We start from the raw sequence: 122,781 nt of genomic DNA on the forward strand, positions 1-122,781 counted from the left end.
CTGACCCTGGTCAAAACTGAGTGATTAGGGTGGATATATAATCTTGCCTCCATCAAGCTGATTCTCCCTCATGCAGATTTGGAATTGGAACCCAATTCTAATCACCTAAGGCTGCTTGTTTAAACTGAGTTGTTGTAGGGAAGAATTTTTTCTCCACCCAAAACACTAAGAAGCAGAAGTAACAAAGGCAAAACTTGTATCTCTTAAAGGTAAATTCCAGTACTATAGGCTGAATTATGTCCATCCCCAAATTCATATGTTGAAAGCCTAACTCTCAGGACCTCAGAATGTAACCGTATTTGGAGATAAAGTCTTTAGAGAACTAATTATATTAAAATGAAGTCATTAAAGTAGGCCCTAATCCAATATGCCTGGTGTCCTTACAAGACCAGGAGATTTGGATTCAGATACATACAGAGGGAAAACATAGGGAGAAGATAGCCATCCACAAGCCAAGGAGAGAGGTCAGGAACAGACTCTTCCCCCATGGTTCTCAGAAGAAACCAATCCTGCTAACACTTTGATTTCAGACTTCTAGACTACAAACAGTGAGAGATAAAATTCTGTTTTTTAAGGCACCTAATCTGTGGTGCTTTGTTATGGCAGACCTAGTAAATGAATGCAGCCATAAAGGGATATGTCCTTCTTTGAGTTGCTTAGGATAGACTATAAAACCCTGAGAGCATAAGTATCAGAAGCAACAGACATGAGGGAGATGGTAAAATTGTTCTGTATGACACCAGAAAAAATTTGTTTCCCTTATGAGGAGAGAAGGAAGAAAACTGCTGCAGGAAAGTTTGAAGTAGAAGGACTTTTGTGGTGGAAAGACCAAAGAAAATTTCTCCAGAGTGGCAGAAGGTATCCCTGGCAATCAGTGCTGATTATATTGCTGTAGTACAAACCCCAAAACCTTCCACCAAGTCTACTATGCATGGAAACAGGGCTCCAGAGCCAGAGGTGACAAGGAGAACATCAGCCTAGCATTCCCTCAGCCTTTATCTCACTGCCCCCTACTCAAAAATCTGTAGAAATTGACTCATAAAGGCTTCCAGAGTCTCAGTGGGTCTGGAATATGGTTCATGTCAACATTATCTAAATCTCAAGCCCTGGGATATTTTAGCTGACATTTTGAACTGCAAAGAAAGAAAAATGAATTGCAGACAGGTACCTAAATGAAAGACCATGTACCCTAAAAAGAGAGAGAATGAGGATAATGAAACTTTCTATTTCCTGTTAGAATTCTTCACGTGGCCAGACTAACCCTGCTTTCGAAATACCTACATCCCTATATTCTTCATAGCAAACCTTTACAGCCTCAAAATAAATCTCTGTCTTTTTTGGCTTAAAGTAGCTCAAGTTAATTTTGCTTGTGATCAAAAGAATTTCAACTATGATATGTATAATATACATATAAAGGGACATGAATAGTAATAGCAAAACCAGGTAGATATTTATGAGAAGATCTAATTACAACTGTTGGTATTACAGGGAGGGTGTTTGATACTATAATATAGTGAGTAATGGTACCATCTAGTTTTTCCAGAATACTGTCCTATAGACTACCTCACCTGGTATTAGGTAGGGGGTTAACAACTATGCTAGACATGCTATAAAAAAAGAGTGTTCTGAGGTCAAACGCTTAGGAAATACTAACACTGAATAAGTGGCTTCTGAGCAATAAGGGAGACTATTATTTTGGAAGAAAGTGAATATAGAATGCTCCCAACTGAGTGGTAGAAAACAGAAGGTATGTTATTGAAAGAAAACTAAATAGGAATGGTCTCCTTAACAATAACAAATATAAATAAAAGTAGCCAAATAATAGAAATAATATCACTTTAACAATCAAAATATAGTTCATCTCTCAGGCAGAATACTCTGATGAATAAAAACAAAGAGTTGTAGAGGTAGGCTACCAGTATCTCTGTAACTATTTCCTCATCTCTACATAATGCCTACCTTAAAATGTTTTGTAAGAATTAAGTGAGTTGCTATATAGAAATTGCTTAGAGTGGCAAGCATTCTAAAATATTAGTTGTTGTTAAGAAGAAACTATAGTCGCGACACACTGTTGAAGGGAAACAAGTTGGAAGACTGACACTACCCAATTTCAAGACTTACTATGAAGCTACAGTAATCAGGACAGTGTGGCACTGGCAAAAGAATACATTAAAAAATCAATTAATGGAGCATAGTAGAGCCCAGAAATAGATCCACATAACATAGTCAATTGTTATTTGACAAAGGAGCAAATAAAATGGAGCTAAGATAGTCTTTCCCACAAATGGTGCTGGATAAATAGGACATGAAAAAATATGAATCTAGACACAAACTTTACACTATTTATAAAAACTAACTCAAAACATATCTAAACTTAAAATGTAAAATTATAAAACTCTAAGACAAAATAGGAAAAACCTAGATGACCTTGGATATATGTTGATGGCCTTTTTTCAGCTATATCAAGGTAAAATTAACAAATGAAACTGTAATATAATGAAAGTGTACAATAGAATGATTTGATATGCACATACATTGTAAAAAGATTCTCACCAAATAATACATCTAACACCTCACATATTTACCACTTTTGTGTGTTTGTTAGAGAACATCTACTTTCTTAACAAATTTCAATTATACAGTACAATATTGTCATCTATAGTCACCATGTTATACCACACATCCTCAGGCTTTATTCATCTTATAAATGAAAGTGTGTATGCTTTTATGAGCCTCTCCTATTTCTCTAATCCCCAAATTCCTGGCAACCACCATTCTACTCTTTGTATGTGTTTGAGTTGTTTGTCTGGGTTTTTTTGTTGTTTTTTTTTTTTTTTGAGTACACATATAAGTGATACCATGCAGTATTTATCTTTGTCTGGCTTATTTCACTTAGCATACTGCCTTCCAGGTTCACCCATGTTGCCATAAATGTTCCTCCTTTCTCAGTGAATAATGTTGTGGTTACACCATTGACCCATATTATCAAGTCCCACCCCACACCCAACACCCCACACGTCCATCAGCATAGTAAGATGCTATAGAGTCACTACTTGTCTTCTCCATGCTATGCTGCCTTCTCCATGACCCACCTACATCATGTATGCTAATCATAATGTCCCTTAATCCCCTTCTCCCTCCCCTACCACACCCTCCATAACCCCTTCCCTTTGGTAACTGCTAGTCCCTTCTTGGAGTCTGTGAGTCTGTTGCTGATATGTTCCTTCAGTGAAATCATTTGGTATTTGTCTTTCTTTGTCTGGCTTATTTCAGTGAGCATAATACCCTCTAGATCCATCCATGTTGTTGCAAATTGCAGAATTTCTTTTATTTTTATGGCTGATAATATTCCATTCTGTAAATGTACTATGTCTTCTTCATCTATTAATCCATTGATGGGCACATAGGTTGCATCCATATCTTGTCTATTGTAAATAATGCAGCTATAAATATAGGGGTACATATATCTTTTCAGATCAGAGATTTTGTTTTCTTTGGGTAAATTTCTGGAAGAGGAATTATTGGGTCGCATGGTATTTCTATTTTGAGTTTTTTGAGAACCCTCCGTACTGCATTCATAATGGCTGCACCAGTTGACATTCCCACCAACAGTGTAGGAGGGTTCCCATTTCTCCACATCCTCACCAACACTTATTATTTCTTGTCTTTTGGATAGTGGCCATTCTGAATGTTGTGAGGTGATATCTCATTGTGGTTTTTGATTTGCATTTCCCTGATGATTAGTGATGTGGAGCATCTTTCCATGTGCCTGTTGGCCATCTGTATTTTTTCTTTAGAGAAATGTCTGTTCAGGTCCTCAGTCCATTTTTTAATCAGATTATTTATTTTACTGGTGTTGAGGCATATGAGCTCTTTATATATTTTGGATGTTAACCCCTTATTGGGTAAATCATTTATGAATATATTCTCCTATACTGTAGGGTGCCTTTTTGTTCTGCTGATGTTGTTCTTTGCTGTACAGAAGCATTTTATTTTGATGTAGTCCCCCTTGTTCATTTGTCATTGTTTCCCTTGCCCAAGGAGATGTGTTCAGGAAAAAATTGCTCATGTTTATATTTAAGATATTTTTGCCTACATTTTCTTCTAAGAGTTTTATGGTTTCATGACTTACATTCAGGTCTTTGATCCATTTCGAGTTTACTTTTGTTATGGACTTAAGCAGTAATCCAGTTTCATTCTTATACATGTAGCTGTCCAGTTTTCCCAACACCAGTTGTTGAAGAGGCTGTCTTTTCCCCACCATATTCCCCATTGTAAATTAATTGACCATATATGCATGGGTTTATATCTGGGCTCTCTATTCTGTTCCACTGATCTATGGGTCTGTTCTTGTGCCAGTACCAAACTGGTTTGATTTCTGTAGCTTCGTAGCAGAGCTTGAAGTCAAGGAGCATAATAACCTTGGCTTTGCTCTTCTTTCTAAGGTTTGCTTTGGCTATTCAGGGTCTCTTGTGGTTCCATATGAATTTTAGAACTATTTTCTCTATTTCATTGAAAAATGCTGCTGGAATTGATAGGAAGTGCACTGAATCTGTAAATTGCTATGTGTAGGATGGTCATTTTGGCAATGTTAATTCTTCCTATCCATGAGCACAGGATAGATTTCCACTTCTTTGTGTCTTCTTTGATTTCTTTCATGAGGATCTTGTAGTTTTCACAGTACAGGTCTTTCACCTCCTTGGTTTAGGTTTACTCCTAGGTATTTCATTCTTTTTGATGCAGCTGTAAATGGAATTGTTTCTCCTGATTTCTCTTTCTGTTAGTTCATCATTGGTATATAGGAATGGAACAGATTTCTGTGTATTTATCTTGTATCCTCCAATTTTGCTGAATCCAGATATTAGTTCCAATAGTTTTTGGAGGAGTCTTTAAGGTTTTCTATATATAATATCATATCATCTGCAGATAGTGACAGTTTACTTCTTCCTTACCAATTTGGATGCCTTTTATCTCTTTGTCTTACCTGATTGCTGTGGATAGGAACTCCAGGACTATGTTGAAAAAAAGTGGTGAGAGTGGACACCCTTCTCTTGTTCCTGATCTTAGAGGAAAAGCTTTCAGATTTTCACCATTAAGTATGTTATTACCTGAAGGCTTGTCATATATGGCCTTTATTATGTTTAGGTATGTAGTTTCAATGCCCATTTTATTGTGAGTTGTTATCATGAATGGGTGTGGAATTTTGTCAAATGCTTTTTCAGCATCTATTGAGATGAAAATGAGGTTTTTGTCCTTTTTGTTAATGTGATGTATGATATTGATTGATTTATACACATTATACTATCCTTGCATCCCTGGAATAAATCCCACTTGGTCATGATGGTTGATCCTTTTGATGTATTTTTGAAATCAGTTTGCTAATATTTTGTTGAAGATTTTTGCATCTATGTCCATCATGGATATTTGTCTATAATTTTTTTTGTCATGTCCTTTGCCTGTTTTTGTTATTGGAGTGATGCTGGCCTTATAGAATGAGTTTGGAAGTCTTCCCTCCTCTTCTACTCTTTGGAATACTTTAAGAAGGATGGGTATTCATTCTTTTTTATATGTTTGGTAGAATTCAGCTGTGAAGCCATCTGGTCCCAGAATTTTGTTTCTTGGGAGTTTTTTGATTACCAATTCAATTTCATTGCTGGTGACTGGGATGCTCAGATTTTCTGTTTCTTTCTGGGTCAGTCTTGGGAGGGTATATTTTTCTATGAATTTTTCCATTTCTTCTGGATTATCCAGTTTTTTGGCATAAAATTTTTCATAATACTCTAATAATTCTTTGTATTTCTGTGGGATCCATTGTGACTATTCTTTCTTCATTTCTGATTTTATCTGTGTACTCTTTTTTTCTTGAAAAGTCAGGTTAGGGATTTATCTATTTTACTTATTTTCTCAAAGAACCATCCCTTGGAGAGAGAACCAAGATGGCAGTGTGAGTAGAGCAGTGGAAATCTCCTCCCAAAATCACATACATTTTTGAAAATACAACAAATACAACTCTCCCTAAAAGAGAGACCAGAAGACACAGGACAACAACCAGACTACATCCACACCTGCGAGAACCCAGTGCCTCGTGAAGGGGGTAAGATACAAGCCGTGGACCGGCGGGACCCGAGCGCCCCTCACCCCAGCTCGCGGAGGGAGAAGAGGAGTCAGAGCAGGGAGGGAGAGAGAGCCCAGGACTGCTAAACACCCAGCCCTAGCCATCTGCACCGGAGCTCAGACACACAGTGCATGCATGGGCTGCTGGAAACTAAGGAAACAGGACAGTAAGACCTGTTAGCAGGTCCCTGCAGCTGGTGCACCCAGGACAAGGAAAAGCGAGTGTTTTTTGAAAGTCTTAAAGGGACAGGAACCCCAAAGCTGGACAGAAGTGCCCCAGGACACCTAGCCCAGAAGCAGGGAATCCTGGGGAACTCTGGGCATCTGAACCCCTGCAGTGCAGCTCGGACGCCCCTCACCACAATAAACAGCCTCCCACCTGTTCCCCCTCCAATGTGGCTCCACCATATTGGAGAAGCAGCCTGAGGCAGGCCATGACCACAGCAACTGCAGAGCTAAATAAACTCTATAGTGGCTGGGAAATATCACAAGCCCCATCTGCACACAGCTGCCCAGCAGAAGCTGCTAGAGGCTGCTGTTCTCTCCGGAGAGGAAGGCCACAAACTGGCAATAAGGGACTCTCTTACCCAACACATGTGCCAGCTCCCCACAAATATATCTATCACCATGAAAAGGCAGAAGAAATTCATACAGACCAAGATCACAGAGGCAAACCCTGAGAAGGAGATAGACCTAACCAGTCTTCCTGAAAAAGAATTAAAAATAAAGCTCATAACCATGCTGATGGAGCTGCAGAGAAATATGCAAGAGCTAAGGGATGAAGTCCGGAGGGAGATTACAGATGTCTGGAGGGAGATTACAGAAGTAAAACAAACTCTGGAAGGATTTATAAGCAGAATGGATAAGATGCAAGAGGCCATTGATGGAATAGAAACCAGAGAACAGGAACGCATAGAAGCTGACTCAAAGAGAGAAAAAAGGATCTCCAGGAATGAAACAATATTAAGAGAACTGTGTGACCAATTCAAAAGTAACAATATCCACATTGTAGGGGTACCAGAAGAAGAAGAGAGAGAGAAAGGGATAGAAAGTGTATTTGAAGAAATAACTGCTGAAAACTTCTCCAAACTGGAGGAGGAAATAATGAATCAGACCATGGAAGTGTACAGAACTCCCAACAGAAAGGACCCAAGAAGGACAACACCAAGACACATAATAATGAAAATGGCAAAGGTCAAGGACAAGAACAGAGTTTTAAAGGCAGCTAGAGAGAGGAAAAAGGTCACCTACAAAAGAAAACCCATCAGGCTATCATCAGACTTCTCAACAGAAACATTACAGGCCAAAAGAGAATGGCATGATACATTTAATACAATGAAACAGAAAGACCTTGAACCAAGAATACTGTATCCAGCACGACTATCATTTAAATATGAAGGAGGGATTAAACAATTCCCAGACAAGCAAAAGTTGAGGGAATTTGCCTCCCACAAACCACCTTTACAGGGTATTTTAGAGGGACTGCTCTAGATGGGAGCACTCCTAAGACTAAATAGATGTCACCAGATAAAATAAAATCACAGCAAAGAAAGCAGACCAACCAAATACTAACTAAATGCAAAAAATAAAATCAACTACACCCACAAAAGCAGTTAAAGGAAGTACAAAAGAGCACACAATAAAACAACCAACATATAAAGAATGGAGGAGGAGGAATAAGAAGGGAGAAAAATAAAGAATGACTAGACAGTGTTTAAAATAGCTCAATAAGCGAGTTAAGTTAGACAGTAAGATACTAAAGAAGCTAACCTTGAACCTTTGGCAACCACGAATCTAAAGCCTGCAATGGCAATAAGTGCATATCTTTCAATAATCACCCTAAATGTAAATGGACTGAATGTGCCAATCAAAAGATACAGAATAATCGAATGGATAAAAAAGCAAGACCCATCTCTACGCTGCTTACAATAGACTCACTTCAAACCCAAAGACTAAGGAACAAAGAAAGACTGAAGGAACAAAACAGCAGCAGAATCATAGAACCTAAGAATGGACTAACAGTTACCAAAGGGAAAGGGACTGGGGATAAAGGGAGGGATAAGGGTGGGGAAAAATAAAGGGGGCATTACAATTAGCATGTATAATGTGGGGGGGGCATGGGGAAGGCTGTGCAACACAGAGAAGCAAGTAGTGATTCTACAGCATCTTACTATGCTGATGGACAGTACTGTAATGGGGTATGTGGGGGGGATTTGGTGAAGGGGGGACCCTAGTAAACACAATATTCTTCATGTAATTGCAGATTAATGACAACAAAATAAGTTAATTAATTAAAAAGAAAAAGAAAAAAAAGAACCATCTCTTAGTTTCATTAATTTTTTTCTATTGTTTTATTCTTCTCTATATTATTTATTTGTGCTCTGATCTTTATTATGTCTCTCCTTTAACTAATTTTGGGTTTGATTTGTCCTTCTCTTTCTATTTTCTTTACCTGTGAGTTTAGACTGTTTATTTGGGATTGTTCTTGTTTTGTGAATGGATGTTCAATTTTTCTGAATGCCTTTTCAGCATCTATGGAGATGATCATGTGGTTTTTGTCCTTCTTTTTGTTGATGTGGTGGACGATGTTGATGGATTTTTGAATGTTGTATATCCTTGCATCCCTGAGATGAATTCAACTTGATCACGGTGTACTGCCCTCTTGATGTATATTTGAATTCGGTTTGCTAATAGTTTGTTGAGTACTTTTGCATCTATGTTCATCAGGGATATTGGCCTGTAATTTTCTTTTTTGGTGGGGTCTGTGCCTGGTTTGGGTATTAGAGTGATGCTGGCTTCATAGAATAAGTTTGGAAGTATTCCCTCCTCTTCTATTTTTTGGAAAACGTTAAGGAAAATGGGTATTATATCTTCTCTATATGTTTGATAAAATTCATCAGTGAATCCATCTGGTCCTGGAGTTTTGTTCTTGGGTATTTTGATTACCAATTCAATTTTGTTGCTGGTAATTGGTCTGTTTAATTTTTCTGTTTCTTCCTTGGTCAGTCTTGGAAGGTTGTATTTTTCTAGAAAGTTCACCATTTCTTCTATGTCATCCAGCTTGTTAGTGCATAGATTTTCATAGTATTCTCTAATAATTCTTTGTATTTCTGTGGTGTCTGTTGTGACTTTTCCTTTCTCATTTCTGATTCTGTTTATGTGTGTAGATTCTGTTTTTCTCTTAATAAGTCTGTCTTGATGTTTATCTAGTTTGTTTATTTTCTCAGAAAACCAGCTCTTGGTTTCACTGATTTATTCTATTGTTTTATTCTTCTCAATTTTATTTATTTCTTCTCTGATCTTTATTATGTCCCTCCTTCTGCTGACTTTGGGCCTCATTTGTTCTTCTTTTTCTAGTTTCAGTATTTGTGACTTTAGACTATTCATTTGGGATTTTTCTTCCTTCTTTAAATAGGCCTGGATTGCTATATATTTTCCTCTTAGAACTGTCTTCACTGCATCCTACAGAAGCTGAGGTATGTACTGTTGTTTTCATTTGCTTCCATATATTGCTTGGTCTCTGTTTTAATTTGGTCATTGATCCATTAATTATTAAGGAGCATGTTGTTAAGCCTCCATGTGTTTGTGAGCCTTTTTGTTTTCTTTGTACAATATATTTCTAGTTTTATACCTGTGTGATATGAGAAATTGGTTGGTAGAATTTCAATCTTTTGGTTTACTGAGGCTCTTTTTGTGGCCTAGTATGTGGTCTATTCTGGAAAATGTTCCATGTGCACTTGAGAAGAATAAGTATCCTGCTGCTTTTGGGTGTAGAGTTCTGTAGATGTCTGTTAGGTCCATCTGTTCTAGTGTTTCATTCAGTGCCTCTGTGTCCTTATTTTCTGTCTGGTTGATCTATCCTTTGGAGTGAGTGGTGTGATGAAGTCTCCTAAAATAAATGCATTGCATTCTATTTCCTCCTTTAGTTCTGTTAGTATTTGCTTCACATATTTCGGTGCTCCTGTGTTGAGTGCATATATATTTATAATGGTTATATCCTCTTGTTGGATTGGCTCTTTTATCAGTATGTAATGTCCTTGTCTCTTGTTACTTTCTTTGTTTTGAAGTCTATTTAGTCTATTTTGTCTGATACAATACTGCGACTCCTGCTTTTTTCTCTCTATTAGTTGCATGAAATATCTTTTTCCATCCCTTCGCTTTTAGTCTGTATAGTCTTTGGGTTTAAAGTGAGTCTCTTGTAGGCAGCAAATAGATGGGTTTTGTTTTTTTTTATCCATTCAGTGACTCTATGTCTTTTGATTGTTGCATTTAGTCCATTTACATTTAGGGTGATTATTAATAGATATGTACTTATTGCCATTGCAGACGCTGGATTCACGGCTACCAAAGGTTCAAGGGTAGCTTCTTTACTATCTAACTGTCTAACTTTAACTCACTTATTTTGCTATTATACACACAGTCTGATGATTCTTTATTTCTTTCCCTTCTTCTTCTTCCTCCTCCACTCTGTATATGTTAGGTATTTTACTCTGTACTCTTTTGTGTTTCCTTTGACTGCCTTGTGGATAGTTGATTTTATATTTTGCCTTTAGTTAGTATTCAGTTGGTCTGCTTTTTTTGCTGTGATTTTATTTTCTCTGCTGACATCTATTTACCTTAGGAGTACTTCCGTGTAGAGCAGTCCCTTTAAAATACCCTGTAGAGGAGGTTTGTGGGAGGCAAATTCCCTCAACTTTTGCTTATCTGGAAATTGTTTAATTCCTCCTACAAATTTAAATGATAACCTTGCTGGATATAGTATTCTTGGCTCAAGGCCCTTCTGTTTCATTGCATTAAATGTATCATGCCATTCTCTTCTGGCCTGTAAGGTTTCTGTTGAGAAGTCTGATGATAGCCTGATGAGTTTTCCTTTGTAGGTGATTTTTTTCTCTCTCTGGCTGCCTTTAATACCCTGTCCTTGTCTTTGATCTTTGCCATTTTAATTATTATATTTCTTGGTGTTATCCTCCTTGGGTCCCTTGTGTTGGGAGATCTGTGGGCTTCCATGGTCTGAGAGACTATTTCCTTCCCCAGTGTGGGGAAGTATTCAGCAATTATTTCTTCAGAGACACTTTCTATACCCTTTTCTCTCTCTTCTTCGTCTGGTATCCCTATAAGGCAAATGTTGTTCTGTTTGGATTGTTCTCTAAATATTCTTTCATTCCTAGAGATCCTTTTATCTCTCTCTGCCTCAGCTTCTCTGTATTCCTGTTCTCTGATTTCTATTCCATTAACAGTCTCTTGCACCTCATCCAGTCTGCTCTTAAGCCCTTCTATTGATTGTTTCATTTCTGTTATCTCCCTCTGGACTTCATCCCTGAGCTCTTGCATATTTCCCTGCAGGTCCACCAGCATGGTTATAACTTTTATTTTGAATTCTTTTTCAAGAAGACTGGTTATATCTATTTCAGCAGACCCTCTGTCTGGGGTTGATTGAGTGATTTTTGACTGGAGTAGATTCTTCTGCCTTTTCATGGCAATATAAGTGATCGCTGGCAGGTGGTGCATGTGTCCGTTGGGAGAACAAAGTCCCTTCCTGCTTGCTAGTTGCCTTGCCTTTCTCTGCTGCCTTTGTTGTTTACCCGCACAGAGGGAGCAGTCTCTGGGTTAATCCCCTGAGTTGCTGTGGGGGAGGTGGCCCTCGGGATAGCCTAGGACATTGTGGGAGATCATGGACACTCAGGGTGTGTTCTCCTGCGAGAACAGCACCCCTTCATGCCTTCTGGACCTTGCCCCAGATTCCTCTGCCTGTGCCTGGCTGCTGCCTGCTAGGGGCAGCCTCTGGGTCTGGCCCAGTTAGCTGCACACTGGGAGAAGACTCTGTGTGGTTGCTGTGGGTGGGGCTGCTCCCTGGCTGGTCTGCAACAGTGTCAGGTCAGCCAGTCTGCTTGCAGCACCAGCAGGGGTGGGGATGAATGGCAGGCTGCTTATCACCAGGAGGGGCTTCAGAGCTGTGTTGCCACCCAGGGGGTTAGGGCACCTGAAGTTCCTTAAGATTCCCAGCCTGCTGTGCTGAGTGTGCCAGGACGATTTAGTCCACCTGTTCACCCCCTGTCCCTTTAAGATCTTTAAAGCACTGGCTTTTCTTTTGTCCCAGGGGAACCGGCTGTGGGGCTTGCAGTCTCCATCTTGGATTTTACTTTTCATTTCTCTGATATCCAGTACACCATGCACTGTGTGTCTGTGCTCCCAGTGAAGATTACTAGGGCTTGTTATTTAGCAGTCCTGTACTTCCAGTCCCTCCCCACTCTGATTCTTTTCCTCCCGCCAGTGAGCTGGGGTGGGGGGAGTGCTCAGGTCCCACTGGATCATGGATTTATATCTTACCCTTTTTGTGAGATGCTGAGTTCTCATAAATGTAGATGTAGCCTGGCTATTGTACTGTATCTTCTGGTCTTTCTTTTAGGAATAGTTGCATTTGCTGTATTTTCAAAAGTATATATGATTTTGGGAGGAGATTTCCACTGCCCTACTCATGTCACCGTCTTGAGCACCTCCCACCATTTTGTTTTTGATGTCACAATTTGCATGTTTTTAACTTGTTTATCTATTAAATTATTATAGGTATAGTCATTTTTAATATTCTTGCCTTTTAACCTTCTTGCTTGATTTTTAAGTGACTTACCTACCACCATTACCATTACAGCATTCAGAATCTATTTACCTCACAAATTTTAATATGTTGTATTTTTGTTATCATTTAGCTCAAATACTTCATTTTCCATTTTATCTCATCAGAAACCCATGAGTTATTTAGGAGTGTGTTATCTATTTTACAAATATTTGGGGATTTTCTGCACATTATTCTTTTATTGACATCTAATTTAATTTCATTATGGTCAGAAAACATAATTTGTATGACTTTAATCTGTTTAAATTTGAGATTTGTTTCAGGGTGCTGAATATGATCTAACTTGGTAAATGTTCCATGTACTTGTGAGCAGACTGTGAACTCAGTTGTTTTTAGGCTGAGTGATCTATAAATGTCAATTACATTGTAGGTTGATAATGTTAAGTCTTCTACACTCTTACTGAATTCCTGTTTCCTTATTCTATCAATTATTGAGAAAGGGGTGTTGAAATCTCTAGATACAACTATTAAATTATGAATTTGTTCTGTTTTCCTTTCAGTCTTACCAGCTTTTGCTTCATGTATTTTTAATTTATATAATTAGATGCATAAATGTGTATGATTAGGTTTCCTTGATGAAATAACACCTGTATCATTTTGAAATAACCCTTTTTATTTTTAGTTATAATTCTCTAACCTAAAACCTATTATGTTTGATATTAATATAGCCATTTCAGATGTCTTTTGATTAGTGTTGACATGGTGTATCATTTTTCATCCTTTTACTTTTAAGCTATCTGTATCTTTATATCTAAAGTATGCTTACTGGGGGCATCTTATAGGTTGGTTTTCATTTTTATCCAAACTGACCACCTAGAGATCACTAAACTCTACCTGGGTTACCCTTCTCTTCACCGTAGCCTGAAAAACTCTCCAGGCAGTAAGCTGGGGTGACTGTAGGGCTCACCTTGTTTGCTTACCCTCTCTTAGAACTGTTTGTTGCCTGATGTACAATGTTTTGAAAGCCATTGTCCTATACATTTTTTTTCAGGTGGTAGGGTAAATACAATTCCAGATTGGCTGGTAGCAGAAGTCTTAATGCTTCACCCTTAATGTTATAGCACATGCAATCTTCTTCAAAGAAATGTTCTTGGTTTACTGGGGGCCACTTCTTCTGAAGAGCCAGAAGTGCCTAGATGTTTCCAAATCCTTGAATCAGCCAAGTAGCCAGTGAATGGTTGAGAAGTATGAAAGCCTAGTTCCTTTGCCACCAGGTGGGATATACTCTCTTTGTAATTTATGCTCTGGAGTTTCCTGGAACCAGGTTGATGCTGAAATTATGCCCTTGGTTTTTATTCCCCTTTCTCATCCACCTGTGACTATCTGGTTTCATACTGGAGCACATTTCTAATAAAACACTTGCACCTACATCCATATTTCAGTGCCAGTTTTTGGAGAACAAAACCTAACATTAGCCTGCATTTTTAAATTGCTCTTTTGTAAAATGTTTCCTTGATTGGTCTATTTTGATTTTTCTCCCATGTTCTTTGAATTTTCACTAGCCAAAAATTACTGTAGAAAAAAAGTGTTGAGCTAAATGGTATTCAGAACACATCCAATCAAACTCCCTCTGATAAAAGAAGCAACTGAGGCTCAGTATGTTAACTATGTAACCCATGTTTACATACCCTAAAAGTAACTGAAGCAAGCTCAAAATAGTTTCTTATTAGCTTCTTCAAGTAAAGTATGCTTTAATTTTTTTGCCCCTGATTCCCTGTGTTGTACTTTCATCCCCATGACTTATTTATTTTATAATTGGGATTTTGTACCTCTTTACACCCTTCACCTATTTCACCCCTCCCTCCAGCGCCCTCCCCTATGGCAATCACCAGTCTGTTCTCTGTTGTTTATGAGTTTATCTCTATTTTGTTTATTTGTTCATTTGTTTTGTTTTTTAGATTCCACATAGAAGTGAAATCATATGTTATTTTTCTTAGTTCACTTAGCATAATACCATCCATGTCACAAATGGCAAGATTTCATTCTTTTTTATGGATGAATAATATTCCATTATGTATAGTACATCTTCATCTTTTGATAAAACACTTTAGTTGCTTCTATATCTCGGCTATAGTATAATTCTACAGTAAACATAGGAGTTCATATGTCTTTTCAGATTGGGTGATTTTGTTTTCTTAGGGTAAGTTTCCAGATGTGAATTACTGGGCCATATGGTAGTTCTGTTTTTTGAGAAAAATCCACACTACTTCCTTCCCATAGTGGCTGCACCAACTTACATTCCCACCAACAGTGGATGAGGGTTTCCTTTTCTCCACATCATCACCAACACTTGTTGTTTCTTGCTTTTTTTATACTAGTCATTCTGACTGTTGTGAGGTGATATCTCATTGTGGTTTTGGTTTGTGTTTCTGTCATTATTAGTGATGTTGAGCATATTTTCGTCTGTCTGTTGGCCATCTGTATTTCTTCTTTGGAAAAATGTTCAGATCCTCTGCCCTTTTTTAACTGGATTACTTGTTTTTTGGCATTCAGATGTATGAGTTCTTTATATATTTTGAATGCTCTTAATTTCAGTAATCAGGTTTTACTAGCTATTGGATAGTATGTTGCAAACCCTTACCTATTAATATTAACAGATATGTTTGTGTAAATTTTGTCTGCAGGTACAAGTTTATACGTGCATCAGTCTAACTGCCTTCCCCATTTTATGATCTTTGAACATTAACCCTTGGTGAAAGGTGAAGTGAATATTTATATTTTACAAAATCTTTTACATTTTAATCTCATACAAAAATCCAGTTATATTCACATCTCTCTCCTCTCTCTTTTTCTATCTCCCTCTCTCCCCACCTTTTTTTTTCTTTCCTCAGTCATAGGCAATGTGAATTTGAAGTTAAAAGAATCACAGTCTTCAATAACTTACTGGTGTGCAATGACCCTACATGGTGCTGTGGTCTTGGGACTGGTAATTGAACTTTAAGCACAGAGAAGTGGAGATACTTCTGAACTTCCTGTTTCTATTTTTCTTAATTTATTTTGTAGCATATACTTCACTGATTTCTTCATTTTACTTTACAGTAGATTTTCTCAATCTTATCTTTCGTCTCCTGTTGACTTTATTTCTGCTATCACATTTTTACTTTCCAATATCTTTTTATTGCAATATAGTTGACAAGTTGACATACAATCTTATATTGGTTTTAAGTATACAACACAGTGTTCTGACAGTTACCCATATTATTAAATCTCCACCCCCCTAGTGTGGTTACTATCTATCAACAAGGAAAGATGTTACAAAATCATTAGCTATATTCTCCATGCTGTACTACCTTCCCTGTGACCAACTTATATTATGATTAAGAATTTTTGTGCCCCTTTATCCTGCTCACGCTCCCCACCCACCAACCCCAACCACTCCTCCATTGTAACCACTAGTCATTTCTCAGTGTTTATGAGTCTATTCTTCTATTTTGTTCATTTTATTTTGTTTGGTTTTTAGAGTCCACAAATAAGTGAAATAATATGGCATTTGTCTTTCTCCACCTGGCTTGTTTCACTTAGGATAATACCCTCCAGGTCCACTGATGCTGTTGCAAATGGCAGTTCTTTCTTTTTTATGCCTGAATAATATTCCACTGTGTATATGTACCACATTTTCTTTATCCATTCATCTATTGATGGACACTTTGGTTGCTTCCATATCTTGGCTATTGTAAATAAGGCAGCAATAAACATATGGGTGCATATGTTTTTTGAATCAGGGATTTTGTTTTCTTTGGGTAAATTCCTAGAAGTGGAACTACTGGATCATACAATATTTTTACTTTTAGTTTTTTTAGGAAACTCCATACTGTTTTCCACAGTATCTGTACTAACAAATATCTTTTTTATTCTCTAAAAGTTCTCCTTTATGGAAAGTTCTCCTTTTAGATAGCCTTCTGTTCCTGTTTTATGTAATCAGTATCTTCTTTTATTTCTTTGAAAATATAACTACAGTGGGTTTTAAAAATTGTTCTGCTTTCTACATTGACTATTTCTGTAAGTTCTTTTTACATATTGGTCTCTTTTTGTCTCATGTTAGGTGCTTTCTATATCTTAGAACGAGGCATTAAAAATATTGATTTGCAACTCTGTATGACAAGGTGGACTTTATTTATTCATATTAGGGTGATGTTGACTAGTAGGCTTAACATTACGGTTGCTCATCTCTGCCACTATTGAAATGTGCATTAGATAATTATTTGGGGGAGGGGCAGGAAGCAGGAAGGGTGGGGAGGATGTGCTGTAGTGCACTGTAAGATGTTTAGTAGTATCCCTGCTTCCTACTCAGTACATACCAGTAGCACATCCCTCCCCCAGTTGTTTTCAATTGAAATTTTCTCCAGACATTGCCAAATGGCCCCTGGGGGCAAAAATCATCCCTAGTTAATAACCATTATATTAGGATGATGAGTTTCCTGGATAAATTCTCCAGTTTACTGCTTTCTGAATGAGAAATATAAACCTAGTCACCAGTATTCAGAAGCCAAGGAAATGAATGGACCTGGGTGTCTCACTATGCAATACACTTTGACTTAATCTCTGTGGTAAGTAGAATAATGGTCTCTGAAGGTTGCCCACATCTTATCCCAGGAACCTGTGAATGTTATATTACATGGCAGAGGAGAATTAAGGTTGCAGATGTAATTAAGGTAGATAATTAGCTGACTTTAAAATGGGGAGAGTATCCTGCATTGTACAGCTGGATTTAGTATGGAAGAAGAAGGCAGCAGAGTTAGTGTCAGAATGATGCAATGTGAGAAAGACATGACTGGCCATTACTGGCTTTGAAGATGGAAGGGGGCCATGAGCCAAATGTGTAGCCTCAAGTCTGGAAAAGATAAAACAGATTCTCCTCCTAAACCCTCCAGAAAGGCATTCAGCCCTGCCCAGTGAAACCTATATTGGATTTCCAACCTCTAGAACTGTAAGATAATAAATTTGTGCCCTCTTAAACCACTAAATTTGTGGTAATTTGTTATGGCAGCCACAGGAAACGAATACAGTCTCATTCCTTTCACTGTGAAATTCCTTTACCATTCACCCTCAGCTCTGCCTGGTATTCTCAAGTCCAGAACCAACCTGAGACAATCTCTCCCAGCATAAATGAACAAGTCTTACTAATTTTCAAGGTTGCAGAAGGGCAGTCTCCAGGCTTCTGGGCTGGGGAAAGGATGTAGGGAACAAACTGCTCCTTACACAGATTTTCAACCAATCCTCCCATTCCAAACCCCACCCCAACTTCCAAGATTATTTAGAGGTACCTTGTGCCTCCACTTCCTGAAGTATTCTAGGATTCTGCAGCAGAGATAGACTTGTTTTTATTATTGCAAGTACACTTCCTCTCTCTGTTCTGCTAAGTCAGTCACCATTCATCCTCATTCCTTCTTCCAAAAGTATGGACATGTCGTCTGCAACCGCTCTCATTCTTTTTGAGTCTGAAGACTTTACGCTGTTTGGTTCTTTACTGTCATTTTAATGGGACTTTAAGAAATAATGGAAATAAACATACATGTTCAACTATCATATTTAACTAGTTTTATTTTTAGCTGATATTTTATAGGGCCCTTATTGTGTACTATTTTTTGCTAAAGCCTCAAGTGAATTATATTACTTTAATCCTACACTAATACTAGGGGGTAGGTACTATTACTTTTATCCATATTTTATAAATAAACCAGATGCTTGGTTCAAGTGACAAGGCTAATATGGAGTATAACTAGGATGGAACCCAGTTTTTCTGACTACAACGCCCATTTTTCTAAGCAATTATGCAATCTTGTTAATTTTTACAAGTTTTACCCGAGAGCAGGGATCAGCAAACTATGACCCACTGGTCAAACCTAGCCTGTCACCTCTTTTTATAAAGTTTTATTGTAACAGCCACACCCATTTATTGTCTATAGCATTAGAATTAAACTGTTGAAGAAGAGACAGGCTGGCCCACAAATCTGGTCCTTGGTGGAAAAGTTTACTGACCTCTGCTCTAGAAAATAACCTTATTACTAAGTTTTGAGGTCATGGTATCCTCATGTACTTCAGAATTTTTTTATTACTTTATCAAATCAAAGGTATTCTTTTTATTGTTCCCTCAGTCTTTTGTTATCCTGCTGATAGCAATCTTTGGTCATGGCTTTAAAAAAAGACAGTATGTAATCCAATCTCCTTTGTGCTACCTTTCCCATACTCAGTCATATTGCTCCCTTTCCTGTGCTCCTATCTCAATTATTATAATTATGTACTTAATGCAGCTTGATTCACATCATAGTTACTAGTTATGATCCCCCTAGAATCCAGCATGTACTGGTGCTGAGTAGATATTTATTAATAAGCATTTATTAAATATTTTCTAAGTGTCAGTGTTCTAACAAAAAAGAATATGGCAAGCTTTGATTCATATGTATTCCATTAGGTTCAAAATTAGAAAAGAAGCTGAGCATAGAGTCTGGGCCAATGTGCCCTGTAACAACTACAGCAGAACCACTGAAAGTGCTTGGATAACATTCCAGACCTATCGAATCAGCATCTCTAGAGGTTAGGCCCAGTAAACTGTGTTCTTAATCAGCACTTCAGGTGACATGTATGCAGGAAAGTTGGAGGATCACTGCATCTCAGTAGATTGGAAAGACTGTGTCTAAATGTGCAAGTGTTATAGTAGATATATACCCAGACATGAGCAGGGAGAGGTTTGGGGACTTTGGCCAGTGTTCACATTTGGTTAGATGCTTGTTTATATTTTAAACATCCCATGTAAACTGTTCTTAAGGGATGTAAGAGGTGAGGGTATAGATAACAGACCTGCCAAAACTGACCATCAACAACATGGAGGAGAAATTGACCCTCAATTCACCTCAAAATACATTATATGTTCATTAGCATACTAAAAGTCACACCCCTCGGTGCCATGACAGTTTCAAGGCAGACCATCTAAGGACAAAAAGAGGGCGTCACCTTATTTCCCAGAAATCTCCTCCCTATTCCAAGAAAACCCCACCTATTCCAATGAATATTCCACCCCTACTTAAACTCCAGTTATTAGAGCACCTAACCTGAACCCCACTGGGCTGCTCACCTCTGGAGCATGCCCGCACTCCCTTTTGGAGTGTGCACTTTGTTCTACTAAACTACTGGGCTGCTCATCTCTAGAGCATGCCCATACTCCCTCCTTGAGTGTGTACTTTGCTTTGTTAAACTACTCTTTGCTTGTACCCGCCTGACCTGTTCAGGAATTCTTTCTTGATTGAATTCTTGATTGAATTCTTTCTTGGCTGGAGTCAAGAACCCTCTTCCTGGTTCAGGTCTCACCTAGCACACACGGAGATCTCCCTGAGTTGGATTTTCTGACAACACAAGTATTACAAGGGAGTAAGAACAAATCTCACATGATCTTCCTTAATACAATTTCTGTCAAAATATGGTCTCGTGTTGGTCACTTCTTCCTTCTGAACGATTACTAGACTTGCTTAACTGGGAACTTGTACATTGGTCCAATCTCTTACTATACTTATCTCTCTGGCCATTGTAATCTATATGTGGCACAGTTTTTGGAACATCATATATATCAGTAATTTGTGTTCAACTGTTAAAAATCCAAAGTAAAACCTGTCTAAGTTATCTTAGTATGTAGAAATGGTTTTTTCAATTTTAGACTGCAATGGTATAAGGATCATTTGAGTACAGGAAGATAACACACCCAGGCAAATGTTTGGTCAACTTACACCTTGTTTTCCTCCTTTAGAAATGCTTCCTTTAAGCTCCCAGAGCCACTCCCTTGTAGGGAATATCAACCTCCCTCTCAAGGCTAAGCTAGACAAAGTAGAGCCAAAGTAGATTAGTGGAAAAGGTCAAGAATTATGTATTCTTCATTGTAGATAATATCTTTCTAGAGGCTTTATTCTGCAAAAGCCCTGGAGTACATTTGGCAGAAGTATTACCTACCTCTGAGGATAATAGATAGTCAAGTATCTACAATGAGAGGTTTGTAACAATGGGCTCTTGCTATACCTGACACAGATCTACCCCTCCCACTAGAACTCTGAATTATTTTGCTGGAGGCTACAACATTCTGAGCAGTTTATTGGGAGTTGACGGGGAGGTGGGGATAACTCACCTGGTGCAAGGTTTGCAGAGCTGAGCCGCTGCAGCTTGTTGGGCTAGCCTTTGATGCAGACTGGTTGGACTGGTTCTGGATCTACAGAAAAACCAGTTTGACTGGCCTGTTATGCCAACATATTCTGGTTTGGTTCCATGTTCCACAGACGTAGAAACCTGCCCAGCCAGTTAAATGAAAGGCATATTAGGTTATCCATTGCACACTGTATATAGCTCAGATGCAGCAGAACTCTTCCATACAGTCAGTAGTGTCTAGCAAACTCTAGCATGGTCCAGAGAGGTGGCTTCCTCTGACTTAACCATTTAAGTTCATAGCTTCAGGGAAAGTCAGCAGTGAAACATCTGCTTTTGACCAAGAGCAGAGGTTTTCTAAGTAAATTGAAGGGTAAGTTAATATATTTTTTATATTTCTCAATTTTCTATGCACTTTTGGAAGGTTAAATTAGGAAGTGATGTTTAAGATATCATTTTTAACATGGTAATATCTTCATTATACTTTTATGTAAAGCTGGCTAGATATTATTTTATAATACTTGCACATTTGTTCATTGATTTGTTTGGCTGTAGGTTATTTGTACATAATACACTTTTACTATACTTTTTTTGTAAATTGGCAATGGCTATAGTCATTAAGAAAGCTGGGTTGAATAATTTTGCTAAATATATTTCATTAATGATTCTTTGTAATCCATCTACTTCATTGATAATATACTATTATGTTTTACAGTCTGTTGCTATATGGTAACAATTTTATATGGTAAATATAATTGTGGACAAAATAATAATTGCCTTTATAAGGCATTAAAAATAATAGTGTTGGCCTGCTGGTGATCCTAGCTGCATTAGAGCAAATTTCACAGCAAGAACTGAGGAGTGTAAAGAACAAAGATTGTGGAATCTGGTAACTGATTAACTATTGGAGCTCTAAAGCACTACCTGAGCCGAATGGGAAGGAATGAAGACAGGTTTTGTCATGCCTATTAGGCCTAAAAAACATTTTAGGTTAAAGAATATTTGGATCTTCCTGTCATTTATATTTTAAAATAATTCTTTTACCTCTATCTTTCGTTGATCCAATTAATTTATTTTAGTAGTTTGCTCATTTAAAATCAATGTTACCAATCCCTTTAGATTTACTTTGGCATACCAAACTACCCCTAGTCAAGAGCTATCGGTAGGCTATCTTAATATGACTTTGCCTTGAACTGAGCAAGACTGATGCATTCTTTTCAGTGTCCCTAAAGTCCTCACTTTGTCATTATGTTCAAACTCAAAGGCTTTAAGTGTTTCTTTAGGTTGTTAATAAAGAATTTCTTTTTAAGTGAGAATAAATGTTGCAATGATATTTCATTTTTGCAGAGAAACCCTTTGGGATGCTTTTTAGTCTTAATCCAAAGCAGTGTTGCATAAAATTTCAGGTAATTCAGCTAAACTTCTGAAAAGCTATGCATGTTGAATTTACTAAAGGAATGTGCTGATTCAGCAAACCAAAATTAATTTTATTCAGCATAAACTGTATTCTCACAATTTGAGGGAAATATGGATCAAAAATTTTAGTTGATTAAATTTTCTTTTCAATTAGTTCTCAGGCAAGATATAGATTTATGTCAATAGTGTATACGTTTAGTGTTTCTGTTCTATATCAGACTGTTTAAAATACACGGGTTATTGATAAAAGATAAGCTTAATTCCAATTTATTGAGAATTCTTTATGTTTATAGTTTTTGGGGAAGCTATTTAAGAGTTAGATATATATAAAATCTATGGATAAAATTTCAAGCCTAACTCTACATTTTGGAAATGAAGTCTACAGTTTTATTTAGTAGGATTTTCACTTTCACAAATATGAAAGTCCTATTAAATAGGACTTACATATATATTTTCCATGAATTGATTCCTTTATAATATTAATACACTAGGATGTTTTTACTAAAATTAAGGATATTTGGTTTTATCAGTCAAATTAGGAGTCTGTGGGTTTGTGTGTGTGTGTGTTCATGTGTGTGCATTTTATGCAGCCCTCCATTATCTCAGCGCCCAGGTCAAAAAGTGTTCTACTTATTTAGAAATCTTTCTATTCTTTACATTTAGTTAGGGATGGTTCCTGTGCCTTTATTCCTAGCCACACAGTTTTGTACAATGATGCTTTTTGTCAACAATGCTAGCATTCTTAATTGTAACCTCTTTCCTTCCTGAATATCTTCATGTGTTTCCTACTAAAAGCACTTAGAATCATGACATTTTTTTACCTTAAAGAACACTTTTAAAAATTACTAATGATCCAGCTTCTCATTTTTTGAGTTGAAGAGCCCAAAAATGTAGCTGAATCACTACAATAGAATCGAAGGATAGAGCTGGGACCAGAACATCCAGTTTCCTGAATACCAGCCCTAATATTTTTTCACCACCCTTCACTGACTTTTCTGAATGCTACATGGAATCTGTGTTTTCTAAAGGACTTGTAAAAAGGTAAAGTGTGTTGTATAGTTACATTGAGTCTTTGCTGAACTAATAAATTATTTGCTTTTATATTTTAATCTACATCATTGACCCCAAACTTTGTTGGTGGAGTGGCTGAATTTATGGGGTTGCCATTATAGTGAAGGTGACTACCACTTCAAACACTAATCTCTTAGTACTATAATAAAATTTTGTATCAAATTGATAAGTACCTCACATTCCTTCTGATTTACCCAGATTTACTTGTGGATCCTGCTGTCATTTTCTGACTTAATATTGTTTTAAACTGTCTCAACTGTTTATTTTCTTAGTACGTGTGTATGTATGTATTTTAGTATTGTCTTAGTCACTCTTATATGGATATAGTTTAGGTTAGCTATGACAGGAAAATTTCAATAAGGTTATGAAGACCAGAACTGCTGGATTCAAAACCCATTTTAGAGGTGATAAAACCTGTTACTTAAGGGGTAAGCTCTTAATACAGCACGTTGCACACAAGTGCTCAAAAAATGCTTTAAATTTTTTTAACTTGAGAAATTCCAAGGAAATGGGACCATAGAAAGTTTGAGAACCAAAGGCTCAAAAATTTCAATTCTGATTCTGGAACTAAATGTTAAATTCTCCTAATCCCCTTATCTTTTCACAGGTAAAATCCTGAGAGATGCTTCTAAATTTGGTAAATTAAGTCAATTTAAGTGGACTTTGGAAAATAATCACTTCCATTTGTTTCTTATCTTTACAATCAAGAGAAAGGGTAGCATATTGAAAAACATATGGGCTTTTGAGCCAAACTGAGATGGGTTTGAATATTGACTCTGCTACAAACTAGTTTACCCTTAGGAATTATTTAACTCTGAATTCTCTTTTCTCTAGCTGTAAATTATGGAAACGAATACCATTCTGTAAGACCTGTTGGGAGAATTAAATGAGATATTCATAAAACACCTAGCACACTTCTAGAACATAGTGGGCATAACAAATGTCAATATTCTTCCCACCCCTTTAGTAAATTTCAACAAATAGCTTGAGTAAGAGAAGTGAAAGCTTAACTTAGTACACATGTTTCATTTTTGTCAGAGAGATAAAAATTAAATTAGCAGCTTTGGAAAGCATTTAGATTTAACATTGGAAAATATTTTAACCTTATTAAGTTAAAAAAATTAGAAACCCGCATAACTGAATCAAAATCAAGAATCACTTCAAAGAAGCCTTTGTTAAACATATTTTGAGAGCAATATACCAAGATGATTAAAGATTTAAATGATTTTTAAAATTCAAATTTCAGTCATAAAGGAAGGAATTGTTACATAGGTAGTCCAAATTATACCTTACTTGTGCCTAGTATCTGAGTTTTTCAAAAGCATTTTCTATCTATTTCTATCTTATTTCATATGATATCAGATTAGTTGGCCAAGGATTTCTGTAGTCTCTAAGGGTTGTGTTCTTTCCACTACCAATTTAAATATTTCATCAGGGCTCTAGAATATGTTTTATCCTCCAAAAATTTCTCTTCCAAATTAAATATACTGTAGGCCAATATTAAATTATATTGCATTCTCTTGATAATAGAAGGGAGAGTGAATCCAAAATGTATTGGGTATAAAAGTAAGAAAGAAGAGGATTTAACATTTTCTAAAAATAATATTAAATTAGTCTCAGACTGGTAAATTAATTAGGAGATGAAGCCAATGAGCAAAGTTTACACATGAGACACTTATGAAATGTATGTCATTGGCCAGAAGAGAATTCAGAATAGTGTGACAAAACATTCTAAGAGCTTGCCTAACTAAAGTTGGGCCAATTGACACATCTTCCAGAGTGAATAAAGAGCAGAAAATAGATTATGACTTGATATTAGAACCAACAAATTGATCCACTTATAACACAAATTGATCTTATTAAGCTCTTGCAATCAACTTTAATTTCCTGACATATTTAAATGACCTTTCTACTGATACTATAATTTGAATTTATATCCATGGTAAATGAATTTTATTTTTCTCTTAAAGTGGAAAGCTTAAATGTAGATATAGAACTAAGAAAAAAGTAAGTACCACTTCACCAATTGAACCCACTCATTATATACTCTTATTAAAACTATTTTATTAGATATATAAGCAATCTAACTTTATGAGACTCTTCATTAAATTAGTCTTTAATTTATACTTACTTTCATAAATTTGAGTAGATATTACTATAAACAATTGAAGAGAAGGCAAAAGTAACATATATTTAAAATATTTTTTTTTAATATTTCTATGTAAATAGCTACTTTGGATAATTCAGGACAAACAACCAAACTTGCTTTACATCAAAGACTGGGAAACAGAAAACATTACATAGTTCATCATGGTAAATACATGTAGTCTTAAAGGTAATCAGGAAACTATTATCTTAGAAGTTATACATTACTGACCAAATGAAAATGTAACTTCCATGGCAAATTTTTAGTTTGCTAGTTTTATCTTAGGCTGTTCTCTTGAAGGTTGTTTGCCTATTGTTTCTACAATATTTAGATTAGAAGTGACAAACACTTTCTTCCAAAATGAAAACATTTTAAATCTAATGAATTTGGGTGACAACTGAAATATTAAGAAATATATCAATAACTTTATGTAGCTTGCAGTCAATATTTATGGACATGAAACAATATTATAGAACTCTGTGATGAAGTATTCTAAAAAAATTTTATATTTAACATATATAGGTCTAAATTGGGAGGGCAGGGGTCTCCTAAATGAAAGTAGATGGATAATTCACATTGCTGAAAATACTGATATTCTAATCAATTTTCAATTTTCAATAGAATGGCAAACACCATCTACATAGTATTTAGTATTCCACATAGCATTTAATTAAATTCTGCTCTAGTCACCTTCCAAGCAACTGTTTGACAAAATTTTAAACAAATATGTTGCTTAGACGTATAGTATAAAAGCACAAGTATAGTGCTTTTTAACTATAATATAGAACTGACCATTGTAAACTGACTTATAGGCCAGAAGCCTGTACACTGGACTTGGAACCTGGCTACAGGCCACTGGAACCTGGCTATACCGGAACCTGGCTACACCAGAACCTGGCTACAAGCCATGCACCAAGGAAAGTTATTCAGCCCATTCAAGCATGACAATACCAGTCTCTTTTCCCACAGCTTTACTTGCTCAGATGTGAGTGTTTATATCTTTGCAATGAATGACAATGTTGTTCTAGTTCCAGGAGTAAGCGTAAACACATCTAGCACAAATCAAATTCTCAGCAATTCTTTGATACCATAACAAACCACATGTTAATATTAACGTTAAAGCCAAGTAAGTAATATCAAACCAAATTTCAACAAAAGAGGAGCACAGAGTCTCAAATTAAAATTGGGTTATCTTTTTAATCTGACTTCCCAGACTTGTGGTTTGTTAGCTCAGTTTATTAGGACATGTGATAATTCGTGCCATGATACTAATTCAGTCCCTGTGGGGTCAGTTAGCTTTAATTTATTTCACAGTCACGGATTATACCCAGTAGTATTATTAGTGTAATAACACAGCAATGTTTCTTAAAGTGTAGTCTGTACACAATCTGACTCACCCAGGGGATGCCTATTAAGTATGCAGATTGCTAACTCCATTCTAGACATGACATTAGAATCTCTGGTGGGTAGATCCTATAAGCCTACATATTTATGTATTTTCTAGATTATTTCAATGTCCAATAAAGTTTGAGAAGCAGCAAAAAAAGATCCTCTTGTGTATAAGAGACTGAGCAAGAATGTATGAGTTCCTTCAAATCCAATTCTCACTATAGGAAAAATAGGCTCAACTGCACATGTTCAACCCATCTTGGGTCAGTATTAACATCCTTACAAATTACTGCATACAATTAATCTGTCCCATCCATGCATGCAAAATTCCAAAAGTTAAAATTTCCATTAATAACTTAAAAAATAGTGAAATGGAAATCTTACATTTAACCTTTATCTCTTAATTTGGGTCCTCTGTGGAAAGTAGGGCCTGAGTCCTCCAAATTATGTGGAACTCTTATTTGGGAAGTCATCCCAGGGAACAGGAGTGGAAGATTAGAAGAAGAAAATGGGGAGGGAGGAAAAGCTAAAACAGGAGTGCATCTGGGAGTTCATCCCCTACTATGGACAAATGGGGCTCAATCCCAGTACCTTTCTTAGAAGCCCTGAAGCTGCCTCAAAATTACCTGCCAGAAGACATGAGAGAGAAGCATTTATCCACCTGTTCTGACTTCCACCATTTAAGGGTTGCCTCAAGGGTTAATTTCCTCACACTTTCAGGTTCTACTTTGGTTTCCAAAGGCTTCAGAGAAGCCTCTGGGGCAGAAAGTCAGGTGAGTGACTCTCGGGTTTCACCTGCATGAATCTGGTTACCACTGCAGAAGCCGGAGCAAGCAGGGACCAAGAGGTGTCCAGTCTATCACTATTACAGGACAAACATGGTCAAACTGCTTTTACCTTAGTTTACCAATATAATTTTAACTAATATACTATATACAACTAAAACAGGTTTTCTGAGGAATGAGTACAGCAACTCCAAATGGAAAATGAGGAACTTTAGCCTATTTTTGTCTGATATATTTGATCCATTCCCACAAAACCTGAGATGCACTGAAACCTGATCTTCTGTGAGAAAGGTATTTTCTAATAAACTACATTTCATTTCCTTAATTTGGTTGCTAGTTTCTAAAGGGCCGAACAGCAGCAAAATGAACAATTAATATGTTTTCTATAAATACTTTTACAACAAGCATTGATCCAAAGGCTGTATTGTTTAAGTTCACATTGGTAAAATTATAGTAAAAACAGATTGACTGCATTGGACCCTCAACTAACATTCTCATTACAGTAAATAGTATTTTGAATAGTACAAGTTTATCTTGGACCATGTCCAAGAGGGTCTGGTTACAAGAACTAATTCATTAAAACCTATCATGTGATCCTGGAGCCTGGCTCTGAAGAATACATTTGACAAAACTCCAATCAAGTAGATTAAAAATTGAAAACTGAATAGCCAGTTATATGCTTTAATTAAGTAAATACCGTATTTGTTTGCATAATGACAGATAGTTTAGAGAAAGTGAATAGGTACAAATAAAAAAATCTGACTAAAAGCATATCATCTTTTCATCTAACTTGAATTATGTTAAAATAGAATATCTGAGTTTTTTAAAATAACTTAGGAAGGTGGTTAAATCAGCTAATGAACTGATAAGGATGAAATAGAGAACTGGACTGAAGTGGGCATAGAAACAAGAAAAAGTGGGGAGACATACAGCTGAACAAAGCTCAATAAAAAGATACTATTTTCAAAAAGGAGTTAGCAAATACAGTCATAACTTCACTAAATTAGCACAGATCATAATCAGCCTTGATACCAACACTCCCTTTCTTGGATTTGAAGCTGAGTAAAACATAAATCTGTTAAATGATTTCTTACAACCACCAATTTCAGAAATACATGAATTAGTTTCTCCTTTTTATACAATTTTGCAGTTGGGCTAGTTTCTAAAGTCCTTTGATATATAATGGAAATTAGAAACAATATAATAATACTACATGACTTAGGGGAATCAAATAAGATAGGTTAAAAACACTTAGCAAATTATAACTTTATCCCTCCTATAATTATAAATCTCTCACAATTTGCATAGCAACTCAACAATTTCACTGCAATTACATAATTTTAGCAATTGGAGAGATCTGATTAGCTGGAACTCTTAAAATCTATCTTCTAACAGCTTCTCCCACTGTTTGGAGATTATATAGAGACATATAGATATAGATCGATAGACTCATTCAATCCTAGCAACAATTCTGTGAGATACCCAAGGTATATATTTTTACCTTTATATCACTTACAAACTGAGGCACAGAAAGTTAAATTACTTGCTCAATAAGATTATAATTAAAAATTAGAATTCATTGAACAAATTACATGGTGCTGCTGTTGATTTCCCACTGTCAACCTATACAAATATATGATTATGTACTTACAGTTTCCAGAACTCACAATTGCCCACAGCAGAACCTTGGCACATGCCTTCTGCCTGGAAAGCCACCTACCATTCTGCTCTCAGTAAGCAAACTGCTTCAAACTTCTATGAAGACTTCTTTAAGAAATTTCACATATATGATTTCATTCTTGTAAGAGTTCCTTTGAACACAGTAAGTATGAGCATTCTCATTTTTCAGTTGAGGAATAAAGATTTGTCTAGGAAACATGCATGTAATCAGAGATAGGGCCAGGACTTATACCCTGGCCATATCTCCCAGCTCAAGATTTGCACAGTACAACAGACAGGAATATGGCTGTGTGCCATCACTGAATGTAGAACACAGCCACAATTTTTGGAGCACTTCCTGCTCTAGTCCCTTCTGAGATTACAACATAGTTCAAAGCCCTTTAATCTATTTGGTTTTAGATTTACTACATGAATGAACCACAACTCAGGATAGCAAAAGCTAGTATAAACACTTTCGCTAACTCCATCAGAAGTCAATTTATATTCATCTCTCAAATAGTCACACCTATTCTAAGGCAAGGAAAAGAGCATGAGTGCCATAAAAACTAAGAAATATGATCATTAATGCAAAAAAAGTCTTAAAAATGAATTGCAATTAGTCCATGTAATAGGTACTTCACTCCAACCTGAGAGAGCCCAGTTTATTTTCCTCTTCTCAATTATGAGACTTAAATTGCTGTCAGATTTAAAAGTTCTTTTTTGTAACCTCATATAATGTAAAGTCTTAAAAGTAAACAGAAAAATGTACTGGTTTGCAAATTAGCTTTTAGTAATAATTTTTTATTAAAATTCAGAAACTTTATTTGGTTATTTCTAAAAAAAATTTCTAAATGAAAAAATAGAAATGTACAGAATAAGCTTTATATAGATTTTATTATTCAAAAGTAGTATGATGTAATGAAAAGAGTATGGTGTAATGTGAAACACAGGATTTACAGCCAGAAGATTGGGTTTAGAGTCAGGTTAACTTATCCACTAGTTTGTACATACAGTGCTAGTCAAATCACCTAATTTCTCAACCTCTTTGAAAAGATGAAAACTGTACCTATTCTACCTTCATGACAGTGATTCTTAGGTTCAAAAGAGAAAATACATAAGGGAAAGTACTTTGTATTTTACCATCATTAATTGTTCTTGAATTCACTTCCCATAAGTATTGAACAAACCACTTCTCAGTTCATAGGACTTTCACAGCTCTATCCACAAAATCAAAAAGTGCAATTCTTTTATGTCTTATATTATCTACACCATAATATTCTTTTATATATATATATATATATACAGACAAAAATTTAAATTTCCTTGAAGAGTTTTGTGTGCCCTACACATGGGGGCAATTTGTACATACTAGTGAATTGAACACTAGCTCTAATGCTTCTAGCTGTTCAAATAATATGGAACCTTGGTCCAGGTGTTGCAATGATGTCACTGTATGGTTCTTCCTACATCAGCTCAATAGCTTGTTGCTTTTTAAGAACCAAGAAGCATAGAACTTTGCTGCAGCTTGCTTTATGTTCATGTTTCGACACAGCTCAAGCAAAATGATAGATTCGGCTATAGTTTGAGCAAGAGCTCACTGAAGACCAAAAAGCATCTACTGAGTTCTTTTGTTCCATCATCTTTCTTCTTGATCCTGATCACCTCCTGAAGCATCTTCATCCTCTTCCTCTTCATCATCTTCCTTCTCCTTCTCTTTCTCTGGTAGAAGTTCTAACTCTGGAATTAACTGACAGATATTTGGAGGCTCCTCTGGGGGCAGCTCTACAGAAGATATTTCCATCTGCTCTACCTGCAGAGGAGGGATCACAGGCTCTGAGTCAGTTTGTCCTGCTTTTCGCTTAACTCCTTGAGGTGGTGGTGGGGGCATGGCCAACTCATCCAAGTTTGTTCTGCTTGTTTCCATCACTGACTCCCAGAGGCAGCTTGGTTCTTCTGGGCTCATTGATAATATCACACTGCTGATGCTGCTGGTCCTCTCGGGGAACCTCTGGATTTTCAAACTCTTTAAGGAATTCATCTAAATTATCAGCCTCTCCTCCTTTCCTCCTTTTTCTAAAATCTTCTGGTACTAGTGGTGTAAGACAGCATGTAAAGAGTTTCAACAGTCTGTTATTCCACAAAGGCTGAGCAGGTAAAGAGAATTTTTCCACTCCTTCTGTCTCTTTCGACATCATCAGTTTCTTGGTGGGTGGTGCCAGATCCAAAGTAGTAACAATATCTGAATAATCACTAAGTCGGGCTCTATCTAACCTTGCCATCCAATTCTTTGTCACTGTCAACAATTAGCTTCCTCTTTCTCTTGGCTTTTGTTTCTTTGACAGTGATGTCAATAGGCTCCAGAGCAAAGGCTTCTTCTTCATTCAGAACAAGTGTTGTTTGATCAGTCATAGTTGGCATTGGTTCAAAAGGATCCATAGAATCAGGACTATCAGACCTACCCATTGAAATGTTATCATCTTCATCCATATCATCATGTGTAGGCTGTTCTGGCAGCATCACTCCTGCCTCGGACAGGGCAGGGGATCATAAAAAATACCACCATCATTATTACTAATAAACTTGTCATCTAATATGCCGCCATCATTTCCTTCTCCAAAATTGTCATCCATATTTTGGTCTTCATATTCTAAATGGTTAATTTTCTCATTTAGATTGCTGGTGCTCTGTTCAGGTTCTAAGAGGAGGTTAGAAGCACTAGTGCTTACTAACATGTCATCATCCTCAAAGGCACTGCCTTCTCTCATTATTTCACAATCACCCATTCCAAAGTTGCCAAAATCATTTTCATGTAGGATACTGATGTTCCCAACTTCTTCTCTCATGGTTATCTCCTCCACTCAACTCTGGTTCAGTCTGAACTGCTGGGCCACACTGATGTCATCTAAGTCAGGCAGTGGCTGATCAAAGTCATGAAATTCTTCAGGTAAAGTAATAGCATTGTAAGCAGCTTCTCGATTTTCCTTAGGCAGGTCAACAACACCTGGCTGAAAAGCCATCTTTATCTTAATGAACACTTTATTACAGTCTGCAAGGAGATATTTGGCTTTTCTGTGATAGATTCGAACTACTCCCAGTAAGAGGTGCCCTGATGTTCAGAGCGCCATCTTCACCTATGGTGAGATGATGCTCTCCACACTGCTCTCTAAATTACACTCAAACACATGGGCTTTGGTTAGCTTCTTATCCCAAAATTTGGCTAGTGGCCCTCTTTTACTGAGGACAAAATGTAAGTAGAACATTGTTCTGGTTGACTATGGAACAGGAGGAAATCTTGGTCTCTTGGGCAGGCTCGGTGGCCTGGGGAGGGGGCAGGGAGAGGGCATAGTCCTTGTGAGGTGTAGCTTCAGAGCCGCTCCCTCTACCACCAGCTACATCATAATATTCTTTAAAAAGAGTTTAGACAGGTCTGTATACCATTGAGAAGGAAATATTCCTGATTACAAAAGGTCATTTAAATCTTCCCTTTTTTTAATAGTTCCTATATCAAATTTCTTAAAGCTTCAGACCACATAATTTATCACCCAAACCAGGACATTTCTTAGAGTAAGCAGTGCCCTATTAATAATTAAGCCAGAATAATAGACATTAACCAGAACTGTTGCTGGTAAGCCAGGACATATGAAGAGGAAGTCTATTTCATTTTTAGTACCCTAAATAGTTCATAAAAAATCCAAAAGTCACCAAGGATGTAAAGTGAATTAAAGCAATTTAATTTCACCACACATTTCTAATACTTCTGATTATAACTTCAGTAAAATTAAATTAGTATTGGCTAAAACTGAAGGTCTTCTTTAAGAGCTGAATTTTGAACATAAAATATTTTTGGAAAGGCAACTCAAAACTTCTTTAACCTTGTAAGAATATATGGATTAGGAAATGCAAAAGGCCAATATTTTAAACAAAGTCTATTTTTTTTCAAGCTAAGTTAGAAAAGGGAAAAACCATGCGGAAAAAAAATCAGCCAGTGTGTCTGAGACATATCTATAATTTACAAGGCATGAGTACATTAAAGATCACAACTGTTTGCCAGAAATGAATAAATGTATCAATTTAAAGATGGAAAAACTACCATTTAAGGCATAAATTATATTTTTTTAATGGACAAACCAATAAATATTAAACATAATTGCTCTTGTGAACCTATCAATGAATACTTTAATTAATAGATTCCAAGGGTCAGTGACTTGTTCCTACAGTTAACCCTTCATATTTTTCCATTTATATTAATATAAATATAGTTTCCACACCTTCCATCATAGTAGCGTTATATACATGTATTTAGAACAATGCAGCACAGTAGTATATTTACAAATAAGAAGGTATTCATTTTTCAATATTCCCAAAATAAAATCCACTTTACCACTCTACAGTCTTAGTGATCACCCAAATTCTTTTATAATTTCCACAGCAGTTAAGCTATGGGGTGCTTATAATGCCAGTTTTAGAGACAAGGCTTATGGGCCAACTATCTAACAAAATTCCTGGGCTTCATAAACCTATATACGTAGGTTATGAAACACTGCCCAAGCAGCCACTGTAATATATACGGATGACCTGGAAGAAAAAAATACACCTTTCCATTGATAATAAATCATATTGCAGTAACAGATCATTAACACTCTTATCAACCCACCATCATTTAAGCCTAGGCAACTAGGCAAGTATATAGTATACTATATAGGGGTCTTTATCAATTACAAAGAGATAGTTCCTAAATTGGGCAAAACATGTTAGCTAGTCAAACTTTGCCTCTACAGATGTGAAATGAAGGACCTAAGTGAAACATACTTAAAAACATGAACAAAAAACTACTTTAATAGTTTATGAAGGGAAATGAAGAAGATATACATATAGCCATAAAGAAAATCAAGGTAAAGATTATCTAAGTTGGAAGGTGGCCAAACTACATGAGGCTAATTTTTCCAATTGGAAAGCAATGTATAATCAATCTTTAATGTCTGTTTTAAGCATTTTAGTGATCACCTGTCAAAAGAAAAGCTATGATAGTGACACCTTCCGTGAATGTTAAAGATATCTTTTAAAAACAATTATAAAACTGCTCAACCTATCTGGAATCTCAGCACCATCAACTCAAATCATAAAACATTTTGGCATGTGGGGCAAGATCATTAAATGATCTATACTTCTACTCTGAAGCAACACTTAATAATTACTGTAAACAACTTAAAAAATTAAGTCAAGTGTTTAGGTTGACACAAATGTTGACAGTCAACATAGTTTTCTTTCTGTCTTGCTTTTCCTCGCTCTTATCTCTCAGCCTTTTGTCTTGTTCTTAAAATAGTTCTGACTATAGGTATACAGCTCACCCCAGTTTACTAGTATCCTGTGTTCATATTAGAGGTACTGGACAGTATTATGTAAACAATCATAATGGGTTTAATCACTTACTTTAAAATTTTTGCTTGATGATACCTCAGTGCTGGGTGGGAGAGGGGAACAGATGATGTGAGGAGTGGGAGAAGGATGGGAATGCCCAGCAAAAAGAGCAGAAATAACCTTAGACTAGGAATAAGATATCTGTGCCCTAGTCCCAGCTCCATCCTGGTTCTTCAGGTAAATCATGCAACCTTGTTTGCTCATTCAACATTAATTTATTACATACGCAAGGCCTGTGCTGTCCAATACAGTAGCCACTAGCTGCACATGGCTTTGAGCATTTGAAATGGAACTAATCCAAATTCAGATGTGCTGTAAAGTCTCATTAATACAGTTTATATTGCTAACATATTGAAATATTTTAGATAAATTGGGTTAAATAAAATATATTAATTTCACCTGTTTTTTATTTTTAATGTAGCAACTAGAAAGTTTTAAATTATGTATGTGGCTCTATGGGATGGTGCCATGCTAAGGCTCTGGTAAGAATAGGAATACTGACAAGAATAAAGCAGAATCTCTGATATCAAGGAACCCCCCCTCACCCCCCCTCACCCCACAGCCCAAGTAGGGAAGATAAAAGATACAAAAATAATTGCAACACAATGGTGTTAAATGCAGTGGTAGGTATGTATAGAGGGGTATGGGAGAAGAGGAGGGCTATTTGTGGAAGGGGATAGGAAGGGTACTGAAGAGAGACATTAGGTTAATGTTCTGGAAGCAGCAATACCTGAGCTGAGTCTTAAAGGATAGGAGAAAAGTGAAACATAAAGGATCTGGGTGGAGGTAATTCCAAAAGAGGATTGTATGAACCAAGACAAAGAAATAGTAAGAGGGAAAAGGGAAGAATAAAGGCAGTTTGCTATTAGAGAGAAAGGGTGAGATGGGGGGCAGAGAGTATGCAAAGCTGACAAGAAGGGCTTCTGTGATACTTTAAAGGGACTGAAATTTAACTTCAGGCCATTGGAGGCACTGAAAGGTTTTAAGCAAGGGAGTGCCAGAATCAGAAATAATGGTTTAGATCTCTGGCAGCTGTGTGGAGAGTCCATTAGAAGAGCGAGACTGGAACCAGGAGGCTGTAGTCTAGGTAAGAAACATCAGAGCCTACACTAGGGCAGTAAGAGTGAGAATGGAAAGAAAGCACTAATTCAAAACTATGTTTAGGAAAAAATACCAGTTGAATATAGTGACTGACTTATCCTGACTCGAGGAAAAGGAGTTTGTTTTCTAAGGTGATTGGAAGACTCTGGATGGTTTCGAGTGGGAGAACGTTATGTTCTGATTTAGGTTTTAAAGGATTTCTGACTGCTGCTGAGAGATACACTCTTAAGGGGAAAACAGTGGAAGTAGGAAGTAGAAAGATAGTTATTAGAAAAAAAAAAAAAGAGTCTCTTGTTGCAGAAGAGGTTTGAGATGATGGTGGCTTGGCCCAGGGTGGATGCAAAAGAGGTGGTAAGCAATTGGATTAGGGTTGCATTTTTATCTGCAAAATGGTATTTCCTAATTCATAGGCTTAGGAAAGGAAAATGGAAGTTCAAGGAAGATCACACCTGTTGAGCCCAACTGTCTTGTTTAAGCAGGAAGTGAGGGTAGCTGCTGAGAGTGAGAATATTATATATACAGGTTTGAGGAAAACAGTGAAGGTTTGTTTGGCAGACAGCAAAGGAACAGAAGGTGCTGAACAAAAGCTATTTGAAGGATTAATTGATGCCCTACATAAAATGTGAAACAATGTAGTTTCAGCAATATCAGTCCAACCTATCATGTGACTTTACCTTCACAACCCTCAGCTACCCAGCTGTAGGAGTTAAGCAGATTGTAGAATCAACAAAATATTTCAGTTGTCAAATGCCTTGAGTTGATTTTAAAACCTGTAATTTCAAAATTCTACAGTTCTAAGAACCTTAAGAGTTTTTACTGCTACCACACAATTTTCCTTATTGTAGTTAAATGTACATAATATAAAACTTCTATTTTAGCCATTTCACCACATCATTTTTAAATCAAGCATCCTAACTAGGAGACTCCAATAGGTCATTAAAATAAATCCGAGCCCTCAAGGTGCCATCATTGGTCCTGGGGTGGCTAGAGTCCCAACTTCTATTGCCTCTGGATAGAAGCAGCCTCATCCTTTTTACCACAGTATGTGATGTTATATAAGCATTCATTTTCTAAGTATTAAAAAAGTTTGGCAAGCATTGTTCTAAGCCATAAAAAATGAGAAACCCAGTATTATGAAGAGCTCAAAATAGCTGCCTTTCTGTGGAAATTTTCTCAAAGATCTTTGCTACTTCATAGTTTATTCCACCATGGGGGTTTTAAAGTTCTTTATTAAGGACAGATACCTGAGTATGCCGACCATTTCCACTGTTAAAGCGACCTCATAAAATCTCAGAGAGAGAATCTGAGAATTTTGAATGGATTCAGAAATTCTCCCCCAACATAAAAAACAAAACAAAACAGGAATCCTTCAAGGGATGCTCAATTCAATCATTAATTCAGAGTACTGACTCTTTAGCAGACACTGGGTTAGTTTCTAGAAATAAAAAGGAGAACAGACTTCATTTTGACCACAAGCAACTTACAGTCTAGTGAGGAGACAATTAATTAAAACTCTAAAAGTATAAGATGGAAAGGTACATAATGCTATAAGATCTAATAGAAAAAACTATTAAAACAAGACAAAAAGATTAGTAAACAGCTAGGCAAAGGGTTGTTCAGGTAGGTTTGGTTGAAAATTCCAAACACAGGCAATAGTATATACAAAGGCCTCGGTGACACTGAAAGGCCAGCAAGGCCAGAGGGCAGAAAATGTTTGGAAACGAACCTGGAGAGGTAGTAGAGGCAGGTCAAAGGAGGCTTTCTTCAAGGAGTAACAGTAAGCCACAGAAGGGGTTTAAGCAGCATAGTGCCATCATCAGATTTATTTTTCAAGATCATGGTAACTATAAAGTGTAAAGAAGTGGCCTCAGAGTGGGCAAAATTTAAGGTGGAAGAAAAAAATATTAAATTTGTTTTTTTCTCATCCTTTAAAAAATATCTTTTAAAGTGTTGTAATAGTCATGTATTGTCATAAATACTAATAAGGGCTAGCTTTTTATTGAGTACATCCTATGTATCTGAACCCTGTACTACTAAGCAGCTTACATATACTAACCCACTTACTCATAACTCTGTAAGGTAGGTATTATTATCATCCTTTTACAGGTAAAAAAAATAAGACAGAGAGGTTAATAAACCAGTCCCAGGTCACTTGGTAAAGAAATATCAGAGCAAGATTCAAACCCAGAAGGTCAGGCTCCAGAACCTGTGACTTACTCATTAGACAATGTACCGTTTTTCAGCAATACATGTATGCAATTTAAAATTTAAATATACACATGAATTGAGAATAGACACTCAAATTTTTTTCTGAACACTAATGAAGAGAAAGGTTTAGGTGGGGTGTTGATTGGATAGATACAGAAAGTAGACTAGCAGACTAGGTAAGAGATAATGGTATCCTGTAATATGGTCATAGTGATGGAGAGGAGATGGATTTGGGAGATATTTGGTAAGGAAAAATGACAGGACTTGGTTTTAGGTGGAATATGGGGGTTAAGTCAGAGGTGTCCAGGATGATTCTTTGGATTGACTGGACTGGAGAGTGGAGCCATTGGCAGAGGCCAGAGGGATAGGTTTGGTCATTCTGTTTCGACTGCTTTTCTTCGGCCCACAAGTGCACTGCTCTTACATTTATAATAAAACCCTCCATTTCCATTATAAACATTTATACAAGCAATTAAATATACAAGCCCCCTACGATGTATTAAAAATGGCATAGTCCATTTTTCACCTATTTTCTTTAAGAGTGTTGTGAATTGTCTTACAAAATTTGGAAGCACATGATAGTTACTGTAACAGGGTAATGAAGGTACTATAACAGGGTAATCAAGGTTCAGCAACTCTCTTCTTTGAAGATACTAACATTTCTGCAGCAGTGCTAAAATGTTACAGAAACATCCTGTTAGGGCTAATCCAAAGCAGAAAGCTGCAAGTCATCCCTTAAGATGACGGATAAGTGGAAAAATTACCTTTACATTTTGTATTTATGATTTCCTAAATACTAGTTAACTTTAAAGTTTATAACATTATCCTCTGTCTTTTTCCGAGGTCTTAGAAGTACTACAATTAAGTGCTTAAGTGGTTTAAAGGATATTGTGATTCTCGTCTATTTTCTTCATCTGTACAATTTCTAATGCTAAAACACCTTTTACAAATCAAGATAAAAAAGAAAACATACTAACACTTTGAGCATTATAAACAGCCACTGAAAATGTTGACATGAAAAGAATTACCTAACAGCATGTTGTTCCAACAAATAATGCTGGTCACTTCTGATTCCGTCTTATTTCAGGTTCGTCAGAAACTTTCTATTTAACCTCTGCAAAATATACACGTTTTGCTATATGGCCTCACCCCTCAGTCCTGTCAGGTCACGTTACTAAACTGTAGGTAATAGGAAAACTATGTTTGATTGATCCGCGTCCATTCCCTCTTTAGGTAATTTTAACTTTCCGTTTGGTACAGACCACTCACACATGCTTTCCCTGACATGTGCTTAAGTCAGACACACTGAAAACTTCCACGTAACACCACGGACTTGAAGTTCCCCACACAGGAGAGCTTGAACTTTCTCCAGAGCATCTCAAAAGAGCAGTGACGACCGGCTACTCCAGGCCCCGCTCTTCGCGGAGGGACACTCGGCGGGCCGCCCTCCGCAGCCGGAGGAAGGGGCGAGGCGTCGCGGGAACTCCCGCGTGACGCCACCGGGCGGTGGGCGGGGCGGGCCCAGCCGCCTCAACTCCCGGCCGGCGGTGCTGGCGCCCTCCCCCACCTGCGGAAAGCGCGGGCTGTCCCGAGGGGCCGGCTTTCCTGCCCCGGGCTTGGCAGATTAGTGAGGGATAGAGGAGTAAAGGGCAGTCGTCTCTTCACCGCCCGGAGCGTGCCCGCTTCCCTTCTGGGGCTCGCGCGGATCACGAGGCAATCTGCGGAGCTGTGGTAAGAGGACCCTTCTTTCTTCAACGCGGAGCGCTGGGTCTGCCGCTACTTCCGGTCTGGAGCTGCGGGCTGAGAGAAGGAGTTTAGCCTGCGGGGCCACTGTGGCCAGACGGCTCTGGGGCTGTCTGAGGAAGGAGGCTGGGGCTGGGCTGAACGCGGCTGGAAGCGGACCGAACGGAGGACAAGCTCGCCTCAGTAAAACGCTGTCGCGCGCTGAGGACTGGCCTCCCAGCGTCGGGCCCGCCCCGCGCATGCGCTGAGTCAGCCCTGAGCTGGGGGGCGCCCCGCGCGCGGTTTCCCTGTGGATTGTTTAGATGAGCGCGGTCCGCGAAGCCTGCGCGAGGTGCGGAGAGGCGGATGGCTGAGGGTCCTAGGGTGGAGCCCGCGGACCTCTGCACGTGAGAGCAGCACCCACAGTCCCCGTTCAGTTTGTGTGGGGCCCCGGTGTGACTCCAGGCGCGCCTCTTAACCCCTCCTGTGAAAGCTTTCGTGTGGTGTGACCAGAAAGAACTATTTTATTAAGCACCTTCAGTGTGGTGATTAGCACTGCTATGGATGCATGGAAATACATGAAGACATTACAGGCGTTTGAGCCCAGAATGCAACTTGAGAGACAAAGATGCACATTTCTGGGAAATTAAGGCGCATAGGTGTACTGCGAATAACGGTTCAATGCAAAATAGGTGCCAACAGAAAGTGCTGGGCATGCAGGATATCTTGGAGAGGGTTTTGTGAGCCATAATTTGCGAGTTTAGTATCGATAAACTGTACAAGCGAAAAAAGACTTTACTACCTCTAAAGAGGACGCTTATTTTGCACTGTTGATTTTAATACTGTGCAATTTTAAATTACTCATTAAAGTAATTAAAACTTTTTTGAAACCATTTATTTAATAAAAATAATTAATTAATTTGGGGGTGGGGAGCTAGTTAGTATTTTGTATTTAATTAGCATTCAACTTGAGTTCCAGCCAAGACATTGCCATATCCTAGCAGTGAGTGTGACCTTGGGCGAGTCAATCTCTTAAGCCTGTTTCACCAACTCTAAAATGAGTAATGGTAGCTGTTTATAGTTGTTCAGAAGATTAAGTTAAAAAAAAAAAAGACTATAAAACGGCATGATCTCTGGTATATAGAAAACACTTGGTGACCATAGCATAGACCTGTTTATCTTTTAGGGTCAAGAAATAGAACACAGACTTCTTGGAAATAAAGTTAATGTAATAATGCAATGCATCCAATCTTTTTAAAAACCTATTACAGAAATAATAAGTATACTTGAGAGAGATACTGGAGTTATGAACCCTGTCATGTACCTGTCCATCACCCAACTTAAGGAATTGTCAAAGCAGCCATTCTTGCTTGATCTCCCCCACCCAACATTCATTTTTCGTTTTAACTGGAGTATTTGAAAGCAAATCAGAGAGAACACGTCAGTTTACCTGTAAATATCCAGTATGTATGTCTTTAACAGAAAAAGACCTTTTTTTAATATAACCATATCATTATCATATCCAAGAAAATTAAAAATAAGTCGTTAATATTATCTAATATCCAATACATGTTCAATTTCCACTGATTGTCTCAAAAAAGCTTAATAGTTTTTATCTATGGAGTGCTTTACAGTTTACCAAATAGTTTCACACATAATCTTGTTCCTTTAGAAACGTTGCTGCTTATTTTAGCCTCTTCTCCAGAGACTTCAAGTGATTAGCAAGAGACACTTTCCTCTGTTTGGGCATATGTTAGCAATGGTGAGGCCTTGGCTGAGGGGCGGCATGGGAGGTTCAGCAGACCTGTTAATCATTTTACTTTTGTAGCAGTAGCTAGTTAATGGTTTCAGTTTAAGAACACATACTAAAATATTTATTAATCCATTTGAACTACTTAGTAGCCTGTTGCTTCCTTCAGGGGCTAAACAAAGTAATAAATTTAGTCATTCACATTTTCTCTGAGAGGCACAAAATAGCTTTATCTTGTTGCCTTGTTATTTGGATGTTTCTCTATTGGTAGATCTTTGCTTTGCCTGTACCTTGCTCACTGATTTCTTATGAGAAAGCTATTCAGATCCTCAGATGTGTTAATCAGTCTTTCCTGATCTTTTATAAAGTTTGTATCTCTGTGTGTATAGAGACGTATAGATATATATGAATGCTTGTTAAGTCGAGAATATTCAGAAAATATTCCAGTTTTGGGTTCAGTATGTTGTTGCACTCCATATCAACTCAGAAGTTTAGAAAGCGATAAATGCTTTTACAATGGTGAATTAATACTGATCGTGAATGACTACAAACTTCTCAATATCAGAATTGTCTCAATTTAACATAATTTAGATAATTACTACTTACTAGAAGGAATAAGAAAATTCAAAAATTTAGGTTAACTGAGGGCCGAATAACTGAAATCAGAGCTTTTCTCATCATAAACACGTTTCCTCATTCCCACCCCCCAAATTCTCAAAGTGATTGATTGTGGGTAGATAAAGAAAACATGAAAACAGCTGCTGGGCTTGAAGCCATTTTGACTTCAAATTACATGAATTACAAAATTCATTTTGTTGCATCTGTTGTTTCAGGTATTTCAACTGTCCAAATACAACTTCATACCTATACAATGTAACAGAAAAGATCAGAAAACATTAGGCAAATAGGAGTGTGGAGCATATATTAAGCAAGATGAACATCTCTGGAAACAGTTGTGGAAGCCCTAGTTCTGCAGATGTATGTAATGACTTTAAGGAACTTTGGACAAAATTAAAGGAGTATCATGATAAAGAAGTACAAGGTAAAAATCTCAAATATTTATAGCAGTAATCTATTGAGAATGTAATGGTAATAACTATGTATGACAGTTCAAAGATCACATTTTTAAGGAACCTTTACTATTGTAAGTTTTTGTGATAAATTTTTATGGTTAAATTGTTGCTCTTTGGCTACAGCCAACTACTACAGGATGTATTTCTTTCATAACTTGTAGTTACTTACTTGTGGTAATATGTATGGTGTGGTGGAAAGAGCATACAAACTGTTGGTTGAAGACCCGAATTTGAATTCTGGATTCACTTATTTACTTACTCTGTGATCTCAGCCAAGTTCCCTAACTTCTAAACTTAATTTTCTTCTGTAAAATTATTAGCAGGATCATTTATAGATGTTAAAATACTTAAGTCATTCTGCAAACATTTGGGAATCTGTTTGCTACTGAGGTACAAAAGTGAATGGCAGTTTGCCTTCAAAGAGCCTGCAGATAGAGCCACGTAAACAGATAATTATAGTATAATGAAATAAGAGCTAAAAGGTTTATATGAAGTGCAATGGGTGTAGAGGATTAGAGTGGTTGTTGGTTGGAATGAGTGTGTATATAAGTATTTGTGATTGTGTTAAAATGTACTCCATATAAATAAATATTCTAGTAAAGCTTAATTCAAAGTTTGATACTAAGCTGTAATATATCTTATCGAATTCTGTGTCTTTAACATAATACATTTTCCCATGTGTGGGAAATGTTTGACATTGCATTTGTTTCTTGATTACCTATTACAACTGTAGGTGTAATACTACAGTGCTTTACAGTTTAATATAACACTGGAGTGCCATTAAAACATGATCCATGTGAATCTTCAGTATAGTACATGGGTCTGGTTGGACCTTTCCTATAGTAAATTTAATTTCTGGCAGAACTTCATGATAATGGACTCATCGTTAATTAACAGGTTCTGAAATAAGAACCCCAGAAGTATTCTTTACTTGGGATACTCTTGTTCAAAAAAATGTTCCTTGGGGGCACTTACTATGCACCAGACCTTGTGAATAAAAACGAATCATGAGTAATCCTAGAAGGGATTTTGCAGTATTATCTAGGCACTCATAGGAAGAACCAGGGATGGAGGGGATGGGCTGAGTGTTTCTTTCAGACCAGTCCTTACAATTAAATTAAGTCTAATTAGCCAGACAAAGAAGATGGGAAGAAGGGAGGAAATATTCTACCTTGGGGAATAGCATATGCAAAGTTTGTCTCTAACTGCTTGATTTTAATTGAGGAACTGTAGACAGTTGGTATTGCTCTAAGAGGGAGTGTAGTGGGAGATGGGAGTTTATTTGGGATGTAAACAGGAGATGGTGCTAGAAAGGTAGATAGGTTCAGATTATATAAAACATGTACTATGCTGAAGAGATTGTTAGCATGCCTTGTCTTTACAGTGAAGTTTAAAACTCAGCGTGGTTGCCTACTTCCATTGCTTGGGAGTAGATGGGAGCAGTTCTATGTTGAGGAGCCCATGTGATACAGTTAAGTATATGAATTCTGGGTCCTGACTGCCAACATTTGAAAGCCATTGCTGCCACTTGAAGGCGATGACCTTGTACAAGTTACTTAACTAAATTTATAGTGCCTCCAATTCATTATCTGTAAAATAAAGATGCTGATAATGGCTACCTAGTATTAAAAACTTATTACTTTTAATACTTTACAGAGTTTTTTGGGACATAGTAAGCAGCATATATGTTAGCTATTGCTGTCATTCTGCAGCAGCCACCATTATTATTATCAGTGCCTGCTGGACCATCCCAACTAGAGACTGTAGGCTACTCTAAAAAAGTTGTAACAGAGGTTTCACATTACTGATTATCCCCTTATGGGTTTTTAAACTGCTAATTCCTGGGAGGAAACAAAGAATGACCAAAATAATAAAGATGAGAAGATTTAAATGGTTAAGATATCTTAGAAAATTATTATCTTCCATCCATTTTAGAGGAGTGGGGATACTTAATTTAACAAGTTGTCATGAAATTTACATAAAATTACTCATCGTTACCATTTTTAAGTATACAGTTTAGTATTAAACATTTTCATAAGGTTGTGCCACCATCACCACAATCCATCTCTAGAACTCTTCATCCTGTAAAGCTGAAACTCTATACCCATTAAGCAATAACTCCCCATCTCCAGCCTCTGGCAACCACTATTCTACTTTCTGTCTTTATGATTTTGACTATTCTAAGTACCTCATACAAGTGGCATTCTACAGCATTTGTCTCTTTGTGAACTGGCTCATTTCACTTAACACAGTGTCCTCAAGGTTCATCCACATTGCAGCATATTGCAGAAATCCCTTCCTTTTTTAAGGCTTAATATTGCATTGTGTGTATATATATTTATTCATTTGTCAATGGATATTGGGGTTGCTTCTGTCTTTTGGCTATTGTGAATAATGTTGCTATGAACATGGGTGTACAAATATCGCTTCAAGATCCTGCTTTCAATTGTTTTGGGTCCATGCACAGAAATGAGGTTGCTAAATTGCATGGTAATTCTATTTTTAATTTTTTGAGGAACTGCTGCATGAGTTCCAATTTCTCCACATTCTCACCAACACTTGTTATTTTCTTTTTTTCTTTCCTCCATCTCTCCTTTCCTCCCTCTCTTTCTTTCTTCCCATGTGCTTATTGGCCATTTGTGTATCTTTGGAGAAATGTCTGTTCAAGTCTTTGCCTATTTTTCAGTCAGATTGTTTGGGTGTTTTGTTGAGTTTATAAATTCTGGATAGTAATCTCTTACCAGATATGATTTGCAAATATTTTCTTCCATTCTGTGAGTTGCTTTTTCACTCTATTCATTGTGTCCTGTGCTGCAAAAAGTTTGAAATTTTGATGTCCAATTTATCTGTTTTCTTTTGTCAGCTATACTTTTGGTGTCATATCCAACAGTAATTGCCAAATCCAGTGTCATTAAGCTTTTGCCCTGTGTTCTCTGACAGTTTTATAGTTTTAACTTGTAGATATTTTATCCATTTTTTTAATTGAAGTATAGTTGACATAATATTATGTTAGTTTCAAGTATACAACATAGTGATTTAACATTTATGTAAATCACAAAATGCTCACCATGATATTTGTAAGACCCAAAACCATAAAACTCCTGAAAGAAAACATAGGCAGTAAACACTTGGATCAGTCTTGGATCCATTGTATGTTAAATTTTATATATGGTAGAAGTTAAGGGCCAAACTTCATCCTTTTTTTAATTGAAGTATCCTTGATATACAATCTTATATTGGTTTCAAATGTACAATACAAAGGTTCAACAGTTACACACATTAGTAAATCTTCAACCCCACTAGTGCAGTTACTCTCTGTCAACATAGGACAATGTTACAGAATCATTGGCTGTGTTCTCCATGCTGTCCTACTATCCCTGTGACCAACTTATATTATGATTGAGGATTTTGTACTCTTTTATCCCCCTCAGCAACCCCACTTACCCATCCCAATCCCTCCACCATAGTAACTACCAATCACTTCTCAGTATCTGTGAGTCTACTGCTGTTTTGTTCATTCTGTTTGGCTTTGTTTTCAGATTCCTCAAATAAGTGAAATCATACGGTATTTGTCTTTCTCCGCCTGGCTTATTTCACGTCAAACTTAATTCTTTTGCATGTGGATATCTAGTATGCCCAGCACCGTTTATTGAAAATACTGTCCTTTCCCTCATTGAATGGTCTTGGCAAGCCTTGCCAAAAACCATTTGATCATATGTGTGAGTTTACTTCTGGACTCTCTAGATGTCTGTCTTTATGTGAGTACCACACTGTTTTGATTACTGTAACTTTTTAGTAAGTTTTGAAATCAAGAAGTATTTGACCTCCAATTTTGTTAGTTTTCAAGATTGTTTTGGCTATCTGGGCTCACCTGATATTCCACATTAATTTCAGTACTGGTTTTTCTATTTCAGCAAAAATCACCTTGAGACTTAGATAGAGATTATATTGAATCTGTAGATCACTTTGAGTACTATTGACACCTTAACAATATCAAGTCTTCCAGTCCATGAACACGATACGTCTTTCTATTTATTTACATCTTGTTTAATTTCCTTCAGGAATGTTTTGTAGTTCTTATTGTACAAGTCTTTCATCTCCTTGGTTAAGCTTATTCCTAGGTATTTTATTCTTTTTGATGCATTCCTTTTCAGATTATTATTACTATATGAAAAAACAGATTGCTGCATGTTGATTTTCTGTCCTGCAGCTTTGCTGAAAGTCTCCATTTCTTTTTTTTTAATTAAAGTATTGATGTACAATCTTCTGAAGGTTTCACATGAACAACATTGTGATTTCAACATTCACCCATATTATCAAGTCCTCACCATCACCCCCACTGTCTATCAGAGTAGTAAGATGCTATAGAGTCATTACTTGTCTTCTCCTTGCTGTACTGCCTTCCTCGAGACCTACCTATATTGTTATTGCTAGTATGGTGCTCCTTAATCCCCTTCTCCCTCCTCCCCACCCACTCTCCCTAGCCCCTTCTCTTTGGTAACTGCTAGTCCCTTGGAGTCTGTGAGTCTTCTGCTGTTTTGTTCATTCAGTTTTGTTTTGTTGCTATATACTCCACAAATGAGTAAAATCCTTTGGTATTTGTCTTTCTCCACCTTGCTTATTTCACTGAGCATAATACCCTCTAGCTCCATCCATGTTGTTGCAGATGGTAGGATTTGTTTTCTTTTTATGGCTGAATAATACTCCGTTGTGTATATATGTACCACAGATTCTTTATCCATTCTTCTACTGATGGACACTTAGGTTGCTTCCATATCTCGGGTGTTGTAAATAGTGCTGCAATAAACAGGGTGTGTATGTCTTTTTTAATCAGGGATCTTGTTTTCTTTGGATAAATTCCTAGGGGTGGAATTCCTGGGTCAAATGGTATTTCTATTTATAGTTTTTTGAGGAACTTCCATATTGCTTTCCACAATGGTTGAACTAATTTACATTAGCCACTAACAGTGTAGGAGGGTACCCCTTTTTCCGCATCCTTGCCAGCATTTGTTATTTCTTGTCTTTGGGGTGTTGGCCATCCTAACTGGTGTGAGGTGATATCTCATTGTGGTTTTAGCTTGCATTTTCCTGATAATTAGCCATGTGGAGCATCTTTTCATGTGCCTCATCTTTTCATGAGCATCTTTTCATGTTGGCCATCTAAATTTCTTCCTTGGAGAAGTGTCTGTTCAAATCCTCCACCCATTTTTTAATCGGTTATTTGTTTTTGGAGTGTTGAGGTTTGTGAGTTCTTTATTGGATGTTAACCCCTTATCAGATAAGTCATTTAGGAATATATTCTCCCGTATTGTAGGATGCCTTTTTGTTCTGCTGATGGTGTCCTTTACTGTACAGAAGTTTTTTAGTTCGATGTAGTCCCATTTGTTCATTTGTGATTGTATTTCCCTTGCCTGAGGAGATAATGTTCAGGAAAAAGTTGCTCATGTTTATATTCAAGAGATTTTTGCCTATGTTTTCTTCTAGGAGTTATGGTTTCATGACTTACATTCAGGTCTTTGATCCATTTTGAGTTTACTTTTATGTATGGAGTTAGACAATAATCCAGTTTCATTCTCTTACATGTAGCTGTCCAGTTTTGCCATCATCATTTGTTGAAGAAGCTGTCTTTCCCCCCATTGTATATCCATGGCTCCTTTATCATATATTAATTGACCACATATGTTTGGATTAATATCTGGACTCTCTATTCTGTTCCACTGGTCTGTGGGTCTGTTCTTGTACCAGTACCAAATTGTTTTGATTATGAAAGTCTCCATTTCTTAATTGCAGTTAATCCCTAGCTGAGTTAAACATTAGAAACTCTTAATTTTAAACTCTAAAAAGCATAGAAACTCTTAAATTTCTCTTATTATGAAAGTTTGAGGTTTAACCACCTCTGACTTCATGTGTATCCTTTACTGCTCTCATGCTCATTCTTTGATAGATTATTCTGATCCATGTTCGCATTAAGGCCCTCTTTCAGGGCCTAATTTAGGATTGCTGATGCAATCAAGGTGCAAGAGTTCATTTAGAAAGCCACTTACCAATTTAGTTATTATTGTTTTATCCACTGATTTTTTTTTTAACTTAATGCCTTTTTCTAAAAATGTCAAAACACAAAGTAAAAAAAGCTTATCCCTCTACATACAAACTGGTAACAACTTTTATCACCTTTTGTGTATGTGCTCTATATTCTTTTCTAATTTAAAGTTTAAGATTTTTTTTAGGAACTATTACAAATAACACAAATGTAAAAAAAGTAGTATAATTAACTCCTACATACCCATCACTCAGCTTCCATTAGTACCTGGTCCCATCTTGTTCTACTTATATTCTGTGTACTTCTCTATCACTCTTCCATTCAGCTATTCTGAGGTCTCTGGCATAATTTCATCTGTAAATACTTCAATATGTATTTCCAATAGGCTTTTTTAACAAAAAAAAGCCATTATCACACTAACAAAATTAATTCTTTAATATTACCTAATACCTATTGAATGATTATGTGCAAATTTTCCCAGTTTTCTAAAATGTCTTTTTATACTTGGTTTGTTCAAATCTGTATCTAAAAAGACATTTACTTGTTATATTTGGTTAATACACCTACTGAGTTTTTTCAGTGAAGTTTTAGTTTGTATTCTCTTATTAACTATCTTTGTTTATGTTTAAGGATGATACAAATTTTTTATGAACTTTTATATAACTTTATTGATTCTTTTCTTGGTTTATTGACCTTTTTCTTATAATTTTTAGAAGCTGCTTATATTTGAGGCAGAGAAGTTGACTTCAGATATTTTTAAAAGTTGACATTCAAATTTGTTGATAGTGGTAAAGATCTAACTTTAAAGTAAACTATTGTCATGGTCATATATCCGGGAGCAAATATGAATATTTTACATTAATTCTGCTCATCACTTGACTATACTATTTTTCCCCCAGAAAATCTGTGTAAAACATGGAGGAATGATTCTCAGTTTTAATACTGCCTTGCCATTCATTCAGTGGGTATTTACTGAATTATATGCCAGGATTGGTAGTAGTTGGTGAGGATCTGACAGTGAAAAAGACATTGTAGGGCTTGGGGGGCATATTCATTTTCTTTAGGAAAATATTTAGGCAGCATAATTATATAATTAAATGATAGCAAAAAATAAGCCAGATAGAAGACAATCTGTCTTGGTAACACTGATAACAACAATGTAATTAGCTATATGTACTAATTTTAAAACTGGGAAGAAATAAAGTCTTCTAACTTCTGTTGAAGAGCATCAGTGTCTTCCTTTTGGTTTATTGTACTATGACCCTAGCATGTAGGTTCACCAATAAGAACAGCTTCAAGTTTAAACTGTCATAGAAGTGTTACTGCTATGTATTATAAAAAAAGCTTATTCTTTGTGACCTAGAAGGAATCAAATAATGATATTTTGAAATCATTTAGATCAGAAGAGATATACTTGAGTTATTATTAAACTTCTGATAGGGAATTAGCATAGCATTCTGCCATCTTCCAAACGTAAGCTGAAATTCTTTATCCTTCAAATAATTACTTTCTCTTGTTTTATAACTAGTTTAAGAAGATCATTAAATTTTTATTATGCAGAGCCCCTATCTTACTTATCTTTACATCCCTGTAGGTGAAAATGCTTGGCACATAATAAATAAATCAATAAATGGTATCTGAGTGAATTGCATAGTTTATAGCTTGTTCAGTGGAATTTTTTCTTGAATGTGAGTTTTTAAGATCCCATAATATATGAAAATATCAAAATTTTGTATCTGTCTAAAATTCTGAAATACTTTCCTACCCATTTAGTTTAAATTTTCTATTTTTAGATAATACTGTAGAAAGTTGGGAAATGAAAAGTAAATCACCATTCTACAAGGATGACATAGTGGTTTTTGCTTATTCTTTCCTAGTTGGAAAGAAGTGCATGTGGCTTGTATTGTGATCACTACATATTGTTCTATATCTGGCTTAGTTTTTGCTGTTATTTCATTATTTAACTATTTTGTGTTTGTTTTTCATGTTGGGATATAATTATCATTTTGAAATTTTTATATATGCCCATTTAAAACAAAGCCAGTTTCATTTCTAAGCTCCTAATTTAATAGGGCTAAAATATTTGACAGATTTCTTCTTCATGTTCCTTGGTGTTTCAGGGTCTTCAGGAGACCCCTATTTTATGCTGAGGAAGCATCAAGAAAATAAATAATGAACTGTTTAATAAGAACATATGCCGTATTCATCAGATTATAGGGTGTAAAACTCACAAATATCACCTACTAGATAATTCTTCCAAATTGTGTGTTCCTCATGACTATGCTCCAGTAGTCATCACACTCCCAGGAGAGTTAGTTTGTATACGCTGGAAAACTTTAAAGGAGGAACACAGCAGTTGTTGGTATATTTGGTTAATATCCATGTGCTTCATGAATGCTAGGTACTGGATATATGTATGCTAATGAGCAAAGGTAATCACTGATAAATTATACTGATCTGTCTACTCTTTACAAATTCAAAATCACTTACAGATTCTTATAGGTATTAAGTGAATGAGCACTATTTTTTTAGCTAGTATGTTATATAAAAACATTTTGGTTGGGACCAGGCAAATTTGCCAAAAGCAGGGCTTTTTTTTAAACATAGTTTGGTCAATGTGTTCCACATAGTTCCATGTAAAATTAGATCCTCTGACTCTGATAACATCAAAGGCATGCCTGAAGGTTACTTAATTTTTTTTAAGGTGGGGTATCCACTTGGAGAAACCAGTGTAAGAGGCTATTTGAAAGACATCAAACATGGACTTGTCTGGACTTTACAGGTTTTGAAGTATATAGAGGAATCAAAATTGACTCATTACTTTTAAACCTTCATGTCATTTTTAAAAAATGTTATGAATGGCAATATGTGAGATATATGATATTTACTTAGATAACCAAGGAAGTTTACCCATAGGAACTTACATGTATCTGAATATCCTGCTATATGTATCTTGAGATTTGGTGGTGGGGGTTGGAGGGGTGGCCTCATTTGACCAAAATATAGTAAAGTGATAGCAAAAACATGTCATATATAAGATATGTACACTGATCACGAGAATATAGGAAGCATACATGGATTTCTTTTAGAACTAGGAAAAAATAAAGTCTCTCAACCTCTTTAAAGAACAGCAGTATGTAGACCAGACTATTTTTGTTGAAAATTCTGGAGACATTTGTGACTGAGTTTTTGTATCTTTTATCATTAGGATAATTGTATATTTTCATGATTATTCATTTTTGTATCTTAACATTCATTTTGTGACAAATGCTGCTAGAATCAGTATTAAACATGAATTGTTACTGGTATAATGGTCTTTATGCTTTGAATTTATAATTAACAAGTTTTAATGGAATTTAACAGAAATTTCTGAATTCTTTAAATTTCACAAGTTTTAACAAAGTACTCATTTGGGTACAAATTTTTTTTTCCTTTTAAAATTTCAGTATCAGGTTTATTACTTAAAAGCACAAGTAATAGAATTTAAAATATTTTTCAAAATGCCACTGGTCTCTTCTGGATCTGGTAAATATGATAAACAGTTTCATAGAAAACTAGGCAGATATTTTTCAGGACAAAATTAGAACTCTTTTGAAGAAATAGGAAAATGTGGAGGCCCTAATATGGCAATATAAATATTTACTGATTCAGTTTTGGATTGCTGCATTTATTTTCCTAGCTGTTTCATCAAAAATTCTAAAAAGATAACATAGCATTCATATTAAGAACTACACAAATTAACACTGTATTAATTTTAATATTAACACTGTATTAACACTGAATTGCATGTAATTTTGGTTCAAAACATCAATATCCTACTCATTATTATAAGAATACTCTCAGTAACTCTCACATCTATTATTTCTCCACTGTATTACTATCAATAAATACAGTAAAATCCAAAAAATTAATTTACAAATTCTGAGATAATTAAATCTTAAGAGCAAATGTAATGATAAGAATTTTCACTTTGGATTGAAATAATTTATTAGGCAATTACAGAAATGCTAGTAATAGTATTTTTGGTAGAAGCTAAATTACTTGAGCATATATAAAGCCACTATTTGTCAAGAAAGGTGTTATTAGACTTCAAAACCATCACTAATTGTCTTAAAGTGACAATACCTATATCACATGGTTTGTTCTGGGTGGAAAACTAAAACAAGTAAAAATTAACTTAGCAATTTATTTTATTTTATTTATAACAAATTGAATTCTTACCTCATTTCTGAATTCTTAAATTTGTTTCATGTGTTGCAACTACACAATGAGCCCTTGTTTCATTCCCCCGAAAAGGTATACATGAGTCAGTATAGGGTTAATCGTAGTGCTGCGCTTGGTCTTTTGAGTGCTGTTTCCTCAATAGGCATCTCAGGTTGCCAGTGTTACAATCCCAAATACTTTTCTGAACAGACTACCTGTTCATACAGGAGCTGCATTGTTGTATAGCCTCATTCCTTCCGATGGGTGTGGAGCAGGATTAAAACACACTTTATAGGGGTTCTAATTGTAGATGCCTAATTGACTTGATGAATAGCAAATGCTAAAATTTGAACACACACATATGCACATACACACACAAACCTGTTTTGGGGATGATCTGCATGACAGAACAAATGCCTCACAGGTGTTGAATGCTTACAAGATAAAAGAGTAGTCTTTCCATAGTTCCCAAGAATTTTCTTTTGAGGTTTATATGGATTTTCTATCTCATTGTTTCTTCTCTCAGAATGGTTCATGGCAAGAATCCATTTCACCTTTGGCCTCACTGAGTTTTAGAAGTTAGCCAGAATTAAAAACAAGAAAGTCTATCACTAAGTAAATTTTTACACACTTTGGGAAGGGAACAAGACAGTGAAGAAAAGTACTTATCTAGTCTGGCTAGTAGAGTTACAAGTTCTTTTCTTAATTCTTCAAGAATGATTCGGTGTTTTAGTAAATACTTTGACGGTCTCATGAGTTTGTCATCATTACTTGGAAAGAAAGGAAGCTTCTAAAGCTAGGAGTTTGCTTAAAAAAGGATTTTTTTTAAAAAGATCATACCAACTTTTATTCTTAACTTTGTTTTAAGTTTTCCCTTTATTATGTTTTATATTTTAACAGTTTCCAACTCCCTTAAGACAAATGTTTTTCCACAAATTTTTTTACTTTATTTTTAGCTAATTGTAGATTCACGCTTCATTGTAAGAAATAATACAAAGAGGTACAAATACCCTTTACCCTGTTTCCCCCAATGGTAGCATCTTGTGTAACTCCAGTACAATATCAAGAAGTTGACAGTGATACAATCTACCAACCTTATTCAGATTCCCCCAAGTTTACATGCACTCACATGTGTGTGTATGTATCTGTATGTATTCTATGCAATGAAATAGCATGTGTAGATTCCTGTGACTACCACCGAAGAACCCCCATGCCACCCTTTTAAGTTCCCAGCTGCATTCCTCCCACCTTAACCCCCCTCCAACTTCCAGCCACTGTAATCTGTTCTCCAGCTCTCTAAATTTGTCATTTCAAGAGTGCTGTGTAAGTGGAATCATACAGGATATACCCATTGAAATTGGCTTTTTTTTTCTTACTCAGCATAATTCTCTTGTGAGCCATCCAAGTTGTTGAATGTATCATTAATTTATTCCTCTTTATTGCTGAGAAGAGTATGTGGTACAAGGATCACCACGTTTTTTATTCCTAACAGTTTACTTGTTGAAGGCTATTACAAATACAGCTGCTATGAGCATCTGATTGATAGGTTTGTTCAAAGCATTTTATTAATTCCAATTATAGGCCACAAAAATCGGGGTAAAATGTATCTGATCAGTTGGACATTTCCTAAAGGTATAATTTGAGATGTAGGTCAAAAGTGTAACAAAATAATTCTCCAAGTCCTTTATTTTTCCATGATACCTGGATTTCCTGTCATTAAATCATTACTTCTTGGGGTAGTAAAAAGTGGGGACTTCCCTATCAGTATTTTTATGACTTTTAACTTCATCCCTAGTCAGCACAGTAAGGGTTGGTGGGGGGGATGTGTAGCTTTTTTAATATGCTTATTTGTCAAAGTTAAAAGATAACAGATAATGAAAATCCTGTTCTTAGAAATGATAGATTTATTGATAGTTCTATACACATTATATGGAAAGCTTTTCTAAATGCGTAACTTTAGTTAGAGTCCATAGATAAACTATCAAAGGCAAATAGTAAATCTTTGATTTTTCAGAAGTCAGTCAACTAGTAGCTATTGAGGACTGATTGTGCCTCTTATAAAAGAAATTCTTGAGTAGATATAGAACTTCTAAACTTGCTAGGCATTATTTTTTAAAAATAAAATACCCAATAAAATATCCATAATTCGGAAAATTTTAGAATAGTAAAAGGATTTAGGAATCAGAAAAAGTAACTATAGAAACTTTCTCTTCATTTTATGATAACCACATTGCAGAAAATAGAGGGCATAGAGAAAATAAAAAACCAAACAGTTTAGTGTTCCTGAGTAGTTTTTTTAACTTACTGACTTTAATAATCATTTCATCAAGTGGTTAATATCATTGACTTAAACATATTCCTATTTTAACATTTTATTTATTTTGCTATAAATTGCTCAATATTCCTTGTGACTATGAATTTCTCTATGGTTTGGATTACATTCTTAGGTTATAATCCAGGAAGTTAAAAATATAGATGAGAATGAGTTCTGTTATATATTGCTAAATTGCTTTCCAAAAGAATTGTACCAATTTATAATATCTCCAGCAAAGTATGGGAGTACAGTTTCCCAATACTTTTGTCAATATTGGGTATTATCATCTTTATTATTTTGCCAAGTAATTGTTTTGGTTTAGATTTATATTTAGTTGCTAGTGATGTTGGATATATTTTCATATTTGTTTAATGACTGTTTTTCTCCTGTTAACTACTGTTTCTGAAAATGTAGAAATGTCTGTTTTGCCCATATCCTTTGTTGGCGTTTCAGTGCCCATCAACTTGCTTTCTTCACAGTAGCTACCTGGTCCCACAGGCAGTGTGGTCTTAGGTTTTGGTCTGACTTCGTTAAAATTCAAAATGCAAGTTAACATACATCTTGATCAAAACACAAGTGCACTTTGTGAGTACTTTTCTGTAAGCAATTTTGCGAAGTCCAGGACTTCCTGACACAATCAATCTGTTTTAATCCCAGAAGACTTGAGCCTAAATAAGCACTGGAGCTATTAGCAAATATGAAGGTTATGTCAGAACATAGACCTTCACTTACAGTAAACTTCTAATTATATGCTTGCCCCTGCTATTAGAAAGGATGTAACTCACCTCAGGTGGAGAAAATTTCATTCTACTTGGCTGTTCTATAATAGGCTAAAAGTAATAATTTTGCAGATACACTTTTGTGACCTCAGGGTACAAGTAAGGGAAATACATTCTCTTCAAACTAGTGGGACCTGGCTCTTTGTTCAGAGGCCAGACTCTAGTTACTTAATTGTGTAGTAGTAGACTCATGAAGAAACTTAGGTCAGCTGCTTTAGAAATGGTAAAATGTACAAGTAAAATACTATGGTTTTTTTTATTTTTGTTTTTCAGGTTTACAAGTAAAAGTAACCAAACTGAAAAAGGAGCGAATTTTGTAAGTAAGGGAATATAAACTGATGTCTAATTTAAAAGTGATTGATACTGATATCCTTTTTGAGCTTATTTATAAGAAAGTTAGCTTTAATATGGAAGATATGGAAGTAATGAAAGTGTCTGTTAATAGATGAATGAATAAAGATGATGTGGTACATACATACAATGGAATATTATTCAGCCATAAAAGGAAAGAAATCCTGCCATTTGTTACAATGTGGATGGATCTAGAGGGTTTTATGCTCAGTTAAATAAGCCAGGCAGAGAAAGATAGATGCTTATTATTTCACTTACACATGGAATCTAAAAACAAAACAAAATGAACAAAACAGCAGTAGACTCAGAGACACTAAGAATTGACTGGTGGTTACCGTGGGGAAGGAGCTTAGATGAGGGAATGAAATAGGTGAAGGGGATAAAGAAGCACAAAATCTCAATCATGATATAAATTAATCATGGGGATGTAAGTACAGCATAGACAGTAGTCAGTAGTTATGTAACATCTTTCTGTGTTGACAGATAGTAAGTCTGTCAGAAACAGATATAACTCATATTTCTCTGGAGCTTGCACATTCAGGAATCTGAAATGGATGGCATCGTAGAATATTTCTACCAAAGATTAATGTCATTGTGACTAATACTATTGCATTTGCTTTATACTAAGTGTATACCATTGTATATACTAAGGGGCCTCAGTTATTTCACATTCCTAAAGCTTCCAAGACTCTAATCAAAAGCTAGAATTACTAGCGAGCCATCAAAACACCTAGTTGTTTTCTCCATTATAATCTGAAAATGAAAATTGTGAAGTTTTTCTTCACACTTAGAAAGTCTTGTTCAGAAGATGATTTCAATTCAAAAATATAAAATCATGCATTTAAAACTTTTTTTAAGAATAATTTTATGATTCTTAAGTAATGACACTTTTAAGTGTTGTGCATTGTTGAAAGTGTACATGTTCCTACCTTAAAGATGTCATTTTAAACATACTTAACCACAGAATAGGCCATTTCTCCATTTCCTGAGTTTAGTTCCCAAAATTGATAGATGTTTCTTTACTTATAGAGGAAATTAAATAAGCCTTTTCTGAGTAGTGCTTTAGGGTATGCATCTTATTAATTAGGATATTTTCTTACTATAATGTAACAACAACTGGAAAAGATTGTTACAGTAAGGAAAAGGTCTTCTTTCACAGAGAAGGCCCCTAAGTCAGGAGATTCTAAGAGTGGTTATTCAGTGACTCAAAATCTCCAAAGACATACGTCACTTCTAGTTTTCTTCTGTGCCATCTTAAGAGTTCTGGCTTGCCATCTTGGTTTTGACTCACTACAGAATGGCAAGGTGGCTGTTGTCATTCTAGTTTTTATGTGCAGAACGTTCTTGTGTCCCTTTTTACTAACTATAAAAGTTTGCCAGTAGCATACCCAACAGACTTGGTTCTACCTCAGTAATTGTCTATTTATTCCTAAACAGTAACTGGCAAAGAGAATTCAATTAAACATGATTGGCTTAGGCTAAAAAAGATTCTAACTTTATTTTATGTGTGTTCTAGGACTGAGCAAATAAGTTAATGTATTGCTGATAGTGAGGTCTAGGTTTCTTAGTGTCAGAAGAAAGGAATTACAAATCAGAAAAGGAGGAAAGCTAGAATGAACCCTGTGCCTTAGGGAGGAGTTGGAGGTATCTGTATGAATTCATAGTTTTTAATATATAGATAGAGAAATATAAATACAGTTATGTTCATGAGAACATACATGTATTTCCTGGGTGTGGTCCATTGAGAGGGCCTAGAAACAATTATTCCCAGTAGTTAGTTATGAGCACACATGAGGCCCAGATTGTGATTTCTAAAGAACATTCTCCAGTAAAAGGAATCAAGGCTCTTTGGAGAACTGGCTGACTTCAGGGCTCTGGGGTATGCAAAGTCCAAGATGAGCTGGGACATATTGCAGTGCCAGAAAATAAATAAATGCTCAAAAACTAATGGGGACATGTTGAAAAAATACAGAACACAACTTGAAAAACTCCTAATGGCAAAGTCTAGGACAACATGAACATGAAGTTTGATAATGTTTTGCTTCCCATAGAATAAGCTGATGGCTCTTCCTTAGTAGAATTCCAACTACTCTATGTAGAAAGAATGTTAGAAATAAAAAAAAAAATCACCATTTTGCAAACATCACAGCAATAGATGTTGAAGGCAGAAATTATCACTGGAGGCTGAAATTAGTGAAAGTGTGATGAAAAACAATAATTACAAATTTTGCAAAGTACTCAGAATTTATCTCTGTACAAGATACTTACTAATCACAAAGGGAAAATTCTAATATTGCAGCAGAGAAGCCAAACAAACTTCATCTCCATCAAATGATCAAAGTTAGCATCAGTAGACATCAGATATGTCAACCTCATGTGCCTCCTGGTATGATGCACTACGAAGAGCACATTACTTCTGTAGTCTTCTTACCAAAAATGTAGAGCCCTAATTCTGTCATGGGGAAACATCAGAAATACCCAAGTTAAGAGATAGTCAACAAAATAACTGGCCAGTACTTTTTCAAAGGTGTTAAGGTTGTGAAAGATGAAGAGACTCCCCTAGAATGGAGGAGACACAGCAGTAAATGCAATGTAGGATCCTGGACCAGAAAAATGATTAATATTAGAGAGACATTTGGTAAATTTGAATAAGGTCTATAGATGAGTTAATAGTATTCGATGTTAATTTATTAATTTTGATAAATGTATTATAGTTAATAGAAGATATTAACATTTTGAGAAGCTAAATGACATATATACAGATATTATATTCTGTGTTTATAACTTATTTATAAGTCTGAATTTATGGTAGGATGAAACATTTAAAAAATGGAAAAGTTTTAAGATTCATCTCCAAGTCTGGAGAGAAGATCAGCTTCTCTATAAGTAGCTGCTGGATATTGAAGAAAACAATCTGTATTTTAGCAAGGAATCAGAAGGGAATGGCTGTTGGATAGGCAACAAAATATCACTACCATTTAATTAGTTCTACCATTATTTAAAGAAAAACAATAACTATTTTCCAATGAGGAAATAGAAAGATAACATTTACCATATTTAGACATCAGCTTTATGGCACTTAAGATAATTCCCTTTTTAGCTGCTGAGAAATTTAAAAATCCTAAGTATAAACAACCCACCTACAAATAAACCCTTTTAAGTTATTTTTTAAATTAAAGAATTTAACAAAGAAAAATATCTGCAGTTGTGCAGGACTATTTTCATAATCTTAATTCCTTTTCACAAATAATGTTTATAGAGAATACAACTTGAACATATATTGTTTTCTCTATTCATAGTAGTACCTGTTTCTCTCCTTATAACAATCCTCATCCTTCCCAGTATGTGACCTTGATTTTAAAGTAATGGAAAGACTGATATATGTGATAAATGAGAGGGTTTACTATCTATCATTTTATTTTTATGTCTCCATATACAAGATTTATCCAGTTTTACATGTCAGTTATGTTTAAAACATTCATTTACCCCAGAAAGACAGAAGGCCACCCACTAGGAAAATGATAATGAGTCTAGCAAAGTGCCGCCTGTGGGATTGGTACATACACTGAGCTAGCTCTCCTTAGACAGGTGAGGTTGCTCATTGGTAAAGTAATAACTAACTTTTTGGATGAGGTCCAAGATAGACCCAGCTTACACCATATTTCACTCTATTTTGAAATTGCATGGCTGTGTTGTTTTTCCTTCCCTATCAACCATTACCAGTGTTTAAGAAGCACCCTCTGTATTGAGTATCTGATGTTCTGACTTAGTTTTACTCATCCACTTGTTGTCAGTAATGCTTCATCCTACCTCCTAGCCATTTTGACACAATCATTTGACATCTGCTTTTTATCTACTGTTTGTTGTCCTTATTTGATATTTTAGACCCTTGAGGGGATTGGGGAAAGATTTTCAGTCACAGTACTGTCCTTTTTAGCTTCAAGTCCACACAGACAATCCCAGTTAAATTTCTAATGAGTTTTCTTAGAATTAAAATACATGCTTATTTTAATATATTCATAGATGACATCAATAAGGGGTTGACATCCAAATTATATAAAGAGCTCATGCACCTCAACAAACAAAGAGCAAATAAGCCAATTAAAAAATGGGCAGAGGATCTGAACACTTCTCCAAAGAAGAAATTCAGATGGCCAATAGGCACATGAAAAGATGCTCCACATTGCTAATCACCAGAGAAATGCAAATTAAAACCACAGTGAGATATCACCTCACACCAGTTAGGATGGCCAACATCCAAAAGACAAACAACAACAAATGTTGGTGAGGATGTGGAGAAAGGGGAACCCTCCTACACTGCAGGTGGGAATGTACATTAGTTCAACCATTGTGGAAAGCAGTATGGAGGTTCCTCAAAAAACTAAAAATAGACTTACCATTTGACCCAGGAATTCCACTCCTAGGAATTTACCCTAAAAATGCAGGAGCCCAGTTTGAAAAAGACATTTGCACCCCTATGTTTATCGCAGCACTATTTACAATAGGCAAGAAATGGAAGCAACCTAAGTGTCCATCAGTAGATGAATGGATACAGAAGAGGTGGTACATATACACAATGGAATATTATTCAGCCATAAGAAGAAAATAAATCCTACCATTTGCAACAACATGGATGGAGCTAGAGGGTATTATGCTCAGTGAAATAAGCCAGGTGGAAAAAGACAAGTATCAAATGATTTCACTCATCTGGGGAGCATAATAACAAAGAAAAAACTGAAGTAACAAAACAGCAGCAGACTCACAGAACCCAAAAATTGACTAACTGTTATCAAAGGGAAAGAGACTGGAGAGGATGGGTGGGAAGGGAGGGATAAGGGGGAAAAAGAGGCATTAAGATTAGCACACATAATGTAGTGTGGGGTGGAGGGGACACGGGAAAGGCAATATAACACAAAGACAAGTAATGATTCTATAGCATCTTACTACACTGATGGACAGTGACTGTAATTGTGTATGTGGTGGGGACTTGTTAATAGGGGGAGTCTAGTAACGTAATGTTCAAGTAATTGTACATTAACGTCACCAAAATAAAAAATTTTTTTAAATATATGTGCTTATTTCATATAATGTGATTTTTTAAAAATATGTAATGATTGAAGGGTAAAATAAGACACAACCTTGGGAAGTAATCAGGTAATCTACTGGAAGGGGATTTTAGATGTCCTTGTTTTTTCCTGACTATAAAATCATAATGGTAAACTTAAATAGAGCTTACTACATGCCATCACTGTTCTGCATGCTATATATACGTTGGTACTTAGTACTTACAAATACCTTATGAGGTAGCACTAACATATGCACAGAGAGTTTAGATTACTTGCAGCAGATCACACAGTTGATAAATGAAACTGAAATTCAAACCTAGTCATAAGGATCTAGGGTTTATGTACTCCCACTCCAATGTAAGCCCCTAGCTTAAAAATAGTATCAGGTAAGAAGTTTAAGCAACACAGAAATTAATACAGAGTGTGATAATCCCTCATAATTGGAATAGGAATGATGTGAGTAGATATACCTATAATTTACATTAACAAATGTAGACAAAATAATAAAAAGCAGTAAGTGTACATTTTAATAGCATTTTGACAACATTGAGTCTGGTGACATCAGAATCCACTCCTTCATTTGTGTTTCTGTATTGTGCAGTGGATGTCTGGTACTTAGACTACTACTTCTATAGTACTTAAAAATACTCCAGAGCAAACACCAGTATAATCCAAAAGCTGATTAACAAGATATTCAAACTTGACCTTTTGAGTTGTTTGTTTTAATGCAAGAAATATATGATACATAAGTGTGAGACCATAGTTTGGGGGTTTTAGAGCAGAATTATCCTGTTCTGTTAACTATCCTATTAGGATTTTTTTTTAACTTATTTTTTGATTTTCAGAGATGCACAGAGACTAGAAGAATTCTTCACCAAAAATCAACAGCTGAGAGAGCAACAGAAAGTCCTTCATGAAACCATCAAAGTTTTAGAAGATCGGTGAGTCTGATTTTTGGGTGTTTTTTAGTAAGAGATGATTTTCTCCTTAATAGAGGGTAATTGTTTCAATTTGTAATCAGTTCTAGGACTAAAAGTGCTCTTTCTCCCAGTCTTCAATCAACTTTGGGTAAATACTATATGAAAATAAGGATATGCTCTTAAAGGTTTGTCTCTTCATTAAATATAGTGATCACATCAATTTACCCTTTAAATGATGTTCTTTATAATGGTGTTTGACATAAGGCAAGCTCGAGTACCAGTGTTCTAATTCATTTGATGTTTTAATTCCATTTTTACTTCTAAGTGAGTGGAAAGGGCTTCACAATTCTATTCCTGTCTTCTTTTCTTATTCCTCCATTCTCTTTTTCTTCGCTGAATTATTTCTCTGCTTCAAGGCAGTCTGGGGGTTATTCTTCCTGACTGTTCTCACAATGGTGCCTATCACTTACTTTACCTCCACCTGCAGAATTCTTTCTCCCTCTTGTGAGGTTAAAAGCCCCTAAATTGGAAAAGGCTTCCAGATTTTACTTATTTCCTTGTCTGAACTGTAAGTGCTATTTAGGATCTTGAACTACCTTATCATAAATGATGTTTCTTGCCTTTTTTATAGTTAATATTTTTCCTTTTTTATGACTTTGTATATGTCACAGAAGGGCTGATGGTTTGAATTTGCCACTGTGTCTTTAGTGGTGGAACAATTTAATTCTCTGCATATATGCAAACAGAAGGTGCGCACTCATACAACTGCTACCTCAGTGGAGGCACATTTACTGGAGTAGGTAGCATGCTGTGGAGTAAAGCTCCATGTTATGTGAATTTGAATTCCACCTTCATACTGTGTCCTTAACTGAGGACACATATGAATATTTGAGTCCTTAACTATGTTCTAGGTGTTGCTAGAGGTTAGAGCTAATACTATCTGGGTATGTCATGGAGCTGATACTTAATTTTCAAAGATTGGGAGTCATACAAATAAGGTGATCTCAGATTATAAGTGCTATCAAGAAAATAAAATTGAATGATGAAATTGAGTGACACAGGCATTGGGAAATGAAGGGTTACTTACTGAGGGGTGTCAGGGATGGTTTCTGAGGAGGTGCCATTTGCACTGAGACCTGAATGATAGAAAAAAGAGCTAGTCACTTGAAGAACTAGAGATAAAAGGAGAACAGACAATTGCAGAAGCCTAAAGTGGAAATAAGTTTTGAAATATGTGAGGACTGGAAGTCCACTGTGATTCTAACTTGCTGAGTAAGTGAATGATAGGACAAAGGAAGGAAGTACCTAGATTATGCAGGGACATTGGCAAAAAGAAGTTTGCTTTTGCTCCCACAGAGGGTTTAAGCAGGAGATGCTCAAGGGAATGAGCAGGTTTTGACAACATCTGTTATATTGAAATGGAGATGTCAAGTAAATTGCATTATTTGTGTTAACTAACTGGAGAGATTTGAGCTAGAGAAATTTGAAAGTCATCGTTTGAATTTAAAAGGCCTTTAAAACCTCAGGACTGGGTAAGATTTCTTAAAGACATCTTAAAGAGTACAGGAAGGTAATAGAAGAGGTTTCAGGCTGAATCCTAGGCATACTAATTGAGGTTTAATGAAGAGTAAGGACCCAGACAGCAAAAAATACTGAGAAAGAGAAATTATCAGAGTAGGAGAAAGGCCAGGAACACATGGCCTGACACTAACAATACCTTCTTCACAGGGCTGTTTTGATGGTTAAATGAGATAATGCAAGTACAACTGTGTAATAGCTTTAAAGGACATTATAATATCCCTCCTAATTGGTGATTATGATTCCAACTGTTAGCACTCCAGTCTGTACTGTACACTGCAGCCAGAGCTAGTCTCTCTCCAGCTGTCAGGAGGTTAGAACGCATCTGTCCCTCTCACTTTTCCCAAGCCCAGGACCATAAAAGGAAATTATTGATCACTCTTCTGTGAGTGTGGTGAGGCATTTCCTTGTTTTTTCTGGATATGTGGTAGAGGGTTTGGGAGGAAAGGTGGAGAGCATATCTTAGCCTCTAATACTCCAGTGATTAAAGCACTTCCTCCAGAGTGTTTTTCCTCTCATTTCTTCTACTCCAACACTTAGTACAGGCAATGAGGTTCTTCCTTCCCTAGAATAATGATAGTAATGGCAGGAGATTAGAAACTCTTTCTGTTCAATGATTCCTACGTAGAGAAAATTTTGAGGTTGGCATTAGTAACTAAATATGTCAGTCTGAGCTCTCTGAGAAGCAAATATCAAGATGACATTAGACATTCAAGAGGGAAACACTGTAAAGTAAACAAGGGAGCTGGAAGAGGCTGGGAGAGCTTTGAGGTCTCCATGCATCTAAACCTTTTGAAGGAGAGAGGGAAAAACGAAGATTTTAGACTGCATTGCAGTTTTAAGAAAGTTTTGGCAAGGCCAGTGGGGAGTCCTGGAACCATAGTATCACTGCTCTACTCATTCATTGTCTGGCATCTTTCTGACTGTGGGATGGATACCTGGTGTGTTCACCTGTGTGAACCGGTGAAGGATTTCAGAGAGCAGTGCTGGAGCCAGTGATTTTGCTCCCCTCAGTAGAGGTTGCCACACTCAAAGACTGATCATATTTATTTCCATCACTCTTCCTGTTTACTTGTTCGTTAGCAACTTGGGTAGAACCCAACTTGTAGAAGTTGGAAATTAGTAAACAGTGTTTGTTACTTATTGACTATGTAAACAGTATTTATTGGCTGAGACAGGATTACATTTCCTTCTCTACAGGTCTGATGTTATGACCTGTGTGCCACTCAAGGAGAGTGTTTCTAATGTCCTGGTCAAATCGTTTCTTTTTCTGCTCTGTCCCAAATCAGTTGTTCACATCAGCCCATAATTATATTGTGACAAAAATATATTCATACAAGTTTGCTTTGTTTTTCCTAGAATTTCTAATTACCTTTTTTTATATTGAGACAAGAAACATGTTTTCCTCATCACATCATTAATATTATTTAATTCCTTAATCATTTATTGATTGTAATCTCTTTTGTTATTGCTCTTTTTCTTCAAGACATAACTTCTAGGGCTGAAAAACTTCCTGTATTAATTTAGATGATTTGCTTTCCAGTATATTCTACTGCCATTCTGGAATTTCTCTTCACTGAATCCCAACATTAAATCCATTATTCCTTTCAAGTCACATTAGTCAGCAAATGTTTATTTAGCACCTTCTTTGTGCCAGGCACTATTTTAGACCTTGAAGATGTAACAATGAACATGGTTGATAAAATGTGGGCCTATTTTTCCTCTTCATTTTTTGTGCCCATTTTGTTACAGTTCACCCTCCAGTAACTGCTGAAAAAGTACACTGGAAGTAAATTTTGAAGGCATGTCTGAAAGTTTTTAACTATTCCATTTAAATGGTATTTTGACTGGATATAAAATTCTAGTTTCAAAACAGTTTTCCCTTAAAACTTCGAAGACATTTTCTCATTGTTTGTTAGCATCTGATGATAATAAGAAAACTGCTATCATTGTGATGTTAATTCCATTATGGGTAATATCTTTTTTCTCTTCTAGAATTTAAAATCTTTTTATCATTGTTCTGAAATTTTACAATTGTGTATGGGGGTGTGTTTCCTTCACTTGGTGGACATTCAGCCCTTTAACCCAAAGACTAGGAGTGTCTCTGAAGATCTGGCAATTTTTTTCCATTCTCCTCTCTCCATTTTTGTATATTTTCTTTCTGAAGCACTTCTTAGTTAAAAGTAATCCTTTATAGACTTCTCTTATTTCTGATACTTGTTTTTTCTTCCGTGTTCTGGGAGATTCTTCCTTTTATTCCCCAACCCTTTTATTGAAGTTGTTTTTGAGAGTCATGTTTAGTATCCAAGAACTTTTTCTTATTTATTGATCATTGCTTTACATATACATGTGTATGTACTACAGCCCTATTTTTATAATTCCCCTTGTAATTTCATCTTTAAGTCATTGTTTATTTAGGAGTGCATTAAGATTCACATATTTGTGAATTTCAAAATTTCCTTCTGTTGTTGATTTCTAATTTAGGTCTATTGTGGTGAATGAACATATGTCGGTATGATTTCAGTGCTTTTAAACTTACTGAGATTTGTTTTGTGACCTAGAAAATGACCTGTCCTAGAGAATGTTCCAAGTGCACTTGAGAAGAATGTACATTCTACAGTTGTTGGCTGGAGTGTTCTGTCGATGTCACTTAGGTCTAGGTGATGGTTAGAATGTTCAAGTCAACTATACCCATGCTGATTCTTTTTCTTACTTTTTCTATCCATTGTTGAGAGTGGAAGTCTTCAATTGTTATCATTGAATTTCTGTTTCTTCCTTCAATTCTGTCAGTTTTTGCTCTGTATATTTTGGGGCTCTGGAGTTAGATGCATCAGTTTAGGATCAAACCTTTTATTGTATAAAATTCACTGTCAGTAGTAACATTTTTTATTGTAAAGTCTATCTGATATTAATTAATGTAGTTGCCCCAGCTCTTTCTGTTTTTGTTCACATGATATATCTTTTTCCTTCTTTTTGCTTTTAAACTATTTGTGTCTTCAGATTTAAAGTGTGTCTATTGTAAGATAGCTTGGATCTTATTTTTCTGTCCTGACAATTTCTGCCTTTTGGTTGGTGTGTTTAAAGTTGGATTTATGCCAGTCATTTTGCATTCTGTATTTTTTGTTCTTCCTTTTCTGTCCCCTACATGTTCCCCTAATTCCCCCATCCTGCCAACTTGACCTTTCTGGAACTCCTTTTATGGATATGATGGACCTTTTAGGATAATCCTCCTGTTTTCTTTTCATTTTTCTCTTTGCATTTTTACACTGCTTTCTCGGGAGATTTTCTCAGCTTTTTTTCCCCCACCCTCTATTGAGTTTGGTATTTTGTGTGTGTGTGTGTGTGTGTGTGTGTGTGCACGTGCGCGCGTGCGCCCAGGGTTAGGATTAGGGTTAGGGTTAGGTTTCAGTGTAGGGTTACTGTTAGAATTAGGGTTCGAGTTTAATGTTAGGTTTAGGGCGAGATTTAGGTTTATGGTTACAGTGACGTCAGGGTGAAGGTGAGGGTGCAGGTGAAAGAATAGGGGTAGGGGTAGGGTAGGCTTGTTGTAGGTAGGGGTAGGTTTATGATGAAGTTTTGGTGTGGGTTAGAGTTAGGATTTGGGTTTGGGTTTAGTTTATGGGTTACCATTAGATTTAGGTTTACGGTTACGTTTCTGTGAGAGATGATGCGGATGATGGTTAGGGGTTCATCTCAGGGCTAGGATTCAGGTTAAGGTTAGTGTTAGGTGTATGGTGAGAATATTGTTACGGCTAGAGTTAGAGTCAGGGTTCAGTGTTAGGGTTACAGTTAGGTGTGCGAGAGGTTGAGGGTGAGTGAGTTAGGATTAGTGTTAGGTTTAGGATTCAGTGTATGGTGAGGATTAGGGTCACGGTTCAAGTTTGGTTTCGGGCTTAATGTTAGGATTAGCATTAGGTTGAGGATTAGGCTATGGTTAGGTGTGGGTGAAGGCGAAGGTGAGGATGAGGGCTTAGGGCGAGTGACCAGAGTTAGAGTTAGGATTAGGTTAAGGATCAGTGTTTGATGATGATACTTTTACAGTTAGAGTTAGGGTTTGGTTTTAATGTTAGGGTTAGGGTGGGATTTAGGTTTATGATTACAGTGAAGTGTGTTGAACGTGTTGGTTCAACAGTTGAGGGGGTAGGGGCAGAAGTAGGGGTAGGGCTAGGTGTAGGGTTAGATTTATTATTAAGTTTTGGTGTGGGTTAGAGTTAGGATCTGGGTTTTGTTTAAGGGTTAGCATTAAATTTAGGTTTAGGGTTGCAGCTCCATGAGAGTGAGGGTTAGGGGTTAGTCTCAGGGTTAGGGTTAGGGTTAAGGAAAGTGTTAGGTGTATGGTAAGGATTGGGTTATGGTAAGAGGTTTAGGATTCAGTGCTAGGCTCTTGGTTAGGTTTAGGTTTACGATTATGGTTGGGTGTGGGTGAGGATGAGAGTGTTGGTGAAGGGTTAGGGTAGGGTGAGTGGCCAGGGTTAAGGTTTGGGTCAGGTTTAGGGTTCTGTGTGGGGTGAGTTTAGGGGTTCAGGTAGAGTTAGGGTTATGGTTTAATATTATGGTTAGGGCAATATTTAGGTTTAGGGTTACAGTGAGGTGTGAGTGGAAGATAAGGGTGTGGTGAGTCTAGTTGGGTACAGGTAAGGTTAGAATTAATGATAGGTGTGGAGTTATGTATTTTTTTAAGGTATCATTGATACACACTCTTATGAAGGTTTCACATAAAAATATTGTGGTTACTACATTCACCCATATTATCAAGTACCCCCAAACCCCATTGAAGTCACTGTCCGTCATTGTAGTAAGATGCCACAGAGTCACTACTCATCTTCTCTGTGCTACACTGTCTTCCCCGTGACCTCCCCCACACCATGTGTACTAATCATAATACCCCTCAATCCCCTTCTCTCTTCCTCCCCATCTGCCCTCCCCCACCTCTCCCCTTTGGTAACTGCTAGTCACTTCTTGGAGTCTGTGAGTCTGCTGCTGTTTTGTTCCTTCAGTTTTGCTTCATTGTTATACTCCACAAATGAGGGCAATCATTTGGTACTTGTCTTTCTCCACCTGACTTATTTCACTGAGCTTAATACCCTCTAGCTCCATCCATGTTGTTGCAAATGGTAGGATTTGTTTTCTTCTTATGGCTGAATAATATTCCATTGTGTATATGTACCACCTCTTCTTTATCCATTCATCTACTGATGGACACTTAGACACTTAGGCTGCTTCCATTTCTTGGCTATTGTGAATAGTGCTGTGATAAACATAGGGGTGCATATGTCTTTTTGAAACTGGGCTCCTGCATTCTTAGGGAAAATTCCAGGAATGGAATTCCTGGGTCAAATGGTATTTCTTTTTTTAGTTTTTTGAGGAACCTCCATATTGCTTTTCACAATGGTGAAACTAATTTACATTCCCACCAGCAGTGTAGGAAGGTTCCCCTTTCTCTACATCCTCGCCAGCATTTGTTATTCCTAGTATTTTCTGTGTTGGCCATCCTAACTGGTGTGAGATGATATCTCATTGTGGTTTTAATTTGCATTTTCCTGATAATTAGCAATGTGGAGCATCTTTTCACGTGCCTGTTGGCCATCTGAATTTCTTCTTTGGCAAAGTGTCTGTTCAGATCCTCCACCCATTTTTTAATAGAGTTATTTGCTTTTTGGGTTTTGAGATATGTGAGTTCCTTATGTATTTTAGATGTTAACCCCTTGTCAGATATGTCATTTATAAATATGTTCTCCCGCTGCTGTTATATTTATAATTTCTATTTTTGTTGTTCTCAGAATATTAGCTTATAGCAATCCTGTTTTCATTTCAGTTTGGTGTCATTTTTCTTCCCTGAGAGTATTCTTTATAATTTGTTTGTGGCAGTATTTCTTTCTCTTTCTTCTCTCTATGTAGCTTTTACTTCTTCTTTCTCTTTTTTGTTATATTTTGTTTGCTTTAGTCTTTTTCACTTTATAAGCTTTTCTTAAACGTCTGCTGATACTTGGCTGTTTATATTTAAGAGAGGAGCATACAAGTTGGTTAGAATCTCCTGGGTGAAGCTGTGGACTGTAAGCTTCACTCTAGGGTGGTCTTCCTAGTCTGTTTCACTTATGAAACTCTCATTTTATTGTCTTCAGGCCTTTCCTGTTAAGCTGGTCAGATTTCCTAGAGAAGACTTAATTCTGCTTCCATGTGTAATAGGGCTGCCTAGAAGTGTTATGGAAGCCTAATGGGAAAGGGTCTGAGAATTTGTTGTGCATATACATCTGTTCCATTATTTTGCATTCCTACCCTTAACTGTGCCTGGTGTCTCTGAGACCAGATGCTGTCTGTTTTAGACTCTGGTCCCCTGCTAGGAATAGAAGGAATAATCACTCAACTGCTCATGATATAGGAGAGACTATGTTGGTATGATGATTTCTTGAAACACACTTTAATTCAGTTACTCCTGGTACTAATTGTTGAACCTTCTGGGAATTCTGCATTGTAAATCAGGTTGGTTCTAGATCAGTGCTGTCCAGTAAAATTTGCTGTGATAATGGAAATATGCTGTATCTGCACTATGCATTATGGTTGTGACAAGATGCATATGGCTGTCGCACACATGAGTGTAACTGAGAAGCTCGACAGTGGCTACGATAATGCACAACACCGTTGGAGACTTTGCCCACTGTTGGCTGAGGATTCAGCTTGCTCTGGTCTGCTTCTGTTTGTCTAGTTGCCTTGCTTTCATTTTTTTGTTGTTTTGGTTTTTTGCTTTCTCTCCTACTCTCCCTGTCCTTATGGATTTGTGTCTTTAAAAATGTACAACTATATGTAGTTTTGTGGTATTTGGAAAGGGAGCATAAACAGATGCAAATGTTCAATTTGTCATTCTTACTTAGATGTTGTTCATCTTACAATATGATTTCAAAGATCTTGATCATCCTAATTCCTGTCTTCAAAATGTACTCCAATTAAACCATGATGCCCAGTTGTTTATTCCTACATTCTAGAAGCTCTGTTTCTATTAATGCAACCTATAAGTTCTAATCTTTATTTTTCACATCCATATCAACACTGTTGATATGAGTTATACTTTTATATAAAAATCGCTACAGTCCTTTATTTTAGTTGCACAATTTTCATGTTTTATCTCTTTAGCTTATTTTAAAACTTGGGGCATATATACTACAGTGTTATGACTTCCATACACATTTAAATACTTATTATCTTACTGACTTAGATTGAGTTAAAAATTTTAGAGTGTATTTTCTAAATTCCTAATGTGAAATATGAGTCTGTTTTTTCAACCATATCATTTCCTGATTATATAAATAATGAAATTAGAGAAATTTTGAAAATACAGGAAAACACTAAAAAGAAAATCTTCTGTAATTCTGGTACCTGTTATTAACTGTTCACAATATTTTGGGGTATACCTTTCTCTCCACCACCATCCCCTCCCTCATCTACAGTATATGTATTTCCCTCTTGCCTTTAGTACTCACAAATAATTAGTGAAAGCTAGTTTGTCATCTTTTTTTTTCTTTTTACATAATAATACATTGTGAATTTTTGCTAACTTTGGGGGTTTTTTAATGCTAAGAAGAGCAAAATATGACGAGACTTTTAAAAAGTTTTGTATTTTTTGCCATTTAGTATTCATTCAACTAAAAAAGTTGAATTATGTGTTATATCCTATGTTGAGCAAAGCAGATTCAAACTTGCTTAAAATATAATACTGCCCCTTGGTGCTGGACTGGGATTCATATTTTGGCTATAAATTAAGACAAGGTCAGTTTCTTCAATGACTAAGTTCCATGGGATAGAGTTTTAAATTAGTAGATTTTCACAGAATTTTACTCAGAAATGCAGTCTGTTGAAAATGGTATTTCTTCTTTGGAGAAGTTGCTGTTGAGATCCTCTGCCCATTTTTTAATACAGTTATTTGCTTTTTGGGTGTTGAGGTGTGTGAGTTCTTTATATATTTTGGATGTTAACCCCTTGTTGGATATGTTATTTACAAATATATTTTCCCATACCATAGGATGCCTTTTTGTTCTGCTGATGATGTCCTTTGCTGTACAGAAGATTTTTAGCTTGATATAGTCCCATTTGTTCATTTTTTATTTGTTTCCCTTTGCCCGAGGAGATGCGTTCAGGAGAAAGTTGGTCATGTTTATATTCAAGAGATTTTTGCCTATTTTCTTCTAAGAGTTTATGGTTTCATGACTTACATTCAGGTCTTTGATCCATTTCGAGTTTACTTTTGTGTATGGGTTAGACAATAATCCAGTTTCATTCTCTTACATGTAGCTGTCCACTTTTGCCAACACCAGTTGTTCAAGAGGCTGTCATTTCCCCATTGTATGTCCATGGCTCCTTTATCATGTATTAACTGACCATATATGTTTGGGTTAATGTCTGGAGACTCTATTCTGTTCCACTGGTCTGTGGGTCTGTTCTTGTGCCAGTACCAAATTGTCTTGATTACTGTGGCTTTGTAGTAGAGCTTGAAGTCAGGGAGCATAATCCCCTCACTTTATTCTTCCTTCTCAGGATTGCTTTGGCTATGCCAAGTCAATTCTTGAGATCTACATAAAGTATAAAAATCTTAGACTTCAAATATAAGGAAACATCTTTCAGTAGTTGAAAAATATTTTGGTTTTTTGGTGTTTTCTAAATTTCAGCTTTATTAAAATATAATTGACAAAATTATAAAATAAAGTGTACATTGCAAAAGGATTCACACCACCTAGTTAATCAAAACATCCATCACCTCTCTTATTTATTTATTTATTGGTGACACCATTTAAGGTCTACTCTTAAAATATCTTGCTTTTGTCTCACAGATTAAGAGCAGGATTATGTGATCGCTGTGCAGTAACTGAAGAACATATGCGGAAAAAACAGCAAGAGTTTGAAAATATCCGGCAGCAGAATCTTAAACTCATCACAGAGCTTAGTGAGTTTCCTTTCCTCCATTATTAAAGATTTAAAGCATAATGTACTGTTGTTAAAACCTATTATTAAGTTGGTTGCAATCAAATGTATCATTTCCATGTATTTTTCCTTATTTAGACAGAAGTTCAAATGTCCTTTTTTCCCTTTTTTGTAGATTTAATCTTATGTTTATATTCCTAAGAAGTAGGGTACAAAAGAGTTGTGTAAATACTGTTCACATTGGCCTTACAGTGTCGTCAGCTATAAGACAGGAAGCAAATTTCCTTTGTATGTGTCCACATTTGCGTATTTTGGTTTTATCTTTATTTCATGGAATTTGACTGTGTAGTCAAGTTAAAGCAGGCAGTGTTCTGCAAAGGTCTATACTTTTTTTGGTTTTCATAACATACTATTAAAAGTATTCAATTTTCAGTTTTTAGTATTCTTCCCCATTTAATGTAGGGTTTTCTTGCATTCTTAGCCCTTTTTCCTTTCTAATACTTCACTTAGTCTTCTTGTCTTTTAATTATATACTCTCTCAGTGACCTTTACCTGGTCTCATTATAAGCACCTCACAGTCAACATGTCCAAATCTCAACATGTCCAGATCTAATTCTTTCTTTTCCAAACTAAGTCCATCTTCTGAATTTATTTTTTTCTACTAATTATATTGCTATCCTCTGGCTATTCAAGCAAGAATATATTAGTAAATACTCATTTTTAAAAGGGATAGAAAGAACACAGTTTTATCTGCTACCAGCAGTAACTACTATTAACAGTCAGAAAGATACTGATGTGTATCTTTCTAGGTCTTGGTTTGTCTGTCTTTCTGCCTGTCTCTTTCTCTCATTTTATCCCCTCCTTTCTCTCTCTCTTAAATTTTAATGGGATCATACTTCTTGTTGTGACATGTATTTTTTCATTTTAGACTATGTCTTAGAAGTGTTTCCATGTTAATATACTTAGGTGTATAGATTCTATGGTGTTTTTGTGTGAATGCATGCATGCGTTTGCTTAGGAACATAAGAATATTACCGGTAAGTAGAAAACTACTATGTATAACATATAAAATCAGTTGAGATCCACAGTTAAATCATCATTAGTACTAGAAATATCTTCCATAATGTCTTCATATCTAATAGTCAGATTTCCTTTTAACTGGCTGAAAAATAGCCAAAAACTCCAAACAAGTAAAAAACCGTGTTAAGGAATAAGGCAGCATTCCTTTTCATGGCCCTTTTTTTGTTAGATTTTACCATCAGTCTGAGCCGATCTATTTTTTAAAATCATTCAAGAATTTCTCATAGTTCTGATCTGCTAGTGGTACCCTTTCTGGCTTTTCTATATTGTAATTGATGTATTTTTAGAGTCTTTTTTTCCCCATTTAATTGAGATTTGGAGAGGGAGAGGCAAGTAAACCATCTTAATCAGAAAGCTAAGGTCATCTTTGACTTCTCTTGCTCTACAAAGAGTGAGTTGCCAAGTAACTACTAATGCTGCCTCTGTTAACAGCTCTTCTGCCTGTCCTCGCTTCCTATTTCTGCTCCTTCCACATTAGCCCAAGACCTTATTTATACCCAGTCTTTCTAACTTTGTTCCATTACTTCTCTGCAGAGAAAAGTCACCTGTCTAGCTCAGTTGTCCTCTCTTTGAAGAATCTTTTCTTGATCTTCTCAAGGGTGCAAAAGTAACCTTCTTCTCCTTGGAATTTCCTCTAGTACTTTATCTGTACCTCTCTTATGCCCTTGTCACTTTCATTTGTGTGAAGCATGTTTATGTAATAATCTTGTCTCATTAGAATGGGTCACTGTCCATGGAGATGGTTTTACTAAACTTCATATATTACAGTCAAATTTTTACTTAGTGTAAGAAATATGTTTAGGTTTTTGTAAACCACTAAATTATTAACAAATTTTTGGAATATGATTAACTTTTTTTGGTAGAGGTTAATTGCATTTACTATGACTTGATCTCTTAGATATATTCCTCCTAGTAAACACGTGCTTAACCAGTGATATCACGCTATGGATTGATGATAATTTTGTGCTAGCTGCAGCAAAATTGAGGTTTTGCTTTATAAATTAAAGGATGGATACGAAAATTCAGATGAGATGGTTTAAAGCAAATAGACTACTTTAGTAGATATATTTAAATTACTGATGCTGTAATTATTCATGAAACACAGTATGATTAAAGAAGAAAATTTGACTAAGTGTATTTATGTTATAAAATTATACTGTATTCAGTGTTATGTTACTTTTATGATCCACAATAAAAGACTAAAATGATACTTGAAATTTAGTAGGACCAAGTGACCAGATGGAATGTGCTCTTATCCTCAGTTTGAATAGTTAGACTGTACTCTCTCTTAAGTGAGGTACTCTTTTTTTCCCACAAGCATTATATTAAATTGCCAGTTAATCAGTTACATGGAACTGGCACAATATGAGATGTAGTAATCACCACCTAGTAACAAATTAGTTTTGCACAGAAGCATTAACCTTGACTAACATTAAGACTTAGAAAGTTCTAATTTCTGCATAACTGTTGACATTGAAAATACTTGACATACATGTTGATAGAGCTATAACATGTGCTCCTTTTTTACTTTACATTTAAGTGAATGAAAAGAATACTTTACAGGAAGAAAATAAAAAGCTTTCTGAACAGCTGCAGCAGAAAATTGAGTAAGTATACTGTTCCTTAATTGCAACAGAAAATTGGACATTTTCCTTTGTTTTATTTAGCCATACAAACTGTAAAGATATATTAAAATAGCAGATTTAATTTTTTAAAATTATAAAATTTTCTGCAATAAAACCTTTAAAGAAAATCAGTATATTTTTGTGTTTAGGGAGTATATATGAAGAGCGTATGCATCTGTGTGAATATATAAAGTAGCATAAAATTTTAATTTAAAGCATTTTAGTTTTTATAATTATTATAGTTATTCAAATATTTGAAATATTTATATTTTAAATAAATATTTGAGTTTTGTTACCTCCCTTCCAGCCCTGTCCCAAAAGTTTCATGAAAATAATCTGAATAAATACTTCTTATACACATCTCAGACCTTCAGAACTTCTTCCTCCTGTGTGCACAATTAACTGAAAGTTGTGCCATGAATTTCTAACTTCTCAGAAAATCACAGTGAGACCTAATCCTTTAAAGAAGAAATTTGGTTAACATATGGAAATTGTTTTTTTTTCCCCCTTTATGACTAAGAAAGAGAAAGGAGGACAAAGCCAGCACCAGTATACTTAATTTGGATATCTTTAGTAGCTAGTTTTGTGTTTTGTTTTGTGGGTTTTTTTTTTTTTTCCATTTTGTAACTCTGGCTACTTCTAGATTGACTCTGCCAGGAAATCAGTTTCTTCTCGTGACTTATTCATGTTTCAGGTTGAATTTTTATGACTAATAGGTAGGGAAGGCTGTGACGTGATAGTTAAAAGCAAGGTCAGATTTCACACTCCATTAATTTATAAGGCTTTTTCATATGACCTTAGCTTATGTTTTTCCGGAGTAAGACAGTAGAATTATAGGGAGAAATTAAAAATTAGGTATTAGCTCTAAAGATTTTCCTCAGTTGTGAATATTAGGTATAGACTACAAGTAATATTGATATTATCTAGGAAGTTAAGATTTAATCTCTGTTAGGAAAAACTTATCTTTGGGCCTTTTAATTTTTAAAAAATCTCTGTTCTTCATAGTTTATAAATTCTCATATTTTTCTTTGGAAATAGTATTACAAATTGAGATGAGTGTAATAGGACAGACTGGTTTTGTCACATAAAGCCTACATGCCTGACTGACTCGTAAGAATTAGTTGGCAAATAAGGTCAGTAATCATTTGACATGGGAAAGTCAGTTGGGTTAAAGTTAACTTTATTTTACTCAGTAACCACATTTCAATCCAAACCAAATCAAAAGAAGTGCCACTGGTCCTGAATTCAGTTGGGGAAGAACATATGCCTAGGTCAGCACAAATTTATTCTTCAAGTGACATCTGGGACTCTCTCATGTTCATTCATTCAACAAATAGTTGTTGAGTACATACCAAGTGTCTACTATTGTAGACACTTGAGATGCATCAATGAACCGAAGATCCTTATCCTCTTAGAGCTTACATCCTGGCAAGTGAACAATAGACAAATCAATTATATACTGTTAGAAAGCAGTAAATGCTATGGATAAAGCAAATAGTGCAGAACAAGGAACAGGAGTACTAGGATGTGGGAAGGAGGTTGCAATTTTAAATAACATGTTCAAGATAGACTTTGATGAGAAAATCCAACTCTAGCAAAGACTTGAAGGAGATGAGGTAATTACCATGTGATATGTGGCAATGAGCACTCCAAGCAAATTCAACACTTAGAGCAAAGAACCTGAGGTCAGAATACACCTGGTACATTTGAGGAAACTCAGGAAAGTAAGGGTGGCTGGAGTAGAGTACAAAATAAAAAGAGATGGGAGAAATAATATGGGGAGGGGACAGTCAGATCATGTAGGACCTTGTGAATCATTAAAGGGACACTAGCTTTTGTTTTCAGTGAAATGGGGAGATGTGGCAGGTTTTAGGCAAAGGAATGTGACTTAAGTTTTAACAGGATTGTTCTGACTGATATGTTAATAGTGACTGTAAAGGTGCCTGGAAAAAAGCAGTGGTAGAAATTCCACATTTGAATCCTGTTTGTAATCAGTCATTAGTCTCCTGGTCTGGGCTAAGGATAACACTTGTTGAGTGCTTAACGGTATTGTCCTGGGGATCTGGCTGCTGCATTTAGATCCTGGTTCTGTTACTATATCAGTGACTTAACTTCTGTTAAGTAATAATACTTTATACAGTTGCAGTAATTAAACTAATACATGGAGCACTTTGAACAGTGCCTGGCAGTATAAAGCCACAACAAATGGTGGTAGTTACAATTGTTAATATTACTTACCACCATATATTTGCCATTTGCAAGTCGTATTGACTCTACTACCACAGCGTTTAGCGTTGGTCCCTTCCCTATCATACTTATTTTCAACACTCTAGTTCAAATCCACAGGTGCTCTTTTGCCTGGCCTATTGTAGCCACTAATTGATTCCTTGCCTTCTTTCTTTCCTTCCCAATCAGTCTTGCACATTCTTGCTGCTAGATGATCACATTGTATCCATGTTCTAAAACCTAAATCTCTTTCCTCTTACTTTCTAAAATTACATGCATACTTAATCAAGACTCCTCTGTGCAGTTCCGGCTTGCCCATCTCTAAAATAAGTATACAGTACTACATTTTTACTCAAACACTGTGGATCCTCTGCTGACTTTCTTTGCCATTTGAAATTCTTTTAATTTCACCTCCAGTACCACCAGCTGCACTTTGTGCTTCACTTCTCAAAGTAGTATTTCCTACTTGCTACTTCTAATCATATCAGTACTTTTCTAATCCTTGTATTTAGATTTGGAACATTAATTGCAAGGAATTACATCTCACAACTTCATGCCTGTGCTGTGGCTCCATACTATACTATATAGTAGATTTTTAAATACATATTCGTTGAATTAATTTTCATTTGTCATTATTTTCGTCTAGGAATGATCAACAACATCAAGCAGCTGATCTTGAATCTGATGAGAATGTTATTCCAGATTCACCAATTACAGCCTTTTCATTTTCTGGCGTCAGCCTACTACGAAGAAAGGAGAACCTCCATGTACGATACTTAGAACAAGCACATGCTAAACCAGACCACTCCATGTGTACAGATGGTAAGGACTGGAATTGTGTTGTAGTTACCTGATTTTGTAAAAAAAAAAAGTATTCCTCGTTTATTGTTAGTTTTACGTTATTCAGTCTAGTGGAAGGAAGGGTCATTGTTCAAGTAACTTAAATTACAACTATTAAGTTTTAATTTTTATAAGTAAAGTGGCTGGAAAGACATTTTCTGCCTGTATTGTGTACAGACATGCGCTGTTTATCTGACTATGTATAAATGGAGTGAATAGTTTATTTTCCTTTTTAAAATATTCCTAGGAAGTAATATATATTATAGGGAATATAAAAATACATATCTGAGTGGGACAGAAGGAAAGAGGAAAGGAACTTAGCATAAATTTCCATCACCTGTGTGCCAGGCATGCTGAGTGATTTGAATACATTATTACTATATTTTAATTCTAATGCCAGGCTTATGAGGTAGCTATTAGCACCTTCATTTTATAGATGTGGAAAGATATCCTCTTCAGAAGCATTAATAACTCACTCAGGAACACCTGTCAAGTAAGTAGATTAGTCAAAATTCAAATACAGATCTATGAGCTGTAAAAATACACTTTCCCAGTCTTACCCATAGCTGCTCCCACCAATAATTTTAACTGGCTATTTTTGTTATAATTTATTAGAAAGTATTATTTATAAATAAATATGATATATTACTATTTCTTGGTGTTAACCAAGAAATGGCTTTATAATGTGTCTACTTTGTAGCTTATCAGTGGCATATTTCTAATTCCAGGCCAGTTTACCATTTCTGCTGAATGGTTTGAAACTACCTTTTCAGGTAGCCCTGAAATTTATCTGTGACATGATGCAATGATTATTCCTTTTAATAAAGACTCATTTTTAACCTAAACTGTTCGTAATAGTGAAAGCTTTTGGGGGGAAGGGGTGCACATAATCCTAGACAGATTTTTATAATGCAAATAAATTGTTGACAGTAGTTATGCCTTTAAAAAATTTAAGTAATTGGGGCACAATTTTTTTCCCCATTTTATATGAGCTTGTATCGCCATCTAATGGAAAGCAAAAGAACTGTTTAAAAGGGGGCTCTCTTGTCCCCTCCTGGCTTGAGCCAACGAGCTCTGTCCTCTCGCTTTCTCTCTAAATAAAAGCCTCTGCCTTGCTCTCCTAAAAAAAAAAAAAAAAGGAGAAGAAAGAAAAAGAAAAGAATCTTATGCGTACTTAGGAGCTGGAATAAAATGTAGGCTTGTGGCTCAATAATGGTTATTCATTGGCCTTTTTTTAGTCTATCAGACAGAACATGACTCTCTACAGATAAGCATCTGCATAATTTAGATCTTGTTTAAATCCATCTATAAGAATATACAGAAAAACAAACCACAACAATTCTCTTTATTAGGAAAGTTTTCTTGTATACCTTTTTATATAGAGAGTATAAATGCTCTTGTTTATTTCTTCAATGTATGAAAATAACCTTCAATTACTTAAAAGCTTAATTTGTGTTATCTTGCTGTGAACATTTTGACTTGATATCCGAAATTTTGGTTTTAAATATCACTTTTTAGCCACACAAATTATTTTAAAACTGAGTTAATCGTTTAGTCCTCATCCCTTTCTTAACCAATCTTGTTTGTTTATTTTAAAGTTTATAGTGCTTTTAATATTATTTTCAAGTTAACATTCGTAAAAGTATTTCTCTTGGTCCTTCTTTAGGTTTTCTTTGAATTAAATCTTTAAACAAGGAATGATTTCTGACAAAATATGTTCCTTCCAGAAAATATCAACTCCAAAACAAATATTCTGGAGATAAATGATGAAATGTCCATTTTAAATGAACCTATTGATTTGCAACAAAAACACAAGGAAAAGATACATTAAAATAATGCAGTTCTAGAAGAATTAGGTCAGAAGCAGCTTATCTGTTCTAGTCGTCTCTCTCCTGCTGTCCTAACTTCCAGCTTTGTTTCTTACTGAAACTACAGGACTAAATGTTTCCTTAGAATACAAGAATTTTATCAGTAAAATAGCACTTCTAATGCATTTAAAGATAGGTTTATAGTGGTTTATCAAAACATTATTTTGCTATTTTTCATCATGATTGCTTTTAAGTAATCTCTTCTTTTTCCCTTAGAATTGAAAAAAGTTCCAAAGTCTTCAACTCATCCACAGCATAAACCTAATGAAAATGAAATTCTAGTGGCTGACACTTGTGATCAGAGTGAATCTTCTATGCCTAGTAAGCACTTACTCTTATTACTTTTATAACTTTAAAATTTGTGGTTATTTGTGGGCAAGAGTAGCCAACAGTCTGAATTAGACAATATTTTTTAATGTTTTCCATAAAATTTTGTGTTACTGGTTGTTTAACAGTCTTTTTCATACTGGGAAAATTAAGCAAATGTTATTACTAATTCATATTAAGATCTATATCCATATTAATTCAAATCACTAATAATTTTAAGTAAACAAGGCTTTACTGTGCTTTACTCATTCATCCAACAAATATTTGAGTGTCTGCTGTATAGCAGGCACTAAACAAAACAAGGCCGATAACCTCTTAGAGCTTACAGTCTGTAGCTGGGGGAGGAAGAAAATTAATATGTTAGGTAGAAGCAAGCACTGTGAAGAAAAATAGGGTAAGAAGAGACATTAGAAAGCCTCACTTAAAGTGACATTTGAGCAGAGACATAGGCAAGCAGTTCATATCTTCCCAGCTGGAGAAGTCAGTGAGCACTAAGGCCTTGGGGTAAGGTGTCATTTGGTTTCTTTGAGGTACATTCAGGAGGCTTGTGTGACTGGGGCAGAGCTAGTTTGGGCAACTCTAGAGTTCCTGTTTACCAAGAGGAAGGAGACTAGGAGCATCAGGTTTGCAGTGTGGGAATCAGGGTAGGGGTGGCTAGAAATCAGGAATTTGGCTTGGAGAATATTCTGTTTGAGACACTGGTTAGATATTCTGGTATCTAGATTTTGGATGGGTAGATGGATAGGAGTTTGGAGAAGTCTAGGATGAAGCTAGGAATGCAAATTGTTAGTATGTAGGTGGTATCTAAAGCCATGAGACTGGAGGAGATTACCAGGCGAGTGCAGATGGAGGTGAGAAGTTCAATTACTTGGGCCTGGGGCCCTCCATTATACTCCAGCATAGTGATTCTCAGTGGTTTTTCATTATCACCCTTATCCAACCTTTTTAGATTTTTTTTCCCCTAATCATTTCCAGCATGGAACTTTAACTGCAGATAGGCTGTATGAGTGTCCATGTATCTGTGCCTTACACATAAAAAGAGATTTTTTTGGCCCCCAGAAACCATTTTTCATCTCCTTGGAGATGATGTCACAACTGTTGAGAGAGTGTTTTAGAGATTGTGAAAATAAGGGGGAACCAGTAAAGTAGCAAGAAGGTGCCACCAGTGAGCTGGGACAGCTGAGGCAGAGTGGTGTCCTTTAAGCCAAGTGGGGAAAGCAGGGTGTAGTCAGCTGTGGTAAACAGCGCTAATAGGTCTGGGCAGATGAAGACTAAGAATTGACTGTTGGATTTGGTCCTATGGGGATCATTGAGTGGTAAACTCGTAAGGTGAACTGTTGAAGTGTAAGGATGATCAACTAAAGAGTTTCTTTCTCTGTTCAAGAGAAACTAGGAGCAGAGACAGTGGAGAAAGCAAGTCCTTCAAGGTACTCTCTGGTAAAAGTAATAGGAAAGACAGAGAGAAACATGGGTCGAGGGAGGATTTTAAAAGATGGGACATTATAGCATATTTTTATGCTGATGTAATGATCAACTAAAGAGGAATAAATAATTCCAGAGAAAGAGGGAACAATAGCTAGATCCTTGAAAAGATGAGAGAGGAGATTCAGAGCCCAGTTGGAAGCGTTGGCCAAGGTTAATCCCATACTCACTTTATTAGTAGTAGTATGAAAGCTACACATCATTTTATATTAGGGTGTGTGTGTGTGTGTGAACATGTATGCATGGGTATAGATGGACTGTCTGGCAAAGGGTGCTGGGCTCTAACACCAAGCAGGACAGATCTGTGCTTCTCAGCACTGTGGAGCCCATTCCTACTACCGCCAGGACTTTACTCCATCAGTTGTCCTCTGCTCTTATATAACCTCCAGCCTCTCCACAGGTTCTTTCTTCTCAACATATACATATATGTTATCTTCTGTTTTTTAAAAATAACCCCTTTCGTAATTGTCTCTACCCTTAGCTGCAGCTTCTCTTCCAAGCTGCAAAAGTGATACATGTTCATTATCTCTTTATTAACTCCCTTTTACTCCAGTTGAATCCACTATAGTGTGGATTCCACTCTACTCCCTACCCCCAAGGAGTGGGGAAAAGAGGGAAGGAAGAAAAAAGAGAACACACTCTCTTTCCCTCCTTACACTGGAACTGCTCTGGTAGAAGTCATCAGTGACCTCCTGATTGTTAAATCTAGTGACTACTTCCCCAGTCTTTATCTTGACCTTTCTGTGGCATTTGACCTTGAGCACTCTATTTCTTGAGTGTACTGCTATTCTCCTGATTCTCTTTTTATTGTTCTCTTTTTCACTTTCCTTCTATTGGCTGTTTTTTCTCTGTCTTGAAATGTTACTGTCCCAAGTATATATGGTCACTGGCTCCTCATTTCCTCTTTCTGAAGGAATTTTCTCCAAGAGTTAATATTCTGCTATAACCTATATGATAGTAAATCCCAAATCTATACCTCTGTCCAAGACTTTTCTTCTAGGTTCTAAACCAGTATATCTGCCTGTGGTTGAACAACTCTACCTGGAAATTCCTCAACGTCAGCATGTCCAAAATTGAAATTTTCCTGTCAATCCTCCTCATTCTTTTGTTTACAATCTCAGCAAATGACACTATACAGTACCTCTGAGTTACCTAAATCAGAAGACTCTTGAGTCATCCTAGACCCTAGCTTCTTCATCTCTTGTTTCTAAATAGTCTGTGAGTCTTGTTGTTAGCATCTCCTGCATATCTGTCATGCACAGCCTCATACTAGTTTAGGCCATCAGCATCTCTCATCACATGGTTTCCGTAAACCTATTAGTCCTTTGCCTATTAATGACTGCTTCTTGGCTCTACCAGTGTATCTGAGTTAACTTTTTAACCCAAGTTTTTTTATCTGTCTTCCATTCCAAAACCAGTCTCTTCGTTGCCTACAGGATAAATTTTAAACTGTTTAACATAATCTGATAGATAATGTAACCTGTCTGGGCTCATGTCCTACTACTATTACATCTTCTGCACTTTGATTTCCAGCAATTGAACCACATGTAGTTTCCTGGACATGTGGGTTTTTTGTACAAATCTGGACCCTTACGCATACCTAGAATCCTCCTCTCTGCCCCCACCTCAGTAGAGCTGTCAAATTCCTCTTTCTCTCAAGGATCAACTTAGGCTTGTGGTACGGCTTTCTTTGATTTCCTAGGACAGATTGAGGAGTCCTTCCTTTGTGTTTACATCATCCATTTTATGTACCTTTAATGTTTGTGACCTTTCATTGCTATTCTCTTTTTATCTTTCTGTTCCATCTATGTTAGCCCATAAGCTTCTTGAGGACAAGAAACTTTTCTTTTCACCTAGTGCCTAGCACAATACCTGAAATATTCTATGCTCTCCATAAATACTGGTTGACTTACTGAAGCTCTATATAAATATGTATTAGCTCAAAACCTGAAAATTATGCAGTGCTGAAAAACTCTCCCACAAAGCATGTTTTCATGAAAAGCGTATCAGATAGGGTTTGATATTCACACAATTTCTTATATCACAAGAAATATTTATAATGATAAATGTATATAGTTTATGATTTTATTTTTCCAGTGGCAACAAGATAAATTATCTGTTGCATTCAATTCATTGAGGAAAAATGGAAAACTTAGCTGAAAAAGTTTGGCAAGTGTAAATGCTAGATACCTGCAACTTATTGCCACTTATAGTAGGTATTATGGACTTCAGCACAGAATTTAAAAAATTCTCCAGGGCCTTGTAAAGTGGTTCTCCAAGTCTCTTTCTTTCCTTTCTTTTTAATTGTTTTATACATCTAGTTTTTACAATTGTGTAATTGGCTTTTTTTCTTTGTTTCTTTCTTTCTTTCTTAGAAACACATGGAATGAACAGTTATCCCACTGATAAGTCATCTTTTAATTTAGTTACAGTTGTTGCTGAAACAATTGGACTTAGTGTTCAAGAAGAATCTGTAAGTAATTGTGGTTGGTGATAGTATGAATTAAGTGGTATCCTTGTAGGTCTGTTTTTTAGAGAATTGAGCAAGAGAAAATTAATGTTACCCAAAGATCATTAGATAAAGGCCTAGAAAAAAATTGATGTGGCTGAAGAGGCCCATTTTTATTATCCACCCCAGGCAGTCTCAGAAAACTACAGTCTGGAATTTTGGAGATACAGGTTATAGGTTGAATCAAAATTTAGGGAAGCACTGATTGCTTAGAGAGTTTAACCAACTCTCTTCCCTGTTCTTTCTCTCCTCCCTACCCAACCTTGTTCCATTTAAGAGAAAACTTAAACCTTAAACCTTAAAAAATCCAGAATTTGTTGAATCTTTGTACCATCCTGTAAACTGGAGTTTGAATTGGAAAACAGGCTGAACTCTTGGGACCAAAATAAATGCTTTAGTTCTTTGCCCTTATAAGTACCAATCCAATTAGACCTAATTTTTAGAGAATGGGTTAGAAATTGAGCCTGTGATTTTCTTTTATTTTAGTAATCCTTATATCAGGCACATCTACCTTTTTTTTCTTAACTTGATCCCTAAAAATAGAAAACTTAATTTCTTCAATCTTAAGGAAGTTTCATTTTGATACAGCTTTAAAATAGTATTCCTTTGCTTTCGTCAGTAAATGTATATGTGCGCTTATAAAATTGTCTTGCTGTTGAATTTCTAAAAGTTTAATTAGTTTTTCATTACATTTGAACTTTTTTTTTAGTTTTAAATCTGTCTTCAGTTGAGAATGGGTAGTTTTTAACCTTAAACCTTAAATGTGTTTTAATGGTTTCTAATTTCCTCCTACATAAAAACCTGGCAAGTCAGTAGTTTAGTCACCAAATATATTAAGGGAGCTGATCTCTAAAGACTTGCTGTTTAAAGTGTGACCCACAGGCCAACAGTGCCTGCATCACTTTGAATGAAGTTTGTTAGAGAGAGAGAATGTCAGACCCCACCCCAGACCTACTGAAAGAGAATTTTAATTTGTGATTTAGTAAGATCTTCAGTTGACTTGTTAAGCATATTAAAGTTTGAGAAGAACTGCTCTCTAATGGATCCATTTAAATCCATCTCCTGTCAGTATAAATAATCATCTCTGTTCCCTTCCCCTCATCTGAATGTTTTTTGGAATTGAAATTTTATATACCAATAATAGAATGTACTAATGTAAAACAGTAAAATATTGATGCTTTTCTTCCTTTAAATTTAAAATGTGCTTCATTTTTTTTGTTGTTGTGGTGAAATGTACATAATAAAATTAATCGTTTCAAAATGTACAATTCAGTGGCATTTAGTACCTTCACAGTATTATGTAACTAGCACCTCTGCTTCCAAAGCATTGTCATCACCCAGAGTAAAACCCATACTTATACTTGTTAAATATTCAGTGCTCATTCCCCACTAACCACTGCTCCTGGCAACCACCAGTCTCCTTTCTGGTCTTATGAACAAAAGTAATTCATATAAAGGGAATCATATACATTATGTGGCTTTTGAGTTTGACTTCTTTCACTTAACCTGTTTTTGAGGTTCATCCACATCCTAGCATGATCAGAATTTCACCCCTTTTTAGCACAAATAATCTTCCATGGTATTTATGTCCTTTACCTTTTACTGTTGAAGAAATCTCAAGGTCCCGTGAGCCCTCTTTGTGATGAGCTCTATCACTGTCTAGAAGGAGATTACAAGAAACCACCTTTCGAAGAATCTAGAAGAAATAGTGAAGACAGTTTAAGGTAATTTGGAACACTTTGGTAGAAACTTATCAACTACTGGTGAGATCCCATTACAAGCAATTCCATATAATTAAACTATTTCTTTTCTGCTGCCAGAGAGAAATAGTTTAATTATATGGAACTTATTGTAGTGGTTGTTTTAATTTTTATTTTAAAAAATATTTTCCCCAGCTAATGACCAGTTGAGGGCTTTTTGCATTACTGTAGAAAGATGGATATTGTATTTTGATTCTTTCTGTACTTAAGTCGTACTTAAGAATTCCCAGCCCTATTCGCTTTAAAGAACTAGTCATCCCTCCTAAATTTGTATTTCCAAAAACTGGATGTTGTGTAAAAGGCATCTTTAAGCTTGGATGAACTTCCACGATTTTGTTGCATATTGTTTTTACTAATTTTGGAACATCCATTAATTAATAATACCTATATTTATGTAGCATTTTGCCTTAAAAAAATTTTTTTTTGTAAAATATGCATAAAATTTACCATTTGAACTATCTTAACTGTACAGCATTTTGCTTTTTAAAAGGAGCTTCAGTTTTAAATACATGTATCATATTCAGTTTGTCATTCTTATAACTCATTCAAGTAGGTTTTATTACTCCTATTGTTTTTACAATTGTCAAAAATGCGGCTCCACAGAGGTAAATGTCTGGTTTAAGGCTGCAAAACTGTTCAGTACTAGAGCCAGAGCTCTTACCCATTCCACATCTTCATACTCAAACCTGATGACTCTTTCTACTACCACAGCCATTTCTTGAGCTAGAGGCAGGCTGGGTCTTAAGTTACGTTTCATTCTTTAGTATGTAAGAATTTTGTTTTTTGGAGTTACTTATGACAAGATCTCCTAACAACAAAAGAATTTGGATCCCCAGTGGAATTTATTAATGTACAATGTTCATATATAGTGAAGTTATTTAAATTACTAAAGAAAATATTTATAGATAGAAATATCATGTTATTGAGATGGTATTACTTTCCTCTCTTTGTCAAATGAAGAGAAGCCAGTATTTAACACTGATTAGTCATCTGCCTCTAATACGTGGATAAGACCTTACTGTTAATAATTCGTTATTAGCATGAGTCTTCTCATTATGCTTTTCTTTTTTATTTTGCTTCTGTAGTAGAAAAAGTGTTTTACCACTCTTTATTTTTTTAGGTTTTCAGATTCTGAATCAAAGACTCCTCCTCGAGAAGAATTGACGACTCGGGTATCATCCCCTGTATTTGGAGCTACCTCTAATGTGAAAAGTAGTATAGCTTTGAATACAAGTTTGTCCCCTTCTCTTTTAGAGACTGGGAAAAAAAACCATCTGAAAACACTGCCTTTCAACAACACATCTAATTCTAGATCAGAGAAAACTAGATCAAAATCTGAAGATAGTGCCCTTTTCACACATCACAATCTTGGGTCTGAAGTGAACAAGATCATTAGCCAGTCATCTTCTAACAAGCAGATGCTTAAAAATAAAAATGTAAGTGAATCCATAAGTGAACAGGATAGTGTGGATCACATTAAAGATGCTGTTACTGATAGAGAGAGCCATGTAGTAGCCCTGAAACCACTGGGAGGCAGACCATCCAAAAGGAAAATTGAGGAGGAAAGTGAAGATGAAGTAAACTATCCACAAGCCTCTTTTGATAAAGAAAATGCGTTTCCTTTTCTGCTGGATAACCTTTCTTCCATGAATGGAGACCATATGATGGATAAACCTCTGGATCTGTCTGATCGATTTTCAGCTGTTCAGCGTCAAGAGAAAAGCCAAGGAAGTGAGACCTCTAAAATCAGATTTAGGCAGGTGACTCTCACAGAGGCGTTGAAGCCCATTCCAAAGGGCCCCTCCTCAAGCCATAAGGCCCTGAGTGGGAGCTGTGTGTTAACCAGAGATTCCCCAGAGGAGCCCTGTTTACAGGAGTGCATCTTCCAGTCCTTGAGTAAATCCTCTCCAGACAATAAAACACCATTACAAATAAAGGAAGAAAATCCTATCTTTAAAATCCCTCTACATCCACATGAAAGTTTGGAGACAGAGAGTCATTTCAAGGACTTGAAGGTTTGTGATAAGTGTTCAAAGATTTTGTTTAAAATGGTTGGTTGTGATTTCACCTAGATGCTAATAATTCTTTTTGTTTTAGGGTACTGGTTCTCATGAGCCAGTAAAAATAACCAGGTCAGTCCGTGGAGCATGTGAACTTGCATCAGTTGTTCAGTTAAATCCATGTAGAATTGCTAAAACAAAGTCTCTACAAAACAACCAAAGTATGTACACTATAAATAGTATTTCCACTCTTTAAATGACTTTTAGTTGAGTGTTATATGTAATATATTATCTATATTCTTTGGATAGAATTGTTTTAGAAAAAATACCTTATTCTTTCTTGTGTATAGGATGATTCTTAGTGGTTTCATTTTACACGTAATGTTCCTGCCCTTATAACTTAACAAAAAATGAATTAAGATCTTTAGTACTCACTTTTATAGGTAATTTTATATGGATTCACTGTTTTTATATAGTTATTTCTTAATTTATTTACCAAAGCTTTAACAAATTTAAACTACGCATAATTTTATAATACATAAAGTCAAATTTTCATCATCCAAATCTTGTTTCTCATCCCACAGGTAGCCCATCTTTTTCTTTGCATTTACATGTGTGTCTATAAGCATGCATATATAGTGTATATGTTTTTTTTAACTACTTGTTTGAAAACAGTTTGCTCCAATATGTATATTAATCTTTTCATAATTTTGCTGTGTTAAAAGGAGTGTTTTTGGCTTTTTAGCCAAATATTTCTATACTTCCTATGCAGTATTTTTTCTTTCCTTCTTCATTAAAAAGTTACTTCTTCATTCTGGGTTTATTTTCCTTTTCTCCTGAAGCACATTCTTTTGTCGTTGAAAGTTTCAGTCTCTGTATGAAAACATTTTTTCCATTCTTGTTCCTGATTCTTTTTTTAGCTTTTTTTCCCTATGGTTGCTCTACGGATTACAGTATACCCACTTAACCTTTCACAGTCTACTTAGGGTTAATATTATACTACTTTATGTTATGGAACTGTGTGTAGTTGTCATTAATATCTACATACATTGAGAGCGTCTCCAAACAATGTTAGGATTTTAACTTTTTTGAAAAAATTTCACTGAGCTAAAATCACCCATTTAAGTGTACAATTCAAAGGTTTTGGTATACTCCCAGAGTTTTGCAGCCATCACTGTAGTGTAAGTTCAGAACATTTCATCACCCCAAGAACAGTACCCATTATCAACCATTATCCATTCCTCTCCCTTCTCTCCCAATCCTAGGCAGTGCTAATCTACTTTCTGTCTTTATGGATTTGCCTGTTTCAGAATTTTCATATAGATGGAATCATGCAATATATGATCTTCTGTGACTTTTCACTATTTCACTTTTTTTACTATTATGAATAATGCTGCTATGATCATTGATGTGCAGTTTTGTGTGGATCTGTGTTTTCATTTTTCTTGAGTTAATCATAGGAGAATTGCTGGGCTATATGCAATTTCTGTGTTTAGCTTTTTGAGGAATGATCTGACTTTTCCAAGGCAGCTGCATCATTTCACATTCCCACCAGCAGCTTATGAGGGTTCTGATTTCTCCACATCCTCACCAACACTTGTTATGATCTTGTCATTTTGTTATTCTAGTAATCTGTTGGGCTTGCATTGGTAACTCATTGTAATTTTGGTTTGCCTTTCCCTGATGACTAATGTTGAATATCTTTTTATGTGCTTGTTGACCATTTGTTTATCTTCTTTGAAGGAGTATCTATTCAGTCTTTGCTCAGTATCAGTTGGGGTATTTGTCTTAGTTACTGTTGATTTGTGAGAGTTCTTTATCTATCCTAGAAAAAAGTCCTTTACCAGACAATGATTTACAAAACTTCTCCCATCCTGTGGATCCCGTAATGTTTTCAAGTGATGAGAATTTTTAAAATCTGTTTTAATTGTGTATTGTTTTTCTCCTTATCTAAGATGTATCCTTTGAAAATATCCAGTGGAGTATAGATCCAGGAGCAGACCTTTCTCAGTATAAAATGGACATTACAGTAATAGATACAAAGGTAAGTTAGAAAGTAAAACCGAAGGCCATGTGGTTATTCTAGTGAGTTATTAATCACCCTCCTCTTCTGATTCACTCTGTGACCTTGAGATAATTTCATACCTCTTAAAACCTGCTTTGTATATTCAGAAAACTAAGAATAAAAATGCTTATTCTCCCAATTTTATGGTATTTTTGAAAGCTAGTAACATTTTCTGACTTGAAAGACCTTTGCTGAAAAATATTAGTACAGTTTCAAAATAATGTCAAATGCTAGTTACATATTTTAAATAATTTTATTTTTTATCAAAATAGTCCGTCATATGCCTTGATTAGCTTTGTAAATAACATAACATTAAGGAAAAAGTTCAATTTCCCAGTTGGCCCTTTTTTTAAGTACTGTTGGGGGTTTTTGTTTTTTAATTAAAATTCATAGTGGAAATAACTTCTGGCTTTTGTTGAGGTTCTGTATAGTTTGAGACATCCTCTTCCACTTAGCATATTAATAAAGTATTAACAGTTGTTAATCTATTTCAAGAAATATAATTTATTAACTTGTTCTTTGTATACATTGATGCTCATTTATTGTGAGGCAGATTGGAGAAGAAAGGGAGAGGCTCAAGGGAATTCAGTGGTACATACTCTCTTCTCTTGCAGCTGTCCTGTTCCTAGGCTTGAGAGAAGATGCTTTTATATTGAAGCTAAAATGTTTTCCTGTCAATTAAATCTGCCTATATTCCTAAAGGGTAAAAGTAAATATAACTTAATGCTAATGAAGCATACACTTTAAAAATGGTTAAAATGGTTAAATTTATGTTATGTGCATTTTACCAGATTTTTTTAAGAAGTAAGTATGAGGCCATAAAGAGATAATTGTTAAAATTTTGTATTTTCAAATACTCAGGATGGCAGTCAGTCAAGATTAGCAGGAGGAGAGACAGTGGACATGGACTGTACGTTGGTTAGTGAAACTGTGCTTTTAAAAATGAAGAAGCAAGAGCAGAAGGGAGAAAAAAGTCCACGTAAGATTTGATTTTTTTAATTTTAATAAAAATATAGAGGGAATTTCATAGTTGATTGTACTATAAACTATCTACAGTGTACTATGAGCACAGGTGATCTCTTCACCATAAACAAGGGTTTTTTTCCTGTTCTAATGCTATTAGATTTCTCTTAGTAAAGCTCAGTTTCAGTATTTCAGGGGAAAAAATCTTTAGCAATAATTCAAAATTGTTCCCAGGGGTCAGCAAACCACAGCCAACTGCCAGTTTTGTAATTAAAATTTTATTAGAACACAGCCTCACTCATGTATGTATTGCCTGAGGCTCCTTGTGCAGTACAACAGCAGAGTTAATAGTTGCTGCAGAAACCTTATCGGCCCACAAGCTAAAAATATTTACTGTCTGACTCTTTAAGACAAAATTTGCTGATCCCTGGTTTTGATAATTTTTTTATAAAAGAGAATATTGAGAGTTATGTTTTAGCAATAAGAATTTCTAGTAATTTGATATAAGATGGAGGGGTTCTACTGAGACATATTCATATAGATTTGTAAATTAGCAGATACTAAAATGATAGTTTATATTCTGAGTTACTCTGCTATATTCTGCTTCGGTAGAAAAGAGTATTTGGCCAAATTAAGGATCTACAGACCTTTGTAATGAGAAGCTACTGATTCTTTATCTAAAGCCTTGATTTTCCAAAAGAGGAGGGAACAATGGAATGAATTTAGTTGGTTCCACCTTAGCAGCATTTCTAACTACGGGAGGCATATGACGTGAGATCAACTGGACTGGGAATAGTTGTCATTAGTCACCCTTATGTACTGAAGGGTTAAGACCTGCCACATGAAGATGCAGGACTAAAAGCAGACATTTTCCCTGTGACCATCTGTTAGAAACTGTGGACATTCAGACAACATATGCATTCTCTACCTTCTGCATCCAGAATATATTCTACCTGCTCAGGGCCAAGTAATAAAGCAGCCAGTTTTGTCCTTCCTTCTTTTGAAATACTTTATTTCTTGCTGCCCTAATGCAGTTAAGTGAGAGAAATTTTAAATAGTCTTTGCCTTAATTCTTTGTTTAGGATGAGAAACTATCCATTTAATCAAGTAGCTGGCTGCCTAGATTGAGAGGACAGTACCTATTAAAAAACTTTAACAGCATTTTAGTGTCTTTTTATAGTGAATGACACTGAAGTAACTTTCTTCTTTAGAAGATACTATGCTTTTAAGATTATTTTGTCCCTGGTACCAGCTCCTGATAATGTTTTCCTCATTTCTGTAGAAAAGGGAAAAAACTAAAGTATAACTACTTAGGCTTCAATTGTATCTAGTCAGTCAAAGAAAGTGGTGGTTTCCCAAATATGTTTGAAGCAAGTATCATGTGGGAATGAGATCAGGAGTATGATGAGTAGAGATAATTTGGGCTAAATATGGTGTTGTGAATACTATTGCTATATAATAATCACTCCAATAACTTAAAAGATTAGAACAACAATCATTTTTCCTTAAGTAGTTTCTATGGCTCAGGAGTTCAGAAGGGCTTGGCTGTGTGGTTCTGTCTCAGAGTCTCCACAATTATAGGTAGATGGTGGAGCAGAGGGCTAGACAGCTGAGGGTGGCTTGACATTGCTCTCCTCATTCAGTCTTAGGAAAGTCTTGGTCTTTCCACATAGGCTACTTTGAGCTTGCTCATCAGATAGAGACTAGATACCCAGAGTGAGCATCCCAAAAGAACAAGGCAGAAATACATGGCATTGTTATGATCTGACTTCAGAAGTTGCATAGTTTCACAAAGACCTGCCCAGATTCAAAGCAAGTGAACACAGCCCTCACCACTCAGTGAGAGGAATGTCAAGGTCACATTGTAAGAAGAGCATCTGGGGTAGGAGCTATTCTGGAGGCCATATTTGGAAAAAGCAGTCTGCACATTTTACCCATAAGATGGGCCTTTTTAATACTTAGAATTGGTTAAAGATGAAACATACCAGTAAAAACTCCCTGTAGTTACTGCTAACATTTCTACTTAAAATATGCTTTTTATATACCTACTCTGTGATAGACTTACTGATGGCTGTCATAGAAAGATCAGTAAGGATATAGGCTATCCTCAAGTATTTCACAATCAGAAGTTAAACCAATGAAAAAAATAAGTCAGCAACTTAACACTGTGATTTACTAACAGCATATGCAGAATGCTTTGGGAATGCCTAGCTCACTGCCTGGGACATAGAAGTTATATATTATTTACAAATTTGACCCTCAAAATGAAAACAAATGTTTAGTCATTCAATAAATAATCAATCTGCAGTTCTGTACCAAGAAGTGTTCCATAATGAGTAAACAGAACCAAAGTCCCACCTTATAGAACTTACATTCTAGTAGGGAAGAACAAGCAAATAGATGGTATGAAAGATGATAGTAAGTGCTGGAGAAGGGTAAGTCAGGGTAAGGGTGCTGCGGCACCATGGATTGGGGAAGTAGTTGTTATTTTAAAGAGAATAATCTCAGCAGGCTGCTCTTCTCTCATATTTGTTAGCCAGTTAGATCTGTTTGGTTTTTAATAAACTCTGGTGGTTTTTAAAATGTGAGTATATAATGGGAAATGTAGTTAGTTAGCACTCTGAAGATAAATTTAGCACTTTGCATATCAAACACAGAACTGATTTCATTACCTGTATCAACGCTGAAGTACCAAGTGTTAATGATGATGCAAGAAAATACTTTTTTGCTACCACCCTAGAAAATTAAGCAGGTGAGCAACATTCTATAGATATTTTAATGTCAGTTATTTATGTACATTTTACTTAAAGTTAGTATTTTTTATCACTCTATATCTTTTCTATTCCTCCCAGTTTCTTTGGTAGGACTCCTTTTGGTTTAGTATGAATCATACATGAGATGCTAGGAGAAAAAGATTTTTGATGTTTGTAATGACAGTAACAAAAACTAGCATTCTCTTCACATGAGCAAAGGACATTTAAAGCCAAAACATAAAAGATTTTGTAAATGCATAGTAACTACCCACACTTGGGGGTTTATTCTTGCCTCGCACACATCTGAATTACTCTGTGGCAGTTACTCCCAAGTTTCATGTTGGTCTATGTAGAAAGCAAAAAGCATGCTTGTTGCCCTAAGTCAATGCTCTTCTACATAGACGGAGAAAGAAAATTGAATGACAGCTTGGAAGATATGTTTGATCGGACAACACATGAAGAATATGAATCCTGTTTGGCAGATGGTTTCTTCCAAGTAGCAGAAGAAGAGGAATTGTCAGCTACCACAAAGATACCAAACAGTATGGCTATTTTCTTTCTAATTATGGCTTCTTAGTTACACCGAGTCCAGTAACTTGTTATCAAACTAATTAACAGAGGCTTGATGAGGCATTTAACAATTAAGTTTTATGTTTCTTGTATCAATTTCTTTTTCAGGTTTCTTGAGTTTTGTTTTGCTTTGTTTGGTTTGAGAGAATTTCAGACAATAAAAGAGTTATAAACAATAGTTCAGAGGGTTCTTCTGTACCTTTTAGCTTCCTCTTATGTTAATGTCTTATGTAATCATGAAATATTCACCAAAACTAAAAAACTAATCTTGATTCAATACTATAAATTTCTTTACAACATACACAAAAGTCGTAAGACTTTTGAGAAACTTCTGTAAGTAATAAATTAATCATTGTATTAGAGTGAATGGAGAACATTTTGCAGAAAGTTCAGATTCATTGTCTGCTTGAATGCTTACCTGATGTAACCATGTACACATATCAGTCTTAAGATTCATTTCAGTAGAAGTAGTAACTTAAAACTTAGGGTAGCTATCAAACGAATACAGTAAGTGAACTTATAAGTAGATAATATGAACTGAAAGCTAAAATTCTTGCTAAGTATCTCATTTTCTTACTGTCAGTAAGACAGAATTTTTAATCTAGTGCAAAGGTTATTTTAACCTTCTGCTATGGTATAGTCTGTATTGATTGTTTTCCTTGTGCTTCTAACAGGTTTTTTAAATGACAGTCCTTATTAGCTCGAAGTGAATGAGACCCTCGCCAGAGGTACAGAACAGCAGACTTTGCTTGCTCAGTCTGTGGCAAACACTTGCTCTCAAGCAAACTTTGTGATAAAAATTTATAACTGTTCAATTCACTTTTTTTCCAGTATGAACCTTTTGCAAATTGGTTTTACTTTTAAAAAGGGTGGAAGGGGGTATCTTTTTACAAGATTGTAATTAATTTCTGTGCTTTTTTCTTAAAGTTATATTTCACACTGATCATCCCAAAATCTTCTCACTTAGCTTTTATGGCAGTATTGCTCTGTTCTTTCGATCTCTGGCAGCTTGTTTCATGGAGCATCCCTAAGTCTCTGTTTTTCTTCCTCACATCTCATTTTCTCTCATGCTTTTATTACTTTTATTAACCACCTCTGAAAACAGAACTGCAAGTCTGTGTCTAGTTAACTTCCCTGATGAATCCTCGTCCTACATTTCTTGGGATTGCTACTTTGTGTGTCTTCAACAGCTTAAGCTTAATGTACCTAAACCAAGTTCCATTTATCTCCTATCAAATGACCTTTCAGACTTTATTTTTCCCAGTCACCCAGGCATATAATGGAAGACTTACTGCCCATTTATTTCATTTCTTGACCCCCATATCATAAAGTTCTACCTAGTCTCTTTTGTAGGGAGGAGCAAGTTTCAAGGGGATATCAAAAGCTCAGTTCTGGACACATTAATACTTACATAGCATTCAAGTGCAGGTGTTTAGTAGGCAGTTGATATGTGTTGAGTTCGGGCAAGAAATCCAAAATAAAATGATCTAGGGGACAGGAGGCCAACAGCAAGTAGCTTGAGCCTCAAGCTGTGAAGTTGAGTGACATCACCCAAGTATTAAATAGAAATAGAAAAGAGAAGCATTTCAAGTTCTGACCTCTGGAGTATGGCAACTTAAAAGTCAGAGAAACAAAAAAGAACCAGTAAAGGAAACAGGAGATGCAGCCTGTGAAGTAGGAGGCAAACAATAAAAGTATATGCTGTTCAGGAAGCCAAGTGAAGATATTTCTGTATACTCATTACTCCCAACTTCATCCTCTGTCTTCTGAACCCCGGACTTGAATCCAGCTCTCTTATAAGCACCTTGAGCTTAATACATTCAAATTAGAAATCTTTATTTTTCTACTCAAATTTGATCTTTCTCTTCCTCTCCAGGTCTCATTAAACCTCGGTAACTATGCTCCCAGTTATGAAGGATAGAAACGTGGGGGTCATACTTAACTTCCTTTAGCTCACCTTCATGCTGAGTCTCATAACCCTGGCAGTACTATTTCCAAAATATATTTCATATCTCTCTCCATCTCTGTAGCCACCACCTTAGTCTAAACCACTCTTATCCCTACCTCTTCTATTGCAAACCTCCTAACTGGTATTTTTGTATCAGTTATTTCTCTTCTCCAATCCATTCATTACAGAGAAACAAAAGTGACTTATTTTACATGTAAATTGGAGTATATTATCTTCTTGCTTAAAAACCCTTCAATAAAAAGAAGATATTTGAATAGCCAATAGGCGTATGTACAGATGTTCAACATTAAGGGACATGAGAGACTGAGATACCACTTCATACCCACTGCAACAGTTAAAAAGACTGGTAGTATCTAGCATTAGCTAGGTTGAAGAGCAACAGGAATTCTCATATGTTACTATCAGCAGTATAAAATTGTATGTGGACTGCAGTTCAGGGTTTTAACAGCTTTACTGAGGTTTGTCAGTTTTTTTTTAAGTTAAGTATACACCTGTCTTAGGGCCCAGCACTTGCACTCCCAGTTATATAACCAAGAAAAACGAGAACATGTTCACAGAATGATCTGTTCAAGAATGTCCATAGCAGTGCTGTTTATAGTAGCTCAAAATTGGAAACAACTAAAATTTCCATCACCAGGTGACTAAGTATGGATTGTGATAAACTCATATCATGGAATACTACTTGCCAACAAAAAGGAGGGAACTATTAGATTCAACAGTGATGAATCTCCAGCACCTCTTGACCCAAAAAAATGCAGAAGATGAAAAAGAACACATACTGTGTGATTCCATTAATACAGTAGAATAAAATGTTCTGGAACAGACATAACTAAGCTATAGGAGAGAAATGAATCAATGATTTTGAGGGTGGGGAAAAACGAGAGAACATTCTTGTGCATGAGAAACAGGAATAGAAGGAAACTGTCAGGGACAATGGAAATGTTCTGTCTTGATTTGCATAGCAGTTAAACTGGAGTATATATTTGTCTCCAGTAAAACCAGTATATTTTGTATGTAAATTTTACCTCAATAAAGTAGATTATTTTTAAAAGTTTGCAGTGACTTCCGATTGCCCTTAAAATAACCTTCAGATTCCTCTTCTGGCCTCCAGGCCCGTTGTGATCTGCTGCCTGCCCACCTCGTTAGCCTCATGTTCCCCAGCACTTGGACTAAGTGTCTGCCACACTGGGCTACTCCTGGTTCTTACAGCACAACAGACTTTTACCTATTTCAGGACCTTTACCTAAAACATGCCTCACTCCCACCTCTTCTTGTGGTTGACTTCTTTGTCTTCATCAGTTACCACCTTGCATGTCCTTCCTTAGAGGAGCCTCACTGTCTGCTTGCTTAGTTGTGGTTTCCCTCGCTGCGCTGTAAACTCCGTGAAGACAGGAGACCTGGTTTCTCTTGTTCAGAACTTAGCACAATGCTTAGTAAATTTTGATTATTTGAATAGATGACAGCAGTGGCTACTTGAGTCTAGACAACTTGGGATTCAGGTCCATGAACTCTACTTCTTATTTGTCATCAATTTTCTGATAAAATTGTTTAATCTCTATTTCCTTGTTATAATCTACCTTAAAGACACACTGTAAAAGCAATGGAATTATAAGGGAAATATGAAAGGATGTCTTATGTTTGGGGGCCGAATTATAATGGGCGTCTGAGGAGTTCTTTTAAAGTCTAAAATACTTTTATATAGTGTATGCTTGGTGTGTGTATACATTTTTATATACAGTTTTTAAGTCTAAAATACTTTCATAAGATAGCCTATTTTATCTCTTCAGTAATTCTGAGGTAAGCAAAATGATCAGCACCCTCCTCATTATGCAGACAAAAAAGAAAGAAAAATTTAGTTATAGAAAATTTAAGTAAGTTTCCCAGGAGCCTGGAGTGTGAAACCCAATAAAACAGTAGTTTTGGTATATTAATTTTTTTTCCCAAAAAACAGCTAATTATTTCTAAGTAAGTTCTGCATTCGTTTGCGGTATGTTTGCTTTGTTCACAGCTCGTGGTGATAAGCAAGATAAAGTAAAACAGAAAGCATTTGTGGAACCGTATTTTAAAGATGATGAAAGGTAAGTTGCTCTTGATTAGTATCAGCAATGTGACTGGAAGTACAATAGCTATTTTTGTCAGAGTGCCTGTAAACTGTTAAGTTGCTACCTTGGCTCAAATAGAATGCATATCACTTTACAGTCATAACAAAAGGGCTCAAGTGGAAAAATGGCAAATATTACAAACAAGGAACTCCTACTACCTCTGCCCTTTCTTTGACATTATAGTTATTTTTTCTGCATTATTGTAACATATTTTTCTTCTGTTTTTTTGTGAGCTGTACTTAAACTTTGTGAGTTTATTAAATTTGGGTATTTAAATTAAATACTGTTGCTTTTATGTAGCATAAGACTTGAGGTGACATGTCTTAGGTTGTGTTCATAATTATTTTGTATGACTTCTAAACCTTAAAAAAAAAAAACTTTAAGCATCCTGATTTTGAACCATAATGTTGCTTCCTGCCTTTTATGCAAAGGTGACAAATTCTGTCACTATTAACCATGTACTATTCATTCTACAAGTGAATTAAGGCATAATAACTCATTTTTTAAATTTTGTGCTTTTTTGTCTTTAAGTTGTAATGTTGGCAAATTGAGGTACTCAATAAGCAAAGTTATACTTCTATTGAGAATTTTTTAGCTCTGATGGGCTAAAGTAAACTTTTACTGCTGTCTGTAAGGCTCTAATAGGTAAGAGCTGTCATCATGTTGCTAAATGCTTAGTTCTTTTCCTTTAATTACCAGTTCTCCAGAGAAATAGTACCCTAGCATCCCAAATGTGATGTGGGAATCTTTTATTTGTTGTTTCATTTTGAACTTATGGATTTGAATATGTTTGATGTGTTTCAATCCATTGTTACCCTTACTTATACTCAAGTTGCTCTACTTTGCCCAATCAAAGCCTTTTTGAATGGACACTACCCCAGGCATCTTTCATAGCTTCCTTTTTGCTATGATAACATGGCCTAGGCTGTCTTGTACACTTCTGTCTTAGGTCTGGTATCTGCCATTTCTCCAGGAGCCCTAGTTTCTTTTCACTCTGAAGTGGTATTTAGGTCCAGTCTGGCTTCTAGGATTACTCATTGCTGTAATTAGTCATTGTTGCTAGACCTTTAAGGTGGACAGAGTTAGGAATAAGTCTTTTGTTTCATTTTGTATTTTAAGATAACTACGCTTTTTCATACTGATAACTGCAAGTTGAGAACTATAGGATTTTTATGTAACCTCTTTTGTCTCACATCTGTATCTGCATTCTCCCACCAACATAATGCCTTGTTTAACTTTATTCTATAATACACAGAGCAGTCTCAGAATAATAAAAACTACCAAAAATAATAAAATTTATGAAAGTGACCTAAGACTTTTTGTGAGTTTCTTTAGTCCTTTAGGGTGTATCCTTTTAGAATAACCATAGTATCTACATCTTTTCATACAATAAAAATTCTAAAACTGGGGGAAAAAATAATCCTACTAAGAAAACAAATCCTACCATTTGCAACAGCATGGATGGAACTAGAAGGTATTATGCTCAGTGAAATAAGCCAGGCGGAGAAAGACAAGTACCAAATGATTTCACTCATATGTGGAGTATAAGAACAAAGAAAAAACTGAAGGAGCAAAACAGCAGCAGATTCACAGAACTCAAGAATGCACTAACAGTTACCAAAGGGAAAGGGACTGGGGAGGATGGGTGGGAAGGGAGGGATAAGGGGGGGAAAAAAGAAAGGGGGCATTACGATTAGCATGTAAATGGGGGGAGCACAGGGAGGGCTGTACAACACAGAGAAGACAAGTAGTGACTCTATAGCATCTTACTATGCTGATGGACAGAGACTGTAATGGGGTTTGTGGGGAGGACTTGGTGATGGGGGGAGTCTAGTAAACATAATGTTCCTCATGTAATTGTAGCTTAATGATACCAAAATAAAAAAAATTAAATAAAAACAATCCTATTAAAAGTGTACAGTCAAAGAAGGAAGAACAAACCCAAATGAATAGTCTAACATCACAATTATCAAAATTGGAAAAAGAAGAACAAATGAGGCCTAAAGTCAGCAGAAGGAGGGACATAATAAAGATTAGAGAAGAAATAAACAAAATTGAGAAGAATAAAACAATAGAAAAAATCAATGAAACCAAGAGCTGGTTCTTTGAGAAAATAAACAAAATAGATAAACCTCTAGCCAAATTTATTAAGAGAAAAAGAGAATCAACACACATCAACAGAATCAGAAATGAGAAAGGAAACATCAAGACGGACCCAACAGAAATACAAAGAATTATTAGAGACTACTATAAAAACCTATATGCTAAGAAGCTGGAAAACCTAGAAGAAATGGACAACTTCCTAGAAAAATACAACCTTCCAAAACTGACCAAGGAGGAAACACAAAATCTAAACAAACCAATTACCAGCAAAGAAATTGAAGCGGTAATCAAAAAACTACCCAAGAAAAAAACACCCCGGCCAGATGGATTTACCTCGGAATTTTATCAGACATACAGTGAAGATATAATACCCATTCTCCTTAAAGTTTTCCAAAAAAATAGAAGAGGAGGGAATACTCCCAAACTCATTCTATGAAGCCAACATCACCCTAATACCAAAACCAGGCAAAGACCCCACCAAAAAAGAAAATTACAGACCTGATCATCTCCATAGATGCTGAAAAAGCATTCGACAAAATTCAACACCCATTCATGATAAAAACTCTCAGCAAAATGGGTATAGAGGGCAAGTACCTCAACATAATAAAGGCCATATACGATAAACACACAGCCAACATCATACTGAACAGCGAGAAGCTGAAAGCTTTTCCTCTAAGATCGGAAACAAGACAGGGATGCTCACTCTCCCCACTGTTATTTAACATAGTACTGGAGGTCCTAGCCATGGCAATTAGACAAAACAAAGAAATACAAGGAATCCAGATTGGTAAAGAAGAAGTTAAACTGTCACTATTTGCAGATGACATGATATTGTACATAAATAACCCTAAAGACTCCACTCCAAAACTACCAGAACTGATACTGGAATACAGCAAAGTTGTAGGATACAAAATTAACACACAGAAATCTGTGACTTTCCTATACACTAACAATGAGCCAATAGAAAGAGAAATCAGGAAAACAATTCCATTCACAATTGCATCAAAAAGAATAAAATACCTCGGAATAAACCTAACCAAAGAAGTGAAAGACCTATACCCTGAAAACTATAAGACACTCTTAAGAGAAATTAAAGAGGACACTAACAAATGGAAACTCATCCCATGCTCTTGGCTAAGAAGAATTAATTTTGTCAAAATGGCCATCCTGCCCAAAGCAATATACAGATTTGATGCAATCCCTATCAAATTACCAACAACGTTCTTCAACGAACTGGAACAAATAGTTCAAAAATTCATATGGAAACACCAAAGACCCCGAATAGCCAAAGCAATCCTGAGAAAGAATAAAGTGGCAGGGATCTCACTCCCCAACTTCAAGCTCTACTACAAAGCCATAGTAATCAAGACAATTTGGTACTGGCACAAGAACAGAGCTACAGACCAGTGGAACAGATTAGAGACTCCAGACATTAACCCAAACATATATGGTCAATTAATATTCAATAAAGGAGCCATGGACATACAATTTGGAAATGACAGTCTCTTCAACAGATGGTGCTGGCAAAACTGGACAGCTACATGTAAGAGAATGAAACTGTATCTCTGTCTAACCCCATACACAAAAGTAAATTCAAAATGGATCAAAGACCTGAATGTAAGTCATGAAACCATAAAACTCTTAGAAAAAAACATAGGCAAAAATTTCTGGGACATAAACATGAGTGACTTCTTCATGAATATATCTCCCTGGGCAAGGAAAACAACAGCAAAAATGAACAAGTGGGACTATATCAAGATGAAAAGCTTCTGTACAGCAAAGGACACCATCAATAGAACAAAAAGGTACCCTACAGTATGGGAGAATATATTCATAAATGACAGATCTGATACAGGGTTGACCAAAATATATATCCAAAATATATTAAGAGCTCACACACCTCAACAAACAAAAAGCGAGCAATCCAATTAAAAAATGGGCAGAGGAGCTGAACAGACAGTTCTCCAAAGAAGAAATTCAGATGGCCAAGAGACACATGAAAAGGTGCTCCACATTGCTAGTCATCAGAGAAATGCAAATTAAAACCACAATGAGGTATCACCTCACACCAGTCAGGATCGCCACCATCCAAAAGAACAACAACAAATGTTGGCGAGGTTGTGGAGAAAGGGGAACCCTCCTACACTTTTGGTGGGAATGTAAACTAGTTCAACCATTGTGGAAAGCAGTATGGATGTTCCTCAAAAAGCTCAAAATAGAAGTACCATTTGACCCTGGAATTCCTCTTCTAGAAATTTACCCTAAGAATGCAGCAGCCCAGTTTGAAAAAGACAGATGCACCCCTACGTTTATCACAGCACTATTTACAGTACAAAAGAAATGGAAGCAACCTAAATGTCCATCAGTAGATGAATGGATAAAGAAGATGTGGTACATATACAGAATGGAATATTATTCAGCCATAAGAAGAAAACAAATCCTACCATTTGCAACAACATGGATGGAGCTAGAGGGTATTATGCTCAGTGAAATAAGCCCGGCAGAGAAAGAGAAGTACCAAATGATTTCACTCATATGTGGAGTATAAGAAAGAAAACCCTGAAGGAACAAAACAGCAGCAGAATCACAGAACCCAAGAATGGACCAGCAGTTACCAAAGGAAAAGGGACTGGGGAGGATGGGTGGGAAGGGAGGGGGGGAGAAAGGGGGTATTATGATTAGCATATATAATGTGGTGGGGGGCACGGGGAGGGCTGTGCAACAGAGAAAGCAAGTAATGATTCTATAGCATCTTACTACGCTGTCATGGGGTTTGTGGGGGGGATTTGGTGATGGGGGGAGTCTAGTAAACATAATGTTCCTCATATAATTGTAGATTAATGATACCAAAAGAGAAAAAAGAAAGAAGCCACAATTAGAGAAAACAAAAACAAGCAAAAAAATTACCTGACAAATAGAAGGCACTTAATAAATATTTAATGAAGAATGAATAAAGAAATACCATTTTCTGTGAACAAGCATGTCAAATAAAATGAAGGAATATTTTGCGATTGTTTCTCCTCTGGGCTCTTACCTTTGTTAATTTAAAACCTAAACCGAAGCTCTTTGTGGTAACAGTTGGATTAATTTTAAATTTAATTCATTTTCCCCCCAGAAAGACTAGCTTACAAAATTTTCCTCATATTGAGGTAGTTCGGAAAAAAGAAGACAGACGAAAATTGCTTGGACACACATGTAAAGAATGTGAAATTGTAAGTACTTGTGTAAATACTGTACAGTTGGAGTTTTTTTAATGTGCTTTATAGATCATAAATGCAAGATTTAAAAACCATAGATACAAACCATATTTGTATCTAGAAACCTAGTTTGAGCCAGGAACAGCAGGATGAATAAATATTAACAGAGTACACTGGCTATGACCTAAGAGATAAAAATAGATGAAAATAAAAGCTCTCAATTGCTCTCAGATTTTCATTAAGTGGATCTGGAGCCCAAGCTAAGCCCTGGTTCTTACCACCAGCTTAAGACATTTGTGCCATTCATCTTTTCTATATTTCATATTTGTTTCATTTTTTTTCCCCTTACATTACAGCAAAGGTTCTTATACCTCTACTATTTCGGGAAATTTTTGATAATACAGTAGGTAACTTTGCTATAATGTTTATTACTTAAATCAGCACTCTATGAGAAACATTCATATTTGCTTTTTCTAATTAACTGGTATGACCGTAAGTTCTCAATTTTCTCCAATCATTTTCTTTCCTGAACAAGGTATGATTAACAGCCTTTTTCCTTAGAACAGAATTGTATTTTCCTTTGCTACACATTGGCTGTCTTGGACTGTTGAAGTAGCCAGTGCTAATGGCACTATTACTAGCTGTTTTTCCTGGGTTTTCTTTAAAGATGTTATTTTTTTTCTTTCCCTGCTTTCCATTAGCTATTAGATGCCTACCTCTAGCAACTTATTTCCTCTTTTTAACAACTGTGGACTCCAAAATTTGATAACCAAGCACATTAAACTCTTGTATGAATAGATTACAGCAGAAGTAAGCATTTGGTGAGAAATAGGCCCTCATACACTAATGGTGGGAGTAAATCGGGATCACTGTTTTGGACAGCAGTTTGGCAATGTAAACAAAACCTCCTATATCATGAAATTTCATAACATGAATATATGACTTCTTATCTAAGGAACATGTGCACTAGCAAATGTACAGTTTTTAGATATAACCATAATTCTCTATAATACTACTGCAGTCAGAAAACTGCTTTTGTGCTAGAAACACTGTTCATTTGCTTTCCTTATCTCAGGGATCATTTCCTGTGATGTCTGTTATTCAGTCTGTCTACTGTTTCAAACATTTCATGCCATTTTTTTTATTGTGTACAGTAAGAGGGTAAGTCTGTTCCCTGTTACTCCCTCAGGATCAGAAGTGAAAGTGCCAATCCCATAAGTTTAAATAGTATCTGTATGCTTACACTGCCTACATTTATCCCATCATCTATTCCACATGTAGACTGTAATATACATGTGGATGTATAATAATCACTTCAAATTTTATATGTCTGAAAGCAAACATGCAGTTTCTATCTCTGATTCCCAAACCTTACCTCTCAGCCTCCTTTATGTCCATTCTCCTAGTTGTTTAAACTAGAGTTTCTCTTTCTTTCATATCTCAACAATTGATCTTTCAGCAAATCCCATTGATTATACCTTCAAAATGTCTGCCATTTCCAGCCACATCTTATCTCTACAACCAACCTGAACCAAGGCACCATTTTATCTTTTTTGGACTACTGAATAGCTTTTTAATGACCTCTGTGTTGGGTTTTCGTTTGTTTGTTTGTTTGTTTTTTGTTTTTTAGTTAATCTATTTTTTAGAGCAGTTTAGGTTCATAGCAAAGTTGAGCAGAAAGTGTAGAGTTCTCCCATACCCTTGGTCCCTAGTCTCCTTCTCATTCTTGTCTCTTCACTATACTTTCAGCACAGCAATGAATGAATGGTCTTTTCTTTCTAGTGGTATTTTTAGAACAAAAATTAAACCATGTCACTTCTTTACCCAACCCTTAAACTCTTTCCATCTCACTAAGAATCCAAGGTTCTTACCGAGACAACAAGCTGGCACTCCACTTCCTCTCTGACTTCATGTGCGACCGACCACTCCCCCAGTTGCTCACCATGTTATGGCTACACTAACCCACTGTTGCTTTCAAGTGCATTGTAATTTGGTGGCAATGTTTATTTAACATTGGTGGTTCTCTGGGGTCATCCCATCCCAGTGGCCAGGCTAAGGTAGCAGAGGCCATACTGATGGCAACGAGAATGAGGAAAAAGATACCTTAAAAAAAAGTTGTTTCAGAGATACTGTAAAGCCTGTAATTAATCTATGTAAAAGAAAAATGTATTAAAAACCTTTACCTCAAACCAAAATTCTAGTCCTAAGTTTGCCACTTTCAGTAGGTAATATCTTTGATAGATTAACACTTTGATTTTTAGTTTCACAATACTGGATTCTATTAAACTTTACACTACTGCTGTGTTTTCTAGATCTAGAGCTTGAAAACCTTTACTTTTTTTACATATAAGTTTTATCCCTGTTTGTATGAAGTCCAAGTTCTTTTGATCACAGGTGCAAAAAATAATATGCCTTTGATCCTAATTGATGAAGCCCACAACATTCAAAGCTAAACCTCTATTTTTAAAAATCCAGAGATAGGAAAATTACCATGAAACACATGTTATGTCCAAGTAACAACTGGGAAGGGTGCTACTCAGCATGTAGGCCTCTGCATTTTGTTACTGGTTTGACAGAGATGAGACATTGGCACCAACATCTGAATCAGCTGCATCGCTAAGCACACTGCAAAGTTAAGGTTGTGGGGTGTTTTGTTTTTTTTACCATTGTAAGACTTTATTGACAAAGGAAGCAACACATTGATTTACATTATGATACAGGCTCCTTTTCTCATTTGTGAAGCAAACATTTCACAGACCAACTACCTGCCTATAACCATTAATTACTAGTATTATCATCTGTGACTATTAGTTCCTTAGCATGCTGAATACTTCACTAGCTTTCTTAGTTTCTAGTTTATAATCAGTAAGCATAACACTCTATTTATTAATCCTAAAGGAAAAACTTACCATTTTTTTCTTAATAGTATTATGCAGATATTCCAGCAGAAGAAAGAGAAAAGAAGTTGGCTTCCTGCTCAAGACACCGATTCCGCTACATTCCACCCAACACACCAGAGAATTTTTGGGAAGTTGGTTTTCCTTCCACTCAGACTTGTATGGAAAGAGGTGAGAATATAGTTTATAATATTTGGGATTAATCTTTTTTACTACTGTGTATACCCCAAGTCTAAACATTAAATGTTTTCTCCATAATTATTTTCTGCTGCAAGTCTGGTACTAGTTTTATGATATAAAAATAAATTCCCAAAGATAAAGGACTTATGTTCAACTAAGTAATTTCATGGGAATCAGATTGTTCATAATCACTTTAATGTAATTTTAAGCATTATCCTGGTTTATCATTCAAATTTCAGAAATAAATTTATCTTACATCTTAGCAAAGTGGTTTAATAAAATAAATTTAACAATTATATTGTTAAAAGTATCTTTTCAAAGCAAAGATAGTCTGTATTTTAAATTTTAAAACCTTTTTTGAAATGCTGGGTATTAATAAACCATGTCTAAGTAAAAAGGACCTTTGTTTATTTAGAAGATTACTGCAACTAGCTCCTTCAAATATGTGTAAATGAGGAAACTGGTGCTGAGGAGTGAAATCACTCAGCAGCATCACATAGCTAATAATCAAAAGGACTGAGTAAACCTAAAAGACATTAAATAAGACACATGTTTACTGGACCTATGCTGAAAGAAATGTGTGTTGCAAATATTGTCTTCTAAATTTGTGATTTTTGTGTGTGTGTGATTTGTTTTTAAGGTTACATTAAGGAAGATCTTGATCCTTGTTCTCGTCCAAAAAGACGGCAGCCTTACAATGCAATGTTTTCTCCAAAGGGCAAGGAGCAGAAGACATAGATGCTGAAGCAAAAACAGGACAGACGACAATTTTTTTCTTTTTAGTTATTTATAGATAAAGTTAGTATTAAACACTGATTTTTTTTTATCTTCTGTAAACTGATTTATAAATCATTTTTCTATTGAGAATGTTTTTAAATGTCATTTACCTACCACACATAACAGTTATTTAAAAATGTAGATGAGTTTATGTTGTGTTTTCTCCCTTTTGCACCTTTAGAACAATAAGGTGCTTTCATTTTGCACTCTAACTTAAGAGTTATTTACTTTATTTGATAACACTTAATTACAATTTTGAAAGTAAAGATACTGTAGTCTGCAATTTGTTGACTTTCAGATCGTGTTTTTTTTTTTACTCCCATCTTCCCTTGGTATTTACATTCACCAGTGACTTCATATTAATCATTACAAAGTTTCATCCTTGTAATCAATTGCTCTTCTGAAGGTCATTCCAGTGTCTGACATTGAAGTCTTTTTTTTAAAAAAGGCTAAAGTTTAATAGTCTCTTAACTTTCTAGCTTCTTTTTTTGTTGACTTGAAGTACTATAGGGAATTCTTCCAAGGTGACCACAAGTGTCAACCTTTTTCTTTCCCAAAATATATATATACTATAGGTTAAGGTCATCTAACATCATCCTCTGATCTGATCATAATATTCTAGGTCCTAACATGTTTTCTTTTCATCATACTTTTTTTCTGGTGCTATTTTCAAGCTGAATTTTCTCTTTTCTGCCCATGTGTTCATATTCAGTTGTATTGTTTCTCTGGATTGACTGATGTTACGATCTTCCAATTTGACAACAAAATAGGTTTCTCTATATAGCCACTTTCTGTTCCTCTAGGACCTAGTAGTGTCTGAGTCATTAAGATCATTCAGAGTAAGATGATACATTTGTGTGACCTTTAATAGCAACATTTTGTTCATCAATGTCTTTTGTATATTCTTTTAATCCATATCTCAACAGTATCACTACATAAGCAGGAGCACATGAGACACTGAATGGATGCCTCACCAATGTCTAAATAACCTTATAGATATAAACTTCCTGGAGTTCCTAAAAAATCTCTTTGCTTAGTCTCATCTTCTGCATTGGTCAGGGTTCTCATGTGAATAAATGACATCAGTTTGTGTTTTCACAGAGAGGATGGAAAAAGAAACCATATACAGTGAATATCTACTATATGTCAGACCCCTTATGTACATGGTTTGGCTCTGAATGTGAGTCTGAATTTTATCAGCTTCTATTCAGTACTTCTATTCCTTTCCAAATTGTTTATTCTGTGTTTGATTTTTGTTCTCTGCTTTGCAGTCAGCTAATCTCCCCAAAATAAAAGAAGCAATTCACTGGTTGCTTACTCTCTGCCAGGAACTATGTTATGCTCTTCACATAGATTTTCCCTTTTTACTCCTCAAATAATCTTGTGAATTTGTGTATCAGCTGAACATTAAGCTGCAAAAATGGATCCAGGAAAACAGAGTAAACAACAAAAGACTGGTTTTATTTTTCTCATATTAAAAAGTCTAGGTCAGCAGTCCAAGACTGGTAATGCAGTTTGGTGATACCCTCATAGACCCAGATTTCTTCTAACTTTCTACTCTCTCATATCTTGTATGTAGCCTTCTTCCTTGACTCTATAAAATATTTACGCCACCTCTAGCATCATGTCCATGTTCTAGGCAGGAAGAAAGGAAAAGAAAAAAAGCACATACCCTTGTTTTTGTCCCTCTTCAAAAAGTTTTCCAGAAGACCCTACTATATACTCCCTATTTCTCAATGGCCAGAATTGTCACTTGGCTACCTCTAATAACTGAGAGATGACTTAGAGCCCAGAATTTGGGCTCTAATTCCAGAATCACAGCTCACAGAAGCACTATACAGTTGGTATTTCTAAAGGCCAAGAGTCTGAAACACATCTGGGGTTGGACAGGGCTCCACAAGTTGTACAGTTGGAGCTTTGCCTCCAGTGGATTCTGTTTTCTAAAAGCAGTCTAGGCAGAGACAGGAAGCAAGAGATTGTCTACCTGATGATTGCTTAACAGCAATCATCCATTTATAACTAACATTTTTCATTTTATCCCCAGTCACCCTGTGAGGCTGGGTAAACTAGTCTCCCTTTCTCTATCTGCTATTGGCCATCTCTGCCTTTAAGTGAAGGAATGAAATAGACTTTTTTTTTAAAACACTTGAGTTAGAAGATTATACTGAGAAAGCTAGTTCACATCCCATAGTGTGCTCTCAAAAAGGTAATTTAAATAAAAGGGCTTAATTATTTTGTAAAGCATTATATATGTTAGATAATATTTTAATACAAATATATGTCAATCACTGTTTATATGTAGTTGCAGGCTGCCTGTGAGCCCTCTAAAGTTGAAGTCCTCTGATTAAACTTTGAAAACATAGAGAGTCTATATATGTCAGCACTTAACATTTGAGTAATACCTTTCCTGCCTTTGACAGGAGGTACTCTGATTAAGCCATTTGAAACCCATTGATATGGCAAAGGCAGCAATTTGAATGAGTTAATCATAGATACCCACTTGTATGTAGAAGACATAAGATGCTGCCTTGAGAGAAGAGTGAACTGAAGCAGAGGCATACTCTCTAACACTTCATGTAGTGAAAAAATTCACCAGTCCAACTGGAAAGGCTGCTGTTGGTAGCTCAGTGCATTGGTAACCCAGTTCAAACTGCATCTAGCATATGTATTTACAAATGCATAGAGGACATTCTTAGGCCCTCTTAAAAAAATAACTCAAAGACTGCAAAGATTCCTCCCCACATTGTCTTTAACTCTTAATTCAGTTACAAAAAAGGAATAGGTTTACATAAACCAAATGACAATAATATATTTATTTAACAAACATTTATCAAGCTCTTTATCTTTACCAGGCACAATACTAAGTACAGTAACAGAAGTAGGCAAAATTTGACAGATTTTTCTCCAAATGAACAAGCTTTTACAGGAACACACACCTAAGAATCTTATTCTGTTACCCTGACATCAATATAACAAGCATGGATTGAATTTTGAAAAACACCCCTTGTGAAGTAAGTGATTGAAATATATCTCAAATTTTACCATCCATCTATTCCCAACAAACCTGGCAGTTTGAGACATCTCAAAATCTTTCTCTTTGCTGAGTTGGTGCTGTTAGAATGGTTCCTTAGAAAACCCAAAGTGTCCTTAGCGCTTGAGTTCTTTAGCAAGGACTTAAGCAGAGAATTAATGAAACAGTTGTCTGTTCTCTCACCAGCAGAGGCCAGAAGAGAGCCATTTTGGAAGCTAGTCATTGGACCCTAGGGGCTGGACAGGACTATCATGAGAAAATTTGTAGGATGAATATGATATAAATTGAGAGGCTTTGGTATAGTAATTAATGTTCATTGGGCAAAAATGAGCTTTCAACATAGGTATTGTTGGACTAAAGCAAATAGAGCAGTAATTCATGGCCTTGAGAAAAAAATAAACATTGTATACTTAACATAGGCTAGGGATTTAGGGATACAAAGAGATATGTGAGATCTTGTTACTTCCCATTGAGAGACCAGACATAACCATAAAAAGATGCCTAAGAGGTCAGAGAAGCTTAGACGGAGTGCCAATGAAACAGGAATTAGAACTGGAACTGTGCCTTTAGATGAGTTACCGTAGAGAACCAGGGAAAACAAGGAGACATAGTTGGAAAACTAACCCGAATGTGGTGGAAATGCTAAAATACTGAGCCAGAGTGGACCTTAAAGAGGATTTGGTTCTAGCCCCTCACCATATAATGAGGAAATAAAAGCCCTAACAAGTTAATGACTTGCCAAGGTACCAATGGGCTGGAACTGCAGTCTAGGACTGCAATTTGGTGCTCTTTCCCCTTCCTGGGTGCTACGAAGCATACTTCCTAGGTTTGTGTTAGAGCTAGAGAGTAGAACTGTGGGGTAGTAATAAGAGAGGCAGTAAGTAAACTTGTGTCTTATAGGCAAGCCTGAGAAGTTCAGACTTGACTTTGTAGGCCTGTGGTTTTCAAACCTTTAGTAGCAGATCCCTTTATTCATTTTAAATCTTACACAGAACCTCAGTAAACTGATATTTTTAGGACATGACTTTATCTCAAGTATTCAAATTTATCACCTTATAAATCCAATCAGTAAGACTAGATACATAGAAAATTGTGAAATGAATTGTGGAAGGCAGGTTACATCAGCCTCAGCAGTGTTTAAGCTCTTCTGGTGATTCTGGTGCACAGCCAAATTTGAGAACCACTGCCTCACGTCATTTTCAGAAGCGAGTTCCAGTCTTATTCAAACTTTAGTGCACATCAAAATCACTTGGAAGACTTATCAAACCACAGATTACTGGGCCTCACCCCAGTGGGTAGGGGCCCAGAATTTACTTTTTTTTTTACATGTTCCCTAGTGATGCTAATACCGCTGGTACAAAGACTATACCAAATTATAAAAGATACCAAGATGCTTGGTAAATAGAGATTCTTAGGCTCCTCATGCAGGGGTTTTGATTCAGGTGTTACCTGAGTATTTATATTTTTTAAGTTCCCACATCATTAGGATGAGGGAAATCTAAGAAATACTGCTTAAGACAAAACTAAATAGAATTTTAAGCTGTAAGCATCCTGTAACTGAAAATATTTTGAGCTGGGTAGTAATTCATTTAGATGAAATCATCAGGTAGCAATGTAATATAGATAGATAGATAGATAGATAATGATTTTTTTTTCTCTTGGGTGTTCAGGCATTGAGTCAGATGTGCAAGAAGATAATTTAGTCATCAGTTGTAATATTTCGAGCAGAAAGCACCTGGGCCAAGATGGTGGTGGTAGGAATGGGAAAGAAATTGAAGCAGCCACTTAGTGATTGTTACATACCAGAACTGGCAGCTGAGCAGGCTAGGGTGAATATGACACAGTTTCCCGTCGGGGATCTTGTAGCCAACGCAGCGGTAACAAGGGATGTTCTGAAGTAAGAATTGGATGAGGTCTTGCTAGAAGTGAGGAGAAACCCTTGTTCTACATGTCATTTATAATTGTAAAACTTTTAAAAACTAGGTATTACTTCATCCATAATTCTTAAGTGAATATATTAAATAATTTTTTGATATTTTAAAGAATTCAGCAATTACATAATAGTTGCCCAATGAAAGTAATTTATTAAATCATAAGGTTAATTTATACGACTACAACAGTTGGCCTAGAGTATCATTTCTACTGCATTTCCCTAATGTATGTTACTCGCCACTTAAATTCAAGGGTACCCATTATTCAGTTGGAGATTTGTCCAGGAGATTTGCTCTTTCTTTTCTAGTTATCCTTCTGTTTATTCATTTATTCACTCAGATAATCATTAATGTGTGCTTACTGACTATGGGCTCTTTCAGTGTTCATTAATATTTTTCAGTAGCCGACAGGGCTAGTAAAACTCAGACCAATCTTAGACCATCAATCTGTTTTGATAAGATATTTGGGAGAAAAAGTAGACTCATAATTTGAAGGATGATAAGGATTTCATGCACAGGCAATGGCCTAACAACTTACATCAATAATTCTTGGGAAATTATCTCAAGTATTCAAATTTATCACCTTATAAATCCAATCAGTAAGACTAGATACATAGAAAATTGTGAAATGAATTTTGTGAAGATAGGGGCAAGCTAGAGAAAACTCTAAACTTAAATTCAAGAAGGATATTCAGTTTTCCAAGTAGAATCCATTAGATAAAAATCATTTCTTCAAATGCACTAGAAAACTACTGAAGCAACAGTGGCTAGGTAGACTAAGGTCAAAGAGAGAGGCAAAACCTCCCAACAGGTGAGCCAAATTCTGCTAGTGGTGTTTTCTGGGGCAGGAGACAGAAATCCAGGCTTCCTCAGCCAGAGGATGGCTACTGGGAAGCAGAGAACACAGTGAGCAGCTAGTAGTCTCACACTGCTGGAGTGACAAAATTGGAGACTTGGGGAGCCTCATTCACATTGCTCACCTCAAGATGCTTGTCCAATGTTGAAGTTGCACAGGATGGAAGGTTAGAAAGCTATACTAAAAGCCTCTTTTTAGGAAAATGGTTACAATAGTAATTTATATATATATTTTGCAATGAAAAGAATTTTTAACTGATTTCAGCAGTCTTACTGTGCTAAGGAGACGAACAGTAAAGTTCAGGACCCACCATGGGAAGGTACCCTGGTGAAAACACCAGCCTCTTAGTTGAAAGACACGGAGGGCTATGACATAGGAATAGGCTAAACAAAGGCAGGATTTGGCTTACCAACACTGCAACCCAACCTGACCTCAGCTCAGATCCTGATTGGACTGAGGTGATCACCCCACTCTGCTAGAGGAAAGTAAATCCTTTCTGGAGGAATATAACTTCATATCTGGAGCTTCTCAATGTTCAACATTCAATAAAAAATGTCAAGACAAGCCAAAAAACAGGACTATATAACAAAAATCAGGGGATGGCTGGGGTGATGATAAATTCACACGTGATTCAGATACTGGAATTAGTAGCCAAGGACTTTAAGATCACTGATTAATATGTTCAAGAAAATAGAGGAAAATTTGAGAAAATAGACAAAAGATGGAGAATTTCACTAGAAAAACTGAAATCTGTTTTAAAACCCTAAAGGAAATTCCAGAACTGAAATGTAGCATATCTGAAATTAAAAACTAAATTGATGGCATTAGCAGTTGATTAGATACAGCAGAAGATAAAATTAGTAAACAAGAACACAAGTCAACAGAAAATATCCAAACTGAAGCAGTGATAAAAACAAAAGGAAGATGGAGAAAAGATCATGAGACACATGGAACACATTGAAAAATTTGGATGTATATGTAATTGGAGTCTCAGGAGAAAGTGGACAGGATACTGGTAGCTCTGCTGAGACATTTTCAAAACTAACAAGAACTCAACCCACAAATTTCAAGAAGCTCTTCAAATACCAAGAAGCAGACATGCAAAGCAAACCACATCTGGACGCATAACAGTGATGCTGGAGGTAATGAAAAAAAAAACCTCAAAAGCATTCAGAAGGAAAAAATACACTACCTTCAAATAAATAACAATAACATAGTCGATTTCTTAAACTGGAAGAATCCAGGCAACAATGGGATGACATCCTTAAATTGTGGGGAAAAAATGACAATCTAGAATTCTATGCTCAAACTATTTTTCAAAAGTGAAAGAAAAAGACGTTTTTAAAGAAAAGCTGGGAGAATTCATCACAAATAGATGAGCATTAAAATACTATCCTAAGTTCTTGAGGTCAAAGGAAAATGATTGCAAGCAAAAACATGGAAATATGGAAGGAATGATGAGCACTGGAAATAGTAAATATGTACTTAACAAGTACTGATTGTCAGATATTTTACAGTTTCCAAGTAGAGACATTACACAGACAACTGAATGTATGGTTTTGAAGTTCAGGAGAGAGGCCAAGGCAGGAGATAACAGTTTTAGGAGTCTCAGGTGCTATTTAAAGCAATTGGCCCTGTGCAAATCACCACAGTTTGAGAGGATAGAAAATAGTGCAATTTCTATCCTAATACAACTCAAGAAGCTTGAGTTAGAGGATTGTTTTCATAGCAGAGGTACTAGATTTCAAGGCATATTGGCGGGAATCTTGATGGTCCCTTAGGGCAGGTGGCTTATCAGTTGTAACTGTAGCCTCCTTGGACTTACCTCTCAGGAAGTTTGTATTAAGACATTGGGAATGATGTTAGTGGAGGGAGGTCTACCTAAATCAGACTGAGCTTTAAGGGTGTTGTCCAACCATGAAGCATAAAAGCCTCATTGCCCAAGGATCAGGGTCCCTCCCTTAAGGGCTGATGTCTGGATTTTCTAGATCACCGTAGACTGCAGTAGAATGTGATGGACAACCGGAGACATGTACATCAACTACTGCTTCTGTACCTGAGAGTCCCCACTAGACAGAATTTCAAAGGGCCCGTTTGTGTGAGGTCAGTCACCCTTGTTTGGGTGGCATATGACAAGGTAAGTTGCAGTCAAATACTGCTGCTTTAGTAGCATTCTTTCTCTGTTACATCAATTTTCGTGTCTATGTTTGATCTAGAATGTATGGACATTACTGTTGAACTCACAAGGAACAACTGCATTTCCTTTCCTTCCGAGTTCTTGCTATGGCCCCCAAGTCCTGTCAGTTCACTTGAAAGGGTTTGTTGGGTATCTCCAGGGATCCTCAGACAAACCTGACCATGAAATAAATAAATAAATAAAGCCAGATAGTAAGTGCCAAGATGGGATTCACCTAAGAAGACAAGCTTGGTGATTTCTTAATATGTTCACACATGACAGCAAAGGAGAGACAGTCTTCTGGAATTGGATTAGACTTTGTTGGCAAAACTAGGAGTCATGCTTCCTGTTTTCTAGTGCTCGTTCTTGAAATAGTTATTTGAAGAGCATTGAATCATCTTCATAAATAGGGCCTTTCTCCACATTACCCTGTAATCAAACACCCCCCTGTCTCCAACACACCCTCTCCCATGAACTGCAGCTGCTCTGAGTGTGGGTCAGGCCAATGACCAGGAGCCATGTTGGGGCCATCAGTGGTGCACACTAAGAGGAGGCAGGGGTTCCCTCCATCTGATCCCCATTCTAGGGCAGTTTTGTGTGTGGATTTATTGAACTCACAAAAGGTGCAGCCGGAAAGACCCTCAGGGCCCAACACAGTACCTTAAACAGAAGGCTTTAGTATATGTTTGTTCAATGAATGAGTCTAAGAATTAGGGAAGCTGGTACTTGCCAACACTTCACTGTTTTACCTCAGTCAGGTCTCTTTGCCTTTTTGGGCTTTACATTCTTCATCTGTAAAATGAGATGATTGGACAGTATGACCTTTGCATTCCCACCAGCTTCATCAGCTGCTCACAATTAAATGATTAGCACCTTTAAGAGGGCAGACTAGAGAGCAGTTGAAAACATGGCCTTCAGAGTCAGGCAAACCAGGGCAGGAGTTCCAGCACTATCACCTATAGTATGACATGGTCAGTGCACTCAAATGCTCAGAACTTTCAGCACCTTACAGTAACAAGTTATTAGGAGAACTGACTGAGACGTCACAGGAGATTTCTGCTTTGCCTGGTGTACAGTGACTGTTCAGTTGCTGGTAGCTGTTATCAGTATCAGTATCAAAGAGATGGTGGTGATGAATCAAAAAGAAAGCCTCTTGAAGAAGTCAGAATTTGAGCTGGGCCTTGAAGACTAGGTAAGATACAGAGACAAGGAAGCAAAGTGGGAGAAGGAATTTCATCCAGGGAAAGGGGTTATATGAGCAAAGGGCTAGAGGCAGAACAGGAGGGGTGTTGCAGGTTGTGGTGGGGGCTACAAGAAGAAGACAATTAGCAGGTAGGAGAGTCCAGTCCACAGCCATAGGACACACATGGGGGCTTAAATCAGAATCTCTAAGTAAAATTGCACAAAGGATGCTCCATGACACAGATGCTCTGAGCCCCTGAGTCCTTCCTGTTTTCTAAATATTCAAACTCTGGAGGTGGGATAAAGAGCAGGTGTCATTTATCCAGAGTCATTTCAAAGGCTGTCATTTTTTAAAGAATAAATTTAATTCCACAAATTTTATTCCATAGATATTAATTGATCACTACTTATTTGCTCATAATGAAGTCAGCAGAGACTAGAGATAACTTGTAAAAGGCTTCCCAGGCCCAGATGAAAACCAAAAGACCAAATTAGTGCCTTTAGAAGAATCCCCACAGAGGGATTTCCAAAACGTGCACAACCTGGTTCCATAATTGAGGGCTTGAAAAGGAAGCCAGTTTGACTGTCCGCGGATAAAGCACAGTCTGATAGCTCAGCTGGTGGGTGTGCATTTCAGATACAAGGTGTCTGCTTGGCAGCACTACCTGTGCCCTAACTTACCTTCCTGGGCACTCCATTTGCTCCACAGAAGAGACGGAAGCCAGGTTAACCTGACACAGCTGCTGAATTATCCAAAGATGTTTTCTGGCACATCTCTCCCTCTTTGCATACAAAACAGGTAAAAACCTCCTTCTTCAAGAAAACAGTACAGCTGGGAGCCATGGTAAGGAAACTTGTCCCCCCAAATATTAAAATATGACCTACTTAAGTAATGTCTGAACATCAAGAGGGGGACAATGTAGAAATGTTAGAAATATAATCATCCCTAAAATCAGCTCTGTAAACTGAGATGCATATCATGGTTCTGTTTGTCCTTTGGCAATGTAAACATTGCATTTGTTTAATCACTAGAAACTGAAAAAAATAACTAAAGCTTTCATCTCAGGAGGAGAAAAACTGCTGCTCTGTGGGTTGTCTTCCTTCTCTGATCATTTAATCATCCAATTCTTATGACCTTGTCTTAACTAAGTAGACAGTTCCAGAATCACCCATTTGCCTGTAATCCTAACCTGAAATGCTTTTCATCACAGAATTATTTATTTATATTAAGGCATTCTACAGAACTCCAGGAGTCTCCTGGTAAAATGTGAACATGCCTACTAAATACTTTAATGGTCATTCTCACCTGGGCAGTTATTCATTGCTCAGGAGCCAGCTGCCATGTTGGAAAAGGAGAAGAGACTCTTGGGGAAGGGTTTTCTGGAAAGTGAAATGTTGAAGAAAGGAGAGAAGAGCCCAAGGTACAAAGTACTCCTCATTGAGCAGAGAGACCAGGCACTGCCTAGGAAAAGTAGCAGAGTAGAGTCCTTAGGGCACCCCAGAGTTTGTTCCCTTGGGTTCCTAGAGCTGTATGTACCTATAGGAGCGCAGCAACTATGATGGGTGGGAGGTTTGCTCTTCCATACCTGTAAACCATGCTGCACAACAGGGTCCTGTCTTGAGTGGCTTTGGGCATCAGGAAGCCCTGAACACCAGGGATGCTGAAAAGAAAACACTGAAGAAAAAGTTCCCAGGAAGAGGCAGGAGGGTGCCACAGTGATCCTGTCAGCAACTAGTTTTGGTATTTCATCTGGGTGGAAATTGTACTCTGGGGATTTTTTAATAAATATGCCCTAGCTCTGAATGTTGCTGTACCAATCCTGGCAGGTTTGATACTAAGAAATAAAATCTGAGTAGCTGCACCTCTACTGGGAGTTTGCATAGTATGGGCCATGGCCCCAGTCGGGGAGGAAGGGGGGGGCATCCCTTGACATCACTTTCATAAGAATTCTAAGTCATCATTTGCCTTTTCGTATGTGTTGACATTTTCACTGATAGCACAAAGCAATTGTAGGTAAAACTGGTGCCTTAACACAATCAAGGCAGAAGTCACTGTATTTTTAACTGCTATGCACTGACAAGAAAAAAAAAAAACATTTCCACTTAAGAATGTCCTTGCTAAAACAGTAAATATAAGGTAATTGTATTAAATTTTAACATCTTTTTACTATTCTGCATAGGGATGGTTGTCTGAGTAAAAGCACTTGTACAATTGAGTTTCAAGCTAAGCTATTCACTCTGCATGCAATGCCTTTTAGAAAGAAGGACTAGCAAAAATAAGATGATTATTCAGATGATTATTTGGCAGACATTTTCTTAAAAATGAATATAGTCACTTCAAGGAAAACAATTGCTCATATTTGCTGCCCATGACAAAATTTGTTTTTGAGTAAAAAATTAGAAGTTCGGAAAACTTGTGTCTTAAAGATATTTCTGATAAGAATAATCTGAAAAACCTATTAAAATACTGTGTGATACCTGATTTTCACCCTATATCACAACCAAAACAACATATCACAAACAAATTGAATGCAGAAGCAGACACAAGAACCTATCCTCTGCTAAGCCAGATGTTAAAGAGATTTGAAACATCTCCTCACTAAGTTTATTGTTTGGAGATAAGTAGTTATTTTTCACAAGAAATGTTGTATTTTATGTTAAAAAGTAATTTTGGTTTTTTTAGAGGGCTTACTAAATAAGTATTTTAATACCTCACTTTTAACTTCTAATGTGGTAAATATCAATCAATATAAGCCACATTACACAAAGCTCTTCAGGGTCCTGGCACCAAAGAGCTTGAGAACTGCAGGTATGGTGGCAAGAGAATGTACTTTGGGTGAAATCAACCCAGGCCCCAGCCCTGACTCTACTGCTTAGCTGTGTGAGCAGGGCAAGTGACTGGTCCTCAGTTTATTAATATATATATATATAAGATAGCAAAACTGATCCTCCCTCATAGGCTTGTTAAGAATGTGAAAACAAAGCAAAGAATATGCCTAGTGTCTGGCATATAATAAAAATTAAAAATGAAGAAGAAGAAAGGAAAATTTAAGAAAAGTAGTCTCTCCACTTCAAACCAAAAGACATACACAGACTAAAAATGAAGGGATGATAGCCAAAGCAATCCTGAGTAGGAAGAATAAAGTGGGAGGGATTACACTCCCCAGCTTCAAGCTCTACTACAAAGCCACAGTCATCAAGACAATTTAGTATGGGCACAAGAACAGATCCATAGACCAATGGAACAGACTAGAGAACCCAGATATAAACCCACACATATATGGCCAATAATATATGATAAAGGAGCCATGGATAGACAATGGGGAAATGACAGCCTCTTCAAAAACTGGTGTTGGCCAAAGTGGACAGCTACATGCAAGAGAATGAAACTGGATTATTGTCATACACAAAAGTAAACTCAAAATGGATCAAAGACCTAAATGTAAGTCATGAAACCATAAAACTCTTAGAAGAAAACAAAGGCAAAAATCTCTTGAATATAAACATGAGCAACATTTTCCTGAACACATCTCCTCGGGCAAGGGAAACAAAATCAGGAATGAACAAATGGGACTCCATCATGCTAAAAAGCTTCTGTATAGCAAAGGACACCATCAGAAAAACAAAAAGACATCCTACAGTATGGGAGAATCTATTTGTAAATGACATATCTTACAAGGGGTTAAATATCCAAAATATATAAAGAACTCACACACCTCAACCCCCAAAAATCAAATAACCCTATTAAAAAGTGGGCAGAGGATATGAACGGACACTTCTCCAAAGAAGAAATTCAGATGGCCAACAGGCACATGAAAAGATTCTCCACAATGCTAATCATCAGGAAAATGCAAATTAAAACCACCTCACACCTGTTAGGATGGCCAACAGAGAAAAGACTAGTAACAACAAATGCTGGCCAGGATTCAGAGAAAGGGGAACCCTCCTACACTACTGGTAGGAATGTAAACTAGTTCAACCATAGTGGAAAGCAATATTGAGGTTCCTCAAAAACTAAAAATAGAAATATCATTTGACCCAGGAATTCCACTTCTAGAAATTTACCCAAAGAATATAATTCCTCAGATTCAAAAAGGCATATGCACCCATATGTTTAATGCAGCACTATTTATAATAGCCAAGATATGGAAGCAACCAAAGTGTCCATCAGTAGATGAATGAATAAAGAGGTGGTACATATACACAGCAGAATACTATTCAGCCATAAGAAAGAAACAAATCCTACCATTTGCAACAACATGGGTGGAGCTAGAGTGTATTATGCTCAGTGAAATAAGTCAGGCAGAGAAAGACAAGTGCCAAATGATTTCCCTCATTTGTGGAGTATAACAACAAAGCAAAACTGAAGGAACAAAATAGCAGCATACTCACAGACACCGAGAAGGGGCTAGCGGTTACCAAAGGGGAGGGATGGAGGAGGTGATTGAAGGGTATTATGATTACTACATATGGTGTGGGGGCGATCATGGGGAAGACAGTGTAGCACAGAGAAGACAAGTAGTGACTCTGTGGCATCTAACTACAATGATGGACAGTGACTACAATGGGGTATAGAGGGGGCTCGATAATATGGGTGAATGTAGTAACCACATAGTTTTCCATGTGAAACCTTCATAAGATACCTTAATTTTTAAAAAAAGAAAGAAAAGTGGTCTCTTTCCACAGAAAGATTTTGCTTTCAGGATATGAGACTTCTCTACTTGTAGATCTAAAATCATAATCTTTTTAATGCTATGTGGATCACCTGTTAGACAATTTTAAGACCTCTAAGAAAGTAAAATCTCTTCATACAAGATTTTAGGAGCCAGAGGGCAGTAAAGGCTGTAATGCTCAGGCAACATTAGCTACAGATTAATTCATCAACACACCAAGTACCTAATGTATGGAGCAGAAGGAAAGGACTATAAAGGGAGAAAAATCTATTTTAGGGAAAAAATACATGAGGGAGTACACCTGAGCAGATGTATAGCAAAGTGAGTGATCTGAAATAACATGAAGTTCTGAGAAAAATGTGTGACATCCCATGATAGAACTGAAAGCTTGGCCTAGAGTTTTCCTTGAGTTATGCTTTTTAAAGAAAGTGTTATGCTTATAATTAAATTTTTAATGAGATAGTTGTAGATTCACATGCAGTTGTGAGAAATAATACCAAGAGATCTTGTGGACCCTTCATTCAGATTCCACCAATGGTAACATCTTGCAAAACCATAGCACAATATGGTAGGTAACCAGGATATTACTTTTGATACCATCCACCCGTCTTGTTCAGATTTCTTCAGTTCTATGTGCACACATTCGTGTGTGTGTGTCTACTTAGTTCTATACAATTTTATCATGTGTTCTATACAATTTTATCATGTGTTCAGGTATCCACAATAGTCACCTAACAACTAATAAACTGTTTTCCATTTCTAAAATATTGTCATTTTAAAAGTATTAGATAAATGGAATCCTGTAGTGTGAAACTTTGGGATTGGCTTTTTTCATTCAGCATAATTTATCCAAATTGTTGCATATATCAGT

General features: G+C 36.1%; 1 protein-coding gene and 1 pseudogene across 2 annotated transcripts; one reads left to right on the forward strand and one right to left on the reverse strand.

The window, feature by feature from the left end:
• Nucleotides 1-21,070: 21,070 nt before the first annotated feature.
• On the forward strand, nt 21,071-109,373 carry RBBP8 (RB binding protein 8, endonuclease). 2 transcript variants are annotated; one of them, XM_036905774.2, is made up of 19 exons: nt 21,071-21,242; nt 42,368-42,576; nt 56,217-56,259; nt 62,206-62,301; nt 72,678-72,790; nt 75,389-75,455; nt 78,346-78,521; nt 80,624-80,728; nt 84,592-84,689; nt 86,337-86,449; nt 87,606-88,500; nt 88,583-88,706; nt 90,441-90,529; nt 91,412-91,529; nt 94,668-94,808; nt 98,814-98,883; nt 104,126-104,222; nt 107,134-107,275; nt 107,925-109,373. In XM_036905774.2, the coding sequence occupies exons 2-19, from the start codon at nt 42,468-42,470 to the stop codon at nt 108,020-108,022; spliced, it is 2,694 nt and encodes an 897-aa protein (XP_036761669.2). In that variant the 5' UTR covers nt 21,071-21,242; nt 42,368-42,467; the 3' UTR covers nt 108,023-109,373. The 2 variants fall into 2 exon arrangements, with proteins under 2 accessions (XP_036761669.2, XP_036761667.2); XM_036905772.2 differs by lacking the exon at nt 21,071-21,242 and adding an exon at nt 39,261-39,793.
• On the reverse strand, nt 29,343-35,267 carry LOC118922728 (double-strand-break repair protein rad21 homolog; annotated as a pseudogene).
• Nucleotides 109,374-122,781: the final 13,408 nt, after the last annotated feature.

The sequence above is a fragment of the Manis pentadactyla genome, chromosome 6 (assembly GCF_030020395.1).
Source record: "Manis pentadactyla isolate mManPen7 chromosome 6, mManPen7.hap1, whole genome shotgun sequence".
Lineage (NCBI taxonomy): Eukaryota > Metazoa > Chordata > Mammalia > Pholidota > Manidae > Manis > Manis pentadactyla.

What these genes read in the sequence shown, in the direction of transcription:
- RBBP8 (XM_036905774.2), top strand. Translation starts at nt 42,468, where the DNA reads ATGAACATCTCTGGAAACAGTTGTGGAAGCCCTAGTTCTGCAGATGTA. An exon ending in ATCAAAGTTTTAGAAGATCG is followed by an intron (nt 62,302 to 72,677) that starts GTGAGTCTGATT and finishes TTTGTCTCACAG; the next exon opens with ATTAAGAGCAGGATTATGTG. An exon ending in GTCATTTCAAGGACTTGAAG is followed by an intron (nt 88,501 to 88,582) that starts GTTTGTGATAAG and finishes TTTTTGTTTTAG; the next exon opens with GGTACTGGTTCTCATGAGCC.